Source organism: Patagioenas fasciata, chromosome 1 (genome assembly GCF_037038585.1).
Source record: "Patagioenas fasciata isolate bPatFas1 chromosome 1, bPatFas1.hap1, whole genome shotgun sequence".
Lineage (NCBI taxonomy): Eukaryota > Metazoa > Chordata > Aves > Columbiformes > Columbidae > Patagioenas > Patagioenas fasciata.
Genome location: NC_092520.1, coordinates 176,592,902 through 176,712,729, shown reverse-complemented (window position 1 = coordinate 176,712,729; position 119,828 = coordinate 176,592,902). Strand labels below are relative to the sequence as shown.

The 119,828-nt window shown below is 53.1% G+C and overlaps 6 protein-coding genes across 14 annotated transcripts; 3 read left to right on the top strand and 3 right to left on the bottom strand.

Moving 5' to 3' along the window:
- Positions 1-14,618: 14,618 nt before the first annotated feature.
- Positions 14,619-30,707, bottom strand: MFNG (MFNG O-fucosylpeptide 3-beta-N-acetylglucosaminyltransferase). Of its 4 annotated transcripts, none has more exons than XR_010650934.2 (9): positions 30,369-30,707; positions 25,098-25,146; positions 24,527-24,629; positions 24,280-24,433; positions 23,729-23,814; positions 22,208-22,373; positions 21,572-21,657; positions 20,600-20,726; positions 14,619-17,221 (listed from the first exon to the last, which is right to left on the bottom strand). XR_010650934.2 is itself a non-coding variant. In XM_065831660.2 (8 exons), the coding sequence occupies exons 1-8, from the start codon at positions 30,705-30,707 to the stop codon at positions 20,660-20,662; spliced, it is 1,050 nt and encodes a 349-aa protein (XP_065687732.1). In that variant the 3' UTR covers positions 20,138-20,659. The 4 variants fall into 4 exon arrangements, 1 of the variants encoding a protein (XP_065687732.1); XR_011736429.1 differs by lacking the exon at positions 14,619-17,221 and adding an exon at positions 20,138-20,504; XR_011736430.1 differs by lacking the exon at positions 14,619-17,221 and having other exon boundaries at positions 20,138-20,726; positions 22,177-22,373.
- A 390-nt stretch (positions 30,708-31,097) lies between these two features.
- CARD10 (caspase recruitment domain family member 10) lies at positions 31,098-69,361 on the bottom strand. 6 transcript variants are annotated; one of them, XM_071802073.1, is made up of 22 exons: positions 69,276-69,361; positions 52,811-53,027; positions 50,395-50,613; positions 49,888-50,025; positions 49,274-49,599; positions 46,722-46,904; positions 46,211-46,366; positions 45,957-46,082; positions 45,607-45,801; positions 45,364-45,510; positions 44,475-44,590; positions 44,178-44,218; positions 43,378-43,498; positions 42,704-42,884; positions 41,769-41,892; positions 41,177-41,417; positions 40,806-40,875; positions 40,348-40,447; positions 39,730-39,882; positions 37,597-37,718; positions 36,835-36,950; positions 31,098-31,454 (listed from the first exon to the last, which is right to left on the bottom strand). In XM_071802073.1, the coding sequence occupies exons 4-22, from the start codon at positions 50,015-50,017 to the stop codon at positions 31,109-31,111; spliced, it is 2,994 nt and encodes a 997-aa protein (XP_071658174.1). In that variant the 5' UTR covers positions 50,018-50,025; positions 50,395-50,613; positions 52,811-53,027; positions 69,276-69,361; the 3' UTR covers positions 31,098-31,108. The 6 variants fall into 6 exon arrangements, 5 of the variants coding, with proteins under 5 accessions (XP_071658174.1, XP_071658161.1, XP_071658165.1 ...); XR_011736410.1 differs by lacking the exons at positions 52,811-53,027; positions 69,276-69,361 and adding exons at positions 36,298-36,588; positions 52,521-52,612 and having other exon boundaries at positions 31,428-31,534; XM_071802060.1 differs by lacking the exons at positions 52,811-53,027; positions 69,276-69,361 and adding an exon at positions 52,521-52,612.
- Positions 67,847-75,710, top strand: CDC42EP1 (CDC42 effector protein 1). Its single transcript, XM_065831649.2, has 3 exons — positions 67,847-68,143; positions 71,509-72,408; positions 73,282-75,710. Exons 2-3 carry the CDS (start codon positions 71,967-71,969, stop codon positions 74,079-74,081), a joined length of 1,242 nt encoding a protein of 413 aa, XP_065687721.1. The 5' UTR covers positions 67,847-68,143; positions 71,509-71,966; the 3' UTR covers positions 74,082-75,710.
- Positions 75,711-77,183: 1,473 nt separating this feature from the next.
- Positions 77,184-79,521, bottom strand: LGALS2 (galectin 2). The gene is made up of 4 exons (XM_065839915.2): positions 79,433-79,521; positions 78,911-78,993; positions 78,471-78,630; positions 77,184-77,386 (listed from the first exon to the last, which is right to left on the bottom strand). Exons 1-4 carry the CDS (start codon positions 79,436-79,438, stop codon positions 77,240-77,242), a joined length of 396 nt encoding a protein of 131 aa, XP_065695987.1. The 5' UTR covers positions 79,439-79,521; the 3' UTR covers positions 77,184-77,239.
- Positions 79,522-94,021: 14,500 nt separating this feature from the next.
- On the top strand, positions 94,022-107,074 carry GGA1 (golgi associated, gamma adaptin ear containing, ARF binding protein 1). Its single transcript, XM_065839887.2, has 17 exons — positions 94,022-94,199; positions 95,209-95,293; positions 95,583-95,658; positions 96,107-96,205; positions 97,512-97,635; positions 98,143-98,243; positions 101,014-101,094; positions 101,503-101,640; positions 101,783-101,864; positions 102,282-102,389; positions 102,684-102,839; positions 103,654-103,718; positions 103,860-104,038; positions 104,151-104,434; positions 104,646-104,815; positions 105,050-105,160; positions 105,329-107,074. Exons 1-17 carry the CDS (start codon positions 94,169-94,171, stop codon positions 105,437-105,439), a joined length of 2,001 nt encoding a protein of 666 aa, XP_065695959.1. The 5' UTR covers positions 94,022-94,168; the 3' UTR covers positions 105,440-107,074.
- A 1,966-nt stretch (positions 107,075-109,040) lies between these two features.
- On the top strand, positions 109,041-119,610 carry SH3BP1 (SH3 domain binding protein 1). The gene is made up of 18 exons (XM_065846440.2): positions 109,041-109,290; positions 111,108-111,150; positions 111,498-111,602; positions 112,477-112,553; positions 112,660-112,771; positions 112,870-112,946; positions 113,958-114,093; positions 114,754-114,822; positions 115,221-115,311; positions 115,604-115,746; positions 115,832-115,943; positions 116,039-116,120; positions 116,823-116,903; positions 117,009-117,125; positions 117,555-117,652; positions 117,843-117,972; positions 118,134-118,249; positions 118,697-119,610. The coding sequence occupies exons 1-18, from the start codon at positions 109,229-109,231 to the stop codon at positions 119,050-119,052; spliced, it is 2,007 nt and encodes a 668-aa protein (XP_065702512.1). The 5' UTR covers positions 109,041-109,228; the 3' UTR covers positions 119,053-119,610.
- The last annotated feature ends 218 nt before the right edge of the window (positions 119,611-119,828 follow it).

The window sequence follows — 119,828 nt, the reverse complement described above, 5'->3', positions numbered from 1 at the left end:
AAAAACCACACAAACACACCCCTCAGAGAGACAGGAGGTCAGGAGTTCTGAGAACACTTCTGGATGTTCCCTGGACCATCTATAGATGTCTGTTCACAGTGGATTAAATGCCAAAGTTACTCCATCTGGGATTAGAGGAGAAAGAAGCTTCTTTTGGCAACTACAGACTCTGATTTCCTTGCCTTTATCACTTTGGGAGGTTATGGCCATGGGTTTTTCCCTCCAAGCTCTTTTGAAGTTAAAAGCTGAAGGAACAGAGACTTGCTTCCATCTTTCTCTACCTTCTCCAAGGACAGACACTATCTAATCTTGAAGGGAGTTGAAGTAGGAGAAAATGTTTCCAACTGCAAATTAATGCAGGATTTGTTCCTGCTTGAGTTCCTCCAGGATCATCTTGCAGTCTGTTTGGGATGAGTCTCCCAGAGGTTCTCCTGCTGGCACAGATCCGTTCTGCACTCAGAAGTGTTGGGCCAGGATCCTCGTGCTGCCAGGGCCTGTGGGGGTCAAGCTCGTGCTTGCTCGTACTCCCGTTGGCCCAGGAACAATACTTAAATTCAGCAGAACAGAGCTGTCCCCAGAGACAAGCAGAGGCAGAGCACTGTACCCCCAGTGGTGTGGGACATTTGGGTCCTCAATCTGATTCAAAGCCAGGCCCCTGATGCTTATTTGTTCCATTGCAGGTGATCATCCAGAGGGTAGAGAAGCTCATCCCCATGTTTATTTTGTAGAGGCTCTTCACAAGTTAAAAAACCAACCAAACAAAAAAACCCACCACCAACAACAATAAAAAACACCAAAACACACACACACACACAAACAAAGCACAAATAAAACAAACAAACAAACAAACAACCACACACACACACACACAAAAAGAAACAATCAAAAAACCCACAAAAACGAAACAAAAAAACACCCCAACCGGCACCAAGGAAAAAAACCTCCTAAGATATCATAGATACTTTAAATCAGCGGCAAAGGTGCCTCATTCTCCATGTCCAGCAGTACAAAAGAAGAATCAGCTTCTAATTCTTTTGTGCTGATGTCTCTGAGACCACCACCCTCCAGCCAGGCCTGACCTCTCTGCTCCCTTTGTGGGGATGGAAACGGCCCCGAGTACCTCCTTGGTTTACACCTTTCTGCTCAGCTGCTGCTCTGGTGGGCTGCTATGTCCTCTAAGACTGGAGATGCTGTTAGAGGTGAACAAGGGAGCTGACCTTATTAGAGCAATTCCCCAGTGTTATTCCAACATATGCCAGGGAGTTGTTAAGTCTCAGAATAGCCCAGAATCTGGGAGTCACAAAGGTGATGATAAAACTGATTTATTAACCCTCTGTGCCCCAGCTGGGAAATACCAGAGGTAATGCTCAATGTGGATGGTACCTCTAGGAAACAGGGGCTGGAAGGGCAGCCAGCCATTCCCCAACCCATCCTCATCACCTGGCCCTTGTGCCATATGCACGAGAAGAGTCAGGGAGGGGAGGTAGCCATGCAGCCTGCCTGCACTGTCTGTGCTGCCTGCACTGCCTGTGCTGCCTGCGCTGCCTACACTGTGTGCTGCCGGGGAAGTAGTCTCGCTGGGAGCATTTCCAGCTCATGGAGCTGGCAGATCATCCCTTCTCCCTCTCTGCCTCTTCCCCATCTGCCCATCTCCCCCAGGGGTACAACCGGGTCCCACGGCTGGGGAAAACAGTCCCTGGGAGAAGGCTGGGTTCTGCCCTCGCTGCAGTTGGAATCTCTCCGCTGATCTATACTGCGGTGAGCAGTGACAGATTGATTTTACAGCTCTGCTTGGAGCCGACCGCTGGCCCTAGGCTCTGGATGAATCAGCTTTCTCTGGGCCTTGGCTTTTATTTCATTATTTTCCTGCAACTTCCCTCGCAGGCAGTTAAAGAGAGAGAGAGAGAAAGACCAAGTTGGCAGATTTTCTTCCGTGCTCGTGTGCTCCCAGGCTCCCAGCTTGGCTTTGGGACTCCAGGAGGAGGGAAGGAAGGGATTGTTTTCCAGGGACTCACAGCTGTCAGGAATAAAGAGGTGAGGCTCCTTCTGCACGGGTGGCTGCACATTGCAATGGCTGTGGGAGATGGCAGGTACTGTGTATATGTAGCACCAACAGTTCCTGTACTGTTGTGCCGATGCCTCATTCTCTGCCGAGCAGAGAGGGGCCTGTTTTTCATTTACAAGTGGCAGCATGTTTGGAAATAACATCCCATGAGTGTGATGGACATTAACCTGCTCAGTACCTCCAAGGTGGAAGTGCTTCCAGGTTCTACCCTAATAGCTGTGGACCTAGAGGAGGGGGCTGCTGTCTCCATCTGGCTGAGAGGTCCCTGAGCATGCCACAGCTACGAGGTTCTTCCTGGGATGAGGTAGCACCTCCAGCCATGAAGCTGACTTTCTTCCTTCTCCTGGCTGCGAATATTGTAGACATTGCGCAGGGAGAGCCAGGCTCAGTCGTAACTCTGTTGGTTATTACGCCATCAAGAGCAACAGTGAACTCAAGCAAGGACCAAGCAGCAAAATCAAAGGGCAAAAACATGCTGGGTTTTCCAGCCCTGGTCTGGAGCTACAGTGTGACAAATCAAGCCCTCTAAGTCCACAGTCTGGAGCAACTGGTGTCCTGTGTATGAGCAGAGAATACAGGGACCAACACAAACTGATAAACATGCTTCTCTCCACACCCCTAACACCTCAGGAGTGAACAGGAGCAAATCTCTGCTCTATCAGAATTGCTGCCGAAACATCCCTGTGTCAGAGCTGAAGATCTACTCAGAGGGTCTCTGACCTGTTCTGGCACCTGCCTTGCCAGAGTAGGAATAGCCAAAGGAACCCACCATGATTTTGGTCTGCTCCAGTCTTCTTCCCATATGCTCACCTCCCAAGCAGGGCTTCAGATTGCCATGGGTTGTACCTTCACCACAGTGGATTCAGGATGCCTTGGAGTTTTTTCCTGCCTTGTCGCAGAACTCTCTAACAATACAGAGTGCCTGGGGAAGGAGGGTTCCTCAGAGGAGAAATGCCAGAGTTACTGAAGATGGACAGCTAGGACATTATGTCAGCAGCACCCTCGAGCTTATACATATCCTTTCTCTCTCCACCTGCCCCTGAGCAAGGATCAGAGAGTGGCCTTGAAGATGTCCAGAATGGCTCAAACCATCAGAAAGCAAGGGCCTTTTCATCTGTAAAGATCAAGGGGTGGGAGGGGAAGGGAGAGGAAGGAAGAGAGAGAGGTTTCCCAGAGGTCTGTCCCAGCAAGTAGGAGGGAGGCAGCAAAGTCTATCTCATCCACTTTGTGTAATCTTTTAATCTCTTGGTTTTTAATCTTTCACGTCAGAAATGAGACACATCATTAAGAACAGAAGAAATCCCAGCTGGAAGGGAGATGGGGATGGTGAAGGAAACAAAAAGTCCCTTATTTCTAGGCCTTCTGCCTTGTTCCCTTTCCCTCTGTCTCTCTTTCCTCCTTTTTTCTTTCTGTTTACAAGCAATAATATAGGTAGTGATCTGACAGACACAGAAATGAACTGGGGTCCTCAGCACCTCGAGAAAAGGCAGTTCCATGGCCTCTGTGTGGTGCAGGTCAAGTGGCCCATGGTGACAGTCTGTGGGGGCACAGAGGCACAAAGCTCAGTGCCCCAGTTTGTCTTGAAAGACTCTTTTGGAGCCAGAGATGAACATTGCCAATGAGGTCTGTCCTTGTTAAAGGCAGGCTGACCTGAAGAAGCCAGCCCACCCCTCACCGGGAAAGGAGAGACAAGTTTTTGGAGGGCAACGGAGGACCTGGTGGCATCAGACTGCCTCGTCCCACAGCCTCAGGCTGGGCGCTCTGTGTCTCAGCTTCCCTCATCTGTCCAATCCTGTGGATAATAATCCTCACCTCAGAGGTTAATGAATTAACATTTGTAAAAGCTTTAGATAAAGGGCTAAGGATTATTACTGTCGTTATGCATGGAAACAGCTCTGAATGAGCATTTCCCACCTCCTCCCTCTTTCGAGCCTGGGGGATCATTTGACACAGATCCTGCCACACAGGAGCTCCCCAAGAGATGGAATTACAGGGAAAGTAAGGGAGAGGACTGCAGGTTGCCAGAGACACTAATCAGGGGAAGACGAATTGGGGGCACTCCATCAACCAGCAACCCATGCCTGTCTGTGGGGCCAAGAGCTTCTCCACTCATTGTTCTAACTGTGGGTGACAGGTCCATCTCACTCCCATCAAAGTTCAGCAGAAAACGGCTGCTGATTTCTGACCACAGCAAGCCAGCCCCTCCTCTTGTCCTTCCAAGGCTATCAATAGTTGCACAAGATACATTTGATTTGAGGAAAGCTTAAGCCCAAAAGGAAACTTCTGTACTGCTGGCTTGGGGCAAGATTCAGAAACAACCCAGACATACATTCCCTTCAAAGGCATAGGAAGAGACTAACTAGGATCAGATTTTGGTGTCTTAAATCTCGTGCAAAATGTTTTCCAGACTGCGGATGGGCACTGATTCAAAGCAGGAGTCTTAACATTATACATCTCTTCCTTACACACAAGCATAACCTCAAGAGAGAAAAGCCCTCCCTAACTCGCCTACTATAAATAGAGCAAACCACTTAAAATGGCTACGTTAAAAGAGAGCTGGTAATTTGATAGTGGTCTCTGCTTAATTAGATTAGGCTCTTCTTGAACTCAAGGGCTGCAAGCAGCTGATCCTCCTTTCTTTTCAAGTATTATCCTGTCAGCTGCCTTGCTGACATGACCATCGATCCTCCCTCCACGCTTGGTCCTCATGGAATGTTGACAGGGAAACCGTGAGGGACCAAAAGCTGTTGTTAGACAGTGACCCAGCAGAACATTTAAGTATCTGCCCCTAACCCCACATTGAACTGACCACTTGATGGAGCAGCAGCAAAGTGTTCCCTCAGTCAGGGCGAAGCTTTGGGGCCTGCCCAGCAGCCACGGTTTGGAGGATGCAGCTGGGACAAGCTTTCTGCTGAGAGAACAGCTCTTATTCACTGGTCAGGCAATGCTCTTCCTGGCTTACCTTGTCGTCTTCACATGCTTTTTGCCTTCATTTTCTAAAACCTGTATATCCATGGCAAGAAAAATGTGAAATGGAGTATAGCAATGAGCATGAAGGTCACGAGGAGACAGGTACCGACTAATTTTTGGCCAGGGTGACTGGCTGAGGACCTCTGCAGAACCACATGTCAATGCACATTTCCATGACATCCCAAACTAATGAAGGGGGAACGGATGGGTTAAGGGCAAATCATGACATCACTGATGACTGGAGATTACATCATGGTGTTCACCCATGTTCTGGGGTCTGGAGCTCTGCGCTGCATGGCACGGATGTGGTCCATGGCAGGGTTGGTGATCCAGCTGCCCTGCTTAGCACTGCTGAAAATAAACAGTGCTGTGCACAGCTTGTTGACAAAGTTTTCCAATCACATCTGGGGTAAAAATCAGCCTCTCTATGCTGTGATGCGTGGGAATTTGTACTTGAACTAGGCAAATAGCAAACAGCACAGTTAGTCTGCCCTGCAATGAGAGATCAGAGGACAGCACTACCTTGGTCTTCTCCTCAGGAGACTAGAGCAGATGTTAATAAACCATACACACTGCCAGAAGCTTTTTTTAAACATTTTGTTCTCCTGATTTCTCACTTGGAGGGAAATAAGTGACCTGTTTGTAGGTTACTGGGGCTAGCTGGCAGACTCTGTAGACTAAACATGGATAATAAGACAGAAAGTCACCTAGAAGGGAGAGGTGAAGTTGCTCTGGTCTTCGGGCAGGGGATGGACTTGGTCAACTCTTAGGGCCTTGTCAAGCCTCCCTAGCAATGAAATCAGCCAGATAGTACCTTCTGCATGAGTCAAAGTGGTCTCCCTGGAGTTTGATGCAGTTCCCGCTCAAATCCAGGATAACTGGAATCATAGAATCATAGACTAGGTTGGGTTGGAAGGGACCTTCAAAGGTCATCTAGTCCAACCCCCCTGCAACGAGCAGGAACATCTTCAACCAGATCAGGTTGTGGTACTGCTCTTAAACCACTGGATTGGACTGACACTTTTCCTATGCAGGCCCTTCAATCCCTGCTCAGTGAACTTTATTCTGTCCCTAGCAAGGGACTGTGTCCTGCATAAGTTTCTCCCTCCACAAAACATTGCCTGATTTTAAGAACTAATATTCCCAGACCTTCTGCTCTCCATCAGCAATGGCGGAAGTCAGCTTTAACAACAGAAAAATCGCTATTCAATATCTTCTTAATTAATATTAAAATCTATGTCAGGTTGTTTTGTTGTGGTTTCTATTTCTTTTTTCTTTTTTTAAAAAATCCTCTATCTCTTTGTTATTTATTCATTTCGATTTTTTATTTTACCTCATTAATGTAGTGGTGATTTAGATGCAGTTTCCTCTCTCTGCTGCACTTAATGAGTCGTCAGCTTTATTCACTCTCACCCGCGTCCTCATGGGAGCATGCTTTGATTTTCTAGTGGGTGCATGAAAACACAGATTAAAGCAATTAGACAGAAATAATCTTAGGGAAAGGGGAGAGAGATCCAGAGCGCCTAATTATACCATTTTAATCAAGACACAATTATGCAGAGACTTTTATAGATTATAAATTAACCAAACTCCAAAGGCAGAAAAAATATCATTTTAAATATGATTCATTATGCTTGTTGTTTCTGCCTTGTGATCTCTCCCAAACTGGACTTCAGGGTTCATTTAGAAAAAGTTCTGGATGAGGCTTTGCCGAAATGGAGAAGAAATAGACTCAGGAGACCCTGCTTGCTAGGACCAGAGTCTGGAAATGGCCTCTGGGAGAAGGCAGGGAACCACAGCTGCATTTCTCACTCACTGATCTCACCAGTCTTTTCCCAATGAACCGAGCAAGTGCACCTGCTGGTAGATCAGGCTTGACTGAAGGCCTCCAGCTGCCTGCATGGGTCAGGTAAGGAAAAACCCAATTCAGAGCTCTGGGTTCTGCTTTGTCCTACCAGGCTATGCCAAGATGCCAGCCAAGAACTATGGGTACTGTAGTCTAAGAAGCAATTTCCTGAGCTACAAACATTCCAATTAGAAACACAGTGAGTGGGCAAACAAAACACATCAGGCTGGATGTGTTTTCTTCTGAACCCTGGAGGAACTTATGGCAGCTGCTCCAGATTTATAGCTGCTCCAGATTTATTGCAGCAAAACTGCAGGGCGCTCAGGCTCTCGGAGCACATAGGAAGGTGCTTTGTTCCTGCTTTCTCTGCAGAGAAGCCAGGGAGACTCCCATACACAAGAGCTCCAGGAAATCCCAGTTTCCCATGTAGCTGTCACACTACTTTATGAAGGGGAAGGTGTCCAGAGCTCAGGCAGAAACAAGCAGGCCAGTTCACGCACCTCTGATTTTGTGGCTGCAGCCCAGCAATGTCTGTGAGGCATCAAGCTGCTCACTTTTGCTGTGAGCACAACACTAGGATCCCTCCTGCACCAGCATGCAGCACTCCTTGAGCTGTTCCCAAAGAGTTTCCAGGTGTTAAGGAGAAAGGAGAGGGCTCACCGCAGCGATCCTCGACTTCCTGAGAGGTTTGCCAGCAAGTCTCCTGAAAGGTTTTGCTGCACTGTAGCCTGAACAAAAGTCTTCTGCAGAAGACTCTGTTGCCAGGCACCTCTCACGAGGATGTCTCAATCCATCGGGGCCCCACCAGCCCACCCCATGCCATGAGCGGCAGTACTGAAGTGGCTGCTGTCCTCTCCGTTAAGCGCAATCCTCTCATCTGCCAAAGGAACAGCCTCAACCATCTTCCACCTGCAAGTCAGTCCCGGTGACACTCATGCAGGCTCTCTGCAAGGTGGGGATGGTTGAAATATGCCCAGAGCTGGTTTATGTGAGCAACAGGGGCACCACCAGGACAGGCAGATGGGGAAGAGGACTGATGGGTCCTGTTATTGAGCCTGAGGCTCAGCAGTCCTTCCAAGGAGTGAAAGGCAGCGCCTTCCCCCAACTGCCCTGCGCCCGAGCCATGTTGCACTAGTTGCCTCACAGCAGAAACCCTTGGGCTGTGTGAACGGCATCCACCATTCGTATAGGAGTGGCGTGGCTGCTGGCTGACCGAGGCAGACATGGGCAGTGGGACATCCTGGGACATCTCTCCCTTGCAGCCTCCTCACACATTTTCTCCTTCCCGCAGTGTACAAAGCAGGGCTGCAGGCTACTGCCCTTGATCCCTGTTGCCTGCTACCCCCAGAGCAAAGCCAAGAAGGGCTGTAGAGCTTTGGGGGTGGCCCCGTCCCCCATCTGAGGGCTCGGTCCGGTGGGTGAGCAGTGGTATCGGAGTGCCCTCTGCTGGCGCCATTTCTGCACTATTTGAACTGTCCAAGCCTTGCACACTCCCAGTACCTCTGGAAAGATGGGTCTCAGCTTGCGGGTGCCAGGCCATGACACCCCCACCATGGCAGGCACCACTCCCACAGCAATACAAGCCATCCCACAAGCAGCACGGAGTCTGATCAGTGCTGGATCACAGCCCCAGAAGAGCCAGCATGATGCGGAAGCCAGGACAGAAATTATTGTAAGTCAGCATTTGTCTCTGCATATGTGGGTGGATGGGTGTGAGGAGAGGGCATCACTCTCATGCTTACCAAGTGCTGCTGCTGAGATGTGGCGAAGACTCCCAGTTACAGCACTCCCATACATTCCCAGTTCCATAGGCGGAAAAGTCCATTCCCTGCTCCTTTGCTCCAAGAGGCAAGAAAATCAGAGGTGTGGTGAAAGGGGCTGAGAAGGAGCACACACCCTCCCTTGCCACTTGGTGCCATGCAGATGGCTGGCCCCTTGATGGGAGAGGGTCGTCTGGACACTTTGAATGAGTGGCTCTTAGGGACATGGCTTAGTGGTGGACTTGGTGTGTTAGCTTAATGGTTGGACTCGATGATCTTAAAGGTCTTTTCCAACCTAAACGATTCTATGATTCCACAGAGCTCGGTCGAAACATTCAGGCCATTCACCTGCTTTGGGTGGCTGGGAACATCCATCACACTGGGATTTGCGTTGTTGTTCATCCTGAATTTTCCTCTGCAGAGCTCCCTGTGTTTTGACTATCCCAATCTGCCATGGTGAAACCAGCAGGGAAGGCTGGGATCATTCTGCCTGGACCCAGGACACCCAGGGTCAGACCCGCCAGTGGATTCCCAGGTTGTGCGCTAAGAAATCTACCCAAGACTGTGCACACAGAGTGGGGGTCTGAAGTCCCTGTGGATCTATGCTGATTTACACCAGCAGAGAACATCACACACTGTGTCTGGGCTCCAGAACGACAGAGGTGACCTTCTTTTGCTATTAGCAGAGGAGAGAAGGAGAGAGCAAGATTACATTCCAAGGAGTTCAGGTCCCTCTGTGAAGCTGGTCACTTTGTGCTTTGGTATCTAAGTCATTCAAGCAGGGCTAACACTGACCTGACAGATAAGATGTGAGCTAATTAGCAGTGCTCTCTTCAGACTCCTTCCAAGCTCAAGCGCTGCAGAAATGCTGAATACGAGGTCTGCTTATTGTTCGGGGCAATTTTCAGTTGGAAAGAGGTAACGGAAAGTGGATTATCCAGGGAGATGGCTTGGGTTTGAGAATGGGGTGCTGTGTTGAGGTATTTGGGGGCCTACGAGGAAGAGATGTTGTGAGGTGCTGGACATGCCAGTAACAATGGGGCTGATGGTGCAGAGAGGAGTCCCAGAGGAGTCCTGGAGGAGCGTCCCTGAGCAGAAACTTCCTCTGAGTTGTCATGGGTAGGCATCTGAGCCTTGCAAGCAGGTCCATCAGGAACTGTCTTTTGTAAATATTACAAAATAGTGACAGAAACAACAACAACAAAACCCACACATAGGCAGGGGAAGGAGTTTGTTTTTAAGGGAGCAAAGAAAGGTGTCCTGCAGCCTCAACAAGTGGAACAGTGCTGCATCCTGCATTGGAAGAAGACATGGAAATTGCTTAGACATGCAGTCTATAAAAAGACTCCAGCATGGCACTAACACATAGTGCAGCCACCCTCACTGGGACTGCTTGTGGTCTTGAAATGCCATGCATGGCAGTTCTCTGGCAGGGAAGGAGCTATGAGTGGGTATCATTCTTCCCTGGTCTTGTTTAGAGTAACATAAAAAGTAAACTGATAGCATCCAAGATGGAGCAATAACTTTACTTTCCCTCAGCTTTTCATTAAACACTGCTGAAACCACTGCCCTCTCTCTGCCTCTGACAGTCATCTAAATGTCGAGCCCCAGACAATGTGGAGCCAGGCTCTGCTCCTATTAACCCAAAGTGCTGGAAGAATCGCAGGCCAGAGAAACTTTGGTAAAAATGTAAATGTCACTTTACAGAGGATAACTCCTGCTTGACAGAAAATCCATTGCCTCTTCCAAACAGTTTGTGAGTACTTCTGGATGCTATGCTGTGGCTTGTTGAGAAAGCAAGGTGGAACACAACTGCTGTTTTTCCAGACCCATCTTCTCAGTCCCCAAGTGCTGCAGTCCATTTACCTGTGGTCAGGCCTGTTGTTGACGCAAGGGCTCCTGTTTTAAAAGGCACCAAAAAAAGTGAAAGGCAGCCAAGACCTCCTCTCTTTCCCCTCACAACTCAATTTCAGATGCTTAAGGTGTTGGCATAGATCCCATTTTCCATGGTCCCTTGGCTAAATCCCAACCAAAGTGGTGTCAGGTCGGGAGTTCCCAGGGCTCCTGTAAATGAAAATGATTTTCTGCAACTGAAGTTGAGATCCTATTATCCCAAACTGGATTGCTTCCAAGTAGCACTGAAGCGCTCAGTTTGTTTTATTGCCCACTAGGTACCAGCTCCTACCAAATAAATCAATACACATGACTAGCATCCCACAGCAGTGCTGGAGACCTTCTTCAGGGACATCTCAGAGTTTGCAAAGCTCCCAGGAGGAAGCCAGGGATGACTCACATGCCACCCAGGCTGGACTCTGAGAAGAAGAGTGGAGAGACAGAAATCCATCCTGAATTCCTGAAACGAGCCCTGACTACAACTCTCTGCAAGTTTCGTCTTTCTCCACAGGTTTCTGCGGCCTTCTGCTCCATTCCTAGGCTGATTGTTCTGTGTGGGCATGGACTGTGAGGGAAACAAAGACCAGAGTTCTTCTGGGATATGGGAAATGTTTGGGTTTTGGGGTTTTTGTTTGTTTGTTTGTTTTTTATTAGAGCCCTACCCAATGCACTCAGCCATCAGCTAGTGACTCCAACTCTCTCCCAGACTGCCTTTAGCTTTAATTCTTTCTCTGTGATTGCTTTCTGCCTCCACCACCCTGGAAGTTCCTCTTTAGATCAGCTGGAAGGCAAGGGGCAGTGTGTGAAATAGTTATGTCCCCTCCAAAGGGTGCCAAGCTCCATCAGCTGTAGCAGGATCCCCCCCGAAAAAGCATGTACTAGGTATTTTGCACCTCATCTCAAAATGCAGAACTCCAGGGCAGAGAGGGCTCTCTAATAAACACACAGCACTGAAGAGATATGGAAAGGAAAGCAGCAAAATACATTCATTTGAAGGCAGTGGAGGCAGGAAGAGTAGTGTGCAGATGCAGAGCAGCAGAAAGCAAGCAGATGAAATGATATTCACAGAGAGCTGGCTATAAGGAAAGAAAAGGGGAGGAAGACATATAGAGGGAAAGGCACAGATGCAAAGAAAGAGAACACAGGGCAGGGATGAGAAGGGGGAAGTCAGAGAGAAAGGGAGGGATCTGGAGAGATTGCCTGATGTCAAATCTGATAGAAAAGAGGATTTATCTGCAAAAAATAACCCAGATCTAAGCTACAGCTTCAGAACAGCTGCGTACAGAGCCGCAGCACTGTGTATTTGTTCTTAAGCAAGGAAAAAAAAAAGGGCTGGTGTAGGTTACAAGCCAAAGCAGGGTCGTGCCATAGCAGGAGGCTGCCCGCCAGAGGAAAGGAAGGAAACGGAAACAGAGACAAGGCAAGGCAGAGGAAAGCAAGATGAGGCAAGGGAGAGGAAGGCAAGGCAAGACAGAGGATGGCAAAGAAAGGTAGAGGAAGGCAGGAGAAAGCAGGTGAAGGCAGGGCAAGGCAGGTGAAGGCAGGGCAAGGCAGGTGAAGGCAGGGCAAGGCAGAGGAAGGCAGAGCAGTACAGGGCAAGGCAGGGCAAGGCAGAGGAAGGCAGAGCAATACAGGGCAAGGCAGGGCAAGGCAGAGGAAGGCAGAGCAATACAGGGCAAGGCAGGGCAAGGCAGAGGAAGGCAGGGGAAAGCGAGGCAGGACCGACCCGGCGGGGCAGGACGGTCCGTCCCTGTCCAGGGTGCTGACCGGGTCCTGCCACCTCCCAGCTCCGCAGCCTCTCGTCCCCCTGCGCCCGCCCCGGCACAGGGACCATGCCGGGGACGCCAAACCGTTACAAAAGCAGTGTGCTTCCTGGAGTGAGCTGAGCAAGGGAAAAAAAGATACACACAGTCAAGTAGATGTAAGCGAGATTTTTCCTCTTCCTCTCTCCTGCCAATAATTTCAGCAGCAGGGCTGAAGTCTCTAAGGGCAGGACTGGATAACTGGTAGTGAAGTGACTGCCCATGGCTGGGGAGCTGCATGAACACAAGGCATCTCTGGAGCTACATTTCTGACCTGTCTGTATTAGTCATTGTAAGGACTGGCCATCGTCTTAGCCTGTGATGGACAGACCTCACTCCTCCTAGGGCTAGGCTCTCAGTGCTTCCAGCTTGTGTTGCCCTGGATCTGAGTGCTCTCTGTCATCATTGCTACTAGATCCCAGGCTCTCAGCATCCACACTGGAAGAACAGAGACTGAGATGGGAGGATAGACTCAGTTATCCCACCTGCACCTGATCTACCCAGATCATATGACCAGGAATTGGCAGTTTGCACAAGTGCTGTGTGTGTTGGGCCACATTTGCCATCAAGGAGCTTTTGGTGAGGTTTCACTCCATGGCCTTGAGGCTTAAAAAAGGCTTAGTCTGAAAAGTTGTCTTAAACCCATGGTCCACTCACAGCATGGACAGGTGCTCTGTCTCCACAGCAGTTCAAACCCCTACTTTGGACTTCCAGGACATTTTGCAAGATGAAAGAGCTGGAAGGGAGCTGGCTTTCTCTGCCCTCAGCTCTAGTGTGTGTCTCTGCCTCTTTCCAGAGACATTGTGGCCTCACCAAGCCATTTTGTTCCAGAAAATTGCAAATCAGCAGCCCCACGGAGGAGAATGCAGTGTCCAAAAACCTGACAGAGTTGCTCCACAGGCATCTACAAATGAGTGTTAGCACAGAGTTGCAGAACAAACCTGTCTTTCTGAGATCAACCTGGTACCAGTGCTTTGTTTCCAATCTGACACCAATAGTCTGGACCAGAACAACATGTTTTAAAAGTTGGTTGGAAAAACATCTGACAGAAGGGGTACAAGGTGGCTGGCCCTGCTGCAGGGCTAGATAACCTCCCAATAGCTTGATAACATCACTCTCTGTGATTCTAATACATGACAAAGTCAGAGTGCAAACTTTCCAGTCACACAGACCCTTGTGGTACCAAACCAATAAAAACAAAAACATTTCTTTCCAACATTGAAATCTTGCTCACACTTAACATGTAGCAGGAACCCATAGTGATTCCTGCCACGACTGTATAACAGCAAGCACAGCTTCATAATGACCATTTTCCAGGTCACCATGGAAGGCAAAATGCCCTTAAGGGATGCAGATGTAGGGCATCAGCTGGGTCCCAACTCTCCTGTCAACAATGCAAAGCAGGGAGCCTTTAATCAACTGGGCCCACATTTCATGGGGATGTGCCAGGAAGCCAGCTCCATCTTTGGGGATGACTGAAGCAAGGAAAGTGCACCAGGAAGAGTTAGAAGAGAATAGCACAGTCGTGGGATCAGCTGGGATGAACTACCTGCCTTGTGGCATCTCCCCCAGTTCTGCTCCCCTTGGCTCTGCTGTCCCCAGCAGCTGCCTCGCTGAGTAGCTGTACCTCTCCTGTGGGCCAGTGCCACGTGTCTAAGTTGGAACATTATTCCTCAGTTCTAGGAAATTGGATTAAGGGTCAGAGAATACCGACTGCTATTTACCTTTGATTAAAACCAGCCCTCCTCCCTCCCGGGCTGGAGAGGCCAATGTTGCTGTTATTTACTCTGCTGCCAAACCTGGAGTTCAATCCTTGCCCTGCGGCACTCAATAAAAGCCAGCACAGAGGGGGGGTGTACAGCAGGCAAACAGGCAGGGTTGTGGGGGTGGAAGGGGAGTGATTATCCAGGCCACCGAGTCCCATTTCTTTCTTTTGCAGTCAGGCTCTGGCTCAGCAAGGACAGGGGTGCTGGAAGTGCCTGTCCCTGTGGCTCACAGGGCTAAGGAGCCAGCCAGGGTGATCCCAGGCAGGGGATTTGCCCCCACGCCTGTCTCTCATCCTCTCCCCTCACCACATCCCACTTTAACACAGCTCCTCTTTTTCTCTACCTCCTTCCCTATCTCTCTGCCCTCAGCCTCCACCTTCACCCTCCCCCTGATGACCTCTCTGCCTCCACTTTCTGCCTTTTCCTCTCTTCTGCTCCCCCTCCTTCCCACCCTCTTCCCCCACCTTCGTTTCTCATTCCCCTCATTCTCCTCCCTCCCTCTCCCCCACCCTCCAAGCCGCTATTCCAGGACAATAGAGCAGATGGCAGGCTGTTTGTTTTATATGTCCCTTTGGAAAATCAGCTCAGCTGTTGATTCTGTGACTTTTTCTAAAAACAGACACTGTCCAACACTAGCTGAATGCTGGGGAAATGGAGGGGGGTATGGAAGGGCCCTGCTCTCCCTACCAGCTGCACTGAGACCTTGTCTGTCTGCACCCCACACCATGCCTTTGGGAAACGGGCCTGTCCAAGAGCCCAGAGAGGATTGTTCTCCCCTGCATACTAGAAAAAAAACACCATCACACACGGAGAGAGTTTGGCCAGCTTCTGCAGCCAGCCTGCTCATTGCCCAGGCTGCTACTTTTCTGAGTGTTCATGAAAGCTGAGTTACGTACAGCCTTCTCAGGCAGAAGACACACAGCACAGCGTAAAGGTTGATGCTTTCCAAGCCCCACATCTCCTCCTGTGCTACTGGGAGCCATAAGTGAGAAGCCACAGGTCAGTGTTGAGTGTGTGGGTAGGGGAAGACAGTCCTTGTCTTTTTATTTCCAGCTTTCTCCTCTTTTTGTTGAACCCATAAGCCCCAGTTTACCAGCATCAGGCCAGCATTCATCAGGTGGCAACACAACCATGAAAAGGATATAGATTTTGTTCTGGTTCTTTCTCTTACCCACTTTTTTCATCCCTTACTTCTCCTTTCCCATGTGCGTATATCAGCCACCCTTCAGATCTGCTGCTTCAAGGTATCTCTGGGTGGAGAGGGATCATTGCTGCTGAACGTCTCCCCTCACTGTCCCAAAGACCATCTTGTTCCCTCTCCTTAGACATGATAACACTGTCCCATTGATCCTGTAATCCCTTTCCCACCCTGTCTCTGCTTTTAAGTGCCTTGAGGTAGGCACTGTTTTCCTCTCTGTCCAGCATCAAGACCAAGCCGGCCTTGGCTCACAACTGGGGCTGCTGGGTTCTCTGCCAGTGCAAATGCTGGATATCTCATGGTACATCCTCCACCTGAATCACTGCGGCCAAAGGCACCAGCTGCAGTTTCTCTCCATGGACTACTCCAGGGGGTGGGATTGGAAAAGCAGGGCTTCAGAACAGCAGCATCTCTCCCCATCCAATTGCCTTTTTTAGTTGCACTTCTCTCTACATTGCTAAAGTCAACACTGTCTTCTTCTCTAGACGTGGCAGAAGGATCAGGGCCAGAAAATCCATGTAGAAGCACTCAGTTTGATTTTTTTCAAAGTTCACTGTGAATTAGATGCAGGTCCCAATAAAACCAAGGGAGGCTTGACTGAGGCACAGCCAGATGTAACATCTGAAGAGGATCCTTAGCCTTGCAAAATCCCAGAAGACAATTTAAACATGAGAGATAGGCAAGGATCCCATTCTCAGGATCTGCAATTAGTCACATGCAGTTCAAACAGAGAAAGATGAGTTCCCAGCTTTCTTGGAGTCCAAGCTGGATCAAACAAGGAGCGACAAAAATCTCAGGCTGTCAAGGAATAGCCCTAAAGAGGCAATGCCAGCTGAGCAACAACAGCTCAGCCCTGCACTCCTTTAACCTCCCAGGTAACTGGGCAGAAAGTCTAAAGGGAAAATTCCTGCATCAGCTGGAGAGAACAGACACAATTATGTGTACTTTTGTGATGTTGATCTTCTTCCTGGCCTTGCTTACATCTATGAGTTGGACTAAATGATCCTTGTGGGTCCCTTCTAACTCAGGACATTCTATGATCTTCTTCAGTGGAGCCATAAGTCCAGTGGTCTCTGGGACAGGAGCAAGTACCAGTTAGTATGAGATCCCATCTCTGGCAGCAGCTGCTAGGAGGTGCCTTGAGGAAGAACATAAGGATAGTCCATGCCTCTTTGTGCCCATGAAGTTACCAAAGGGAGGAGTCAGTCACCATCCTTCACCTTTGCGTCCACCCCAGAAATGTGCTCATGTGTGTAGAGGCCTGGTGGCCAGTGGTGCAAAAGGTCAAGCTAACTGTCTTGTATGGTTTTTCAGGGATTGAAGACAAAAATTTAAATAAATTAAGGAAAAGAGTTGCTAATCCCACCCCTGAACTGTCTGAAGGGCCTGCATTGTAAACAAGGGCAGAGGAACCTCAAAATTAAGAGGCCAAATCTGCTGCAAGGAATTGAGTATAACACAACTTCTCTGGGGTGTGATTAAAATTTAAAAAAAATTTTAAAAGGTTTGAGGCCAATCAACCTGATCCCATCTCTTCCAAGTTGAACTCTGACTCAAAGGCTGGCATTGTCTCCAGCGCTGGTGGCATACAATTGTCCTGGTTACAAAAACATCCAGAGCTGGAGGTCCAGGCAACACTCCCTTTCCCACTATTGCTGGTCAGCTCCCAAACAGCACTTTCCATGAACAGCTGAAGTTCCCATGCTGTCCTCCAAGGCCCCACTTGGTGGTTTCTTTCCTTTCAATCTCTTCTCTTCTGTTCCTATTTATCACCCTTTGGCTTCTGTTTCATAAACTGCTCATCTTTTGGAGGCCGCATCTTCAGTAAGAGGCCTGGGGAGAGAGCTGAAGGCTGTGATCTGGGTACGAGCTGGGTAAATCCCACAGTGGCTTAGAAATCTGTTTTTCTTCAGCAGCAGAACTGTTAAGAGAAGTTGGCATCAGGGTCAAAAGCATGGTCTAGCGCTGCTATTCTTCTTTGTCGCCTTCAAGCCTTTAGCAACAACTGCAGTTTCCCACCTATTTCAACTAACTTCTCTTTTCCCCCTAAAGAAAGGATAATCATTAGCAATTTTTTTGCGCTGTCAAATAGGGGTTTCCTTATAAAAATTCTTCACAGCTAAGGGGAAAGTGAAGAAAGGATATTGTTAACATGAAAGCCTCACTTAATGCTTTACATTTCAAATACCGTAACTGCTTTTTTCTCCTTCTCATTTTTCTGAATCTTCAGTATACAGCTTAAAGATCATTAATAGTGTTGGTTGCTATGTTGTTGAGCAGGCATAGGTCTCCCTACTTGAAACCTCGAACTACACTTAATGTTGTACAACAGTAGGGTCATGCCAACACCTTTGACCCCATTTTTCCCAGTAAAATAAAAAGAGCACATCTCCATCCCTTTTTGTTATTGGGATAGGGTCTGGGGTGGGTGTTTTTTGGTAGTTTTTGGTGGTTTGGTGTCTTTTTTTTTCCCTGCAATAAGAAAAGGGAGTGTGAGAAAGAGAAGAAGAGAGAGATTAAAAAATAAAGGGAAAGAAAAAAAATAATAGGCTCAATGGAAACTTTCCAAAAACAGTTACATCAGAAAATCATGAAGAAGAATAAAAAAGACAGTCCCCTGACTAGTTTCATGTGAGATTGTTTCTCCTTTTCCCAAGCAGCTAAACATTTTAATAAACTAGGAAAATGAGACTGTAAAACCACAACATCTGACAGCAAGCCCCCAGGGCATGAACCATTCCTGAAACTAATTTTAACTCAAGTTTTAACATTGATCAGATTTCATGTGGTGAATGTCCCCTTAAGCTGTCTCTCTGTTCTTAGAGAAAACCTGGTTTCTTTTGTCATCTTCGAGAAGCTATTTTCTTGCCAGTGCATTGTCGTCACAGGCATAACAAGGCTTTTCTGTCACTCATCTCTACAACCCAAGAGATGCCCTGCCCCAGACATCTCCTCATCTGTTTCCTTACAAGACAAGACATCTTCCACAGAAGTGGCACTTAACTGCTCCAGCAATGAAGCCCAGTCTTAAACCAGTCCCCATGCAGCCACTCAAGGACAATCCATTTAACATCTGGTCTTCAGCCATGCAAAATGCAACCAGGCCAGTTCAGACCAGCTGAGGCCAGGATCCAAATTGGGCTTCCAGTTTCTCTCTGCCTTGCTTTTCCCCAGGAAAGGGAGTCTGGACTATCAGTATCTTCTCTCTTCTCTGGGCACATGAATTGCATTTTCCTTTGATTGTCACAAGGACATCTACAGATAGGACTGGCTTTTTAGCTCAAAGACTCGATTAACAACAGAGCTGAGAGCTTGAATGGAAAAAAAAAAAAAAATATATATATATATATATATATATATATATATATATATATCTGGGTAGTGCAGATTTCTCTTGAAGACACTCATTTCTTCTCACAGAAGCATTTTCGATCTTCTGGTTAAGTTCAAACCAAATCATTTGCCCTGGGGGCAGAACTTCTCTAAGCTGCACCTGTCTTCCAATGGCTGGGTGTCTCTGGTTCCCAGGTTCGCACAGCTGCATGTGCCAAGTGCTTTGCGCCACTCAAGGAACCATCATTGGCATCAGGGGTGAGCTCAGGATGCCCTGCTCAGGGCGAATTTCCAGTTCAAAGGCACATGGTGAAAGAGAAGAATGCAGGGCTCTTTGCTGCTTCACAAACTGGTTAAATGCCAGTAAGAACAACTAGGCTGGAAAACAGTTCTACAGGCTCCTGCTCTCTGCTTCTCTAGAAATTGAAGTGCTCATTCATGTCTAGATCCCCCTTTGCAGAGGTAGAAGGCCTTTCTGACAACTTTCCTTTAAACCTCATGTCTGCAGTGCAGGAGATGCTGGGGTTGGGGGGAGCGGGGTGGGGAGGAGGCGACAGGGTGGCCAGTTTCCAAAACGGTAGAGGCGCAGTGATAGTTGCCCTTGGCTCTTCCAGCCCACTAGCAGCAGGCTTAGTCACATCAGCAGCATCAAAGCCGAGCAGCTCTGCAGAAAAAGGGCATTTGTCCTTTCATCTGTGGATTACGGGAATCTTTCACAGATCCCAAGCAGTGTGTTTTGAAAGGCTTTTTAAAGAGAAATACCTGTGTGTTGCACCACCTGCCATTTAAAACAGCCTCTTTCCCTTCCAGGTTTCCCTGCAATGCTCTCCCTCAGCCATTTAACCATGTGTACAAGGACCAAATGGTGTCAAAGTTCATTCCACAGCCAGCAGAATTGCCTAGTTTTCATGCCAGGCTCTGTATGGAGAAAAGGACTCTCTACAAACATGCCAGAAAGCTTGTAACCTACTTGGGCCTTGTCCTTCCCCATGTTGCGCTCAGGGAGGAAAGAAATGCAGAGATAAAAGCTATTTGCCTTGCTGTTTCCATGCCTTCATGACTTAATCTTTTTCTTTTTTTTGGTCAGAGAAGGGCACGGAGAAGATTATAAAGCTGTAACCTCTAATCTGCTCCTGAGTGTTCCTTCTCCACTTCTTCCTTTCTCCTCTCTTTCAGCCAGTCCTAATCCTTTATGTCTCCTCTCTCACAGGTGGGAGTCGGAGTCTAATCTCAGACGACAGGTTGGTAATTAGAGCAAGAGATTATCCTGACCCCATATAAAGAAGTTAAAAGAGAGGAATAATGCAGGGCTGTACATGATCAAGCCTCCAGTGCTCAGTGCAGGAATCATCCTCACATCAGCATCTCCCTCTGGCTCCCCCATCCTGCACCCTCTCCTTTGTCCCTGCAGAGAGGGAGGTTCTGATTCTTTGTAAATCCTGCCCATCTCCACTCTTCTGGGCAAGGACTACACTTTTCCAGCACTCATTCAGCACAGAAGTGGTCACATTTTCCATTTTTATAGGCCTTGATGAAGCACAGATGCAGCCAAGAGGCTGTGGCTGGGAAGAATGGGTGGCGGGGAAATTATAGGCAGATATGGAGGAAGAAGGCCTGCTCAGAGGGGCTAGAGCCACAACACGCTATCAGCCATCCTCAACTGGGCAATGGTTACCCATACCCAGGGCCTTTCTAGTACAGCAAGATGAATCCACAGCAAGAAGCAGCAGGAACAGGTCCCCATCTCTACCCAGATGCCCAGAAGTTACCACCCAGTTCTTGATCTGCTCAGGAAGGCATACTGTTCCGATCCATGTGTCCAGCCCATGTTATCCATCTTTGGCACCAATCTTGTCTCTTGTCCTGTGTCACTGGTATACAGTGAGGACCAAAAAAGCCATCACACAGCTCCAAGACCACAGAGAAAAGGGGAAGTGGGGAGCACTGAGCTTCTTCAGTGTCTTACCCCCTACATGCACAAGATGGATGGATGTCACCAGGATGCACCGTAGCTGAGGCTCAAGCATCACCAGCCAACAGCCTGCAGGCACCAGGAGGTGTCAGGATAGAGATGGCAGTGGAGTGATCGAAACCTGCAGGGGAGAGAGCGAAGGAAGGTCAGGTGAGAGTTTTTACACCAGCGCACAGATGGAGAATGGAAGACCTCTCTTGTGTTCCATCCCACATCAGGCACCTGCTGTGCACCACAGAGCTCCAGGACTGGTTGGTCAACTCAATATGTCTTTTCTCGGCAGAGCTAAGCAGCCTTGGACACCTGAATCCAGCTCTGCTCATGTAGCCCAAGCCCCAGGCTATCCCTGATCCAAGGCAGGGAGATGGGCACGGCACCAGCCCCCACTACAAGGTTGTGTTGATGCTCTTTTCATTGCTCAGCTGCTTCCCACCCCTGCTATCTCCAGCCAGGAGCTTCCTGCCTACGCTCTGCAAATAACAACTTTAGGTTTATCCACTCAAAGCAGAGAAGGTAAATCAAAGAACACTTTTGTCTGCAGTCAGCCTGAAGTGAACCTTTTTTCTTGTTTCCCTGCAGTTTTCTCGGCAAAACAAAAAATGAAAAAGCAAGCAGAATTTCCTTTCCTGAGTTTAAAAGAACAATTCTGTTCCTGTCCCAGAGGAAAAGGCTAGCTTGTTCAGCCTCAAAATGTGAAATAAATGGCAATATTTTCGGCCCAGGAATTCTCCAAATAAAATATTTTGATACTCCCTTTCTTCCCACTTATCCAAAAAGGTTTGCAGAGTTTTTATGTGTTCACAAACAGCTTAATGCTGGCATGTTCCTCATGCAACAAGCCATGTGACTGCAAGGTTTCTGTCCCTCATGCTAGACCTTCTGCACCTCATTTAGCTGCCTCCTCCTCCTAGTCTGTTTTCTGAGGGCTCACACCCCAGCAACATCCAGAGTACTCATGCCCCATACCTTGAGGGATCCTCTTTGGGTGAGAAGGGGCCTCTGAGTTCAATAACATTGAGCTTGTTCTCAAAGACACCGTAGCTGAGGGTGACCTGCAAAGAGGGGCGGTGAGAAAGGAGCAGGGAGCATGAGGTAAGTTCAGGAGCAAGGAAGTTGCTTTGGGCAACAGAAGTTCTCATTCTGGTCCTTTCTCTTCAGTTTGGCCTCTGCCTTCCACATCTCTCCTGTCTTCCTTCCCATGATGGTCCACCACACTAGTCCTTTGCCTCTCCAAGCCCCCTGCACCCCTTGTTATCTCCTCACACAAGGTAGACATGGTGCCATGTCAAAGCCCCTTCCCCAATCAATCATCATTTCTGCTTGTCCTTGTGCCACATTCCCCCAAGGATGCCCCCAGTCCTCACATCACTGCTCACCCATGCTGCCCACCACTGACCCCAGGTGCACCACAACTGACATCTGTGCTGCAGGCAACATCTGTGCCTTATTTCAAAGAAGCATTTGTCAGAAAAGCCTCCCCCAAAGAGCAAACAATTGACTCAACCCACAATGGTGCCACCAATGGAGCAATGTCCTTGTAAGCTCCACCCCACTTCTCCTTTCTCACACACCTCCCCCTCTTGCTCCATTTCCCCTCCTCACTTGCTGTGTGAGCCGAGAGGTGGGGATGAGCTGCAAGTTCTCCAGGTGGGAGTGGAAGAGCGCGTTGGGCAGCAGCTGCCCCCCAACTTTGCACTCAATGATGTAACCCACGGTGCAGTCGTCCGGCAGGCGGATGAGCTCTGAAGTGCTCACAAAGTTCTTGCCACTGGAAGAGAGCAGGGCCACATAGGTTAGGAGAAGGGTAGGGGGGATATAGGCATCCACTTGGGTGGGAGATAAATGAAGGACTTAACTGAAGACCAGAGTAGATCTCGGAACTAGGCGAGAAATCCCTGAGTTCCACCTGCAAAGATTTGGGAATTTGTTTGCTCTTTGACCGCTCCCAGCCATGCTGTACCATCAGTTGTCTGGTGCTGTCCCTGATATGTATCCAGCTCCTCAGTGAGCAGATGCCAAGAGCTGGCAGACTTTGCTAAGTCACTTTTTCACCTGTTAGGTGAGCTGCACTGAGCCCCTGAGGTGTCAGACAAGCCAGCTCAAGAGAAAGAGTGAGACCACATGGCCAGGACCAGGAGCAACAAGAAACAGGACAGTCTCTTGCAGCTTGAATAAGCCATCCATGGCTCCACTGTGATGTTACACCACACACTTAGCCATCCTTCAAAGACAGGCTAACCCAAATTTTAAGGCTCCTGTAACTGGAAACAGCCACACAGCATGAAGCACGATCTACTGTAACACCCCTCAGATAGTTCAAATGTGTTTTAAGCATTTTAACAAAGTAGGGGCAGACTTTGTGCCAGGTTAGGTGTTATCTATCCAAGCCAGTTTCATTTTATACTAGATCACAGATCATCCTCCTGTTTGGCTCTACCATAAAATATACATCACGGGCTTCAGCTAAACCAGCCACCTGGTGTGGGTCAGATCTGTCTTTCTGAGTATGCACAGATCTGGTTAAGGCTGGTACAGCCATCGCCTGTCGGTGTATGTGCACATAGCCTGTGATATAACCTAGGACATCCTGGAAAACACAATCTTGCTGTAGGCTGGGCTAACACTAGACTCCAGGGACTATCTCTGTTTTCCGCACATCAAGCTGAGGAAATGACAGTGGCCACTGTAAGAAGATGAAGAGGGTTTGGGGTGGGGGAATGGGAAAAGAGCTCAGGAGGGAGGTACAGGAGGTTGGAAACAGGCAGACTGAGTGGAGAAGAGACAGACAGGGAAAGCACTTGGGAAAAGAGTCAGAGGAAGCTGAAAGGGATGGGAAGGAGTGTGGAGGAATAACCAAGAGCTGAGAGGAGATAGGGAGAGGGGACTATATAATCTTATGATCATGTGTGCTGATACTCCTGCTCTTGCCTATTTTTAATCAAGTTGCAGACCTACACATTATATCCTTCTTCCAGTTCTGTGTGCTTGCAGATGTGTAGCATGTGCCACTGAACCTTTGCAACCATCATATACACAAATCCAGATCTGACACTGTCAGGAATTAATGTGTGCCTGTGTTTCTCATCCCCAAAGGCTCCCATACCCACCAGCTGCACAGCTCACCTGGCCCACGGCACCATCTTCCTTGCCAGATTGCGACTGATGCAGAACCCAGCCCCTCCTGTGGCAAACCAGAAGTGCACAGGTTTCTGGAGAGAAACAGCAGAGAAAATAGCAGGAGCTCAGACAATAACATACTCCCTGAGATGGGAATGCTGGAAACCCAGCTTTGATGCCAAGATAAACACAGCCCTATTGTCACCCCAGAACCCCAACTACTGCCCAGAAGAAGGACTTGCCAGCAGTACAGCATGGATTTTGACCTCCTCATAGCTGAAGCAGCCAAGTTCCTGCTGGCAGCAGCAGGTGGGCTGCCCAAAGCAGGCTTGTCTCCTTGGCAGACAGGTACCCAAAGGCACAGCAGCAACATGCGACCCTCCCTAGGTAGATCAGATTGAGTCAACTCCTACAACCATGTTCAGATAAGACCAGCAAGTTTTCAGCTGTTCCCTGTTGCTCTTTGGACCTATCTACAATTGGGTTACATCTACACTCAATGAGCCAGAGCACTAAAACCAACCCACTGGCCCCACCACCACCACCACAGGCTATACCGTCTGATTGTTTGGCAGCATTTCAGAAGCCCGGATGGGTCGGTTCAGGCTGGGTTTCCCCAGGTAAACATCCCATGTCGCAGAGTAGGAGGACAAGAGCTTCAGTAGGGCCCGAGGGTTCAGGTAGTTGTCGTCATCCAAATGGCAAAACCAGCTGTGGGGGAAACAGGAACAAAGACACAAGAGGTTTGCGGTAAGGAGGGTGCCTCTTGCTCTCAGAGGTCTTCCCACAGCAGCCCTGCCTCACCTCTGGCCGCTGGCCAGGAAGGCATCAAACTCAGTGGCCATCTTGCAGGAGAGGGCTGGGTGGCTGTGCTCAGCCGAGCAGTTGGTGAAGATTGCGTGGTTGCCTGCCGAGAGAGAGAAGGTTGTGTTTCAAGGCTGGTCTGCTTTGCACAGTCATGGGGTGGGAGGGAAGGGGTTTGTCCACAGCCAGCTTCCTCACAGCCCCCCAAACAGGCATCCAAGCCCATGGTGACATGGGCTCCATCCTTCCCCCCACCAGGAGATGAAGCCTGGAGAAAGCCAAGCATCTTGGCCAAGACTAAGCCACCTGCCAACCGCACTTCCACCTGTCCACTGCCAGCCAGGGTGCAGGAGCTGAAGGGCTCTCTCTTGGGCTGCCTGTGCCATTTGGCTTCCTTCCACGGATGCTTTAGGGCAGGCAGCACCCTGTCTTGAGTCAGCTGCATGCCCTGGGGTAAGACAACTAAAACAAACCATCACCTGGGGGTTTTATGGATGCCAGACTCCCTCCCAAGGCCATGACAATTCAGAAGGTGGCAAGGGGAAGGTGGTGTTATAGGACAGCTCATTACCCATTCTCCTTTTCAGGGCATCGTCTTCTTCGTCAGTGAAGATGTAGGTCTGGGAAAATGAGGACAGGAGGTCACTCTCAGGGCTGGAGCTGGCGCTGCTCCTGGCCACCCACCCCTTCCTCCCCACAGTTGGACTCACTTGCTGTGGTCACCCCACTCCATTCCTGGGTGCTGTGCCCATCTCCCAGGCACCAGATGAGCAGAGAGATGGCCGCACTCCCCCTTCCTGCACGCACCATAATCAGTACTCATGTGGCTTCGTTTCTTCCCCTCACTGCCTTGGGAACAGGCAGAAGGGGACCCGCGACACCAAGTGAGGGGCTGAAAGAGCCCTGTCTTAGGTATTGGTGGTAGAAAAATGAAAGCACTGTGGTTGAATGATGCTTTGGTTAAAAGGAGAACATCTGTTTGTGTGTTAAGCGTGCACAGCCCCCTACCGCTTTCCACCTCCTCCTGCTTTTCCTCCACCCCCAGGCCTCTCTAATCCCCCTCGATGCCATTATGTGGCACATCTCCCCCTCTTCAGGGCCAGGCGGGGATCAGGGCTGGTGGAGAAAAGCTTTCCTCAGGCAGAAAATGAGCTTTCATGAAATCAAAAGAAGTCACGAGCCATAAACAGTCTCTCCACCAGCTGCCACAGGCTGGTTAAACACAGCACCTGGGCATGGACAAAGGGGACAGGCAGACAACAGCTCCAGGAGCTGTCACTGCTCCCAAAGGCTTTGATGGGGAGATGAGAGTCTCCTACCAAGCACTGAGGCTGGGAGACATGCTTCCGTCAGGAGAATATGGCAAGAGAAATGTTCTGCACAGGAAAGGAAGGTGATGAAGGACCCCCAGAGACCACCTGGCTTGTGCAAACACAATAGAATGGTTTCACGGTCTCAAATGTACGTGATACAGAGACCTGGCGAATTAGCCTCCGACAGCTGAACTGCAGCACCGTGCTATGCACACATTCCTCCTCCACCCCACAGGTAAAGTCTCTTAGTTAAAACTAATTTCAAGGTGATCACGGGACAAGAAGCAACTAGCTAAGTCTTGGGTAAAGCAGTCACTATGGGTCAGGGGACCGTATCACAACCTTCAGGCAAGGCATGGGTTGTCAGTGGCATGGGATTTCCCTCGCTAGCATGTCAGAGCCAGAAATTTCCACCATGACAAATATTTCTTCTTAAGAAAAAAGTTCTGAAACCATTGAAACTTTTTGACATTAAAAAAAAAAAAACCAAAACAAAAAACAGAAACATTTTTGCTGGAAATGACTTACTTACAGGTATAAACATCATATCTGATTGACTTTAAAAGGGAATCTGTGTATTTTCCCAGATTTTCCACTTGTGAAAATATTCCAAGGTTCCCATCTTGATGCAAGGTGGGAAATGTTTTTTTGCAGTCATCAGACATGCGTTTGTGGGAACCAAGGGATGAAGGAGCATTGTCACCACGGGGAAAACCACAATCTCCAAAAGAACTGGAAAAAGGGGCTACGAGTGTAGGGGCTTAGCAAATCTAATTTCTCTGGCTCTCCCAAGCTCTGATCTCCATGGTACACCTGGCTGCAGTACTCCAGAGATCCTGGGGTGCATGTGTCCTGGCCCTGTCCTGAAGGAGATCAACACAGCACAGGCAGCTGCCTGCATCCTCATCTCTCCAGCCCTCATTCCTCCTAGAGTGGGAAATTTGGAACAGCAGCTCCTGCTGGAATACGAGTGACTGCTGCCATCTGTCCCTCAGCAAAGCCACCCATGATGGCTGGGATGGGAGAGAGAGGAGGGGCCCTGATGAAAACCTGACTGGAGAGCATTTGGACCACTACACAGATCTTTCTCAAGGAGACACCAGCTGCCGTTGTCCATACTGATGGGGAAATTCAGAAGGTCTCTCTGGCCACGTCAGACCTACTGTCCCCACTGGGGATATGCAAGCCGAGGAACACCCAGTGTCACTTGTGTCCCTGCACGCAAACAGGGTGGACAGAAGCAGCCTCCTCGCTACATCCACCGTCCTGTTCTCCACCAGACCATCTATGGGGCCATGCAGGATCTCCTGTCATGGCGCCTCAGTGCTGGCCCGGCTTCCACCCACCCTGAGAGCAGCCCAGGGTGACTGTCACTGCTGCTGCAGGGCTTGATCTGAGCTTGAGGAGGGGTGCAGCACAGAAAGCATCCCTCTGTTCTAGAGTGGAGGAGAGGGCTGTATAGGAAAAGGGCTCCTGGTGGATGGCAGGGCCAGCAGTGATATGGAGACACTGGTGTCCAACAGCTTTGGCCGCTGGTTCTCCATGAACATAGGTGTCCAAGAGATGGATAAACACTAGGCTTTGAGGCCCACTCACTCCTAATCAGGAAAGTAGCCTAACAAGGTAAAGTTAGGAAAAGGAGATAAAGATGTGGAATCTGACAAACCATGACCACATTCATCTCCCAGGTTCCCAGGGTATCCCTCATCCAGGAAGAAAAAGCCTCCAAAATTGGTTATGGGTTTTTGGTGCGGTTGGGCAGGAAGCTGTTCCACTGCTCAGAGACGAGATTCAAAATCTGTGGTGTGTTCACAACACTGAGAAATGTGAAAAACAGTTCACAATGGGTCATTTAAAGGTTTCATTTCAATCGGTTAAATGTTTGGGTTTCTGAAAGGAGAGGAGGTGCTAGAATTAGTTTACACTGCCGAAAAAAATTTCAGACCAGAAGTTTAGCCTTATCTCTATCAAAACTACTGGGGCCAAGAATGTCAGCCACACCAAGAGGCTGTTCAGCCTAAACAGTCATCAAAATTGAGACTTCTGTTTAGATGACGCCTTTTCTGAGGAGAAGGCTTTTCGCTGAAATTACTTCCACATCAAACCTCAGTGGAAAGTTTGTCATGGATGAGTTCTCAAGAGGCAGAGCAAGGTCCAACTTTCAGTGAAGGGCACCCATCCCACACTTCCCCAGCTCCCACCAGCTGCATATCTTCTGTTTAAGCAGTGCGGTTTCAGGGAAAATCTCTCTCTCTTGTTGTCTACCCTGACAGAGTCCAACACAGAGGACTTTCAACTCCTGTACAGTCTCTCCTAGCCATAAAAACCACAGCTGTTCCTGCCTTCTGTTAGAGTCACCTAAGCCTGGCCTTTCAGGTTTGGGTTGTTCCCTCTGGGAGGACACCATGCAGGTAATCAGCTCTGAAATCAGTCTTGGCATCAACAGCACAGCCAGATGCTAAAATTTTCCTGCTGAACATGTAGAGGAGGACCCACTGAATTGGTCTCCAGCTGGAGATGGCAAAACAGCGGGTGAGCCCTAGGAGGAGGCAGTCCCTCTGAGACCTGGATCTCTCCAGGACTGGCTCTTAAAGCCTATGCATCTCCATAAAGACTCAATAATAGGAGGTCTGATGCCCTACCCTTGGCTCCACAACAATTAAATGTCCTTTGCAAATTGGAAGTTCTCAGTTTTTTTGCTAAGTTAGATTTCTACACTGTCAATTTTTCAAAACCAACCCTTTCCCTTACCTCCAAGAAACCCCTCCAGCAGCAGTATAATTAAAAAAAAAAAAAAAAGATTTGACTTTCATGTACTTCTCTTTGCCTCCCTTCCCACCCCTGCTCCCCTGCCCTCAAGGCCATCTAGTAAAAAAAAGTGGAAGAAAAACATGGAAAATTGAGGAGGGGGGAGAAAACCACTGAGCTTGCAACAAAAATTGATATCAATGAAAAAACACTGTCTAAAAATGACTGATGCTCCTGCTCTACCCTTCCTTCCTATCCTCCTGCTCAGTCTGTGAAAATTTCCTAGCGGCTGGCAGCAGCATGGAAAATTCAACAACTTTTTCCAGGTTTGAACATCGTTTGCCTGCCAAACATTCAGGGTCAGAGGAAGCTGGGGAGCTGGTATCTAATTCCTGTCATTAGTGGAATGGCCAGGCACCTGTTTGTCAAATGCACAAGGAGGGAAAGGTGAGCTGCTCCTTAAAAACCTCCTCCAAAAGCCCTAATCACAATATTTTAATGCCAAGTGCGGCCATGTGGTTGGGTTTTGCTTCTCCAAAGAGCTGCTGGGATGAGGTCGGGCAGAGAGGAGAAGTGCATCTGGAGGAGGAAGCCGGGCATTTCAGATGCTGGGAGGGACGCACAGGCAAGAGAGGAAGCGCGCTCAAAATAGGACATGGCTTCCTGTGACGACCGCAGCAGACCAGACAGTTACGGCACCATCAAGTGGAAAACCACCCTTACCCAGAAAACCCTGCATTGCTTCAAGCGCTCTCCTACTCAATACCTCCGCCCCCATCCCCCTTCCTTGCTGAGGCCCGAATTTGTCTTCTAGGCACCCATCATATATGGGCAGAGGCAAAAAAACCCTCTTTGGGGCAGCCGCAGGATTTCTTCTTTCTTGAGGAGCAGCTCAGCGAGGGAGGTAGAGAAGTACCTGGGCTCTGGGGAGTACTTCTGCCCACCAGTAAGTCAGCCTGCACAGCACCACCAATGTGGTGCCCCACATCAGTTCCTCTAACAGGAAGGAAACTCTCCAAACTCTGCCATAGCAAAGGGTGAAAACATCAGACCCCAAGTTAAAAAGAATAAAAAATAAAAATCAAATATAGACCCACATGACTTTAAGATTGTCAACATAAGGGCATCTCCCTAAGAAAGCAAGGCATGGATTGTGCTGATGTGCTGGGGAACAAACAGGGCTTCAAACACCCCTCCTGCACCCCTGTCCTCCAGCCTCACTCTCCTGCCCGCTGTGCCACATCATCCTGGGGTGAAGGGTGCCCAGGCACAATGCAGGCACCATCGTGGAAGGCCACTCAGCTCGAAACCTGGCAAAGTCACGGCACTGGGAGGTAGAAAACCACCATTTCATACAGAGCCAGGATGCTCTGTGCTCTCAGTCTGGTGTGGCCTGGGCAGCCTGCAGCCCCCTGTGTTACTGGTTAAAATAATGAAATTAAGTTCCCCCCACCTTAGGCTAAAAGAGTCAGCGTTAGGTTAGGGGCAGGTGATGCCTGCCAGGAACACTTGTCCTCCCAGCCTTCATGGGAAGAGCCCACACAAGCTTTTTGTTCTCTCTGCCAGCCTTTCCCATGAAGCAGCTACCACTGAAACATTCTGCTAGGTAGCATCCCCTTTTCAACATGAACAGAAGTGAGAATTGGAGAAAATGAGGCAACGTACCATGTGGAACTGCAGTGCCCAGCATCCCCATCCTTTGGCTTTATCTCTTCCTGCTGACATCCTGTCCTTGCCCCGCTACCAAGTACCCTCTCTCTAGTCCAAACCCACACACTCACCTGCTCTCTGGCCCGGGATATCCACGTGTCCAGGAGCAGCTCCATCCTGCTCTGGTGGAATCTCTTGGTTGTCTTGACGGCTATGAAAATGTCCCCAAGACTCAAGCTTCCCTCAGTCCTGTGTCCCTCCGGAGGATGGACTTGCAGGTCCTTTTGCCCCCTGCCACCACCTCCCTCTGGGCTCTCTTTGCTCCATTGCTGTGGCTTCTCTGATGTCCCCTCTCTGAGCCCTGAGTACCGAGCTGTTTCCTGAGCCCCACGGTGCCGCATGGAGAGAAGAGCCGCGCTGACAAGGAAGACTGCTGCTCCAGAGAGACCACGGATGAGCCGACGGCCCATGGCTCCCAAATTGTTCCCGCCGCAGCTAGAATCCCATTGAGCAAGGACAACCTCTGCCTTTATCTCCACGTGAAGCTGTTCCACTCTTCTCGAAGCCTCCAAAGGGGCAGGACCAACAGAAAGCGAGGTCAGAATAGGATGTGGCCAAGGAATAGTGTGGGTGAAGACCAGAAAGCCAAAGAGACAGCAGCCCCGGAGGGTACCGGTGAAGTGGGAGGGAATTTTCACAGGCTAATAGGTCTGGACAACCCAGTGAGGCAGCGACGTGTGATGGGAAAATATTCTGAGGTGACTGGCAGGTGGCTGGCATAGCCTGCCAGGAGGAAAGTGAGCATCCCCACTCCCAGCGGAGAGGCTGAGGGTCCCAGGCTGGGGGTCGAGGAGGTGGCAAAGGATCAGAGTCATTGGTGAGGACTCTGGACCCGAGGCATCGGTTCCCCAGAAGACACCAACCCGCACATCCAAGCCAGGGGCTGCGGGGTGGAGGCGAGCGGCGGGCGCAGGGCTGAAGGGAAGGGGCCGAGTGCCATGTGTGCGGCGGCGCTGCCTCTCCGGCACCTGCTCCCTCCGTGCTGCTCGTTGTCGCTCCCCGCCAGCCCCGGCCCCGGTCCCGCCTCCGGCCACGGGGCGGGGCGACAGCCCCGGGGGCAGGAAGAGGATGGAGAGGGGGAGCCCGGGGTCTGCGGTGGGTTTGCCTCGCCGGGCCACGGCCAGACTGGGACATCTCCGAGGTGACAAACAGCTGATCTGGGAGGACAAACCTGTTGCTTGACTGCTTTTCTGGCTCCCCTGTGACAGCCCAGCCTGATCTCTGCAGCCCTGTGTTCCTGCGGGAGGAGGGGACTGTGGCAATGATGCAGGCTCCTTCCAACTCAGAACTTTCTACAGTTCTATGAGCCTACAAGATTCTATATTGTCCTTGGGAAGAACGATGTTTCCCCAGGAATTCCCCCAGCCCCAGAATTTCCCTGTGGGCACTGCTCCAAATTACTGCCCCTGCCCTTTAACTTCACCCTACCTCCCCAAAGCAGGGCTGTGTGTCCCTTGCTGCCCCCAACCCCCTCATATGCCCCAGAGTCTCAGACCAGGGTCTGACCCCCACTTCTGACACCCATCTCTCCAAACCACCACCCAGACTCTTTCACTCTTGAAGGTCCCTTTCCCTCTGCCTCCAACCACTATTTCCCCACTGCTCCATCTCACATCCCCACTGAGGATGCCCAAGGACAATCTGCTGCCCAGGTGGCTCAGAGCCAGTGACACTCACAGGGGCAGGTACACCAGCATCGGACAGCGTGAGGGAGGGCCTGATGCCTCCCTTTAAATGTCCATGGCTCAGCATCATTAGTGGGTTTATATCCCACACAGGTCCTTCCCCCTGCAGCAGGGCTGAGCTCGGCAACTTGTTCCTTGTGGCACTTGTGCTGTCCAGGATGATGCTTCCTTTTCACCTTCCCTGAGCAAGGAAGAAAAGGAAGGTCCTCTGTCCTCACCCAGAAAGTCCCACAAGCAAAGAAGGAAACTGGCCCCTCCAGCTCCTTCCCACCATCAGGCATGGCTGTACATCTCCTCTGTGCCACCTTAACCCCAGCCCTCTGGATCCCAACAAGGCCAGGAGGGCAGCCTGGGACCATGACAGAGCATGCTGAGGGTAGCTGAGTGAGTCCTGCACAGAGAAGGCTTTCCCCAGGGACAGGGATCTCAGAGACCCTCAAAAGGCATGAGAGCCCCTCCCAAGGCAAAGATCACTGCACATGGGAAATCTGAGGGTCAGCACCACAGATTGCTGCATGCTGTTGCTGGTTCAGTTAGATAGGAGGTGGATGACCACGAAGGTCCACTTTATGCTACCTCTGGGCCACTTTATAGAGCAGATAGGGGGTACAGAGAGGCAACCAGCCCAAGAGGGGGATGATACCTGCAGCGATGCAGCAAGTGTGGGGACAGCAGGACGGTAGTGCTCTACATAAGCTGCTGAAATCAGAGCACCTCCTCAGGGAGCTGCAAGCTGGGGGCATCCAGTCTCAGCATACCAAAAAAATAAAAATAAAAAGTAATAAGATGGAGACCTGGGGGAAATGGGGGGGAGGACATGGAGACATGGCCCCATGTGGCAAAGAGCCACTCCATGCACATCAGATCACAGTACCTTAGAAAAGGGGGTCAGGGCAGGGATCAGGGTTCCTCTGTTCCACACACCCAGTGGGTGTCTGGACACAGACACTTTCCAGCCACACAGGGAAGACCTCCCTGCAGGGCTAAAACTGTGTGCTCATGCATATACCTTCACCTCAGTCAGGTCCCTGGCTACAATTTTTATCTTTTGTAAGGAAGAAACCACGGAATCCACTTTTCTTCCCTTGTCTCATGTATTTCTCCAAGTCTCCTAGCCTTCCCCTGAAGCAAGAACATCTCCAGAGCATCTCCCACATCCTTTTGGAGAGTCCCTGCAGGTTTTATTTTTAAATCCCTTTGAATAGCAATACTTTCTTACACTGATTTGGGGCAGGCGGGAGTCATTCACCTCCAGGCCTTACATTATTGCACAGAGGTGAAGCTGGTATGACTGATCCACTGCTTCTGTGGTAAATATTGGGATTGCTCCTGTGGCTAGCCACTGCTCCTGAACCAGAAATTAACCTCTCTGAGTGCTTCAGGCACACACCGGCAGCCCCAGGCAGCTGTAAACGCAGCTTCAATGGCTCCCAGGCATCCTGCAGCACTTCCCAGCCCTGGCCTGGGAGAGTGCCTGTGAGAAAAATGGGAACATGGGCAGAAGATCCTTAGTGGTGTCTCCAAAAAACAAACAAATATGATTCAAAGCTACCATGTACAGAGTGTGGTGCTGGGCACCAGAACAGGCCAGACCCAACCATGTACAAACCAGAACATCCCTGATATCAGAGGTGAGCACAGCCTGCTCTTTGGGCTGAGAGACACCTCCTTCTGCTGGGGTGCCAGGTGTAGGGGGAGCATCCAGTGCTCAGTCCTTCCCTGGGGCAGGCTGGCTGACCCATCATCAGGGGATGTATGGGACAGAGACCCCAGGCTGCTGCAGCTCTGCTGGGGCAGGGGCGCTGGTAGCTTCCCGTGGGGGCACAAATGCTGACTTGCTGATCCTCTCCCTGGAGGGAGAAACCTTGCTCTGGGTGACTCGTTACAGGGACTTGCACAAGGCTGTTACAGCTGGTAATTGGTGCCCAGGGCTGCTAATTGCATTCTGCCTGTTACCTAACCCGTGACTCATTCCTCTGAGTAAGCAGCCACCCCCCTCAGAGGTACAAAAGAAGGTGGGCTGAGGTGTGTAGGGCAGGGGGGTCATTTATGTTTGCCTTGGAGCTCTCTGCCCTGCTTCTCACCCGTGTCCAGAACGAGTTGAAGCTGTATTTTGAAAGCCTCAGGGGAGACAAGGATAAAGAGAGGGCCTGGAAGAAGCCTGAGAGCTGGCAAGGCAGTGCTGCCTGCTGCTGTGAGAGCTGGGTACTGCCAGCCTTCCCCCCTTAACCTTCCTTTGCCCCTCTTTCCTTCCTGCTGACAACACTGGTGGCCTAGGGAGGTGCTGGAGGATGTTTCTTTATTTAGGGGGGAAAAGCAAGCATGAAGCTGGGATTGCAGTCTTGCTACTCAAAATAGGGGGTGCTCACTCTTACCCACCCTCAGCCTAGGTCATAAGGCTGGGGATGGTTCCCAGTGCCAGTGGGGGCAGGAGGAACTGTCAAGCCCTGAATCAGAGTGCCTTATTTGAAACGTTTTCCCTGGGTACTCAAACATTACTATTTTTTCCTGCAAAGATGCAGGCTCTAATCTCCAAATCCATGCCAGTGTGAATGGGAGCTTGCTTTGGGAGTTGTCTTCTTATCAGCTAAACAAGAGTCCTACTTTGTTTGCCTGCAGGGCAAGCACCCTCCCAGGTGGCTGGCTGTGTTGGGATGCTCGGGCTGCATCCCCTGGAGTGTATGTCATTTGGGAGCTTTCACCTGGAGCCATGTGTTACACCATTTCCCCCTTCCCTGTGAGCAGAGCTGCATTGCTCCAGGGCAAATCTGGGACTTTGCTCTACATTTGAGTGACTGCAGGTTAAAATATTCTCATTTTCTTTCCTCCCCTCTTTCACTTTCATCCTCATAAAAGACACAGGCAACTGGTTTAGAGCCTGAAATAACACCTCACAGGGGACCTGTGAAAATCAGCAACTTAATCTTTGCTCAGAGCTTCGAAAGTGCATGGCACTAGCAATGCCCTAATCATAGAGCCAAGGAGGACACAGAGAGGACTTGACTCTCTAGGTCTGGTTGCCAATCTTTTCCCACTGACCCCAGGAGCAGTGAGCTTAGCCCTCTGCCTGGTCTCTTGCTCCACAGAGCCTCCCAGAGCCACAGATGCCATTTTCCTCTTGCATGCCCCAGGAAAGACTATCTACCACCCCAACCACCACCTCTCCATGAAGGTGGCACCCCTTTCCTATAGCGGGGCTGGTAACAGCAACTGGTTAGCAGCCAGGACTGTGCCAGGGTGGGTGAGCCTTCCATCTTCCCTCTGCCAGAGTCTGAACCCCCATTCAACCCCATGTCAGGGTCAGAACAGCCCCCAATGGAGGGACAAGGAGGATCCCCACTCTCCTGGCAGTGTGGCTGGGCTCAGTCTCACTGTTGTCTCTCAAGAGGACAAGGTAGCTGGCTTGTCACTTCACATTAGCCAGGGCATGGACGGATGCAGAGGTCTAGGGACCTCAGCCACATGTATCAAGTGAGCTTTTACCTGGTTTTCCCAGGGCAACCTGGCCAACAGCAGCACTAGGGAGAGGCGAGGGACTGAAAAACAGGGGGCAAGTAGAAATGGAAGAAAGCTGGGTCTGCAGTACATTCAAGCCTGTTCTCTCCCCATACCTCTTGCTGCCCTACAACAGCAAGAGCAGTGGTCCCACCTTCCCCTGGAGGGCTGGGCAGCTGAGCCCTAGCTAGAGGAGAAAAATACCCCACCATGCATCACCCAAACCTTCCCAGTAACAAACAAGCCCCTAGCCTGCCACCCACTTCCGTTATGAATGGCATTTAATTCTCCTTTATATGCGGTTTGCCAATAAAAGGCTTCATTAATAATTTACAAGCAATAAAGAGTACAGCTGCTATAAAATGAGGGTTTTGCAAGCTTAGTGTCACTCCAGCCATGGAGGGGTGTTGGCACACGAGCTGTGCTCCCTGTGCCGTGGGGCCAGAGACGAGGTAGACAGGAGAAGAGGGGACCCCAAGCACACAGTGCCACAGGGGAGACAGAGGTGACAGGTGAAGGGTTTCAGATGTGTGTGAGATATGCTCCTACACAGTCTGATGCCACACAGTTCCCCTACGTTCCTCATCTGGCAATCTGACCATGTACCAGAGACAAGAGCAGCCCAAGGTGATGTGGAACAGCTCACAAGGGTGGTTTCCAGCATGACAGTGGAAGATGTCTCTCCAATAAAATACAGGAAGCTCAGACTGCGGAGGCAGCACATGTTACTCCCCAGATCTTGGTGGCCTCGAGGGGACTGGAAAGTCTACCCCTGGGGCCTCTGCTGCCAGAATCCCCTCAGGGAGGAAGGACATGCTACCTGGAGGAACCCTGGGGAGGCTTGGACCTCTGAGAACATTCCTTGAGATGGTAGCTGGCAGTGCCCACTCTGCTATCCCCAGCTCAGTCATCACCATCCTCAATCCACAGTGGGCGGGTTTGCTCCTGGAAGATGCATCCCCGAACCACCTTGGGCAGCTCCTCGACATGGCTCCAGGCGTGGGGCTCCACACGGGCCCAGGAGCATGGCAGAGTGTGGAGAGCCTGCTCCACACCACGGCAGAACTTCAGCACCTCCGAGTCCCGCTGGCCCACCTTCCCCAGCAAGCTCCTGGGGAAAACACAGGGATGAGTGTTACCCTTGGCATAGAGAGACAGGGTGGCAGAAACACCCAGGGAATCCTTCCCATGCACACAAAGACAATTTTCCTGCCCTTTTTCCCCTCACAGCAGTCAAGCCCAACATACACAGAGCAAGTGCTCCCACCCCAGTCCTTGTTCCTCCCTCTGAACAGAAACAAGGGTTTCTCTCCCCTTCAGTGATACCCTTCATCCATGCCACTCCATCTCGTCTTACCTGAGTCCTCTAACATTCTTCTCGGTGACCTCGACATGGATAACGATGGGGTATATTTCACTTTTAATTAGATCCCTCACACACTGAACTCCCAGCTCTAGTAGGCAGTGTTTATTCTGGAAAGGAAATTGAACAGATTTACTGATTTAAATGGAGAAAAAATAACCCCAGCCCCTGACAGTTATATTAAATCAAACCACATACTGTGAAATATCATTGCTTTTCCAATAGTAATTCCATTAAATGTGGGATTTACAGACAGGGCCAAGAGGGAAGGGGAGAATTAAAGAGCAGGGTCACCCACTCTATCATCCCCAACCCAACCCAAGAGTCCAACAGTCCCCTTACTTGGCCACAGCTCATCTTCACATCCCCTTTGTCACCATCATCACCTGCAGCCCCACATTTCTCCATCTGCCCTGAGCAGAGGTGTTGCTGCTTTGGTGAAGATGAGGAATGTGAGAGCAGGGAGGTCACTTCAGTGTACGGTATTTCCCACTGCCTCCTTCAGGAATCCCCAGTTGCCATTTCTTTCACCTGAGCTCAACAGAGTATCAGGGAGAAGTCCATATCTGCTGCTCCATAACCCCATAGCACCTGGACCTCAAACACCCTCCAAATTACACAGCCCCCAAGCAAGCAGCTCCTTCTCTATCATCACACCACCCTCCCTCCCCCTAGCTCAGCTGTCCCCTCCTCTCTCCCAATCTGAGCAGGGTGCCCCATCCTGGCCCTCTTTCCCCACATCAAACAGCTCAGCACCTTTTCCATCGCCTCCTGGATCATGTGGATTCGCCCGCTCTCCTTCCAGTCCTGGGGGGCACTTCTAGACCCAGAGTGCTCCTGAGCGTGGGTAGCACTCCGATTCCCATCTGCCAGCTTCTCTGCAAGCCAAGAGGAGATATGAAAAGGGAGATGTCAGCCCCTTCTCCCTTTTGCACACACTTCCTACCTCAGATCCTGCATGTCTACTGCCACGCTGATGCTTATTGAGTTCCCTGTTTATGGATTCTGGAGAGCGAGTCTACTGGCGGAGATCTCCTGGCGTGGATCTCCTGCAGCTTTCTGCGTACAGAACAAGCAAGATATCACAGCTGAAGACACCTTGCAGGGCAAGACCAACATCTGTGCTGCAGTATCGCAGCAACCTAAACCAGCTCACAGCCTCGATCCCCCCTTCCCTACTGCCACACTGTCCCACCCCCTTCATAACAGAATGTGGCAGAAAAGTAATCACTTCATTTGCCAGGTAGGTTTTCTGCAGGGTTTGGGAGCTGCATGGGCTCGTAGGTGGCTCCAGCAAGCAGCAGGGCTGAAGAAGCAAGGGAAGCAAATATTTGGCATGGGAGAGTAGGAAGAAGATAGGGAGCAAGCTGCTCAGAGAGGTTGTGGAGTCTCCTTCTCTGGAGACATTCAAAACCTGCCTGGACACAATCCCGAGTCACCTGCTCTAGGTAAACCTGCTTTAACACAGTGCTTGGACTAGATGATCTCCAGAGGTCCTTTCCAACCCCAACCATTCTGATTCTGTGATTCTGAACCTCCTTTTCTTGGCAACAGCTTGAGCCACCTCCCCCTGCTTGGAGGTAGAAGGACAGAACCCAGCAGCTGAGGAATGCCAGGCAGGAGAACAGCAGAGAGGTGATGCTCCAGTCTGGCTGGGCACTCTCTGCTTGGTGGCACAGGTACTTCCCAGGTAGAGCTGGATCCTTCAAAGGCATCTGTTCCCTTTGGGGGCAGGAGGCTCCTGGGGAGGCTGGGCTGGCTCAGACTAATTCTGCACTGCCTGGGGAGTTCTCCAAGGTAAAATAAAGGCAGTGAAGATAAATGGCTTGAGGCTTCTGGATCACCTTCCTGCCCCCACAACAAGCAAAACTGGCAGGGTTGAAGGGAGTTTTTGCCCTCAGTGTCAAGTCCCTGGCCGCAGTAATGACTTCGGAGCACGTCCCCATGCAATGTTTGGAGAACCCTGCAGAGGGCTCAGCAGGACAGGATATATGGCCAAGTCACTCAGACAAGGAGCCCAGCGGCCAAAATTTGCAGAGCCACTCTTCCTCAGCAAACCTAAGACTTTTCACTACCTCCATCACCACTCCCCCCTCCCAAAAATATACTGACTCATTTTTCAGTCCTGCAGTTCACAAAGGGAGAAGTCTAAACATGGGGAAAGGAGAGAGATGGAGAAGGGAGGAGGAAGGGAGAAATTAGATGTCCTATGTAAAAATTCCCTATGGGAAAAATGTCCTTTCCCCAGCAGCCTCTTCAGAAGTGTGCCAGCCTCATGCTGCTGGCAGAAGGGAGAGGACGATAGCACTAAGGCTGGGTCCTCTTGTCCCCAAGGAGGAAGAGCTGGTAAGAGGTCAACATGCAGATCACACCTCAGCCAGGGGCTTCATCTCTGGCAAGAGCCACCCGGAGCAGCAACGCAACACCACCACCACCAACTCAAGGGAAGAGAGAGAATCCCCATGTCCCATGAGACCAGAAGGAAGGGCTGGTTTCCCTGACAGCCAAAGGGACAGGACACAGGTAAAAATAGAAGGGAACGTCTTGAAGACTCTGCCCAAAAAGGTGACCTGTCAATGGGTGTTGTTTGAGAAGAGTGAGAGACCCCCACACTTCACCACTGAAGAGACACCTCATGTCCACTCCGATAGTCCCATGAGACTACATCTCCTACTTTCAGCACTAAGAGCACTTCTTCCCTGAATTGGACTGACCAAGGCCTCCACAGAAGTGACCTCCTTGAGCAACATCTGAGCTTCCTACCAGGTGGCTAAAAAGCGGCAGAAGGTAAAAGTAGCCTTGAGAAGTAAGAGACTTGCATGCTCTACCTCACTCAGCCATAGGCTCCTAAAATGGCCTTGGACATGTCAACCACTCATTGCTGCCTACCTGCTGGGCACACGTGGAAGTCCAGCCGAGAAGTGGGCAAATCCACCAGGTTCCTGATGAGCCGTGGTGCAATGCAGTTAGGTGACAGCACCACAGGACGGGGCATCTTCACCACCACAGGGCGCACCAGGCTGTAAGGCTTCAGCCTCGTGTCTGGAAGACAAGGATGAAAAAAAGAAAGCCAAAGGTGAGAACATGGGAGACGAGGCTGCCACTAGCCCACAGACTACCCAGTTCTTCCTGTACTGTCCCCTCATCCTAACTCCTGGAGGCACCTACCAACCATCCTGTGTCCCAGATGAGATCCTGCCCTGGTTACAACACTCACTCACCTCTGGCTGTAGCCCTCCTTGCCCATTTCCTGGGACTCCCTTGAATTACAAACCAGTTTATTCTCCATAAAAAACCAGGTGACTCCAAAAGCCACAAAAGCAAGGGAAAGCCCCATAAAGCCTAGGGAAAGGAGCACGGACTTCACAAAATCCCATTAGCACAGTTATAAGAAGGACCCTGAGCAAAGAAACTGAGGCATCCCAGATGCCAATGTCCCTTCAATGTCCCACGGGCGATGACTGGGTCTCTAAGAGTGATGGGGCAGTTGCAGGGGTCACAGCTTACCTGAGCAGGGGTCCAGCCACAGCTGCTGAGGGGGCTGTTTTGAGCTTCTCTGCGGTTTGGATTTCATCAGGCGCAGTTGGTCCAAGGCCCGTTTCTTTAGCTGAGGAGAAAGTGAGGGCAATAAGGCTGAGAGCACTGAGCATTTCACATGCATGTACACACACACACAGGGCTGGCTGCAGAACACCTGCCAGCGAACGGGATGGAGCGCACATACAAAAAGCATGGGACTGGGTCTGCAGCCCATCAGGTTCTGTCTGGGAAGTGGGAAGGAGGTAGGAAAGCAGCCACAGAGCAGTAACATTGCCTGGGGTATAAGTCCCTGCTCTGCTTTCTATCTTGGCTGCCATGTCTATATGGTCTGTTTTACCAACAGAATGGGGCAGATTGCATGCTGAGGTGGTGGGCTGGCTATAGGCACACACACACAGCTCTCACTGCTGGCTTCTTTGGCTTACATTATTTTTGTGGCTCCTCTGCTGCCCAGGCATCTGGCCCTTCTCCTGGATCTTCAAAAGCTGGTGAGCCCTGAAAAGACAGTGAGATTGCATTCAAACAACTCTAGAGCCCCCAGGAACCGTAACCTGCTGTGACCTTCTTTGCCAAACCCCACAGAGACCTGCTGAAGAATATCAAAGCCCTCACTCAACCGCCCAGTCTCTCAACAGTACCCAAACACCAGCACATTGGTCCCCCATACAAGGCTTGGGCATTCCACACATTCAAGAGGCCAGTCCTCACCCATCAGGACCCCTAGGGCATGCTCACTACAAAAAAATGGGACTCAGGCACGCCAGGTACTGCCTGCCTTCCTCCTCATTCTGGTTACCTGCTGTAGTTGGGCACTGTCCCCTTGTCCAGATCCCGCATGGTCAAGGGATCGACACGTGAACAGTACCACTCCAGCCCCCCTTTGTGCATGGTGTCGGTGACATGGAGGATCTCCCGACACTTGACGCACAGTGCATAAGGGTCTGATGGCTCCAGGAGGGACAGGTTGGTGCGTACATAGAATGAGTCTCCAGAAAACTTCTTCCCTTCTTCTAGGGCTTCCCGCAGAGGCTGGTATCCTGAAGCAGGAGATATAGGTCACCGGTGGGGGCACAAAAGACAATAGTCACCGACAAGATAGGCAAGTCCCCAGCACAACCGTTATGCTATGGATTGGGGTGGGGGGGTGCAGAAGAGGCAAACAGACAGAAGGTCTGTACCTCCATCCTGTAACTCAGAGGATGTACATGTCACACCAGACAGGGAAAGCTACCAGAGCTATGGCCAACCCCTGTGTCACACATGGTGGCCTAGGACCAAACAGGAGAGGAGAGAGAATAACTGAGATTCACCTCTAGGGCTGGGTGGAGGGTCTGGAAAGGAAGGCAGAGAGCTCAGGCTCAAAGGAGACCCAGCTCCCAGGGTCTTACCTTCCAGGTCCAGCTGAAAGACAAGTCTGGAGGGCTCGTCCCAATGCAGCAGGCTCAGGTAGGCGACCTCCCGTGTGCAATTCTCCAGAGAAAGCACCTCTTCCTTCAGTGACGGCACCCTCAGCTAGCAAGGACCCGATGCCATTAGACCTAGGGGCTGGAAGAGCATGTTTCCCCCCAGCTCCCTCACCCACCAGGGCTACACAAGAGATGCTACAGAGCAATGTAGGCCTGGGGAAAGTTCTACTTGAGAAAAAGGCAACCTCAACCTGCATCTGGTTCCCTCCTCTGCCTCTAAATACCTGCTGCCAGCCACCACCCAGTCTGGGCTGCTCTGAAAGCAAATGTGTGTGCATGAACGCATGTGGGAGTGGGGGCGGGAGAGACGGTTTATTTTCAGTTACAGGTGGGATATTAATTCAAGAAGCATAGCTGTATTTCAAGCGGTGTCATTCTTGCCAAAATAAATGCCCTTCCCTCCCTTCAGGAGCTTTCTTCAGAGCAATCATTCTCTATAGCTCAGGAGGGTCATGAAGGCCTGAGAAATCTCGCTCCAGAATTGATCACTTCACAATGGGCATGTGTGGGATGCAGGATGCAAACTGCTCTGAAATACTACAAGGTGAGACAACTCCAGGGACATGTAGCCACATTTCTGTCTTAATCTGCATGACTCCTTTTTGTTTCTCCCCTCTCACAACTGAAGGAAGTGTTTCAGAAGGTCTCAGCACTTTTATACGCACAAGTACACTCAAGTGCCATGAGACCTGAATGGTTGTTTGTGCTGCATAAAGCTCTAGGCAGGGAGCAGTCCCAGAAAACTGGAGGTGGACTTTAAGAAGGCAGAGGCCAACTTGCACTGGGGATCACTCCACACTCCTTGCATCATCCTAGTGCCTTGCAAACCCACAAAGCGAGCTCATTCCCGGACTCACCTCGATGAGCCGGCACCCTTCCCTGAGTCCTGCATCCTCAACCCGTGAGCCTGGCTTGACCCACTGGACGTAAATCCCTGTCCTGTTTCCTCCAAGGATGGAGATGTCTGCTCTGAGTCTCTTCTCCTGGGCTGAGGGGTTGCTGGGGTGACCCATGCTAGGGAGCTGTACCACCAATGACCTGGCAAGAAGAAATGCTAAGTCCAGCAACTGAAGTTTGCTGCCTTTTCTAAGAACAGGTCCCCCATGCATTGTGTCCAGCTACAGAGTGTTTATTGCATTGAGCACCATGCAGTACAGATCACGGCCATCACCAGGGCACATACACAGAACTTATGAACCCACATAACCTCTTCCATTCCTCTAGCCCCAACACTGAAGCCAAGCTGGGCTCCCACGATCCTGTGCCTAGCTAGAAAGATGTGTCCAGCCTAGGAAAACATCCACACTCCACACCCCACATCCACAACAAATGGGACAGCACAAAAATCTCAAGTCCTGCTAGGAAGCAAAGACTATAGGATCTTCATTTCTCTCCTCTCCCATTAGCGAGAAACAGCCCGCAAGGGGGTAGGCAGAAAGGAAGAGTCTCCCAAGCATGGTCCCCCAGCACCATGGCACATCCACCCCCAAGCAGCTGGCTCAGAGTGCCAAGGTCAGAGAACATTAGTCACCTCCTGGTGACCTCCTCACGGCTGGGAAGCATGGACAGGCAGATCTCCGACTTCACCCTGTTGTAGGTGCTGCTGGAAGAAGAGGAGAAGGCCCCAAGCGAGGTACTAGCAAATCCACTGCCTAGGAAAGAAAGCGAGAGGGAGAGAGAGGGTACATCAGTGCTGCAGGGAGCTCATGTTCTCAGGGTGGCAAAGGTCTGTCACCCCTCACTTAGGCATTTTCTAGTATCTGACTGGGAAGCTGAGGCTGCAGGGAGTTTTTGGACAGTCACCCTCCTGGAAAGGGTTTCCCATGTCTAATGAAAAGAGCAAATCTTTGCCCTCTTCATCAGCATTTCAGTCAGAAGGCAGCAGCAGTCATGGCCACCTGGATGTGCCCAGAGGAGATCAGCTACCAGCACCCACCACAGGACCTACCAGCACCAGAAGCTGCACTCCAGGAGATTTACAACCCATTACCCAGAACCAATAACACCCCAGGGCAAAGGCATTTCTCTCTTCTGTTACCTGCTTCCTCAACTCCACATCAAGTTCTCTGTAAACACAGCTCTCCATGAATTAAACACAGCTGATGTGAACAGCTCCTTACTCTGCAGGTGAAAAGCCAGGTTTTCCAGCTGCTGTGCCTGGCACAGCATGGGGGGGACATGTGGGTCCATAGCACCATGCTACAGGTGGAGAACCCTCACAGTGAGCTGCACAAACCAAAGGCATGAGGGAGGGTCTGTTGTCCAACCCCTTTCCCACAGCCACCGCTTGTTTTTAGCTAAGGCCTTTGGGAAAAGCCCCCATCCTGGTACCTGTTGCATCTTCAATGCTCCTAAAGGAGCCGCAGGACAAGCTACAAAAAAAGACAGGAAGGTGAGCTGTGAGGCAGCAGCTTTTCCAAAGCCTGTTTGCATCCCATTCTCAATCCCATCCCCACAGCCTTCTCCCACCCCCCAGAAAGAAACCCCTGCAGCCAGCAGGCAGCTCCCAGTGAGCCTCCCCCCTCTCAGTCCCCACTCCAGGTTTCCCCCTCCCCTGCCAGCCATCTCTCTCTGGCCCCCACAAGCCCCACAGAGGACACAGAGACTCCGTCAGCCCCCAGTAATCACCTTTTGTAGGGCATGCACCTATCTTCCCGCTGCCGTCGGAGGATGGACCCAACGCAGGGCGGGAAAGGGAAGGTGGAAAGGCGATTGATATCCTTCTCACTGTCGGGAGTCATGTCCTTGGGCAGAGCGGAAGAAAGATGCCTGCTGACACCAACACCCAGCACACCTCTCCCCTCCCTTTGGCCTAGGTTGCAAACAGCTCTTAGGGTATCACATCCCTTTTCAGGGATCATCCATATCCCTCCAAATACCCAAAGGCACCTTGTTTTCCCAAGGAGAGAGCACAGATGGAGACACATGACACTGTCTACCCAACTTTTTGCAATGTACAAGATATGGGAGTAATACCAGATGAAGGCAACATCCAGCCTTGACATTATATCTCACTTTTAGCCACCACACACCCAGAGGTGTGAGTAACCTATGGGAATACCCATTTTAGCGTGCTCTAGGATGAAGGTTCAAAGAGACCAAGGAAAGAACCTGAATCCCTTATAAATAATATGATGCTGCTATAGGATTTTCGAAAGAGTTAGGGTTTCTCCCCCAGCATATGTAGATTAAACAGCTTTTGGGGAGGGTATCATTTTACATGAGGCTGTTCATTTCTGTGGTATCATATGGGATGAAGACAGTTTTGCTTCGCCCCCATTCCCACCCACATGAGTGCTGCACACTTTGGTGCAGCATTGGCCTGTTGGTCAGAGACCAAGAGAACAAAGGTTTGCACCTGGGACTTGCTCCCACCTTACACACCACCCCCTGCCCAGTCTTCCACCAAGTCACGGACCCATAGTGAACCTGCTCCAATGTCTCTGTGCCATTCTTGAGCAGCTTGGTTCTCCACTGCCCTCAGCTGAGGGCCAACCTGTCAGGGTCAAGTGCTCACCATGCTCTGAATGGCTGAATCCCCTGGGAACGGGATAGCAGAAACCCCCAGTGCATCCACAACTCCATTCGTAAAGCTGGAAGGGTTGTCTACAAGGCTCCAGGTGCTGCTGAGGTTGGAGCAGAGGGAGTAGGAAGAGCTGCACATCTGGGAGAGAAGGGACTCATCATCTCGTTGCATCCCTCAGAAATCAGCCCTGATGCCCCCTGCCTTCTGTTCCCCCTTCCTTCCAGCCACCCTCACCTTGCCTAGGCTGCGGCTGCCTTGGCAGCGCTGCAGCTGTGCCTCCAGGGTGCTGTTCAGCCCTTCTGCCTGGCTCAGCTTGCTTAGGAGCTCGTCCCTCTCCTCCTCCAGGGCCCGCACACGTTTGCGGTACTGGTCCTTCTCAATCAAGCTCTGGGAGTATTGTAGCTGCACTCCATCACGGTGCTGGATTGCCTGCAAGGAGCCAGGTTGAAAGTGAGAAAAGGTGGAGGACTGCACTACTAATTCCCATCTCCCACCCTGGCATGGATGGAAAAGATCGACTGGGGAAGGAGGGGTGTATCTGGAGCAGAGACAAAGGCCCTGCTGGAAGACAGAGGGCAATTCACCTGGTCCCGCTCTTTCTCAATCTCCTCTAGCTGCAGCAGCACTGTGTTCATCCGATGCTTGTAGAGATCACAGTCCTTCTGCAGTGTCCGGTATTTCAGCTGCAGATCTTCCACCTCCTGCAGGTACTGGCAACAGCGGGCAACAAGCATTAGCCCTCTTGGGAGCGACTGCTGTGGCTTCCTAACCCACTCTCTCCCCCCTCTTCCAGGACCTGCTCTGTGCGCAGGGATGGGGGCAGTGATGGATGTTCTACCTTATCCCTCAGCTCTTCAGTCCACTGCAGCTCGTTCTGCAAGGAGTTGAGTTTCTGGCAGAGATCTTGCCGGTCATCTTGGGCTTCCTTCCAGTCGTGCTCCAGGATGTCCAGCAGGATCTGCTCAGAGCCTGGCACTGGGACCTCGCCGGGCTTCTAGGAGGAGAGAGGGTACCATCACTGCACCACAAGCATCAAAGGAGCTCCTCCAAACGAGGGCAGTGACAGGCAGACTGGCATGACTGCCACCATCACTCTTGCATTAATCTACCATGCACTCCAAGGCACAAAGTCCCACTTGGGAGCACATCCAAGAGTCACAAGCCGGAAACAAGGACCCATCATTATCCAGAAGCAAGGGCAGACACCATAGCCAAGCAATATTCTCAGAGGAAGGGACAGATCAGCAGGAGACAATGATTTCCCCCATCTTTCCAGTGCCCATGTCACCAGCACTGGGGGTGCTCCAGGAAAGGAGACAACCTGGAGCCTGCCCTGCCCCACTAGGTACCTGCAACATGCCCTGCAGCTCCTGCAGCGAAGCCGTGAGCCGCTGGTTCTCAGCCCACAGCTCGGACACAGCATCGGGGTGGCCCCGCTCCTCCACCTCTCGCTGGGGCGGTGTAGATGCCTGTTTCCGCAGCAGGCTGCACTCCTCCTCCAGGCTGGTCACTTTGCATTTCAACTGGTCCACCTACAACTCCGGGAAGAAACATAGTCTGATACACACAGCCCTGCAACTCTGCCTTAGCAGAGTTGGACACAGAGAGGACACTTGGCAGAAAATGCTTCTGGAGACAAGGAAAGTGGAGGCTGGGCAACCATGTGAAGGACTATCCTACAGTTGGGCCAAGGTTAACACAGCTGCACACAGAAGATTTTCGCTGCAGGGCAAAGGAGGAAGATGCACTTGCATAAGCACATTGAGTCTCAGGATCCTCTCTTGGTGCAATGACTTTCTTGCCACCTTGAGGCATCCCTGAACACGGGTGGACCAGGACCTCTGGTGCACTGCCAGAACCAGCAGCTGTGGGTATCTCAAAGGCTTCCCAGTTTCTAGAACAGCTGAGAAACAAATTTGCAGCAGAAAATCCACTGGAGGCTTTTCAGTGCGGGGAGGTCACCTCTGGCCTGGGATGTGTTTGAGGCTCAAGCTGCTGGAGGCTGCAGGGTACCACAGGTGCTTCATCACACCTGGCCTGCTCTCACACTCCTCCACCAACATGTCAATGGAGACAGCAGAAGTCAGTTACTTTTAGGAGTAAGGGAGGTCCTCACAGACCTGTAGCAACTGATGAGGTCGATCAGAGAACCAGAGTTTCACTGCCAGGTAGGCTCTGAAAGCAAATGGGTCAGGGAAAACCCATCAAAGCCACTGAGTACTAAGAAGCACTGCCAAAATTGCCAAGGGGGGACTTGGGAACTGCATTACCTCTGCAAATCTGCCTAAAAGATCACCAAGGAGTGTTGGGGACTAGTCACTTCTGGACCCTGGAGCCAGAAGGGGAAGGCAGGCTGGGGACCCAGTGGCTGCCGATGCTTCCAAGGGGTTTTCTCCAGCCCACAGTCACGCACAAATAATTTACCTCCCTGCTCAGAGGAGGCCCAGGGGAGCTGGCATTGGCAGGAATACCAGATAACAAGCAGGGGAGGATCCCGGCTCTGGCAAAACAGGATGAGGAATGAAAGGGAGCTGCGGGGCTGCGCGAGAGGTCCAGGCCCAGACTGGTGGGGGGAATGCCAGGAGGCAGCAGAGCACCAAGGAAACCGGGTTATTAATAGGTTCAAGGTAGGGCTGTCCTTGCCCAGGCAGGAAATGGGTGCGTGTTTGCTGGAGGTGAGAGCTTGGCAGCTGGAGCACAGTGTCACGAATTCCTTTAGGTATGCAGGGCATGAGTCTCCCGAACGTCATGAGACAGATGAGGAGGCGATGGGGAGCAGCAAGGAGAGTGGGGGATGGAGTCTGGGCCAAAACACTCACTGCTATGAGCAGTGAGGTGGCTGGGCAGCTCCAAGCAGTGCACACATGCCAAGCACCCCATGTGCCACCATCCTCACTAGAAAGAGAAAAATGCAAGCCCTTTCCCAGGGAAGAAGTAAATACAAACACTCGACAGAATCAGCTGCCTGGTGCCTGCCTGTGCTGCCTGGACACAGGCAACCATCAGCAGAGTAGGCAGTGCAGGGCAGCAAGTGAATGCAGGAGGAGATGGGGCATCTCATGGAGTACTGCATCCAACATCAGAGCCCTCAGTGCATGGAAGACACGGACCTGTTGGAGAGGGTCCAGAGGAGGCCACAAAAATTATCAGAGGGCTGGAACAGTTCTGCTATGAGGTCAGGCTGAGAGAGTTGGGGCTGTTCAGCCTGGAGAAAACAAGGCTCCTGGGAGACCTTATTGTGGTCTTTCAGTACTTAAAAGGGGCCTATGAGAAAGATGGGGACAGACTTTTTAGCAGAGCCTGTTGCAATAAGACAAGGGGTCATAGTTTTAAACTAAAGGAGGGGAGATTCAGGCTGGACATGAGGAAGAAATTTTTTACAATAAGGGTGGTAAAACACTGGCAGTTTGCCCAGAGAGGTGGTAGATGCCCCATTCCTGGAGACATTCAAGGCCAGGCTGGATGGGGCTCTGAGCAACCTGACCTATTTGAAGATGTCCCTTCTCATTGCAGGTGGTTGGACTAGATGACCTTTGAAGGTCCCTTCCAACCCAAACTATTCTATGATTCTATGGTACCAATGGCCAGGCTGACAGATACTGGGGAAGACATCGCTCTGGCAGCTCTTCTGACTTGGGTTTGGTTCCTCTAGGTGACATATCTCCAGCTGGCCCAGGGCAGTGGTGAGTTTCCCATGCTGTGCTCATGACTTGGCCGCTCTGCCTTGCACAAGGCATGCTCACCATCAAGAGCACGGGCATGCACCCCAACACGCATCCCACCTGCCATCAGCTCCTTCAGACTCATAGGTCACCATGTGCAGTCACCTGTGTGCATCCCTCTCAGCTCTCAGAACCCCACCACCTCCCACCACCAACACCCACGCTCCCCAGGGCCGTACCACCAGCTGCAGGTCTCGGCTCCGCAGCACAGCCATGTTCTTCTCCTCACAGAGCTGCGCATAGCGCATGGCCATCATGTAGTTCTCATCCTTCAGCCTCAGCAGCTCCAAGCTGTTGGATTCCCACTCATCTCTCAGATGCTGGCAACGCTCCTGCACCTTCTGGAGCTCCTGCAGCTGCTGCTCCATCCTGGCCTGCTCTTGCTCCAATGTCTGGTTTTTCACCTGGAGCTGGTGCTCCTTCAGCAGGTGCTCCTTCCTCTGAGCCCTCACCTTTTTCACCTCCATCATAAGGAACTGAGTGAGTCCCTCAGGGCCTTCCTCATCTGAGGGGAGACAAAGGAGAATCAGGTCCTGACTGATGAGACAGGCATAACCCCCAAAAAAGCAACCCAACACTCTGTTTTCCATCAAGGGGTGCCAAGTTCTCCTAAGCCCTTCTCGTCCCAGGCTTATGGCACCATGGTCCATCACATAGATACATTTGCTCTCCTTCCTGCCAGATCCAGAACACAGAGCTGTCAGTGTTCCTTGCACACAGCATGAACCAGGGGTTTATACATGCGCAGGGAGAGATTTATGGCCCTTCCCATGCAAGCAGCACCTGCCCTTACCCAGGATCATAGAGCAGCGCTGGGCCGGCTCCCTCCCCGTTAGCCGAGTGTAATGCTCTGGGTAGTAAAACTCTAAGGACTCCAGGAAGGCTTCGTAGCCTCGTTTCCCACGGCGCCGAAGAATGTCCATCAGGTAGCCTGGAAGAAGGTATAAAGAGCTAGGATGAATTCCCTGCAAACCAGAGAAAAAACAGCATAGCCCAGCTTCATGATACGAAGTAGCATCTTCACCAGTTCTACCTCCGCTCACAAAAAAGGAATGACTAGAGGAAGGAATGGGATGGAGCTCTGCCCTCATTTGTGTGCACCCAGGGGGAGTCCCACAGAAGATGAGAGGGAGGTCTGGCTGCAGAGCATCTCAGGGAACAACGAAGCTGGGGTAGTAGTGCAGCAGGAGGCACCAGGAGGCCACAACACCACATGCTGGGTAGCATCCTCTGCCTGTCAAAACCAGGTTGTCCCTCATGAAGCAGGCCCACCTCTGTGCAAGTTTGTGCTTTCTCTCACCTGTCTGGTTGCTTTTGCAAGGGAATCGGCATGAATTCAGCACCTCCTCCTCATCCTGCTCATCTATCACGCGGCACTGGCGTAGGTACGGGGTGAGCTTCGCAGGGTTCAGGGAGCGGGTCAGCTGGTGCCGTGCACTCTCAATCTTCTCCCAGATGGTGTCTTCTTCCTCCTCCTGCTCCGAGAGGCTGCAGGTTTGGAGAGAGGCATTCTCCAGGGCTGGGAGGTTAAAAGGAAAGAAGAGCTCTGAGGAGTGATGAAGAAACAGAGGGTAAAAGGCAAGAGCAGCCGTGGGAGAACATGAGCCAAGGTATGGTCTTGCAAATGGGACTCAGATACATCAGAAGCCATTTTACAGACAAATCAATCCAGCAGGATCTCAATGTGTCCACCTAGGGCCTTAGATATGCAGGAGGCAGACAGTAGTAGTGTATACGGGGGTTAGAAACACATACAGTGGGAAGTCTAGGGAAAATGTGATCTTCACCCCTGAAGCACTCTTAAATTCCCCCAACCATTACACATCTTTCCTTCGTCCCCATCCCTGAGAACAGAAAACTCTCAGAATCAAGACTTTTCACTGCCCGTGACATGATCTCTCATATTGGGGTTGGAGAGGAAGGTTTCTCTGGGTATCCACTTGCCCTGTGTATGCCCCAAGCATCCATGACCAAACTTAAGTCCTCAAGGGCACAATGTCACAGAGCAGCTAGGCTATAGGTATTAGAGCCAATGGGGAATTGCAGAAGCATGTCTTCCATGTGTCTTCCACAAATCGGTGAGAAGCCCTGGAAATATGCAGCAATGAGGCAATCCCTCTATCAACCAAATAAAGCAGGAGGAACTCCTGAACTCAGTGGAGAACCCTTAGAGCAGTGGTGAACCTGCTCCATTAAGTCCTCCAGGCTATGACAGAGCAGGTATGTGCAAGGAGCTCTCTTCCCAGCTGGGTATCGATTCAACCAGTGTATTTGTTTTCACTTGAGAAATAAAGCCTGCTTCACAGGCCAGAACAAATCCTTTTTGCTGGCAAGGGGAAGTACAGCAAAGAACATCTGACACTCAGAAGCCATCTCTCCTCCCCAGTGAGCACTGTTAACTCCTCCTCTGGTGTTGGCATCAAGTCCAGCTTTCCCATCCCAGCTACACAAAACATCCCCAGGGGCAGTGGTTCATGTTGCATGAAGGCAGAGGGAAGGAATTCTTCCATTCTTTTTGTCTTTTCTTTGGGTTTGTTTTTCTTTCTTGAGGTGAGAATGATATCATGGCATTTCAGACAGTCAAATAGCACAGCAAGGAGGGTGGCTGAGAGAGCTGTGTAGAAGTTAATCCTCCAAGTAGGAATATGGGAGGCTCAGGGTCTGCTGGATGAAGGATAACAGAAAGAGACAACTGTTGAATCCACAAAAGATGTTCAAGTGTCTGATTTCTGGCACCAAAGGGCTTAGGAGTCTAAATATCGATACAGATCTGGATCATCCTGGGCTGAATAAAGAAAACAAACTGTATTTCACGCAGAAGCTGATCTGTCTCTCATTTGGGATAGGCTCGCCACAGAGGCACAAGTATGCAGAAGGAGGATGCAACAGCGGATCACAGAAGTTGCACTGTTTCCAGCTCCGCGCCTCAGCAGCAGATTTATGCCTTTAAATCAAAGTATTTCACCAAGAAAGCCAAGCCGGCTGTGCAAGCAGCGAACAGCTTCTTGGCAGGCAGGCTCGGCAGAGAGAGAGGCCAGAAGGGTTTGGCAGCCGGTACCCCTCCTCCTGCCCGGCGTAACCTGCCTCCTGCCCACCGCGGCCCCTCCAGGACGGGGGAGCGGGGCGAGGCGGGCCAGTTTCCCCTTTCGGGCAGCACGAAGCCGCGCTTTGATGAGCAGCGAACCGGAGGTCAACCCTGAGGAGCTGGCTGGGAAAGAGGAGGAGAAGAGGAGCAAACACCGCACCACCCCCACCCCCAGCGTCCGGGCGAAACCCACGGCCCCGGCCGCCCCGGGACGATGCCGACGGGCGCAGCAGCAGTCTCCGCGGGAGAGGGGCACGGCGGGGCTGCGTCGACCCCGAAGGCTTCGCAAGGCCAGGGAAGAAGCACCCGTCCCCCGTTCCCGGCCGAGGGTCCCCCCTTACCCGCCATCCCCGCCGCCGGGCAGGCTGCGCCCTGCTCCGCGCCCGCTCCGCCGCCGCCCGTCTCGCCGCCCCGGCAGGTGTGTCTGAAGCGCTCTCCCCACCCGCTACACATTCCCTCCCTTCTTCCCTCCCTCCTCCAGCCGGCTGGGAGGGAACCGGCAGCCCCCTGAGCAATGCAGAGCCCAGCCCTACCCGCCCCCGTGGGCCGCGGTGGAACTCACCGGCGGGGCGGGAGCGACCCCCCTCCCCCGGCCTCTCCTGGTTTCTGCGGGCCTCCAGCTGCTCCTCACCTGGGAAAGGTTCTTCTCTGCGTGTATCCCGTCTTTCTGACCCCCCTCCCCAGCCCCGGGCTGGAGCTGCTCTGCGGAAGGATGTGGCTCACCGGAGACTTCTCTTCCGAAACGCACCCGGCTTCACCTCCCGACAAACAGGCGGAGGAACGGGATGCCCGGCTTGGCCTCCCAGCTGAGACCCTGCCCGGGCAGAGCGCAGCCTCCCCAGCCTTGCCTGCAGAGAACATAGAATCATAGAATCATTTTGGTTGGAAGAGACACTCAATATCATCGAGTCCAACCATTGACATTACTCTGGTACTAAACCTTGTCCCTTAGAACCTAATCTATACGTCTTTTAAACATCTTTTAAACACGTCCAGGGATGGTGATTCAACCACTTCCCTGGGAAGCTGGTTCCAGGGCTTGACAATCCTTTCCATGAAGAACTTTTTCCTAGTATCCAATCTAAACTTCCCCTGGCACAACTTGGTGATGAGGTGCATAAGGAAGAGATTTTTTTTGGCTCCAGGGCTTCAGAAATTGCGGCCCGGCCACCCCAGGCAGACCTGGTTCTGGATGGAGTGGGGCATTTCAAGCAAGGAGAGGAAATGAGGCTGGTAGAAAGAAGCTTGATCCAGGCCAAGAAGAGGTCCCACAGGCTTAATTTTGACCCCCAGTCCTCAGTAGTGTCTGTGGGTGGAGCTGGGTGTGGAGGCACCCCCAGGGCAGCATGACTAAGCTGTACCCCAGGGCATGCAGGGGCTTGCACCAGCCAGCCTGACCAAGCACTGAGTCCCCTGGGCCAGGGCAGATAGATGCCAGGAAGCTTTCCTCCTCCCCAGGGTCCAGGTGGCCACAGCAATCACAGGAGTGGATCTGTGTGTCCGCACAGCATCCCAAAGAGCCTGCACAGGATAACTTCCACCTCTGCAGTGGACCAGATTGCCCAAATTCGCGCATACCAGTGAGACTAGGAAGGGTCTGGGAGAAATGGAATTAGACACCATGGTTTCAGTCCAGACATCATATGCCTCCCCCTCCAGAACTAAGGTGTTTTTCATTTTCTCTAGCAGCCCAATTTTATGCTCATTTCATCACTCTCAACTGTGTCAAACCTCAGACCTCAGAGGCCAGGGAGGTAACGCAGGCTCTGTGCAAGAGATTTCCAATGCAATAACAAGCTCATAAGAAATCAGAGTTCACCTCATTGCCCTCAGCCTCAGGGTCAGCCCACCAAGTAGCCCAGAGTAGTGCTATGCGTCCCTCCAGGGCTCAGGACACAACATAAAGGAGCCTCACATTGCTCCTGACCCCGCCAGCATATTCCCGAAAGGGAGATGCCCTCAGCATCCCACAATTGCAGCTTCTAGGACCCCACCTCTGCATGGAAACCTTTCTCTCCTCCCTCAGGTAACCAAAGTGAGGAGAATGTGAAATAATCTTGAGGTATGAACTGGGCCCCCTGCCCTAAAGGATTTCCGCTGCACCCAAAATTAACATCTTCAGTTGTTTCTCCTCCAGGGCCAATGGCAGACGCATCCCCTCTAGTCCCCGCAGTGCTCCTGCACTGGCTTTAGCAAGGTGGTTTAAGGGAAGGGAGGCTTTAGCAAGACTCTTTACCCAGGTGGCTTTGTTCGTTTCAAGATCAAGCACAACCACCATCTGGGAATTGAGACTGCTATCTGTGTGATGCACAGAGCATCACACACATACATAGCCTTTTTGTTGCAAAATACACACAGATATTAAGCAAACACCAGGCACATGCGCGCACACAGAGCTTTCAGCAAACACCACCTTCTCTTGCATGACAAATGTCCCAACAGGCACTGGTTGACACCCCGAGTGTATGAATTTGCTGCTGACTCACCTTCCCTGCGAGGGGTCCCAGCTGCTGCCTTCCCCTCCCTTGCAAACACAGTGCAGAGCTCCCCTACAAAGGGTGCATGCTGGCATAGGACCACGAGCAGCAGGGCACAGCTCTGGTCTCCAGCCCTTACCTCCAGCCAGAGGTGTCCAGCTGAGTGATCAGAAGCAAGTATGAGCAAGGGTGCCTGCAGGGAACCCATTCTGACTCAAGCCACGTCAATGTTTGCCTACTAGTTATTCTAGAGAAACACCCCAGGTCTCTCTCTAGTGAAAAGATTTCCTGAGCAGGGATATTGTGTGGTGATAAAAGATAAGATCTTCACAGTCATGACAAAAGCCCCAAAACAAGGGTTGGTTTCTCTCATTCGCTCAGAGAGAGATGAACTCAAGGGTGATGTCAAGGAAACATCTCCCTCCCTTACCCTGACCCCAGGGGCAGTGGCTGCGGTGCTTTGTGACTCAGAGCACACAGACATCAGACAGAGCAGCTACCACATCAAGCACCATCAGTCACTTTCTTTCACAGAGGATCTCTTCTGAGCTCAGCAGGTACCCCATGAGCAGGCAGACCACCCCTGAAGGGTCTGGACTGGGTGGATGGTCCCAACAGATCAGACAGACAGTTCTTGAGAGGAAGGAGGTGATTTGTCCCTGTTTTTTGGCCAGGGTATAGAGGCACGGAGATGGAGGACTTGCCCTTCAGAGGGAAACTGCAGTCATACAAGATGGCCCCAGTTCATCTGAGATGTGTGGTCCCATCAGACTGCACATGCTCACAGGCAAGTATTACATCTCCAGAACAGCTTTACCGGTGGCAGCAGCTACTTTTGTGCTGGCACACCTGAGTTCACAGCAAAAATGACATTGGGGTGTTTGGGTGGGTTTTTTTTTTGTGTTGGGTTGTTGGTTGTTTGCAGGTTTCTTGCTGCTTGTGGTGGAGGGGTTGTTTTGCTTTTTTTTTTCCAAATCCTAACCAAAATAGTTGCAGTGGTAAAACTTTCCAAGCCACACCATCTTGCACAGGAAATCCATGACAGCCCAGCAAACGGTGAACCACGTGTTGTTTCCACCTCCAGAGGAAGGGCTTAGCATATGTGGCCCAAAAAGTGTGACAGGCAGCTGGGTCTTCTGCAGGACCTTGCGGTGTGGGTCCAACCAACAGCGCTCAGAGGTCGGCGGGATCCCTTGGAGGCGAGCGAGCCCATGTTGCAAGGAGCAGGGCTGGGGATGCTGCAGAACTGCATCCCTTGCCCCCTCCTGGAAACCACTTTAGGTCGGAGGAGGGGAAGGTATTCATTAAGTTCCTGATTGTGCGGCTAAAGCTCATGCTGTGGTTGCAGATGGTGAGCTTAGATGCTTTGTAAAGTCCTGCCCTGTGTTTTGGGAAGAACAGCAGTTTTACAAACCTGCCCTGAAGCCTCCTACCCACACAGTGTCTGTAATGGGAGTTGGTCAGAATGTCTTCAACAATGTATTTATTGCTCAGTCCTTTTGTTTTTCAATCAAAATATGCTGTTCTTCTCACAGCCCCGTGATTTGCAAAGACCTACTGCTTCCAATGAAGTTTTATGGGGCAGGTTTGCTAAGGCCCTGGGTGGTCTCCCTAGTCAGATTGAGGAAAATAATTTGAAATAACCCCCCCTAATAATAACTTCCACCCTGCAATATCTGTCTCTCCACAATCTGGTGTCGCAAAAACACTCTGTACAGTTTTTGTTCCTGTGTGGAACAAAAAAAATGCTGAAAACAAGAAAAAGGTTGTGAAACAGAATTATCAACGCCAGCCTGATCTAATCAGCTCATATGCTGGTTCACACAGAATTAGTTAACACACACAGAAAAAAAAAAAACACACCACTTTTATTTTCCTAATGACACTTATTAAACTCAGTGTTTATACTAACAACCTTTGCAAGGACTGTGACTACCTGCTCATCTCCCCAGTGCTTTTCATAGCAGATGTCAGACTGCCCTGACATGCTGGCAGTGGTTTGTTCCCTTCACCGTGGTGATGATGACTGCAGAAGGGGAGGGGGAACGAGGCTCACCCCTAAAGAAAGGATGAGTGGCCTTCATGGCAGGAAGGAAATGCATGTATCTGTGTGTGGAGATAACAAAACAAGCAAATATTTCCTTCAGCATTCCTCCCCCTCACGAACACACCCATTGCCTGGAGCTACAGAAGGCAAAAATGTGTGGGAGCCTTTTTGTGAGGCATCAGCAACACATCTCCAGCCTCATTAGGGCGTTGAGGTGTGCGGGATGGCAGGGAAGACCTGAATTAGAGCAGGGTGATGAGATTCCAGTCCGAGGATGGGCTCCCTCACTCCGAAGCTGCAGGCAGCAAAGGGGCTCCAACTGAATGGGGCTGAGCCCGGGAAGTTCCTCACACTTGGTTCCCACCTCAGCCGTGCTTGCAGTTGCTTTATTCTTAAAGCATTATTGCTGCGAGATTGGCCACAGCTTTTATTTTTTTCTCTCTCTCTCTCCAGAAAAATGCCCCAATCGAGGGTTTGGTGAGTCCGTCTCGCTGCTCATTGTGAATCCAGCCTGATTGTCTGCTTCTACATCAAACTTTGCAAAGGGACTATTGAAGTCTGCCCTTCACTGCACGAGAAGGATCCAACCACTAGTTGTACAGAGGTTGCAGTGAATTCAGGGAAGCAGTATCTGTGCTCACCAGGTGTGGCCCATTCCATCTAGAAATTAGGAGTAAATTCAACTCTTCAACAAAGGATCTGCCTTTGGTTTTTACTGGTGTGTGTGCAAACAGCGACTCTGAGGGAGAACTACATGGACTGAAGATGTACACACAAAGAGGGTGTAGATCACACCTGCTTCGGACAGAGAAGAAATGACTGTCCAAGAGGCATGGGGGAGGGACCCCAGAGAAGGAACAAACCCAACTTCATTTTCATTGTACCAGGCAACAAACAGCTCACTAAACCCACCTGCTTTTCCTTAGTGCTTTCCTTGCATGCTGAGGCTGCAGCCACCAGAGGTCAATGTGACCACATCAACCTCAGCCAGCTCTCATAGGGTGCTGCACAGAGCCCCTTTGAAACTCTGGGACTACAAACAGAAATATGAAGTAGGTAGTGTTTTCCAATCTCAGGACATAACTTTGGGGTAGATTTGCATGTAAACCAGCATTCAAAGAACTAATGACACTGTGGCCTCAACACTATCCTGGCAAAAAAGGGCTTGAGAATTACAAAGTTTCCAGTTAGCATCCTGCAAACATTCTTAATTGAGACCCTGTTACTTGCCCATGGTCCTACAGGACCCCAAAAGTGCTCCAGTCACTCTGGGCGTGTTTCATACTGCTAGTTTCAGTGTCACTTCGATGTTTTCATCAGTTCCAGACCTGCCCTGTTAGCAACAGGTGTCTGTCCTCCCCTGAGTCCCACTTCTGCTCTCTGGGGTATAACATCTGCCACAGTGAGTGAGATTTGCCACAGATCCAGGCTGGCTAAACAAAATGCTGACCTGCAGCCAGAGGACGGCAAATGGGTTAAAGGAGCAGGGTCATCAATATGGATTAGAAGTCAGATGGAGAAGATGGCACCGTGCAGAACAGAAATCAATATGTCTAGATAGCTCTGTAGCATCCAGACGTTCTTCTGTACTCCCACACATTCTAGTTACCTTCTCCTCTCCATCCCACCTACGTCTTCCCTTAGATGTGCTCAAATAGTCACAGAGAGGCCATTTCCACCCTAGCCTTCCAACCCCTTTATCATTTATGTGGACACTCACCTAGTCAGAGGAAAAAAACTACTCCTATTCCTGCTCCAGCAGAGCTCCAGGGTCATCTCTAGCCTTGTGGGACGTCAGGTTTCCCTAGATGAGAGATGTCTTCTTCTCCAAGAAGACTCCACTGGACTACAGGATCATCAGTGGTCCTCTGCCCAGAGCTAGCCAGCTGCCCAAACCAACCATGTTTCCACCATTTTATGAGCTCTGGCTTAGGATGGGAGCAAAGACAGACCAGAAGGCAAACCCTGCCTTGTAGCTGAAGTCGAAGACACTGAGACAGTGAGAATCACCAGGAAGGAAGGAAGGAAGGAAGGAAGGAAGGAAGGAAGGAAGGAAGGAAGGAAGGAAGGAAGGAAGGAAGGAAGGAAGGAAGGAAGGAAGGAAGGAAGGAAGGAAGGAAGGAAGGAAGGAAGGAAGGAAGGAAGGAAGGAAGGAAGGAAAGAGCTTAGATGGAAAACAGCACTTCCATCTTCCCTTCCTCCTCCCTGAGATGAGCGAAGTCCCATATGGCTCCTCTCTTGAATTGGTACACAAGTATGGCCCAGGGTCTCTGGCATCCAGAATCCCTAAGAGTTGCTGTGAGGCTGAGACTGGCCAGATCCTGATGGTGGAGGAGCAGGAGGGGGCAATACTGTCCCAAAACACCAAACGTGCCATATCAGGGAAAGGGACAGGGTTCATGTGTTGGGGAAGGAAGATGCTGCTCACCAGCAAATTTGCTGCATAAAGAAACAGAAAATATAAATTAAGTCCCCCAAATCCCTCTTCTGCTACGATAGTTGAGACTTTGAGGACACAGGCTGGTGATGTACGTGGGAAGGCATGTTGGCTTTTCAGCCTGCAACCCATCGAAGCTCCAGCAACAACTGTCAGAGGACAGATCGTGGTTCAACTGTGCACTTGGCCTTGCAGTTCATGGTTTCGGCAACAAACCCCAGCTTCATTGTTTTTTAGCCCCAGGAATACGTGACTGTCCTGGGGAGGTTAATGCAACTGCAAGCCAGAGAGGCATGCTGAGACATTGCCAGGGTTTCAGTAGGCCAGGACCAGGCCAGGACATTTTTCCATGGCTGGAGAGCAGACCTGCCCAGGACACGGATAAGGAAAAAGCTGTTAGCTCATGCTCACGGGGGCAAAATCTCTCTAGAGAGGGCAATGAACAGCCAAGTGCCACGAGCACTTGTAACACTGCTCCAGAGCCATAGGGTGGCACCACCCCACCATCCAGCCCTTTGGAAACAAGATGGCTGGGGAAGTGCCAGGGCAAAACCCAAAAGCCTTGGGTCGGTGCGGCCTTCAGCTGGAGCACTTGCAAAGAGAGGGATGTGTGGAGCCAAGGGCTGTGCCTGTTCCTGCCACGCAGACCTGCCACGGCTCCTCACTCCTGACTGCCAAGGCCCTTCCCCAGCCTTTCCACTTCGAAGATGCCAGGGCCCCACCAACATGCTCCCCTCCATCTCTGCTCTGATTTACACTGGGCCCAGCTATTCTTGTCCTACAGCTTATCAGAGATCACTGCTGCACTGAGCCAGGCCAGGGCTTACCTTCAGGACAGTAAAGGGGCTGTAACTCCCCCCTGCTCCTGTTAATTCTGCCTAATGGGGTGTGCTCCAGGGCACCTGTCAGAAGGGAGGTCTGCACAGAGCACCCCTCAACCCACATTCCACATGGGACAAGGGCTACAAACCAAAGCTGAGACCTGACAAGCTCGGTACAGATGTGACCTCAGCCAAAGTGGTTAGGTGCCAGAGGTGAAGGCAAGAGCACAACATCTTGGACCTCATTTCCTTCTCCGCATACCAGCATGGCCACACCAGATGCCCTGCAGGATGTGACCTTAGATAATGCAGAAGGTCTTGCAGCCCTTCTGGCTGCTGCACGGGCTCTGTGCTAGAGCCGTCCTGGCTGAGCATGGTGTGATTTGTAACCTTACCCTAAGCACTTCTCCACACCTGATGTTCCCAGAGCTGCCCATTCCCAGGTCTCAAAGCCAACATACTCAGCTACCACCTCAGCTTGGCCCCAGTGGCCCTTTTCCCTTCAAATCATCCCACAGAGACCAGCATCATCCAAAGCCAGAGACAACCATGGCAGGAATCACAGCCTGGAGTGCAGCAGGAGCCATGCCTCACTTTCTAGGAAGCTACTCCAGCGTCCTCACTAGACCAGACCTTCGCAAGCTCTGAGAACATAAGCCCACCCCCCAGAGGCTGGGTGCCCATTCCCCCCCGCAGGAAGGAGTCATGCCCTGCCCCAGAGATACATTCCCGGGGACGAGAGCCGCAGACAGACGCTAGCTGGATCCCGCCCAAGAGCAACGAGCTTTCCAAGTCCTTTCCCTTTCTTGGGGGTCTGGTAGTCACATAAACAGGAAAAGCCTGGCCCTCTCCACCCCCTTCCACAGCTCTGCCTCCCTCCCCTCCTCTCCAGCACATGCCGTCATGATACAAGCGCCAGCGTTGGGCTGCTCAGCCCCCACGGGAGGAGCTGCTGGCTGGCCCCTGACCTTCAGGCTCCGAATTTCCTGTGGCAGCCAAGGAGGGAGACGAGGCCCCTTCTTCCAGGCGGTGGGGCTGGGCGTACAGGGGCCAGCCCCAAACCAAGGAGGGGTGGAAAGGTCGTGGCAGTCTTTTGCCAGCAACCCATGGTCCAAGGAGACAAAGATGGCAGCTGCCACAGGAGAGGGGGATCAACACTGGGACAGGAGCCTCCCACTGAAATGACAGGGCAAGGGCTACTCTTCCACCCCAGCCCTGCAGACAGCTCTCCAAACCCTTCTTTTATCTCCTGGTGCTTATTTTTAAAAGCTTTGTGGCCTGCCCTCCTAAAACCAAAGGCAGCCACACCAGGTTGGGGTGGCTGTCCAGGAGGGACCAGAGCTGGTGCCTGCAGGAGAAGAGTGCAGCTCCTCCTCCAGCCACACAATCGCCCTTGCAGAGCTCAGGGCTGTTAACCCTCAGCAAACTGAGCCCAGCTGCAGGAGTAGGTGCCCATCCTAAGGTGAAAAAGCTGGGATTACTGCCTAGGCGGGTGTTATCCCTTTCACCCAGGTCCCTCTAGGAAGGACTAAGCTAAGACAGGCATCTCCTGCCCCTCCACACATCTCCCATGAGTCATCATGGGGAGTGGAACTGAGATCTCCAGAGGGGAGCGGAGAGAAAAACCAAGCCCTGCTGAAGGCATTTGGCCTGAGAGGCAGATCCCCCTCCCCAGGGTCCTCGTCCATGCTTGGGGTCTGTGCTAGTCCTGGCTTGTAAAAGCCGAGGATGCTGCCCAGATGTGATGCCCGCTCTTCACAGCCTGACAGGAGGTGCCGGATGCCTGGGGAGAGCGGGGTTGGGGGGGCGGCATCCTGGATGGAAACCTCTGGCATGCCTCTGCGCTGATCTCCACTCTGCCCTGGAATGCGCCTGCCAGCAGCATGTGGGAAAGTGGAGTCAGCAGGGACCTTGGATGTGTCAGCTCCCCGGCTGAGTAAACAAGAGGAGCCCTGGCAAGCGTTCAGCCCCAAGCGTCCGAGACCTTGAAAAAAGGGGGCTAGAGACAGGGAGGTTCTTCTATCCCCTCCTCACTCAACCCCTGTAAAATACCTCCTAACCTCTCCCCTACCTGAGGTGCTAACGTCACCTCTTCTCACCCCTGCCGTGTCTGGAGAAGTGTGGGGAGAGACTCTCCCTGAGGCGTTTCCAGCACCCAGCTGTCAGATCTAACATCCTGGGAGGAAAAGGCCCCTGGGAGAGACACTGCCACAAAAGGAGGGTCTGGAGAAGAAAGAGGCGGGATAAAAGGATTTATCACCCCCCCCTACCCCTTGCCATGCACATCCACCCATGCCCCCTGGCTGTCTCCCAGACAGGAGGGAGCACAGAGCATGGAGAGAGCTTCCACCAGCAGCACTGGGACCGCCTCGGTGAGCCCAGTGACAGCTGGGACAAAGGGGCACGTTACAACTACCAAGCAAATACCTTCCCAGCCCCAGCTGGGGACATTCCCACTGGGAGATGCCAGTTCCAGCCACCCTCCCTGCAGGCTTCACAGGCTCAAGCAGGGGCTGCAAAACAACAGGTTTTCCCAGAGCCAGTTGTAGACATGCTCCCACCACTCTTCAGGTTGCTGGTGTTGCCTCACTTGTCTCCTCCATAAGATGCATAAAGAGCACTCACGTGAGACAGCCCCTCATCCCCTCTCCACCGGGACACGAGAGCCTGTTTTGGGGCCTGGAGAAGAGGGATGGGCTGAGGAAGGTCCCCCCACATCCCACCAGTGGACCCATCATCTCCAGCGAGGGAGCTCCAGTGGTGGTGGCGGCACTGGGAGGCTGTGCCCGCCTTCTGGCCACCGTCCCGTGTCCCCTATCACTCCTCGGCAGGCGCGCACTCCCAGAGAATGAGCCATTGTTCCCCGGCCCCGCGGCCTCTTCCTGTCCCAGTAGGGCTGTGAGACAAACAAAAGCAGAGCCAGACGCCATGGGGAGGAGGCTGGGCCTGCTCCCCTCCTCCAGATCCCGCAGCAACCCCGCAGGCAGGCAGGCAGACAGACGGATGCCCGCCTTGGGGGAATGGGCAGGGACACCCCTATTTTTAGCTGCCTCTGCATCCCACCCCCTTCCTTCCGTGGGCGAAAAATACACAGGCTGGATGGACAGGCAAAATCATTATGATAAAAGTGTTGTCCGGGCCTTGTCTCCAGCCACTCCCTTGGCTCTTCCCTTTGACCAGGACAGGCTCCTCATGCATTGTCTCCTTCTCCCCTCACAGAGGACTTCTCTCTTCATCCCCATCCCTTATTCCCTATATCCCTACATCCTTTCTTGGCACATCACACCCTTCCTCATCCCCACACTCCACTCCCTGTCTGCTCCATGGATGCATTCCCCCCCTTGATGGTCCCCTCTCTCATGCCACACCAACCCGGGGGATCTGCTCCCTTCTCTTGAGACCCCCCAGCTCCTCCTTTCTCCAAAGCATCTTCCCCCACCTCCTCAAGCAATTAGTTTCCAAAAGGCTCTTTGCCCACAGAACCACCCTCAGTTTCCTGCTTGTTACCCCCATCCCCATGTACCCTCCCTCTCCACTGCATCCTTCCTACCCTCACCATATCCCTCTTTCTCTCCTCACCCCAGCACTCTCCATCCCAACTCCCTGCAGCCTGCACAGGCTTTAAATTCCTGCAGATGTGCTCCCCTTCCTTATCCTGCCAAGGGAACATATTTGGAGGAGGGCAAATGGGCCCCCCCTTCGCACACAGAGAGCTGTTTCTCCAAGCAGCGAATTTATATCTGAGCCCCCTTGGTCCCTCCTGCACATCCTTAAGGCTTACAAAAAGGAACTGGAAGTGGTGTTTTGGGGGAGTTGTTCTGGGGAGACTCAATGTACATACATATATATATGTTCTTTCCCAGCGCCTGGAATCACAGAGGTGTTTCCAGGCCACAGGCAGCTGCTCCTGGATTGCTTCTGGTTTATGCAACATCCTCTCTGTGCTCCCAGCCGTGTCCCAACCCCCCTGTTCCCTCCCCTCTGTGCCAGGCAGAATGTCAGGAAAGCATGGACTGGGGTCTGTCCCTCCATCCTCCCACAATGTCCTCCCAACACCCCTACAGCACCCCACATCCCTGGCCTGTGAACAGGACCAGCGTATGAGGAGGAAGCTGAGGAGGGTGGGAGGAGGAAGAAGGATGAAAATTCTTGGGATAGGAGGAGATGGGCAGAAGGAGGGAGGGAGCTGGCCAGCAAGCCTGGGAACACATCCCTATCTCCTCCTGGGCTTCGACAAACCTCAAGGCTTCGAGTTCCCAGCCCAGCTCATAGGGGAAACGCACCCCTCAGCCCCCTATTTGTAAACCCCAAAAGTGTGGTCAATCCCCTTCCTTCGGCCTCTCACTGCTGCAGGGAGAAGAGCTGGAGGAATTAGTGGGGAAAATTAAAAATGGGCTTTTACAGAGATCATTGTGCCTTCCTTTATTATGAGTGGGTCTAACCTGATGCTGCTGCCTGCCCAGTGGTGCTCACTGCAAGCCACCCACTTTTCTTGCCCTCTGCAGCACAATGATGCTGGGAACCACACCAGTCTCTTCCCTCTCCCCGATTGTCACAGAGGCTACAGGCACAGAGCTCAGGACCTGCAGCACAGCCCCAAAAATGAGCTGAGCCTGGCCCAGCACATTCCTGGAGATGCCGCCAAAGGATAAATTATTTCGGTGAAGAAATTATGTGGCATCAGGGATCTGGTGCCCACAAAGCCAGCACCGCCATCAGACCAGGGATGCACTGGGCCAATGCTGGGTGCCGCAAACCTACCCCTTGCCTTGGGGAGTCACCTCCTACCATCAGCCCAGCTTGCTCATCCTAAAACCGGTTTTGCCTCCAGCTCAGCCCCAGGGCAGTGAGACAAAGGCTGGAGGAGCACCAAGGAAACAGGCTGGAAGTGAGGAGGACGGACCCAGTGGCACCAGGTTGGTGGGAAGCTGGATGAGGCCACGCTGGGATGTGTGGTGGGGTAGGAGGGCCCTAAATCCCCTCCCCATCATGGCTGGGGTCTGTTCCCCGCCCCGCTCCTGGCAATAATTCCCATACCCATGAGGTATTCGCCCTCGCGGCCACCGCCAGGAGAATGGAAACATCTGGAAGTCACCCGCAAGCGAGCGGCACTCCCAGTTAATGAGGAAATATGAGCCGGAGACCCTGGGCAGGAACAGGATATCTGCTTCTTGTGCACTGAGCAAGGCACCCCCTTCCCACCGAGCCCCCTGCCCACCTTCCTTTCACAGGAAATTTCCAGGCATGGGGCTCTGGGAGTGCGACTGCGCTCCCAGAGCCCCATGCCTGGAAATTTCCCTGGAAAGGAGGGTGGGCAGGAAGGCAGCAAATAGAAAAAGCAAGGAATGGAAATGCAGAGGTGAGCACATTATCCCCAAACTGGGGTGCCCCCGCCACCCTCCCTAAGCTTCCAGGGGCACAGGGGAAAGGGAGAAGGGGGTTTTCTTCTCCACAGAGGGAGTCCTGCATCCACCTCCTTCAGGCACCAGGTGTGTGAGCAGCAGGGGCTGCGAAGCAAGGTGGGAGGAAATATTGAATACCTGGAGGTGCGGGGCTGAGACCTCAGCACCCCCCAGCACCCACCATCCCTATCTCCATCCCCTTCACACTCAGCCACCCATAAGACCTGAGCCCCATGCCAGAGGGATGAGCCCCAGGAATAAGGAAGGGAGACAAAATTTGCACAGCCGTGTCTTTGATGTTGTAGTAATCAAAGCAAATCCTTAGCTGGGAAGGCTGCAGAGCCACTTGTCTGCTCCCATGATAAGCTTGATGGCCAATCTCTTCCTAATGGTGAGACTGGTACTGCTGCCTGGGGCACAGGCTTACAGATGGGATGAAAGGCTGGGGTGACTAAAGGCAAATGAGGTAGCCAGGCACCTCTGGTGATGATGTTGGGAGGGGTCCAGGTCTTAGCTCCTGCCCAGGGCACCCAGGGGTGATCCAGTGGCTCTGCAGCACCATCCAGCCCCACAGACACCTCTCACCTATCAGCCGAGGTGCATAAACAGGCTGGGAGGCAGGATTGCATAGATTTGCTTTCCAGGCAGCTGTATACAAAAGAAGGGGGTCTCAGGAGGGTGCACCCCCTCCTAGAGAACAGCTCGAAGGGCTGCACCACCCCTGCTTGTACCCAGGCAGCCAATGGCCAGGATGGGAACTGAGTCCTGGAGCCAGAACATACCCTGGAGGTCTCCAAAGCGCTTCAGGGACAGCCCCAGAAGGACAAAAGTCACAGCCCAGCTGGCATGTCCACAAGACCACAAGGTTTGGGGAGGGATGCTGAAGAGGGGGTATTTCCAGCCACTTTCCTGGAAACAGAGCCCATCCTGGCTCAAAGCACAGAGACGCTTGGAGCACGTGTGAGGAGGAGGAGGAGGCAGTGGAGAGCCAGTCGCCCTACGAGGAGCAGAGCGTGGCCCCTGTCCCATCTGGAAGAGATTTGTTCTGCATTCCCCGGCGGAGGCGGCTGCCGTCGCCTGGGCTCCGCTTCCCGCCGCAGCCCCTGCTGCAGGGCACGGGGATGGGGTGAAGGGAGTGAGGGGGAGCTCCTTGGGCTGGGGGGAGATGCCCTGGCAGGCCATGCAGGGGGAGGAGACCCAAAGAAAGGGTCTTTTCCTGCCTCTCCCACCACCCTCACTGGCTTCCTTTGAGAAGGACACTGGGAGAGAGCTGCCTACCATACCTCTGGCAAGCACGGGGGGATGCAGGTCACTATTTCTCCTCACTCAGACCTGAGCTGTCATCTCTCTCGAAGACATAGACCCACCTAGAAGTACCACCAAAGGACACAGTCCATGTGGTCTTAATCCCTAAGGGAGAAGGCTGCCACAGAAGGCAAGAATCCCAACTATCCCATTTCACAGAGGAGAAGCCTGAGATTGAGAACAGTGCCAAAATCCCACTGCTGCTTAGCAAACCTCTGAGCAACAAGGTGCTCCTGCCTGGGCACCCCAGCACGGGCCACCTGAGCCTAGTGAGAGGCCAGGCTCCATTTTGACATCTCTGCAGACATCTTGTCATCCCTTCAGCCAGGCCCTGTTTAACCCCAACAAGTCTCATCTCGCCTTTGCCAGCATAGACACCGCCCTTCTCCTTCATGGGGCCCTGAATAGTTGCTTGTGCCTGGCCATGTGCTCCCTAAGAGAGCCACTGAGTCTCACGTGAAGGCCATGAGGGTCACCAATGGCACTGGTGATGCTGTACCCACTAGCAGGTTACCCCTTATTGGCACTGGTAGGGTTTTCTGCCCTGTGACCATCAAGGGACAAAGCAACGAAGTGCGATGCCAGAGAGATGCAGCTTCCCATATGCGGGCAGAAACCCTCCCTGGTGCCACCAAGGACCACCTCCTTGAAGTTACCCAGTGCCACCCCCTCATCATGGTCTGGCATTGTGCCTCTAATATGACGCTTGTCCTGACCCTGTAATGCTTGTCCTGACCCCATAACGCCCATGGGGGCCATGCAGCCTTCAAGGAGGTTGTTATCATGCTAATGCTCAACTCAACACTGCCCACAGGTCCTGGCATGACTGCCCACCCCCAGACCCCATTCCTGCTTGGCATTGCTAACTCAGGGGCACTGGAGACTTCCCATCCAACGCAGGATGGGATGACTCCGTATGATATATGAGGGGCTCACACACAGGGGCAAACTCCTTTCCTTTGCCCCTCGGCCAAACTCCCCTAACCAAGTTAGCTGATGACCTGGGCTTCCCCTGCCCCCAAATTCATTGAAGCGGGTGCCTGGGAGCAGGAGGCAGCCGATGCTGGAGGATGGGAAATGGCAGTGGGGAAGTGGGGGAGGTGAGGGGGGAGCAGCAGAGAAGTTCCTGAAGTTTTCTGTCCTGGATAGTTGGAATAAATCTCATTTTCTCTGGTCTCTGTGCTGAGGCGAGGATTGGCTCAGCGGCGCTGCAGCCCGCCCTCCTCCTTCCCACGTCCCCTCCCCGCCAGCTTCGCTCCCTCTCTCCCGTGGCATCGGGGCGTCAGCCTGGGAGAGCCAGCTTTTGGGGGTACGGCCGTGGGAAAAGTGGGGGACATGCCTCACCTTTCTCTCCGACCCTGCTCCAGGACGCAGCACCAGTAACCATTGGAGCAAGCTACAGGGATTCACAGGGAGTGCCTCCCAACTTTTCGGCTGGAGGACGGGAGAAAAAAAATAACCCTGGTTCGGAAGAGGTAAATCCTGAAAGTTTTGGTTCCTCAGTTTGTAGAGCTTGGTGGGGCTCGGGAGCAGAAGGGTGGAGGGGGTGGTAGGAGAGGGGAGAATCTGGAGGGGTGGCAAAGAGATGGAGACGGGCAGTATGGTGAAAAAGCAAGAGAGAAGAAGGCAGGAATGCAACAGGAAACTGGGAGGAAGGAAAGCAGGAGTGAGGAGAGGGGAGATAGGTCAGGGAGAAAGTGGGGGCCAAGAGAGAAAGGGGGTGAGGATGGGGGAAAGCAGCGGGGCACTCCTGTCGTGCACCGTGTTCTGGTTACCCTTCAAAGCCCCATGGGTTCTTGGTGCCCAATTTTGGGGGTTTGGAGGAAGAAAGGGAGTGCTTTTGGACAAGGAGGCAGGGAGAGGATGGCTGGAAACTGCCTGCCTTTGGAGTCCTGACCTCCTGCCACATCCCAGCATCGTCTGCCTGGAAAAATACCCTTGTTATAGAGAGATATATAACTATTTACATATATATAGCAACCAGCAGCACGGGAGTCAGACTCGAGCTTGTCCGCCTACTGCCCGGCACCGCTCCAGGAGAGCTGGAAGAGGCCCAGCCCGGCCAGCCAAGCCCCTTTCCCCCTTCCCCAAAAGCCTGTTCCTGTTGGCTTTGCCCATCCCAGAACAAAGTGACCCAACAGGAGAGCCTGTGCCTCCCTTACTCCAGGGAAAGGGAGATTTTTCGGCACTCGGGAAAGCTAGGAAAACCTTCCTGGCCACCCACAGCCATTTCCAGATGCTCTTCCCCCTGTTCAGACCACCCCAAACATCTCCTTGCCCTCTTTTGGAGTATGTCCCCTTTGCGGGGGGGGGGGTGTGTAAGGAGAGGAGGAGGAGGGAAGTTGCTTTAAGCAGCTCCAGCCAACTAGACATCTGGATTATTTCCCCCCCAGTCTGGTTTCCGCTCTTCCCAGCAAGCAGAACAGCTCTGGCCATTCCCGGCGAGTGGAAAACCAGTGGAAACCAGCTGAACTTGGGGGGAAATGGGGGAGGCCAGGCTGGGAGGAGGATATGCTGGCAGCTGGTCTGTGAGGGCGGGGGGCTTCCCGGAGGAGGCAAGAAGGAAGAAGCCAGGCAAGGGGAGGTTGGGATGAGCTGCGGGCTCACCGTGCCAGGGGCTGGTGAACACAACAGGCTGCCGGACAGAAGGAGCATGTGGAGAGACGGGTGGCCAGGCGGGGGGTCCTCATGCCCAGTGGAGGAAAGGAGAGTGCATGGGTCACCCTTTGCCCGCAGAGTCACGAGTTTCCCCGACATGGAGGGTTCTGCTTGGGTGGAGGGGAGGGCTCAAAGGGGCACAGCTGTCACAGAGATGCATTAGGGTCAGGGGGAAGGAGGAAGAACGGGGAAACTGGAGGGAGAAAAGGCCTAACAGGCCTGCCAGAAACCTGCCATCCAGGTAGGGTTGGGCACCAGCTTCCTCCCTCCCTCCTCCCTCTCCCAGCACCCGCTGCCTGCCAGCAGGCCCAGAGAGCTGGGAGCCAGGAGGTGCTGGCTGGTGTCCCCATGGTGGCCAAGGGACAAGGAAGGGGAAACACTTTCCTCCTCCTGGCTCACAGTTCTCCAGGTAGGGAGCAGAGGGAAGTTCTCCTCCCACACCCCACTTTCCCTCACCTCCACACCTTGTCCCTGGGGAGATGCCAGCCCCAGTCCCTGGAGGGGTCTGCAGGGCAGCTATGCTGTGTGGGGCACGTGGGGTAGAGTAGGGGGGTCCACCCCTTAGAGTAGCCCTGGCCAGTGCGGCATGTGTCTCACACCATGCAGGCATCACTGCTGAAGGGCACAGTCCCCACTTGGGGCCCCAAGATCCCCACTGTGCTGCAGGGACCACCCTGGCGGATTTCCTTGTGCCCCAGGAGAGACCTGACCCAATGGCTGTGGGTGGGTTTCTGCCAGAGGGAGGATATTGATCCCCAGTTGTCTTCTCACCCCAAATCTGCCACATGCCTGGTCCATTCCAGTAGCAAGGCAGCACCATACAGCCTTGGTGAGCAGGAGGCAGACGTGCCAGCAGAAAGCCAACCTGCCACTGTCCTCGTCCTTGCTGCCACCATCCACTGCCACCCCAGGAGGCAGCCAATGGTGTTGGGAGCTGTCAGGGGAGGTTTGTTTTCCCTTCCCCGGGCATTAACCCCTGGCAGATAAGAGGGGCCCAGGGTGAGCAAACAAGGCCAGGGCAAGGTGAAAACATGTGTAGCCAGCCAGGAGAGCAGTTCCATGCCCAGGGTTCCCCCTCAACAGAGGATTTGCCTCCCTGGCACCGCCTGCCTGCTCCGAGGTGACCTGGGGACAGGTTTGGGAGGTGGGCAGCAGCAGAGAGATGGATGGAGCCACACAGTAATGGGGGTCCTGACACATAGGAAGCAAAGGATGCAAGGCTTCCATGTCACCTCTTGGCATGATGTCCTTTGCAACTGGCCCTGCTGAAGGGACCCAGCTCCACCTTGTCCCCCCAGTCCCTGAGTGGGGACTGAGCCCTGGCAGAGACACGTCCCCGAGCAGACACGCAGACCACTGATGCTCAGAGGTGCCCCAAGCTCCAGATACTCTCCTTTTCCCAATCCGCCCTCTCCCTCTTGCCATGTGTACCAACAAGAGATCTGCTGATCTGTGTGTTCCCCCTATTAACCGGGGAGTTCATTGCGCTGCCATCGTGTGCCCATCATGCGCTGCCTCTCTACCTGCCCCCCAGCACCTCTGGGACCTGAGGGCAGGGACCAATCCCACCTTCTCCTCCAACCTCAAGCAATCACCTCCCTTGCCATGCCTCAGTTTCCCCAACTGCAAAGCAGCTGCCCACCCCACACCCCCAGCTCCCCACTGCTCCAACGTGTCTGCCCAGTCCTGCGGACCCAGCCAGAGGAGGACAAACAAACCAATATACAAATATTGCATTTTCCCTCCCCGTCACCTCTCCTCCATGAGAAGCACGCGATCCCCAGGCCTCACCCTCTCCCCAAGGGTTCATCTGAATAGCAAAAGAAGGGAGAGGTTTCTCGCCCTGGGAGCTTGGGCAGCCGGGCAGGGCACCGCTTTGGGAGGAGGTGCTGCCTGGGAGGGAAATCCTCAGCCTGCGTTGCAGCATGGGTCCAGCAAAGCTGCTCTGCAGGCAGGGAAAACTGAGGGACGCCAAGGTCAGAGAGGTGAGGGAAAGCACATATTTTTGGGGGAAAGCCTTTCACTTCCTCCCCAGGAAAAAGCCCGCTGAGGGGGACAGCCTGTAGCAACCTCCCCACCACTGCTCATTCACTGCCTTTAACCTCCCCAGCCCATCCTGCGGGTACAGCCAACACAGGAAAATTCTCTCTGAAGGCTTCACTATTCCTCTTGCCTTGTTTAGGTGGCTGACAAGGGGCCCGAGGTCCTTCCCTGCCGCTCCACTCCAAACTCCCACAACCCACTGCCCTATCTGTGACTGGCTCCTGTGTGCCTGGTGGCAGCAGAAGACGGCGGATTAAGTCTTAAGCCCGTGGCCAGACGCAGCTCTCAGTGGCCGTTGCAGCACCGGGGCTGACCCTGGACTCCTGCTGGGGACACCTTCACAGCATCACCATCCTTGCCGCTGGGGACATACCTGCTGCGGGCGATTTCATGAGCGCAGCATCGTGCAGGAAAGCAGTGGGACAGGCACCCTTCTCACCTGCTGAAAGACAAGGTGACTTGAGCTGTTCCCCTGAGAGCATCGGAGCAGGAGCCATGGCGAGGCCAGGGATGTGACAGGCCACCCTGCTGCTGGAAGCCCATTGAGGGCTGGTTTTGGGGCTTTTGCAGGAGCAGAGGTGAGGTGACAGGTGCAACATGAGCCTGGGGAAGCTGCCAGTGCTCAGCTGGGTGTCAGGCTCCCATGGCAAACGGCGGCTGAAGTCGGAGCTGACGCCAGACATGATCAGCCCACCGCTGGGGGACTTTCGGCATACCATGCATGTGGGGCGTGGTGGGGACGTCTTTGGGGACACCTCCTTCCTCAGCAACCACGGTGGGGCTGACACAGCCAAAGCCAACAACTTCTTTGCCCGGACACTGCGGCACGTCCGCCGGACACCGCTGAGGAGCCGGGGTAGTGGGGGCCAAGCGGAGGCATCACCTGCCCCCCCTGCCGTCTCACCCATCATCAAGAATGCCATCTCGCTGCCGCAGCTCAACGAGGGGACCTACGATGGCAGTAGTGGCCGGGGCTTGACCAGCAAGTTCTCCTTCAAAAGCTCCTCCAATAGATTATCCAAAACGCACCAGGCCTATGGTGAGTGAAGCATGGGGCAGGGGCTGGCACCCAGGCACAGGGGATCCTCTGCAGCCCCTCTCTGTGCCTCGGTTTCCCCACTGTGGGACTTTCAGCTCTCAGCAGAGACAGGACATGTAAGAGTCCCTATGAAGAGATAACCCTAACCCTGCTTTTAGCTGCTGTCCTTGCTCCTACCTTTGGAGGATCTCCTCCCAGGGTAACCCCAAAGTGAGGAAGGGATGTTTTCTCCACCTGTCCCACCCCCATAGCCCCATGCAGTGGCAGCCTGTGTGGAGAAGTTGTAAGGGAGTGTCCCCCATCTCCCCCCAGGCCTACACCTGCCCCACGCGCAACCCTCAAGGGACTCCATCCACCTCTTCTCCATTGCACCCACATCCATCCCTGCCAGCTGGAGTCCAGAAGGGACCTTTGGGGAGGGGTTGTGGGAAGGATGAGATGGGATGGGACAGCTGGGTCGCTCTTCTCCAGCCTCACAGCATTGGGCTGTGGTTCAGCTTTTCCCCAGGGAGGTCTGGAGCAGAGACTCTTGGGGAGGGGGTATTTGGGGAGCCTGGGAGCTGGGGGAGGTGGCTGGGCTCAGAGGGAAAGGCAAGCTGAGACAATGCTGCCATCTCCTGGTCCCACCTGCCTGGCTCAGACCACATCAGCAATTTAGCAAGCCCAGAGCCCACCTGGAGACCCTCAGCTGTGACTCTGGCCTTTGGAGATGTCCACACAGACACTGGCTTGACCTTTAGAGGCCAGGACCCCTGACGGGTGGATGACCTGCCCTGCTTTGGTGACAGTGGCTCTTGTCCCCTGCAGATATAAGGCAGGCTTCCCCCTATCTACCCATGCACCCCCTCACCAGCCATCCCTTCTGCCTTGCAGGGCTGGAGTCAGGGTTTTGCACCATCCCTCGTGTCCCTCGCTTGGAAAAGGGCCCAGAGAGCGACTTCCCCGGGGAAGAAGAACTGAAGCAGTCGGACTCCCTGCTCTCCTTTCGCCTGGACCTGGGGCCCTCCCTAATGAGTGAGCTTCTCCAGATGATGAGCTTCTCTGAAACCAACGGGAGAGCAGTGGGGGAGGATGGTCTAGACCTCCTCCAAGATGAGGGGACCAAGGATGAGGCCCCTTCAGCATCGAGTGCATCACATGGAGAGGACAAGGCAACATCCAACTTCTGGGACCACTCCAGACAGAGCAGCCTGTCAGGGGCCAGGTCACTGCCAGGACTGTCGGTCCATGTCAACGGAGAGGCACACGCCATCAAGGGCATTGGAGAAGACCCTGCCTGGTCTTCAGGGCCGGGTGCAGCACCCAGAGGGACCCCATGGCAGGGACACTGGAACGACTGCACCATTGAGGCGGGAGAGTTTGACCGGGCAGCCCAGGTCCTGGCCCGCCATTACGGTGGGACCAGCACCCCGCGGAGCTCGGAGAAGGGTGAGGGTCCCCGGCAGGCCCGAACGCAGACCCTGTGGGAGAGCCCCAGCAGCAGCTCATGGCGGTCACAAGTGACACAGGGGAGCCGGTCCCCCGAGGCCACGTGGAACCAAGGAGAGGAGGATGAGGAGGAGGCCGAGCTCTCCAGCCTGCAGGAGGGGTACATTGGTGCCCGGGGAGGGCACAGCAATTCCTTCGAGTACGCGGATGAGGAGGATGAGGAGGACGATGAAGTTAAGGTGTGAACGGCTATCCCTCCCATCACAGTCCCCCACCAGAAGAATCAGTGCCAGCATCTTTGCCCTCCTCCCTGTCTCCCACCCTCAGGTGTCAGCATTGCTGGCAGACCCAGTAGGTGATCTCATTGCCAGCTGGGGGCACTGGGGGGCAGGAGGAGCACCTGTCTCCTGGGGGGCTCCCCAGGGCTGGGCCAGGTTGCTGCAGGGGGCTGGTGAGGTCTGTGCATCGCAGCACTGGGCATCGCAGCCCTTCTCCAGCCTCACTGTCACTAGATACCAAAGGGACATCCCCATGTGCCAAAGAAAACCCAAACCCCTTCCTACCCCATCTCGTTCCCCTCAGTGCCCTCTCTTTCGTCCCTCAGCCTTGCACTGCCAGCGTGTCTGTGGACATGTCCCATCCTCCCACCAAAGCGCCCAGCCACTCTCTGCACTGGCACAGGTGCTGTCCCAGAAATATCCCCACCAATAACTCTGGCACGTAGGGGATGTGGGTCTCCACAGCTTCAGGTGGTGCAAGACCCTTCTCTATGGCACATCTGTCTACCTGGGGAGGCTGGCTGGGGGCTCAAGGTGTAGGCAAACCCAGCACAGAGCTGGGTTTTCTCCTTCCCCCCCAAAATAAGTCATGAGCTCAGCATTTTCAGGTGAGAGCATGCACAGAGATAATCGCAGGAGTCTTTCCACTTGCCTGCTGCTGCTCAGCATCACTTAGGCTGTCTCCCTTTCTGACCTCCACCCCCTCACAGCAGAGAGAGGAGAAACTTCTTGGCTGGCTGGAGGGAGAAGCGAGGTTGTCAGGTCACCGAATTCTGCAGTTGGGTCCCAAAAATCCCTTCCTTTCCCCCACTTCAGAACAAGGAGACTTCCCCTCTGCAACTGCTTGGTCTGCACTGCCTCTTCTTCATCCTCGTCCCCTCTCCCCATGCGCTCACCCCTCTTTTCTAGCACACCCTTTCCCAGGACAGCTAATGCCCCTTGCTGAGCGGTCCTGGGTGATGTGGGGGCCCTGGAACGAGCTGCCCCCCACGCTGCTCCACGTGCAAACTGGCTCTCACAGAAGCGCCTTTGTGCCGTGGCATGGAGCCGAGATGCTCAGGGGCTGAGGTCACTGGAGGGACCCTCACAGGACCCCCCTTGTTCTCTGGGACAGGAGGGGGTGTGCAGCAGGGGGAAGATGCTGGACCACGGCTGCGGGGCTCCACTCCCACGCGTCTCACCCACCCCACACCTGCTTCTGACAGAGAGCTCTTCAGAGCAGAATAAAGAGACTCCGGTGTGCACGCGTTTTGTACGTGGGAGTGTCGCTTGCAGTCGGGCTGTAGAGTTTATGGGCAAGCCCATCTCCACAAGCCTCTCGAGACAGCTGCCTCATACTGACCAGCAGCAGCAAGCTGGGACAGGCAGCACCTTCAAGGATTCCCCAGCTCTGGCCACTGGCACGCAGCAGGATCAGCCTTCTCATCCCCCTGGAGCAGGAACCCTGCCTCTCAGGATGAGCTCCCCTTGCCCTCCACTTCCCAGACTGTAACACAAGCTCCAGACCAAAGACCCACATCCGTGGAATAGCCTTTCTGCCTCCACTCTGTATCCCATGCACTTATTATTGTCCTCATTAAAGAAGTTTTGATACTATCTTCTCCTCTGGTGCCTCCCTTCACCTGCAGTGACGTTATCGTCATCCTTGCTATGTCTGCTGGTGCCCCAGTGACAAAATCCCATCCTTTTCACTCTCAGCAGGGTTTTTCAGCACCTCTGTGATTAAATAGCCCAGTACTTTGCTGTTCACCATGGCTAACACACAGAGCAACCTCCCATTGTTTTTTTATGATGAGGGTGGTAAAATACTACTGGTGCAGGTTGCCCAGAGAGGAGGTAAATGCCCCATCCCTGGAGACATTCAAGGCCAGGCTGGACGGGGCTCTGAGCAACCTGATCTAGTTGAAGATGTCCCTGCTCATTACAGGGGGTTGGACTAGACGAGCTTTGAAGGTCCCTTCCAACCCAAACTATTCTATGATCCAATGATCCACTTGGCCCCACGTAGCATACGAGGGGGTACAAATCCTCCTCTCCAGCCCAGCAACAATTAATTTGCAGTCTGAAGCAGATGGGTACCTTCCCAAAGCTGGCTTGGCTACAGCCCTCCCATCCTCTGCCTGCATGCCCAGAGAGGGAGGGCAGAGGTGCTGCCACCTCCCTTGGACCAGGCTGTCCCTAAGATGCTCTTCTACTCTGCTCTCATCTCACTCAGCCTAAAGTGCCCTGGTGTTTGCTGTCACACATCAGTCTCAAGGCTGGCGAGACACTTTAATTAGTGCAGCGACATCAGATAATCAACACTAATTGCCTGTAGTCCCATGTGAGGGACACAGACTGGGAGGTGCTAAGCCACATAGCCTAGTATAAATCCCATCCTTCCTCCCCATTGCCTTCCCCTCCCTCACTTTCACTGAGTAGGGTTTGCTGTGGAAATGTGAGAGTAATGGGTAACCCAGCTGGAATGTGCAGGCAGATAAGTGAGGTGAGATAAGGGGGAAAGTCGGAGGAGACAACTTATCGCTGGCAGGAATGCTGGCTCAGGGGCACACCTGTGCTGCCTTCCCCGTGCCACCACTTTGCATGGTACCACTCCAGCGGGAGGGCAAGGCGCCCCTTCCTCCTGCCAGCTGGCTGAGGGAGCAGCCCAGAGGAACCCATCAAACCCATGCCGGAGCTTCCCAAACCTAACATTTAATTACGAGCTTTGGTGGCACCAGATGCTACATCGAATGCCACATCGTTCACGCCAATGCTTTTCTTCCCCTCCATCCCCTTCTTTCTCCCAAAAACTTGGGTGCAGGAAGAAATGGTGCATTGCAAAGAGATCACACAACCATTCTCTGAGCAATCTCACAGTGTCCTCTTCCTCCTGAACCCCACCCACAGCCTGCTTTCCTCTATCTACTATCTGTTCCACCCCACATCCTGGTCTGACCTGGAAAAGCACCTGGCGTTATCTGGGAGCTATTTCCATCCAACAAAAGGCTCCTTTCCTGTTGGTGGAAAAACCTTGGGCTTTGTCAGTGTCTTACACAGAGCCAGAGATCTCACAGAGGCCAAAGCAGCTGGAGCAAGCAGTCTCCCACTGCTTGAGTTTTATTAGAGCTAGGAAGTGGCACACATCAGTCCAGCTTGAAGGAGGTGACCCTGAAGCCTCCCTTGACACTCATGTAGCTGATCTTGCTGTAGCTGTGCCGGTTGGGGAATTCCACTTCATGCCCATCCGGTAGTTTCACTTGGAATTTGTCTTCCCGCATTTCAATGGTGAACTGGGAGAAAAGGGGAGAGGAAGGGCAGGAATTTGGGACAAGGAGGAAGTCAGGAGGTGAGCATCCAGGTGAAAGGCCTGACTGTTACACATGAGGGTCAGACCTGATTCCTACAGTCTTTAGCAAGGTGCTGGGGGTTGAGCTAAGGGTGATGCAGGAAATGAGCAGTTGATATCAAGGGTCTGAGCTGGTATCTAGACTATGACCTGGGAACAGGATCTCTTCCTGGTGCTATTTCAGCTACTCAGATCATAAACTCAGAGCAGCTAAACCCAAGTAGTTCTTTATGTGCCACATGGCTTAGATCTGCCCTGTTCAGGGCACCTCAATGCCCTCAGCAGTTCACCAGGACCTGGAAAAAGCAGCTTTGCTGATAAACACACACAAGCAGAAAGAATGAGAACATACCAGTGGTCACTGCAAATTAAAGGGTTCGTTCCCCAAAGTCATCACCTCACCAGCCCTTCCGCAAGAGGCAGCCATGACTGAGGAAAAAAGCTTCCTCTCCCACAGCAACAGGAACAGGACTGCTCCTAAATGCAACCCCGTTAACATCTCAAGACATCAGATGGGGTGAGACAGCAACCAGGACAGCATCCCTGGCAGGAGGAGAGGGAGAAGAGATTGGCAGCATGGATCCAGGAGTAGTGAGGACAGAAGATCTGAGGGAGAGGTTTTTGGACATTGCTTCCAACCCTTAGCTGCCTTAAAGCGTGTTTTTTCATAGGGGAGAATTAGGGAAAGAAACTGTGTAGAGAGCAGCAAGATCCAGATTTTTGGAGACCCCCTTTACCTTCATGCGTGCCCCCAGTGTGCTCACCTGCTGGGCAGTTCTGGGCGGCAGGAAGCACTTAAAAAGCCTGAGACAGACAGGGCTTAAGCAAAGCTCCCAGAGGAAGTGCTGGGGATTTGAAGGAGGGGTGGAAATGGCAATCAGGACCAAAAACCCAGAGGATGAGGGGCTGTTGGGAGGGAGCATGAAGCACTGGATGGCTCTGGGAGGACTAGGGTACAGGAATCTGCTAACCAGGGGCTTCCCCCACCACACACACCTCACGCACCCGTGCCTGCATAGACCCCTCACCTTGACAGAAGAGCCCTTAGAGAAACAGAGGTGATGATCACGATGCTCTGACTGCCAGGCCTTGGAGCACTTGGAGTTGCAGACAATGACAGACTCATTGAAGCGGGGATTGAAGTGAAATGCAAGATCCGAGGAGCTGCTTCCAAGATTGATGCTGAAGCTGTGGGTGAACAGAAGGAAGGTCAGCCACACAGGTAGTACAAGGTCTTGGAAGACCTGAGACCCAACACATGGTTCTCCACCCAGTTCCTCCATCAATATTGCAGGTGCTTAATACCTTGTGTTTCCTCATTCTGCTTGGGAATGAGGAGAGTTTGCACAGTGGTGGAACAGGGGCTCCACCAACACTGAGCTGCACTCAGGCTTGTTGTACCTGTTGACCTGGAAAACCCCCTCCCTCTGCAGCCCACTTTCAGTCCTGGCCAGTTCTTTGTACTTACTTGTCAGCATCCTCAGATATTTTGCCCTTGATCTTTAGGGTGTCCCCAGCCTTCATATTCAGGTTGAAGATTTCAAATCGTTCCTAAGGAAGATAGAAAAATAATCTGTGGGGCTCCTTCAGCCATTCCTCCCCTGCCACTGCAAGTGAGATGGTGCTGCTTAGAGAAGGTGCCCCAGCCAGGAGAACGTCTACTGCTCTCAGCTGGCGTTCCTCTCACAGCCTAAATGCCTCTGTGCTGGAGGGGCTTTTCACCCAGTGAGGGAAGAGTGGGCTGAGTGAAGCTGGCAAGCAAGAAAAGACATCAGAGGGAAAGGGGTGATGAAAACAGGCTTATCCTCTGCAGAAACAAAGGAGAGCATGAGAGCAGAGGTACAGAGAGGGTTAAAGAAGGGCATAACCAAGGGTTTGGTGGGCAGCATTGCCCACAGCCCAAGAAATGCAAGTGGTGAGAGCGGAGGCGGCTGTGGCCTTGCTGAGCTGGGGACCCTGCGTGACAGAGGACAGGTGCAGTAGCTCTTACAGCCATCTTCCTCAGAGGGCAGAGTCACCAGGTAGGGAGCCACCAGCAGTTTAGCTCAGAAATGCTTGGCACAGAGGACCTTACACCCCTCTAATTCCTTGTGGCTTACACATTAACAGCACCCCACCCCTGGAAGGCCTCACTGTCTGCTATTAAGCCAGACTTTGTTCCAGAGAAACAGCTTCCCTATGTACACTTCCCTTTATTAGGGACTTAAAGGGATTTAACCTATTCCCAGCCTCCTCAGTGGGCTCCCAGTGGAGGGACCACCACACACAGCCCTTAGGAGTGCTATTCCAGCCACTACGTAGAACAAGAGTCTTCCCATGGAAGTGTGGCCATCATGTTAACTTCTGTGTGTAACAGCTCAGTCAAGCGGCATCCCAGCTCCTTCCTTTTGTGGCAGGGGACAGTCCCCAAATTCCACACCAGCACACCAAAATGGTCCCCATCATCCTTCCTCACAGTGCTCTGAGGAAGGGCTCCAAGGGGCTTGGAAGAGAGGTCAGCCAACACGTGCCCTTTAGATGACACAAATGATGAACACTCCTTTGCAGGAGTGACGTGAGTGGCATCCCAGCTCCTTCCCTTCTCATGGCTCTAGATCCAGCCCCAGCTTCCAGGATTGCACCAGCGATACCTGGGACCTCCCTGCAACCTCCCATCCAAGTTCCATCAAGATCCAAACCTTCTTGCTTGAGGAGCCATGCACATCAGGTTTAACAGCCCCTTCCTCCCTAACCCTGAGACACAGGAATGTTGTCCTCACAGGGAAGCATCACCCCTTTTGTCTTCTTCCCAGATAAGAGCTACGAGTCAGTAGACAGTGTCCCAGATTTGGTTGAACAATTTGGCAGTGTTTTGCCAGACTCCAGAAGCCAGTAGGAAAGCGAGAGGGAGAAGGCTGAGGCTTAGGACACCAGCAGTCCCTCAGCCCCCTCCCAAGCCCTGCAGAAGGCAGATGAGTGCTGTCACCTTGTTGCTGCAGCACCAGCTGGCAGATGGCTTCTGCCCTTCCTCAAAACGTCCTGAGGTAAGTGCTGATAAGCACTCCTTCCCTGGAGGAGTTTCCTTTTACCAGGATGTCATAAAACTCAGCAGGCTTGGAAATTTGTTTGCTGTTGAGGTCACCGAAGCTGTTGGTGAATCCCTTCTGAGCTGAGGTTGGAGCCAGCAGGAGCAGGTGCTGGGGATGGTGGTTTCTGGCACTGCGTCTGTTTCCCATCATGGTGCCACGTCCCACCCATATGCACCTTCATGTCACCTTGCTCCCCCACAGCTCTCCCAGAGAGAATGCGGAGCCCAGCCCCCCCCCCCTCCAAAATACTGGTGCATCCCACTGGCTATGAGAGGTTTCTCTTTCTAGCACCTCACTTTCTCCCTTTGCAGGAACAAGGGCATGACAAAGACACTGCTTTCATAGCCACCGTCAGGGTTAGTTACTTGAACTCACGCTAAGCCAGCAGGGAGAAATAAACACTTCTAGGGCTCAAGAGATCATATCCTAAGACAGACTCTAAACTTGGTCAGAAAAAACCTGTCCTACATAGCTGGCTAAAGCAACGTAGGAATGTTGCGACCGAGACAAGACCAAGCCCTGGACCAGCAACTTAAGGGAGCCTTCACCCCACTTCCCACACAGCCTAGTGTGGAGCAGACAGAAACATCGCTCTCACTGGGATTTATCCACTGATCCCACCGGCAGAGCGTGAGGCTGCCCAGGTGGGAGAGTAGCACGTGTCCGAGGGACGGGGAAAACCACCCATACAGACAGTTATGTGCAGAGCCACAAGTACCACGGATGTGAGAACATGCAGGGAGGGAAGACAGACAGGAAAGAGGCACGAGCTGCTCAGAGAAGGGTCCTGAGATTTTATCGAGATAACATTAACCCCCCTCCTACAATGCTCAGCAGGGGCGTTCACCCCCCTTTTATTTGCCATTGGGAACAATAGTGGGAAACCAGGCAGCGGCTCTGCCAGCACTGGCGACTTCCTTCGTCTGCAGAGTGGAGCCTCTGCATGGTCAGACACCAGCCCCAAGCAGATGGCCTCTCTCATGCAGGGGGATGTATCCCCACATAGGAAGGGTCTGAGACTTTATGGAGCCCAGAAAAGCTGAAATCCTCCAGCACAATTTGAGCTGACGATTGGGATGACAGGGGGTGAAGGGGGCAGGTTGATAGTTTCTCGCAGATGCTGCAATGCAGAAAGCCCAAGGAAACAGTAACATGATGGGAATGTAATCCCAAAGAAACAGGAAATCTGGCTAAAGGGCATCTGTAAAGGAGATGGAGGGTCTGTGCAGTGAGGAAAATATAAGCAATGGTTGTGGAAGCTGGCAGCCACTGGCACAAAGGATACAGGAACCCTTCATCCCCAGAGAGATTATTTTATAAGAGTTACCTGACTGGGAGTGCCTCTCCTGGGACCCATATAGATGCTCATCCTGGCCAGAGGGCAGAGGGCTTCTACTGGTATGGGGTGCCCATGCTCACACTGCTGGCACTGGAAGAGGCTTTACTGTGTTCCCAGAGGGTGCCTTGGGACAGCAGAGACCCGACAAGTGATTACTGGCAAAAGGGTGGTGGCCATGTTTGACCTGAGGGCAAGGTGGGCTTCCAACTGGGGGCAGGCAGGCCTGCAATTCTGCATGGAGAAAACAAACAAACAAAAAATCATATTTTAAGGACGGAAGACATCAATGCAACCACATGGGCTTTCAGCCAGAAGGGTGGCAGGGCAGGTCCTCTGTAGAGTGTTTTCACCACATGAAACGAGGCAGTTTCATTTGCAGAGGTTCCATAAGGTAGGGTTTGGGGTTAACAGTCCTTCCCAACCTTCCCTCTAGTCCTGGGGATATCTCAGGCCACCAGGAACACCCATGGGATTTCAGGACCCTTGGCAGGGCTCCAGACAGCAGCACCTCATGTACTATAGCCTAGAGCTGCCACCTCTACCACAGGGCACCCACACAGAAGTTGAGAACAGACTGAAAGCTGCCTTCTCCAGCAGGCTGTCAAGATCCTCAGCAGCATCACTGCTGGCAGCAGTATTTTTTTTGTTTTCTTATTTGGGCAGGAGATAAGCCAGCTAGGTATGAAGCCCTGAGGAAAACCACAGGCTTCCCCACTTCCTATCCAAGGCAGCCCAACCACCCCAGCTGTGAGAGGTTCCTCAGGGCTTTTTGTGGCAGTGGGCAGCCCTCCAAATCCACACCAGCGCAGCAAAATTGTCCCCACAATCCCTCCCCACGGTGTTCTGAGAAAGGGCTCGAAGGGCCTCAGAGGAGAGGACAGACAACACGTCCTCTCTAGTTGACATGAGCTATGAACAGTCCCTTGCAGAAGTGACACAGGTCATCACCACACATGATACTCAGCCCAGAAGGGAAGAGGAACAGAGGGGAAGGTGGCAGCAGCCACGCTGGGTGCAGGGATGCATGAGCCGCTGCCCCCACATCAAACCATCAAACCAAGCTCTGCAAGAAGAGGTGAGAGATCATAGAATCATAGAATAGTCTGGGTTGGAAGGGACATTCAAAGGTCATCTAGTTCACCCCCCCCTGCAATGAGAAGGGACATCTTCAACTAGATCAGGCTGCTCAGAGCCCCATCCAGCCTGGCCTTGAATGTCACCAGGGACGGGGCATCTACCACCTCTCTGGGCAACCTGTGCCAGTGTTTCAACATCCTCATCATAAAAACTTTCTTCCTTATGTCCAGCCTGAATTTTCCCTCCTTTTGTTTAAAACCATTATCCCTTGTCCTGTCACAACAGGCCCTGCTAAAAAGTCTGTCCCCACCTTTCTCATAGGCCCCTTTTAAGTACTGAAAGGCCACAATAAGGTCTCCCCAGAGCCTTCTCATCTCCAGGCTGAACAACCCCAACTCTCTCAGCCTGTCCTCATAGCAGAGGCGTTCCAGCCCTCTGATCAGTTTTGTGGTCTGAACCTTCTCCAACAGGTCCATGTCTTTCATGCACTGAGGGCTCCAGAGCTGCACGCAGCACTCCAGATCCCCTCAGCACCCTCACAGAAAGCTGCAGTTTCAGTTTGGCTCTAATTAGACACCAGAGCAGTGGCACTGGAGGAGGACACCGCAGAGGGGAAAAGGCATTTGTCCCATTTTGCACAGGAGGCACCAGGGAGCCTGTGCTGTTGACCAGGCATCGGCATCCGCTCAAGGCAAAGGGAGCTGGAGCAACTGACCGTGCATTCTTTCTCCGGGTAGCAGCTGCTCACTCTGCTATTATTTCCTACTGCTTCATATAATTTGTACTCCACAGCAAGCTATTGTCTCTTTCCACTGGCTATTTATTTCCTTGAATAGCCTCTGGGGATGGATTTCAGTGCAGGAGTAAAGAAAAAAGAAAAACTCCACACAATAAATATCAAGTGGTGACCTGATTTAAACTGTGTTCTCTGACCTCATCTGGGCCCTAGTTGTGGTTCCTCCTGGCAGTTGTGATTAAGCCATGTTTCTGCCTCAGTTTCCCCCTTTTACGAAGCCTAGGAGCCTCATAAAGGCTCCTTAGAGGGCTGTAGGGTGGATTTCAAGAAGCTGAGCCCTAGATTTTCAGAGGCCAGGGCTCAGGACAGGATGAAGAGGCTTCCATCACCACCTGATGGAGCCGCTCAGTCCTCCACCTGCCAGCCACAAAAATTTCCCTTTAGTCGAGAGGTGTTGGTTTGCCTCTCAGCAGATAATGCTGCAACCTTCACCCAACCAATCCCCAAGCTCTGAAAGCCAGCCAGCTTCCTAACAGAGGAGGCCCGAGAACAAAACGTGCTTACTTTAGCCAAACCCTGAGGTGAGCAGGAGACTGGATAAGCAGGTCTGTGGATATGGAGGGCGTGTACAGGAGAGGATTGTCCAGGAGATGCAGAAGCCAAGGTCACGATAAGCACAAGGGAGCTGGTGCCCATGAGCGCTAACCTCCTGCCTAAGAAGTTAATCAGAGCGGGACGGCTCCTCGAGGGAAGGCACTGAAGTTGATGCATTCGGACCAACTAAAATGGGAAGGAGCCCCTGTGGGAAGTATGGAAGCATTATCCCTGCTCTGAACCTGGGGGCAAGGGATTGAAGGCCATCAGCCTCCGGTAGGCTCTCCACCAGCATCATCCCCCTTCAGCTGTAGGGTGCAATTTCTCTTCCTTTATATGTGGGGAATAAGGAGGAGCAAGGACAAAGCTAGCTGAAGAGCTAAAATGTGGGGGAAAAAAAACTACCATTCTTCAGGGCTGGGGGCAGCAGTGAAAGAAGGAACCTGTATCAAGCAGTGCAGCAGATCCAGAGCACCAGGGATCTGTGTAGCCTCAGACTCCATCGCTCTCCCTAACCTATCAGAAGGCAGTGGTGTCACAGTGACTGGCATCTCCCATCTCCACGGGGAGCTCAAATTCAGTCTGATGGATGGTTTCCATCCCCATGGCCAAGTTATGACCTTACACCTTTGCAGGGGACATCTCTCTCAGACAACTCTGAAGTCTGTATCAACATTTTTGTGTGACAGGAGTTGTGTGCAGGGAGGGGAGAAGGTGGTTTGTGTGCAAGGAAGATGCCTCATAAGGCATCAGGGGCCATTTCATCAATCCGAACAACCAGATGAGTCAAGTCTTGTGGGTCCCCAGCTTGCCTGAGGGGCAGCAGAATGAACCGAACCAGCAAAGGGTGGGGAAGGGATGTCAAAAGACTGATTACATGCCATCCAGTTCCGTTTCCAGCCTTCATTTCTCTGATTCTTTCCCTCATGGGGGCATGCCAGGAATGTGGGTTGTGGGAAAGACTTTCAAAAACACGCCTGGAGATAAAAATGCACTTGTGTTGAAAGCCTCCCTACCAGCAAAGGGAAGATGCATAGAAGGCTCATGGCTTCCCCCTCTCCTGGGCTTTTGGGATCTCCCAGCTTTACCCAGATTTGCTGGATGTTCTATTATTAGCTTAATGGGAAAAGGATCTTCCAACGAGGTCTCCACAAAGGATCAGCATCATAAGGTCTTACACTTCACTTGCATCTTGCTCCAAAAGATTAAGATGTCCAGCAGTTTTATCTTACCATTGAGCAAGGAAAACGGCAGCCCCCTCATCTTGCACATGGGGAAACTGAGGCACAGACACCCCAGTTCACATCCAAAACCATCTCTTCTTGTTTGGAATCTCATCTTAAAGCTTCCATGACCAGATTTAGAAATTAAAAAAAAAAAACCTAGCTTTGCAAACCTGTGCAAGCTAAAAGGAAGCTGTGATACCATGGCTCATGCAGTTGGAGCATCAGAGATGCTGATCTCTCACCACACCATCTCCTATCAGTAGGAGGTACTGAGGTATTCAGTGCCGCTGAAAAAATTAGCCCTTGGGTGAGCCCAATTAAGTCCAACAAACAGAGGTATTCAATGAACAGGCGCCTGTCTTCCAACAGTGGAAGCCAGGGGACTTCTGAGATGCCCCAAGCCAAACTCCTCTGACTTCAAGCAGACCATTTCCCACAACAAAGTCAGCATGAGGCCAACTGGCTGGAACTCAAATAAGGAAAAAAAAAGAGGACATGCTGCATTGCACCATACACAAAAGGTCCACGGGGACCTCCCTCCATGCAGCTCTGAGCAGCCATCTCAGATTCAATCTCATGGGACACCAAGGGCAGGCAGCGAGAGTGACGGCTGAGTCTGGGGCGCCCTGCTCCATCCCGCACAGGGAGAACAAGGCTGCTGGCACTGCACGACTCCCCTCGAGTGCGTTTCTCATGGGCTCCAGTGCTGAGCCCAAGCGGGTTGGACAACTCTGAGGATTTGCAGGAATCCTTCAAACAAGCTGAAGCTGTTTGAGTCACACGCACCAGGCATGATGCCAAGGGTGGCTCATCCACTGGAAAAATTCTATAAAAAAAAAAAAAAAAAGAAAAACTAAGGGAGAAATAGCAAGTTTTTAAAAAGCCACAAGAATTCCAGCTCACAGACTGGAAAGAAAGAGAGAGAGAGAAAAAAAAAAGGGCTGTTCTCCCATGCTCACGTCACTAAAGCCACGTACCCCTCTTCCTTGCTGTGAAGCAGCAAGCCACCTTACCACCCAACAGCTTTGAGAAGGTCCAAAGGAGTGACCCACGTTGCATCTAAGGTCATGGCTGAGGTTTGCAGAGGAAGGGGCTGTCAAGTCAAAAATATCTGTTGTTCCAAAATCAGCTTGAACAAATTCCCTTTGATGGCCCTGCAAAATGAAGTGGTAAAAACCAAACCAGATGGAAACGGGAAAGAAAAGCTGCCAACAAAAAGGGAATCCAAATCCGAAAATGACTGCCTCAGTAAGGGAAATGGGTTCTGAAGAGGGAACTGCATCTGAAGGAGACCTAAGAAAAGACCAGGCCCACACAACCAACTCTCCTGGTTCCTTTCCTCGTCCCACCTTCCAGAGGGAAGGGCACCAGAAATAGATGAACCCATGGACCTTCAGAGCCAGCCACAGAGAGCCTGGCCTGCAACTATGGCAAGAGCTGCAGGGCCAGCCAAAGTGTGAGGAGGTCCTGGCTCCACTCTCACCAGCACAAGGAATGCTAAATTACTTTTTCCCAGTGAGGAGCCACAGCCACACAGCCTTGCTTAGAGTTGCCAGCAGGTGAAGGAGCTTCCAAAGCCAGCACCTGAGCCTGCTGAGTCACGGTGCTGCCCAGCAGTGTTTCATCTCTGCATGGTACCACAGGAAACAGGGGAACAGCTGCTTGCAGCTGTTTTGCAGTGGTGGGACATCCTATCTCCTTTACCAGCACTATACTGGGGACTAAGGGATGCCACATGCATTTGAGGACACCTTGTTTGGCTGATCAGTCCCGTATAAGCATCCTGTCCCTCCTCCTCTGGCCTGCTCCTGTGAGCCTCTACTCATTTCTGACCCATCCTACGCAGCCAGTAGTACATAAACCCTCACTTGACCACAGTAGATGTTTATTTTGCGTTCCAAGTGGTCACGCTATGCTGTTTCTTCTCTCAGGCTCTCTTTCCCTTCCCTCCCATTTATGCCTCTTTTTTCTGTCCTTCTTTCCCCCATCACTGGGAACACACCCGGCCACGTCTCTCTGGCTGCCTCCCGGTCTCTTCACGCTGCTCGCTCTGAAACCACCCCAGCAGTAAAGCAGCCACCCGGCTTTAATTGCAGCAGATTACTGGATGGAGAATGCTTGCTCCTGGGTAGGGGAAAGGGTAATACAAACTAAATGCTTTGAACACGACTCACACCATACAAATCTTATCACATCCCAAGCTGAATAGCCCCAAACACATCGCCATTCACTGTGCAACAAACAGACTTGCCAAGCCTGGAGATCTGATAAGGACAATGCGAGAGGAGGACCAGTGGCTGTAATTGCCAGGCAAGTTCCCATCAGCAGGCAGCTAGCTTATCTCTTCTGTCAAGATGGGACACGCATAGATGTCTGCTTCACAAAAGCAGGGAAAAGCTAGTGGGGACCTGCTCTCTGGTCCTGAACATGCACGTTGCACTCCTTACAACACCGTCCCTTAGGAACATCTCTATTACTCACTCGGACTCATTAAGAAAGGGGTGGGAATCTTTCCTGAACAGCTCTGGCGGAGATACAGTTCCCCAGGGACTTGGCTCAGGATGAGCTGAAGGGTGCCTAACACTGGCGCTGGACACCAGCAAGCAGCTGCAGGAGCAGAGGATGGCTAGAGGATGGCTGGAGGGAAGAGGTTAAGCCACACTGTGGCACTGCTGCTTTTAACCCTGTCGACTCCCAGCACGCATCCTCCTCTTGAAACTCATCCAGAGTGCTGCTATGGGGAGGCAAGCTACTCAAGATGCAAAGCTGCACTTTGCAAAAGGAGGTGGAAAGAGGAGCAGCCTCTGCTGGGACCATCTCCTCCTTCTGCACAAAGGAGAGGGACTTGGGCTGCAAATAGGGGATGGCAAAGGTGTGACATGGTTGTGGTGAGACCCAGAATGCAGACATTGCCTTCAAAACACCCACTGGGTGGAGGGGCACAGCAGCGCACTGCTGGAACGCAGCCCCTCCAGGCAGAGATGAGCCAGAAGTCCTTTGGATACACCTAGAGCTGTGTACCTGATCCTCCTCCTGGCTGAGGAACTTGTCTGTCAGCAGCACATTAAATGGGGGATACACAAGATCTGCCCCTGTTCTGCTCCCCAAGTGAGTCCCCAAAGCTGATGTACTTCGGGATGGCGCGGCAAACGGGACAGAGTTGTACATGCATGGGAAGCCCTTGCAGAATAGTGTGCTCTGTGGACAACATGAAGGGCTCCTTGCTCCACCTCCCCAAGGCAGGAGAGCCAGAGGGGCAAATTCAACCTGCTTGTGCACGCAGGCCTGCCTGATCCCCTGCACCCAGGAGCTGCTACCCACACCCCCATGACCTCATGCACTTGGGCAACGCTTCCTCATAGCACCTCCCTCACCCCACAAGGCTAGAGGTCAAGCACAGCCAGTGATCCACAGCGTGGGGTGTCAAGTACTGAGTCACAACCGTGTGTTCAGCCATGCCCAGCAGCAGAGCGCTTCCCAGTTTCAGTCTAGCACAGACGCTCCAACCCCATGCACTCACCTACAATATGATGTGTGACGCTGTCCATCTGTGGACAGGGAAAAAGTGGAAAATTAGGGGGTAGATATGCAGGCTGCAGGGGACTGCACTTCAAAAGCCCACATTCAGAGGGACCTGGGCTGACAGGATGCAGTTGTTGTGCTCTTGGCCTTGAGAGCAAAGAGCAGGGCACAGCTCCCATCCAAACACTTGGTGACACCCAGGATTTGTTTGGAACAGTCCCTAGCCCACTCTGTCCCCAAGCTGTGCCTGAACACTGCAGCAGTGCCAGCTGATACAGCCCAAAACCCCACCAAGGAGGTGCTAAGAACCACATGGCATCAGCCATCATCCTGAGGCAGCACTCGGGCCTGGCCCTACTCCTGTTGCATTTTCTAACACAGGTGAAGCCAGAGGGACCAGAAAGGAGTCTATGAAAGGCCAAGTCCACCCTCTGGAAACCTGCGTATGCAGACTTGGCATTTCTCTCCAACACCTCCTGGGTCACAGTTTTCCTTTTATTCCTAAACCCACATCTGCCATGCCCCAGCACTGGGTTCACTCCGCCCTGCTGCTCCTCGCCGCTGCCAAAAGTGGGGCTGGAGCCTGTGCGGTGCCAAGCGGCAGAGGCCGAGCAGCCAGGCAGGAGGCAGTGAGACACAGGACTGCCTCCTCCTGACAGTTTGCAGCTCGAACTTCAGTCAGCACTGAAGTTTCCCAAGGAACCTGAGGCAGCTGCAGCCAAATCAGGGTTACTGGCAATGGGAGATTTTCAGGCCTGGGCCAAAAACCACCTACTCAAGCTCACCAGCTCCTAAACTTGAGCCAGCTGCACAGCCGAGAGCACATGCGCTCAGAGCCGGGGCACCCCACAGTGGGATTGCCTCCTCCCTGTGCCACGCTGCAAACGAGAGCCTGCACACGGCTGTGTCCCTGAGTTCCCCAGCGGCTGCTACGCTAAACATCCCCAGCAAACGCTTCGCTCAGTCACACTTCGTTGTCGCCGCAATGCAGAGATGTATTCATCATCCAGGCTCCGGTTTTGCTGCAGCTGGGCTCCCTGATTTGCTCCAGGATGCCAAGCTTCATGTTGCTGATCTGAGCTCAGATCATGCTTGCATGCCCGTGAAAAATGCCTCTGCAATAGGATTTTTCTCCTTCTCCCTCCTGCTGTTCTTTAGAGCCAAACTGTATCTCAGCAAAATCCAGGCTCTTAAACCATTTTTTCCCAATGTTTCTGCTTTCTAATGAATGCTAGCAATAACATAGCAAGTCAGGGCTAGAGAGAGAACGGGTGAATTTGTTCACCTTTCCAAGTGCCTCTCTCGACACCTGACTCCCCAGTGCACTGTATCGGTAGCGGATCTGTTCCAGTCTGGAGCTGATCTCATCAGCAGCGTGGGGAATGACTTCATCGAAGCTCCCCCTCCTGGGCTCAGGGCCTTCAATACTCACTTCAGCCCCATAAATTTAAGCAGCACTCTCTAACCTGGCAGGCTTTCCTCTACCTGTTCCATTTTTGGCCTACCCAAACACACAACCCATCAGCCCCCACACCACAGCTATGACTGGGGCTTCTCTCCTGTTGGTTTTCCTCCATCTTTGCCTGCTGCTGATACTGTTCCTCAGCAGCAAGAGTGTTCCCGTGTTCTCAGAGCATCCTCCAACTGTCCCAGAAACTATTGGCAACAGCAAATCCAGCTAAGCCTTCCCTGGGGTAAGGAGGCACTGTCAGTCCCTGCGCTGGCCAGGAGGGCACTGCCGCCCACTCTGCTGAGGGATCACAACACCCCTTGAGCTGCCCAGTCTGGAAGGAGGGCTCGACCACAAGGAAGCAGTGAGCTGCACAGCTCACCTCTCACTCTGGTATTTTCTCCTCTCCCTTCTTGCTTGTCTCGCTGAGCCAGTTGCTCTAATGACAGAATCAACCATGTAAAGGAAATTTAGTATACAGGGGTCAAGGCAATTCCCCAAAGGAAGCAAATGCAATTATCTCCATTCTAACGACCAGGGAAACTAAGGCAGCGTGAGCGTGGATGTGCATTTCCTCAAGTCTTGCTCTGAGGCATGTTTAATTGCAGAGCAGGTTTTCTGAACTCTTATCCAGCATCCTGTTTCCTCATTCTGCTCCTGCAGTTGTTGAAAGATGCCTTTGATCACGGGGGACAGGTCTTCCTACAGCAAAAAAGGGAAACGCTGAAAGAAATGGAGGGGAGCAATCCTGGTGGATGACTGCACACCACAAGAAAGTGCTGCATATGAAAGGGAAGGAGACATTTCCTATTAGATTAAAGGAGCTCAGACCTGCTCTCCCTCTAGAGAAGTATGCAACTCTATACTCGCCTCTCTAATTGCAGCCCTCCGCTGGGAAAGATGCTTAGAAGTATTGCAAAAGGAAGGAGATTAGCCAAGGTCAGGGCTGCAAATCCAGAGGATTGTGTAAGAGGTGCGTGGTCTGAGGTGATGTCAGAAGTGCTGCCAGCCTCGTTCCAAGGGAAAGTAGCAGAGGCAAAACTGAGCCAAAAAGCCAGGAACCGGCTGCTGCAGTCAGAAGCATGAAAACAAGAAAAAGGAACAGAAGACCACAGTACTGAGCTTCAGGAAAGTGAAAGATCTCCAGCAGAACAGCTTGCCAAGGGAAGAGGAATGTTGCACGAGAAAGGGAACCTCACGCCGTGGGGCACGGCCGACGACCCCACAGGAAGCACACAAAAACTCTCACTGCTGCACACAAGCGCATCTGAAACATATGGCAGGGTTCATATAAACACACAAGGCAAAGAAACCAAACATCATGACAGAGCAAGGGCAACGTGGCAGTTCTGGCTGGCTGAAGACAACCTGATGGGTGGAGAACCCCTCTCCCAGGTGACCCAGGCACCCCTGCAAGGCCACCTTCCCTTGACGACCAAGGGGGACTTGGCCTGTTCTGTGCTTCACCTCGACTGCACAGGCAGCAAGAACTTTTGCTAAGCCCAGGCTGATCACACAGGAGCTCTCCTGGTTGCTGCTGCCCTCTGCGGGGCAGCCCACCGCAAGGCCTGCCAAAACAGGGATCCTGCACCCCTCTACTGGCACAAGCTCACCTTACACCAGCACGTCAACTACCCTGGTCTTCAGCTTACCTGTAATCACTTTCCTCTGCAACTGGCTACAAGCTAATTAGAGTTCCAGTACTTTCATTCTGGAGCGGTGTTAATTATAACACGGAGCATCTCACTCCATGCAAACCTAGTTTGGGATTCCAGCTGTCAGTGAAAATAAATCGAGGGGCAAGAGAAAGGTTTTTCCTCACACATCATCTCACCACTGTTACGGGGAGCAACATTCAGACTCAGATGTTTTTTTGTTGCACTGAGGGTCCTTGTTATATGAAAAGCTGATGTAACCAAAGGGGAAAAAGACTTATACATCATGAGAAATAAAAGTGAGGTTTGAAATGCCACTGCTGACACAACCGTTGTGCATGAATTCACTCAGCATTGTTTGCAACCAGCTGAAAAGAGGTGCAGCCTTCCATTCATCCTTGACTTGCTAACCACTGGGTGTTGCCAAAGAGAGGAAAATGAACAACCTCCAGACTCAGACGGATCGAAACCTAAGCAAAAAGGGGCAGCTGAAAAACCACTCCTTTGTGGGTTGGAGAGATGAGATGCATGCCTTCTATGCAGATTGTACATGACCTAGAAGAGCAATAACTAGGCCTCGGTCTCCTGAAGATGACTTCAGGATTCTCAGAAAAAATCAAAGAGGTAGCAGTGACAGGCAAGGCTGACTCATAAGATTAAAATAGCTCATGTAAAACGTGCCTGAACACAGCAGAGGGAAGGATGCGGCAATTTTCTACGTAAAGCATTTTAAAAGCTTTGTGATGCAGGGCAGCTAGTTAAAAAAAGAACTACATTCAAGCACCAAAAAGTACCTTGTAACAGCCAAAAAAAATCCTCCCCCAAAACAATGGCTTTCCATACGGAAAAGGCATTAAATGTGACATCAGGGCAATTCCCTTGCCTGCCATCTGCGGGATTAGCACTGTAAATGAGTAACCCAGCACAGGGCCACTCTGACTCATGTGTCTGTCTCCATGATCAGGTTGAATAGACCGTAGCATGTCTGTGCTCTTTATCACGGAGGCTCCGGCAGGTCCAGCCCCAGCGGGCGGCTCTGATGAGGGGCACTGGGGACTCTTCAAACAGGTGGAGGGTGGCGCTGTCCAAAGGTCACCGAGTTGGCACCTTTCACCGGCATTATTTAAAAGAATAAAAAAAAAAAGAAACAAAAGCAATAAATCACCACAGGGACACAGATGCATTGTTCTTTCCAGGACTGCTGGAGCACAGAGAAAACAAGCAGTATCAAGTGACACAGTTAGGGCTGGCCTGGATTACCAGAGCCACAAGGGGAAAGAGGACAAAGGGAGTTTATATTCCTGGAGCCCTCCGTTATTTCCAGGGCCTCAACAACTTCCGCTCCACTCTCGGCTGCTCAGCCCGGCAGGAAAAAGCCGGGCCGGGCCCTGCCAACAGCCGGCCGGCACCTATTGAAAGCTGACGCCAACCTGGGCAGGAGAACTCGCTGACAAGCGTTTGTAACGTCTACCGAGCCACCCGCGCGCCGAGACGCCGCCGGCACAGCTGCCAAGGCCCGGGCAGCAGGCCCGGGCAGCAGCCCCGGGCAGCAGCCCCGGGACCCATCGCGACCCCGCGCCGCTCACCGCGCATGCGCCGGAGCCGCCGGGCTCGCGTCCTTTTAAAGGACACGCCGCTGCCCGCTAGGCGGAAGTGTCCTGTCTTCCTACCGGAAGCGGCATCACTTGCCAGCACTAGGGTTCTTCCGGGAAGAGCTAGGTCGACTTGTTTCCGTGCAAGAGCTTGTTTCCGGCGCTCTGGCTTGCCCTGCTCTCTATGTTCTTCTCCTGGAGGCCTTCCGCTTCCTTCCCCGCCCTGCGCCTTTGTTTCCCTTTGCGCGGTGAACTCTACGGCGCACCTGGGTGTGGCTCGGCAGGGGGCGCGCTGGCAGCGGGCCGGCGCTCTGCACCGCCGGCTTCCGGCGCTCGATGGTAGAGGCCGCCGGAGCGGCGCTCTAGACGGTTCGGTGCGCTCTCGATGGCTCGGCGGCGCCGGGCCCGGCGGGTGGGCGGCGGCGCGGCGGCGCTGCCCTGCTGAGGAGCCCCGGGGACCCTCCGCCATGGAGCCCGAGACGCTGGAGGCTCGAATCAGTGAGTGCGGCCGAGACCACCCCGCCCCGCCCCCTGGCAACACAGGGCCCGGCCGCCCCTGCTGCGGCGGGGTGGCAGGGACATGGGGGACACTGGGTGTGAGGGAATTGGGGTGCTCAAGGCGGGGCAGGTTATAAGGAGGCATTGGGGAGCATTGGGGTGTGAGGGAACTGGGGGGTGCTCAAGAGGGGTGCAGGTTTATGGAGGACACTGGGGTGGGGGTGCAGATGTATGGGGGCAGTGGAGTGTGAGGGAATTGGGGTGCTCAGGGAGGACAGCGGCATGGGAGGATATTGGGGGAGCAGTGAAGTGTAAGACAATTGTGATGCTCAAGGGGAGGGCAGAGATATGGGGATATTGGGGTGTGAGGGAATGGGAGTGCTCAAGGGAGGTGTAGAGGTATTGGGAGGGGCAATGGGGGTGCTCAAGGGGCTGCAGGGGTATGGGGGGACATTGAGGTGGGGCTGCAGGTGTACGGGGGTAGTGGAGTATGAGGGAATTGGGGTGCTCAATGGGGGTTGAGTATGGGGGCCATTGGGGTGTGAGGGAACAGGGGGCCCTCAATGGGAGGGCAGGGGTATGGGAGGATGTTGCAGTGGGGATGCAGGTGTATGGGGACAGTGGGTGTGAGCAAACGTGGTGCTCAGGCGGGACAGGGGTATGAGACGATGTTTGGGTGAGGGTGCAGGTATATGGGGTGCATTGGAGTGTGAGGGAATTGGGGTGCTCAAGGCAGGGTATGGGGGGGCATTGGGGTGTGAGGGAGCAGGGGATGCTTAGAGGGGCTGAGCGGTGCTGGGGGTCACAGGTAGCGAGGTGTCAGGGTGGGCCTATCTGCATGTGGAGGGGTGGCTTTGGGAAATGGGAGTGTTGGGGCTACATGTGAGGGTTGGGTGGCCATGGGGGCAGCAGGGGTCTGCGGGTCTGACCCTGCAGGGGAGTGAGGGGCGGGGAGCGTGATGACGGTGTCTGGGGAGACTTTCTTACCCTCCCCTTCTCCCACCTACAGACAAAGCGACAAACCCCCTGAACAAGGACCTGGACTGGGATGGTATCAATGCTTTCTGTGAGCAGCTCAATAAGGAGCTGGAGGGGTAAGTGCTTCTTCCTTCCCCCAAGCTGCTCTGGGTCGTGGGCCTGGGTCATGTTTGCCTACCCAGTAAGATTCAGTGGAGCTGCCATGAGAGCTGAACAGGCACGAAGCTCCTCAGAGTGAGGGTGTGGGGGTCCTGATCCACTAGCAGAAGATTCCCACAGGGTTTAGTGCCTTATCAGTGCCTTAAACTTGCCACATGCTTTTCAACTCTGGATTCCCAAATAGAAACACAGGTACCAGGCTTTTCCTCAGTAACCAGCTAGCTTTCTTCCTCTTGCTCCTTCCAGTCCTCCGCTTGCTACCCGACTTCTTGCCCACAAGATCCAGTCTCCACAGGAATGGGAAGCTATCCAGGCCCTCACGGTAAGGGCATCTGCAGGCTGGTAGAACTGGATGGAGGGCCAGGACGTGGGGTTGCTCCAGTTTGACTGGAGGAGGATAGGAAGCTTTGAACTCCCTCTGAGAAAGCCCTAGAGCAGATGAGCCCTTGGGTGGGAGAGGGTCTGAAGGTGGTTCCACAAGAGAAGAAGGGTGACTGGTAGGAAAGGTCTTGTTCCTAGGATGGATCGTAGCCTATTGAAGCCGATGGGAAGCTTTTTGTTCCCTTAATGTTATTGTGGATCCATGCTGTGAAATCGCAGAATTTGTGGAAGGAATATCCCCATCCATGTGCTGCTGTTGTTTCCTCCAAAGAGAAAAATCTTTTTGCTTCCCTTTGGAATGGTGACTGACCACCTGGTAGGGAAGGATGGTGGTGGCGCTTGAACCTGCTGCTGACCCCATGCCGGGGCTCACCCGGCACTCTCCCCAGGTGCTGGAATCCTGCATGAAGAGCTGTGGCAAACGCTTCCACGATGAGGTGGGCAAGTTCCGCTTCCTCAATGAACTCATCAAAGTGGTGTCACCCAAGGTGGGTCCCAGAGGATCATGCTGGAGGGGGTTAGAGCCTGGTGGCAGGAGGGTGTTGGCAAGAAGTAGTGGCTGAGCAGAAAGTTCAAACGTTCGTGGGGATGTGGGGGAAACAGGGCAGTGCTAGCAGCAGATTTAATCCTCATTCCCTGCTGAGTTTTCCAGTGGGAAGGTGAGCTTTTACCCCGTTACCAGCTGATTCTTGATGCAGGAAGCTGAGGGCCACATAGACATGATGCAACCAGCAGTTGTGAGGCTGCTGAGCTCACCTGCATGCCTGAAGTCACCCGCCCTATGTCTCTGTTGCGCCCTGTCTGTGCTCCATGTGCTCAGGAATCTCTCTCAGCTTGACATCGTGACCATGTCTCTCTGGGGTGTCCCAGCCTGGTTGAGACACTCTCAGAGGGCAAGCCCAGGCCTGGCCAGTGGTGTTCTGCTGAGTCCATCTGAAGCACCAAGTCACGACCTGCTTCTCTGCTGGTGCTGCCGTTCCTGCAGCAGAACGAGCTGTGCATGCTCTCCTGTTCAGTCAAGGCAGTTAATGCCAGCAAGGATGGAGTTAAGGGAACACGAACTAAACATGAGTAAGGAAAGCCTTCATCTGCCAGTCACAACTTGTGCTCAGTAATGATGAGTAGCCAGGAACAGTGACAGCAACACCTTAAAGTCCTCTTGCTAGGTCCCCTAGAGAATGTCCTCAGCCTTAAGCCACTGGCGGCACAGGCGTCATTTTCAACACTAGTGCCCTCAGCAGACCCACAGGAGAAGGGTAAAGGATGATTGTATGGCAGGGGGAGAGACATCATGTTTGGAGATCTCACTGCTGGGTGCTGGTCATCTGGGGCTCACCTGGCTCTAAAAGGTGCCAGGCACTTTGTGCTGGAGGGTGCCCCTGAGAGAGAGGACCAGGCCCTGTCCCAGGGACCATTATTCACAGTCCCTCCCCTCCCAACCTGGCTGTTCCCTCATTCCCCAAGAACTGCCTTGCTGAGCAGCTTCTGTTAGCAGTACCCTTTCCTTCACAAGGTGACAGAGACCTGCCTGAGCCTTCCCACCTGTCCCTGCTTGTCATTGAGGGGCTGCTGGTGCAGCATTTCTCCCACCTCTTGTGTTTCCTGTGGTGGAAACCAAGCACAGCATAGAACATGTTGCAAGGGCCTCGTGAGCTTTCCTTGCTTGCTTCCTCTTTCCTTCTCCTTGTGCCGTTAGGAATGGTCTCACTTCTCCTGGGGGAGGGGAGGAGAGGAACTGACCACACTTGCAACAGCTCAGATCAGCTTCAACCCACCTCTTCTCTCTTTCTCCAGTATCTTGGCAGCCGGACATCAGAAAAAGTGAAGTCAAAGATCCTGGAGCTGATGTACAGCTGGACATTAGGGCTGCCTCACGAGGTGAAGATCTCGGAAGCCTACCAGATGCTGAAGAAACAAGGTGAGAGGCAGTGGTCTGGAAGGGGGAGGCGGACAGACAGTTTGCTCTCCCTCTTTTTTCGTCTGGGCAGAATCTGAAATAGACTTTTCCTTTCCTGTGCCCAGATCCAGCACATCCATCAGTTTGGTTTAGCAGCAAGGGCAGGTGAAGGAGTGGGCGCCTTGGTGCTCCCAGCTGGGCTGAGGGACCTGCTGGCAGTCTCAGTGCTTGATGGGTTGGAGGGGACATCTGCTTCCTGCAGATGGGGCACTGGAAAGGGCTGAGGCTGAAGGGCTGCAAGTGCTTTGGCAGTTCGTGCTGGGCTTTTCTAAGAGATAATATTTTGGGGGGAGAGGGGGGCAGTTCTTCCATGAAAACACAATCCAGGATCACAGGCAGTGTGAGAAGACCCAAATGCCCTCAGTCCCAGCTGGGTTTGGTGGTCCATTAGGGAAGAAATAACTTGCATGGCCGTACCATCCCCCAGTGAGTGAGTCCTCATGACCTCTCTGTTGGTCTCTACTGCAGGGATCGTGAAATGTGACCCAAAACTGCCCGATGATGCTCCTTTTCCACCTCCCCCGCCTCGGCCGAAGAACATCATCTTTGATGATGAAGAGAAATCCAAGGTAAGGACTCCGTGCAAGGAGAGAAACAGTAAACACAACCTTCCCTGCTCCAGGATCTCCTGTCCTCCTGGGGTGGAGATCCAGAAAGAGTTAAGGGCCCTGGTCCACATATTGTCCTTCAGAAAATGCATGGAAGCCTGCTGCAAAATCATGACAAAAGAAACAGCCGGAGGTGAGGAATGTGGGTCTGTTTGACCTTTGGAGCCCTTAGTTGCAGGATGGTGCAAAGGGTAAAGTGCTGACTTTAGCCCAGCAGGTTCTGGGAGGTTTGCTGCTTTGAGATTTCCAGCCTTCTGAGTTATCTGGCCATGAGGTTTAAATTCCAGCCCCAGATGCTGCTGCTGTTATATCTTCACCACCCCCAGCACTGCAATCTGCTCATTGCCCAACTACTTATACTCTCCTGGACCCATCCTATATTGCCTTTCCATCAGAATTGTGTCACCACTCAGACAAACCTCTGTTTTATCAGTGCTGATACGTTGAAGCAACATTTGGTCGACAGGCAGCTGAATATGAGCCAGCAGTGTGGCCAAAAAGGCCAACAGCATCCTGGCTTGTATCAGAAATAGTGTGGCCATCAGGACTAGGGCAGTGCTTGTCCCCCTGTACTCAGTGCTGGTGAGGCAGCACCTCAAACTCTGTGTTCAGTTTTGGGCCCCTCACTACAAGAAAGACATTGAGGTGCTGGAGCAAGTTCAGAGAAGGGCAATGAACCTGGTGAGGGGTCTGAATCACAAGTCTGGTGAGGAGCAGCTGAGAGAACTGGGGCTGTTTAGCCTGGAGAAAGAGAGGCTGAGGGGAGACCTTATCGCTGTCTACAACTATGTGAAAGGAGGTTGTAGCATGGAGAGGGTTGGTCTGTTCTCCCAAGTAGCAAGTGGTAGGATGAGAGGAAGTGGCCTCAAGTTGCACCAGGGGAGGTTTAGATTGGATATTAGGAAGAACTTCTTCACAGAAAGGGTTGTCAGGCATTGGCCCGGAGAAGTGGTTGAATCACCATCCCTGGAGGAGATGTTCAAAGGATGTGTGGATGAGGTCCTTGGTTTAGTGCCAGTGCCAGGTTGATGATTGAACTCGATGACCTTGAGGGTCTCTTCCAACCAAAATGATTGTATGATTCTAAGCAAGTATTAGGCTCCTCTGGGTCTAGTTCTGTGGCAGAGGTGTGATGCCAGTTTGTTGCAGGGGATATATTTTGCCTCCATGGGTCACATTGAGGAAGTGTGGTTTGGATGACTGGGTAGTGAGGTGGACTGCGAACTGGCTGAAGGAAAGAAGCCAGAGAGTTGTGGTCAATGGGGCAGAGTCTAGTTGAGGCACTCCACTAGATATAGGCCTCCATGGGTCAGTCCTGGGGCCAGTATTATTCAATATATTCATCAATGATATGGACGAGGGAATAGAGTGTACTATGGGCAGATTGGCTGATGACACCAAGCTGAGAGGAGTGACTGACACGCCAGAAGGCTGTGCCACCATCCAGTGAGACCTGGGCAGGCTGGAGAGTTGGACGTGGAAAAATTTAATGAAATACAACAAAGGAAAGTGTTGAGTCTTGCATCTGGGCAGGAACAACCCGAGGTTCCAGTATAGGTTGGGGAATGACCTGTTAGAGTGCAGCATAGGGGAAAGGGACCTGGGGGTCCTGGTGGACAGCGGGATGACCATGAGCCAGCACTGGGCCCTTGGGGCCAGGAAGGCCAATGGCATCCTGGGGTGTATTAGAAGGGGGGTGGTTAGTAGGTCGAGAGAGGGTCTCCTCCCCCTCTACTCTGCCCTGGTGAGACCACACCTGGAATGTTGTGTCCAGTTCTGGACCCCTCAGTTCAAGAAGGACAGGGAACCGCTGGAGAGAGTCCAGCGCAGGAGAAACTAGAGTATTTCCCTTATGAGGAAAGGCTGAGGGAGCTGGGGCTCTTTAGCTTGGAGAAGAGGAGACTCAGGGGTGACCTTATTAATGTTTACAAATATATAAAGGGTGAGTGTCACGGTGATGAAGCCAGGCCCTTTTTGGTGACAACCAGTGGTAGGACAAGGGGTAATGGATTCAAACTGGAACATAAGAGGTACCACTTAAATTTGAGAAGAAACTTTTCAGTGAGGGTAACAGAGCACTGGAACAGGCTGGCCAGGGGGGTTGTGGAGTCTCCTTCTCTGGACACATTCAAAACCCGCCTGGACACTTTCCTGTGTAGCCTCATCTAGGTGTTCCTGTTCCAGCAGGGGGATTGGACTGAATGATCTTCTGAGATCCCTTCCAATCCCTTACATTCTGTGATTCTGAGGATTTGTAGATGGCCTGTGGGACTGTTTGCTGACTACAGTGGGGGAGAAAAAGTGGGAGCTCTCCCTGTTTACCAGTTGCACTTGTGAAGAAGCATGTGAAGAGGTCTGAGTAGGAGTCCATTACAATCCCATCGCAATTTCTGTGTAAACCAGGCTTTCTCTCTCTTGGTGCTGCTGTGTTCCAGGGTCTCCACAGTGTAACAGGCTGGCAGGAGCTGGTTTTGAATGCGGGGGATCTTCAGGGAAAGGCCTGTCTTACATAACCAGAACCATAATGGGAAAAGAAGGACCAGTTGTACTTCTCTCGCTGGTCTCTGATAGCCCACAAGCTCTCGTGGCTGGGCTTGCAAATGGCTGGCTTTGTCCACTGCCTCTGCCAAATATGGGTTTGGAACAGGGGTAACTACTGACTCTAGTGTTGCAAGAGTGACTCTGGCTGCCACCTCTCAGCTTGGGCACAGAGGTATGTTCTCTTTTGCAGATACTGGCTCGTCTCCTGAAAAGTTCCCATCCTGAGGACCTCCGGGCTGCCAACAAGCTCATCAAGGAGATGGTTCAGGAGGTGCAGCTGGGGGAAGTGGGTCTGGGTGGCAGTGGCTGGCAACAAGGAATCAGTGGGTCTCTGTCCTCATACAGACATATGGAACTTCTGCTCCAAATTTTGCAGCAGCAGCTGCTAAAGAGTCCCTTGAGTGATTTCTGCAGTTGCTTGGCTACTTGAAGCAATGGCTTTGTGCATTGTTTGTGGCCCAAGCCCTGCTGCAGTACTGCATCTGTGGCAATTACATCCCTGTTTGGCAAGTGCTGGCCCAGAGGTGATCTGAGATTTTCCACTGGAGCAGGAGCTGTTTTGAGGGCAGCGTTGCTGTGCTTTAGTCCAGGGACTTGGTGTGTTGGTTGGCCTAGCACTCCTCCCCTCCAAGTTGCACATGAAAGCAAGGACATCCTTGCCCGTGTACTTCCCCTTCAGGACCAGAAGCGCATGGAGAAGATCTCGAAGAGGGTGAATGCCATCGAGGAGGTAAACAACAATGTGAAGCTGCTGACAGAGATGGTGACAAACTACAGCAAGGGGGAGACAACAGAGAGCAATGAGGAACTAATGAAGGTGAGGAAAGACCATCCCAGCATCCTCCTTGGGCTTAACAGAGGTGGATGACTCTTATCTTCACAAGTTCCTCCTGCTTGTTCTGCACCTCCAGCTGAGCATCCTGCTGCTCGCCTCAACACCCCTTTATCTTCTCTCCCAGGAGCTGTATCAGCGCTGCGAGCGCATGAGGCCCATGCTTTTCCGACTTGCCAGTGACACGGAAGACAATGATGAAGCTCTGGGTAAGTGTATATGGTGTTTCTCTTTATGTCCTCTTCTCCCTCCATCTCTCAGGGAGCGTGTGCTTGGGCTGCCCATGGCATGGCCTCTGTCAGAAGCCAGCACTCTTTTTGGGGTGACTGCTCACTGGAGGTTAGTTAGTCTATGGCTTCGCACTAAGTGGGGACACATGGCAGCAATCAGCAGTGTTACAGGCTTCCTCTGCTTCACTGTAGAAATGACACTCATCCTGCTGAGACTGCCATAGAGGTGTCCATGTGCCCTGAAGCAGTTTGCAGCAACAATTGCAAAACTGCTCTTTGCAGTGAGATACTGTCAGCTCTTGGACCTTGCTTTGAAGTAATAGACAGAGCTGGGGTATAAAAGTTGATCTTCTTGTTTCTTCACTGTTCTCAAACTTCCTACCTATTCCGTTTCAGCGGAGATCCTGCAAGCCAATGACAATCTGACACAGGTCATCAATCTCTACAAGCAGCTTGTGCGGGGAGAAGAGATCAATGGGGAGACAGTGGCTGGACCCCTTCGAGGTGAGGAGACTCAGGGAATGGGGACAGGAAGGTCAAGCAAAGGGACTCTGTTGCTGGTTTCCTGCAATGTAAGAGAAGACTGAGAGAAGTGGGAAGGTGAAACCTGCAGGAGGACAAAGTGAGGCTGGTGAGATGAGGAAATGGCTTGTGGAGATGACAGATGCATGAAGGGAGAGCAGAGGGGGAGTTGGGGAGTTCCCTTTTCCAGATGTGAGGGAGGATGGGAACTGGCTTCAGAACACTGGGTAAAGACCGGATAAGGTTTCTGTCTCTCAGCCTGTTCCTTCTGTACAGGCAGCACCTCAGCACTTCTGGATCTGTCAGGCCTGGATCTTCCAGCAACAGGCCCTTCCTACCCAGCCTTGCCCACCCTTTCAGGTGACTCAGCAGTCCCGGTGCCTGAGCAAGCTGGCTCTGTCTCCTTGCTGGATGATGAACTCATGTCTTTAGGTGAGAAACACAGTGCAAAAACTCTTTATTCTCTTCTCAGCTCTGGACAGTCTGCATGGATGGTTGTCCTTGTGGCAGGAACATTAATAAGGGAGAGCTTGGAGAGGTGAATAATGAAAGATGAAGAGGTGTCTTTCACTTAGTCTGAGGGAGAAGGAGGAGAAGACCCTGCTGTGATTCTGAACTTCAGTCTCATGGTGTTTTATTGACTAGTCAGAGAGAGCCTGCAGGAATGTGCCCTCTGATTTGCTCAGGGAAAACTGACCTGGCAAGTAAATCAAGAGTGATGCAATGGCCATTGCCAGATGGGATCACAAGGGTGGATCACCCCCAGCTCCTTATGTTTACTCCTTGCAGTTGAAGTCACGAGCTGACAACACACATCTGGGACTTCCAGAACTTTTTACATGGAAGTCTTGTGAGGTACCAGTCCTAGGACTCTCTAGAATCACTTTTCCCAACAGAGTGTCTGTTTCCTAAGACAGGTGCTTAGAATACAACAGCATGAAGTAGACAACATGGTCCCCCAGATGGAGGTGCAAGTGGGGGTTGTCACCCTAATAGTCTTCACTTCTCTGCCAACTGTGGGAGAAATTAGACTCTTAAAGGAGGATCTCAGGGCAGAAAAAATACTATCACCCTCCTTGTGCTCCCCCATGCAAGGCCAGGGGCCAGAGACTAGACCACATTGGTGGTTTTGCCCTGCTGCTTCTGTGTCTTGTCTGAACTGAGCTACAGATCCCTTATTTGGGCCCTGTTTAATGCTTTTGCCCACTTGGCAGCTAACCTTTCTGTTTGCTTTTACCCCCGACAGGCCTGAATGACCCAGCGCCACATCCTGCCCAGGCTGGTGACAGCAGTGGCTGGAACAGCTTCCAGGTAACATGCTGGGGGCCAGGGCAGAAGGTGGGGAGGGTGATGGAAGCAACAAATGGAGTAGGCAGGGAAGCGTCCCAGGTCTGATGGTTGGTGCTGATGTGCTGCCCTGCTGGGGGTCTCTCCTATGCGCTCTTTCTACAGTCATCAGATAGCAACGAGCTCAGTCTCACCCCTCTCATGGCAACGCCACCAGTCAAAACAGATGCTGGCACATCCTCCCCCAAACCTTCTCCTTTCACCAGTGGCCTGGATGACCTGGATCTCCTGGGCAAGACTCTGCTGCAACAGTCTTTGCCTCCAGAGTCTCAACAAGTGCGATGGTAAGCAGTGGTAGCACAATCTCACATCATTCACCATTGTTTCCATTTCTGGGGTAGTGGACACAGACATTGCAGTGCCCTGTTCCACTCCTTTCTCTCGCCCTCCCTACAGGGAGAAGCAGCAGCCACCCCCCCGGCTCACCCTGAGGGATCTCCAGAACAGGAGCAGCTCTGGCACCACAGCACACAATCCCAGCATTCTGCCTGTGCTCCAGAGTGTTTCCCCTAATCCTGCGCTGCCCCTGACCTCAGAGCTGCCTGCCCCTGCTGCACTTCCAAAAGCTGCCACCACACCAGCAGGAAGTACTGCAGTCCCACCACGGCCTCCTGCCGCCGCACAGCCCCAGGAGATCTCACTGGCCAATGTCACTGTGCCTCTGGAGTCAATCAAACCCAGTGAGCAGGGGCGAAAAAGGAGGGGCAGGCTTTGGGGGGGAACAAGCCAAGTGCACATGGAAGGGAAGAATGTGAGGAAATTTCTTGCTTGTTGTATTTTGTGGAGATTGAGTACAAGCGGTATCTCTGTCACTTGTGTGGAGGTTTGGATGATGGGGAAAGGTTGCTGCAGGGCCAGTTCCCTCCTGGCTGACCACTGCCTTTCCCACAGGCAGCATCCTCCCTGTGACAGTGTACGATCAGCACGGCTTCCGCGTCCTCTTCCACTTCGCTAAGGATGCTCTGCCCGAGAGGCCTGATGTGCTTGTGGTGGTGATTTCCATGCTGAGCACGGCTCCACAGCCCATCCGCAATATTGTCTTTCAGTCTGCCGTCCCCAAGGTAAGGCAGCTGTTGGGGCTGAGGTACTCCAGCTGGGTTGAAGTGTGACTCTCCCTTCGCAGGAAAGGCAGGGTGGGTGGAGAGAGCTCTGTGGGCCTGAGAGCAAGTTGTATTGCCTTCAGATTAGCAGGAACCAGGACAATGCTTTTCTCTTTGACTAGACAACGATGTGAGCAGGGCCTCTTCCTGCCAAATCCCTCTCCAAGAATGTGCGATGCTCTTCTCTCTCCCTAGGTGATGAAGGTGAAGCTACAGCCTCCCTCAGGCACGGAGCTGCCAGCATTCAACCCAATCGTCCACCCTAGTGCCATCACACAAGTCCTGCTGCTCGCAAACCCACAGAAGGTAATGGCACCAACCCTGGGACACGAGCAGGCTGGTCTTGATGCCTGAGCAAAGCCTGGTTGCCCTGTCCCTAATCCCTCTGCAGCTTCCTGGAGACCTGGAAGGTTTGTACTTTGTGACTTTCCTTCCCCTCCTTCTGACTTCTTATCCTTTCTCCCTTGTCTGCAGGAAAAAGTGAGGCTACGATACAAGCTGACCTTCACCATGGGAGAGCAAACCTACAACGAAATGGGGGATGTGGACCAGTTCCCCCCGCCAGAGTCCTGGGGAAACCTCTAGGGCCACACGTTGCAGGCACTACACTGCAGAGTCCTTGGGAAGCCAGTCCTGCAGGGCTGGAGCAGCCCAAGGAGATGGGGAGGGCAGGTGGGGGCTGCTGCTCACGCTCTATTCTCCAAATGGCCGGGCAAGGGCCAGAGGGAGCGTGCCTGGAGGAGGAGAGCAGAGACGCCAGGAAACGTTCATCCCACAAAGACTAGGAGTGGAGTGGCGAGCTCCACGTGGGTGAACAGTTGCCTTCTCTGCTCTTCCGAAGGCATCACTCCCTCCCCAGACTGTCCAGCTTCTCTTCTAACCCTGCTTTCCTGCTAGGTGCAGTAGGGAACAAGGATGGGGAGCTTTAACAGCCTCAGCCTGGGGCAAGGCCTAGCAAAGGAAGATCCTTTTCCTTGTCTATCCGCTCCACGCTTCCCAGCTCTTCAGCTGCTTCGTGCTCTGCGGTGCTCCCTCTTGTCCCCCTTGCCCCTTCCTTGGAGCTGGGCCCCAGTGGTTCCCTGTCTTGTGGGATCACACTGGAGCTGGTGCAGAACAAGGCTGGACAGAAACTGTGTGTTTTCCCAGCACCAGGGTGGCTGCCCTTGTTTTGGGGAGGTCAGGGGAAGTGATCTTCCTGTATCTCCCTTCCAGGTGCTGGCAGAGGTGTTGGTGGGAGGTGGGCCCTGGGATGGGAGCCCAGGGGCTGGAAAGGGGTTGCTCTGTGCATCCCCATCCCCTTCAACTGGAGTTCCTGGGCACCAAATCCAGTGAGGAAGCCCACACCCTTCCCCTGTGCTTTAACCACCACAGTGAGCTTTGGGGACTGCTGCCGGACATTGTCCTGCATGCTTGTTCCCAGAGGGGTGTGCTGGGACAGGGGTCTGAGTCTCCCTGCAGCCTCATGCCCAACAGGGAGAGGAAGCATTACAGAGTTTTCCTCCCCCTGGCTGGGCTGGAGAGCATGGTGGGGCAGGAAGCTTTCTCAGCTCTGCACTGGGAGCCCAGCTCTGCACTGGGGGCTATGGGGGGCGGGAGTGGTACAGCTGTGCCTTGTGCACCTTTGCCCACAGCTGTGGGCAGGCCCAGCTCCCTGCAGCAGGGAGGGGGCTCATCTCAGCCCCCTGATCACTGTGACAAAAGAGCGGGGCTCTGCAGGCATGGAGGAGACCAGAGGGTGGCATGTCCCAAGCAGTCCCCATCCCCATGGGACACAGGACCATGGGAGCCCCTTCCCATCTCTAAGCTGGTTTTATCAGAAGTTGATCTTAAAAGCAGGGGCAAGCCGTGCCCTGCATAAGGTTGCAAGAGGTAGGAGGAGGCCTGTGTGAGATGAAGGTGAGCGAGGTGCCTCACGCTCAGCTTGAGGTGGGCGCAATGGTGGTGAGAGGGCTTGGAGCTGGGTGCAGCAAGTGATGGAGGAGAGGGGGAAGCAAGGGCTTTATGCTGTGGTTCTGCTGTGTCTTACTTCCCTTTCTGGTCTCTTTTCAGGGTTTTGTATGGGTTTTTTTCTTTGCAGATCTTGTTTGGTTCTTGAACAGACTTGTATATATTTTCAGTGCAAAATTCTGTAAATGGAAGAAAACAAACCAGATTTAAAACAAAACGCCCGGCGCGAAGAATCTGCTGTATTTATGGGAAATAAAAGAATTCTTTCCTGTTTCTCTCCCTCTGCCTTTTGGCCCAAGAAGTGCATTTTCACTTCACTTTCCTTGTCTGATTCCACCCTGCAAACGGGGCATTTCTAGCTCAAATCCTGGCCGTACAATCCAGTAACTCATCTGCTGGTCTCCTGGGGCCTTGCTATGATGATTTCCCTGCTCCCATGAGCAGGGAGGGGATGTTGGAAGTTCCCCAGCTGCTCTCAATTCCTGTTTGAGAGCAGTTGTCACTTCCATGCTGCCAGCTGGCGGCTGCCCACGTGGCCCCTTCCATGGGAAGAGGTGGTGGGCAGAGGTCAGTGCCCTGCAGCCCATGGGAGCAGGGCTGGAGCTCACTTCCATGCCCCACAGGGCTCTTGGCAGCTTCACCACTGCCTGTAGTGGCACTTCCTTCTCTTCCCTGTGGTTACTGCTCTGAAATGGCTGCCCCGGGGTGTTTTGGGGGCAGGGAGGGGGATCTGCTCCAGCAAGCAACACCCCAGGGTTGGGAGCAGGTCTCTGCCATTGCATGGGAGGAAAGAAGCCACCTGACATGGTCAGCGGGGATCTGGGGCACCTTTTGTGTCTTTGCAATAGGTGCTTGAAGCCCTTGCCTGCATTCATTGACCATGACCCCCATGAGGAGCACCCCCGGGGCTTGTGGCTGGGGAATCAGACACGGTTGGCTACAGCGTTAGAGTAACCTGGTGTTTCAGGCAGGGAGAACAGTGCTCACTGCCCCAGTCCCCGCTTGAAAACAGCTGCCAGTATCACTTTGTTATGCAGTCACTGGGAACTCACCTCCCCACCAAGGAGCAGAGCCCAGCAGCCCCCAAATTGTTGCTCCTGACGCTTCAGGGCACAGGCGGGGTGGCCCTTCTGCCTGTTTTTCCTTTACTGCTTGTTTTATGTGCACACAAGCTGACCGCTTCCCGTGTGGGCTCGGGTGCTAATTCCTTTGCCAGCCATGTAACCCGGCCAACAGCAACCCCCGCTCTTACTGCAGAAGGAGGAAAGTCCCAGCTGCAGGTAGCCCAGAGATAAGGCGAGGTTTACATCTCATAGAGCCAGGAGCAAAAGTGGTGGTGGTGCAAGGGGGATGTTTTTACACAAAAAAAAAACCCCAACAACAAAACAAGCTGAGCTCTGGTGCAGCTCTGCAGAGAGCAGACAGCACTGCAGCCTGGGAACCTGGAGTTTGTGGTCCCGGTGCAACTGAGTGCAAGAGCTGCTGCTCGGTGCTCAGCCCTGCCGCCCTGCTCAGGGGAGCCCTGACAGCGGTGGAGGGAGCGGGGAGGAAGAGGCCTCGCCGGGGCGTGAGGCAACAGCCCTCCCCACAGCTTTGCAGTGGCTCCGGGCAGCGTTGGCAAGGGCAGGAGTGGAACATGAGGTGGTGGGTGCAGAAGGGCTTGCAGGGATGTATGGCTTTGCTGCTCACCCCCCAGCTTTTTGCCCCAATTAGAGTGATATGTCGCTGAGTGGGGAGCAGAGGTTGGAGTTGCACCCACAAGCGCGGGGATGTGCCCAAGGGCCACTGGCAGCATTTGGGTGATCAGGTAGGATAGGAGCACATCACACACCCTGTATGCAAAGCACAGCCAGCTGGTGTGGCCATGGGCTGGTGGCGGGCAAGGCAAGCAAGCCAAAAACCACCCCGGCTGAGACAGACAGAAAGAAACAGAGCGTGGGCCTTTCGCTTGGGCTCGGCAGCGGCGTGTGCTTGTCCTGCCTTGTTACGTGTTTGCTGTAATAATATTTCCCCTTTAAGGCTGGGCTGAAGTTATTTATACTTGTGGGGTGGTGACAGGAACACAGAGCTGAGCAGGAGCTCTGAACTGCTCTTACCTGATCTGCAGCAGAGGGGTGGCTGGAGGAGGAAGGAAGCTCAGAAACAGAGAGCGTGCAAGAGAAGCGAGTCCAAAGGAGGGGAAGAGAAAGCAGGCAGGGCATCCCTGGGGACGGACGAGGGAGGGGACCAGACGGGAAAACAGAAAAAGGGGGAACGAGGGACGGAAGGAGGGGAGTAAGGAGGGAGAGGTCCTCAGGGAAAAGCAAAGGGCAGAGTGGCTCTGGGGAGCCAAGGGGCTCACAGCGTCCGATGCCAAGTGTCACCAAGGGGTGCTGAGCAGGTACAGCCAAGCGGAGCAGCTCTTGTGGTCTCCTCCCCACTCTCAAGATGATGAAGAGGCAGTTTAATCGGATGCGTCAGCAGCTGTCCCATCCCAGTATCAGCAGTCGGTAAGGACGTCTCTGCTACCTGTTGCCGGAGGGCTGGGAGGGAGCAGGATAAGGGTCCTGCAGGGCTTGTGCTGGGGCTGGACTGACCTCCCAGGGCCAGTGGCCAGGGATAAGGGGGAAACCTTGGGTTTAGAGCTTCTTCAGCATAAGTTGAAGGACTGTGGCTCCCCGACACCCATGGGGCAGCGAGGGGGCTGCACTGGTGCTGCTCAGCAGGGATGTGATCCTCAAGCCCAGCTACCTCTTCCAGGGCCCACAGATGCTGTGTCCACCTGGAAACAGGTCTTTCCCAGCTTGGCTTCCCCAGGATGTGAGGGCAATGGAGAGAGACCTTCCAGCTACACACCCTCGGCTGTGCAATGACCAGGAGGGTATTAGAAGACTGGACCTGCCCTCTCTGATAAGCCTGGGGTGCCCTGTGGAAGCCAGATGCCCAGCATAGCTCTAGCCAGCCCAGTAGTACAGGCGTCCCAGGACACCCTTTGAGGAGAGGACCGGGGATCCTCCAAGGACCCATGGAGGCCTTACAGTTTCACACAAATCCCTACGGCCCCATCCCACCTCCATCGCTTCCTTATTTTTCTCTTTGGTTTTCCAAAGCTCTCCCCTTGCAAAACCCAGAACTGAAATTACAGGGCTGGGCCCTCCCTTCCCAGCCCCCTCACTCCCTCTTTCTGCAGCCACCTTCTCAGGTTCCTCAGTGCTGGGAGGTTGAGTGGGACCAACCATGTCCCCTGCACCACTGAGGTCCTTCAGCCAGCCTAGCAGAGCCACAGGGAAGCAGCTCCTACATCCTGGCAGCTTCTTGCGCTTCTTGTATACTCCAGAAGGGAGCATGATCCCCTTTGCCATCCCTTCTCCCATCAAGATGTCTCATCTCCTTGTTGGGTGCACCTCCCTTTTGTTTAATGCCGGGCAGGCAGGAGGTCTCCAGCAGCTCATGCAGTCCAAGAGCAAGTTCTTCACCCGCGGCAGAGCCTCTCCTCTGAAAGCCACGATCTCACATGATTTTGTTTGCCTTCAACCAAGCCGCCTCCGTTTCCTGTGGCTTCGCGGCCTCATCCTGCATTGGCTTTGGCAGGCTGTGAAAAGAGAGAAACATGAACTGGGGTAAAAGCAGCAGCAGAGGGAAAGCAAATGCGGTTCCCAGAGCATAGCAATGGCAGCAGGCTGTGAAGTGAGGTTTCCTCTGTGCAAGGCATCAGGGAGCTTTGGTGGTGACAGCAGCTGGTGGGTTTTTGAGCAGAATTTGCTGCAAACCAGGAGCTTCCTGTGCTGGATTCATTCTTAATACCTGCTGCAAAACCAAGCAAAAAGCTGGTTTCATGTATGGTCTCACCCATGACATAGGTCGTTCATGGTCTCACCCATGACATGGGCTTGCTGGGCACCCTGTTTCCAAAAAAAAATGGCCACATCTGGATGTTTGGAGCAGAGTGCTCTGAACTGGAAGCCATGCCTGATGGTGTGTCCACCAGCCAGTGAGGTTGGCTGCCTTGCTCTGCTCCTGCTGTTCTCATCCCCCTGGGATCATTCTGTCCATAGCCTTGTGTACAATGGTCCAGGCCACGGCCAGTACCTACTGCTCATTGGAGCCCAAAGAGAAGCAGGTGGGATGCAGAAGGACCTGCCTTCTCAAGAAGGCTGGGTGGAGGTCACCGCCTTCAAGACCAGGCTGGACGGGGCTCTGAGCAACACGATCTAGTTGAAGATGTCCCTGCTCATTGTAGGGGGTTCGGACGAAATGACTTTTGAAGGTCCCTTCCCACCCAAACTACTCCATGATCTGCTGATGGCTCTTTCTCCTTCCTCCACAGGGTCCAAGAAGCAACCGAGCTCCTGCCAGAAGATTTGCTGCAGGTAAGGCGCGGGCTGGGCTGACAGGCAAGTGCCTGCTTGTGCCTGGGTGTGGGAACCTGCCCCATTCCTGTCTGCAATTTGCCCTGCCGGTACCTCCAAGTCACAGGGCTGGGATCTTCCTGCAAGCTGGAAGACCCCAGGACCATGGTGTTAAGGGAACGGCAGACTCCTGCCATGGGAAAAGGCTTCCCCAGCTCCTGACGAGGAGCAGTGCTCCCTTTGCCCTGGACCAGGGATGCGCTGGGTTGTGGTGGGGTGCTGGGTGGGCTTACCCATACCCAGAGCTGGGTGATGGGGACACCCACAGTAGGTGAAAGAGCTTCCCTGGTCCCACCTTCTGCCCCCAGATTGAGCAGAGGGTCGAGCCAGCCAAGCGAGCAGCTCACAGCGTGTCCAAGAGGCTCCAGGCCTGCCTGCAGGGGCAAAGTGGCTCTGAGATGGACAAGCGAGTGGTAAGTGGAATCCTCACTCCACAGCTCATGCTGGCCCTGGCTCTGTCCCCCACCAGCAAAAGGGACGCCAGACCCCTGCTTTGCAGGCTTTGCCAAAACGTGGCCCAAAGCCCAGCCCAGGTCCCATCTCTAGTAGCGGCCACCAGCACATGCCCAGGCAGAGCAGAGCAGAAGAACCCTCTCAACCATCACTAACGTGAGGCCTCTTGGGACAGAGAGGGTGGTTTTGCATTGAATAACCCTCCAAAGCCCTGTTGTCTGTGTCCTTTCTTGTATCTCTGTGAACCTCTGGCACCCATTGTGCCCTGCAGTGAGGACCACCACAGCATGGCTGGGCACAGTGGTTTCACCACCTCCTCCTCCTCGATTTGAACCTGACCCTTCTTCCTGGCTGGTACTCACCAGCCCTTATCTGGGAACCAAACAGTAGATCCCCCTTGCACTTTCCTTACCCTCCCCATGATTTTGTGGGCTCCTCTCTTCTTGGCAGTCTGATAAGCTTGGCTTAATTATTCTCAGTGATAAAACTGCTCCACACATTTGAAGCCATGGCAGGGCTGGGCTTGGTGAGAGCCTCCATCAGTGTCACAGTCCACCACTTGGGACTGTTGTAGAGAAGACTGGGCGTTTTCTAACCAACTATGAAGCCTTGATGCCTTGTTTAGCTAACTGGATCCTGACTTTGGCTGAAGGGGCATCCCAAGGGCCCTTCCTCAGGCCTCAGGGTCAATGGGGCTGGGTGGGCCAGGGGAAAACGTGGGGACCCAGTGCAGGGTTTGACCACTTGATCCCATGCCATGTGGTGTACTTCATGGAGAGGAAGCTGCCACACACCAGCTCACTGTTCCTTTCCCGAATCCTTGGCTTTGCACAGAAGAAGCTGCCCTTGATGGCTCTGTCCATGACGATGGCCGAGAGCTTCAAGGAACTGGACACAGAGTCAAGCCTTGGGTAAGTGCTGGTGGAAGAAAGGGCCATATGTGTATGGTGGGGTGAATTGGGTCAGAGGGTGGCATGGCTCCAGCCCACAGTCATTTCATCTCTGTCACCCACACAGGAAAGCCCTGGAGATGGGCTGCTGCATACAGAGCTCGCTGGCCAAAATCCTGGCTGAGTTTGAGATTGCCCTGGAGCATGATGTCCTGCAGCCACTCAACAAGCTCAGTGAGGTAGCCCAGGCCACCCTTCCAGCTCCACTCTGCCATCCCACCCCTCCATCCCACATCCCCAAGCCTCTGCAACTCCCTCTGGCCCCTTGCTCCCACAGGAGGAGCTTCCTGTCATCCTGAAGCGCAAGAAGACCCTCCAGAAGTTGATCTCAGACTGGAACACCATAAAGAGCCGGTACAGGGCACACCATGGCTGAGGGGTATCAGGGCATTTGGGCGCAGTGCCCAGACAGGTTGGGGGAGGGAGGAAGATCATAGAATCACAGAACAGTTTGGGTTGGAAGGGACCTTCAAAGGTCATCTAGTCCAATCCCCTGCAATGAGCAGGGACATCTTCAACTAGATCAGGTTGCTCAGAGCCCCATCCAGCCTGGCCTTGAATGTCTCTAGCGATGGGGCATCTGTCACCAAACTGGGCAATCTGTGCCAATGTTTCACCACTCTCATTCGAAAAAAATTCTTCCTCACGTCCAGCCTGAATTTTCCCTCCTTTAGTTTAAAACCATTACCCCTTTTCCTACCATAACCAGTCCTGCTAAAAAGTCTGTCCCCACCTTTCCTGTAGGCCCCTTTGAAGTACTTTTAAGATGACTGCCCTGAGGAGTAAATTTCCCAGGGCTGGAGGTGAAGTCAAAGAGACAACAGCTCTTTGGAAGCAGCCGGCCAGCCCCTCTCTGCAGATGCACCCCACTCTGGGCTAAGTCACTGGCTCCATGGCACAGGAGGGAAGGCCAGTGCCATGGCTGAAGGCAGCAAAGTACCATGGTGCTTCTGAGATTGCCTTCCTTCCACCCTTGCAGGGCAGCCCATGCCATGCCGGGTTTCTCTGGTAGAGCGAGGCAGCCATGGGTCGCTGGTGGCTCATTTCCACACTGCTCTGCCTTTGGCTGGAGGGAGAAGAGGAGGGAACATCTCAGGAATGGGGCTTGAGAAGGGTCCTACAGACCCTGGGTGTTTCAGGCAGCCGTGCTGAGTGCTCCCTGTCTTGACCAGGTCACACCCCTTGGTGCGGCAGCATCATCCTCTGTGGGAGGGACATGAGAGGCCTGGCTGAGGAAAGCCACTGCAGGGCAGCACTGTGAATTGCTGTCCTCGTCCTGGTCCCCATGCCCCTTGTGCACACCCATACCAGCCCATGTCCCTGGCACTGAGGCTGTGGGTGTGTCTCTTCTCTCCCACCTCAAAGGCTGAACCAAGCTGCCAAGAGCTCCAGTAACAGCACAGGTGCTGGTGCTGGCCCCGGGGCATCTTCTGCTGCCAACAAACTGGAGATCTTGAAGGAAGAGGAGGAGGAGGTGAAGAGGAAGGTGGAGCAGTGCAAGGTGAGAATGTCACCTGCTCTCCCCCATGGGGCAGCTCCAACACTGGGCACCTGCCCCTCTCCAGCAGCTCCATCTGAGGTGACCCCATGCCAAGACAGATGCAGCCACCCAGCGTGTCCTGCCCTCTGCAAGCAACCCACTCCCTTGAGAAGCAGAAACAGGGAGGTGCCCCAAGCCCAGGGAAGAAGCAGAATGAAGGATTCAAAACACAAGCAGCTGCAGAGAGGAGGCTGCAGGGACTAGAGCAGGGAGTTTATGAGGTCCCCTTGTGCTGGGAGCCAGCCAAGCTGAGGGCTGTGCTGGGTGGCAGGGGACTTGCACGTCAGCTTTCTCCAATTCTGCCCTGTTTCTCTAAAAACCCTGGGGCTTTGTCTGGCAGATCCCACAGCCGCACTGAACCCTGAGATGCAGGGACCTCTTGTTCCTAAGCCTCTTGTGCCAGGACCTTAATTACAGAGCAGGTCACTGACATTAGTCAAATGCAAGCGATGGGGGCCAGAAGAAAACCCCATGTGGTCACATCCTACCTCCCCAATGCACCCCAGAGACCCTGTATGGGAGACTCACATCCCAAATGATGGGCTTTATGAAGACATTCCCTTGTTATTGGGTGCTAGGGAGAAGGTGGAAGGTCGCTCTTCTCTGTGTCTCCCTTCCCAGGATGAGTACATGGCTGACCTCTACCACTTCTCCACCAAAGAGGACAGCTATGCCAGCTACTTCATCAGGGTAAGTCCTCTCTTGCACTCCTTCTCTGCATGTGAACATCTCCTGGGTTATGTGTGAGCCCAGCCTTGTTCCCATCTGCACGAAGCCCTCCAGCCAGGGCAGGGGACAGCCCCAGGCCCCAGCAAGTACCCAGTGCTGGCCTTGTTCCATGCACTGCGGGTGCACGCTGCCACTCGCACCAGCTGCAAACAGGGCATCTTGTCCTGATGACCCCTCCCCATCTCTAATTTGCCCTCTACCCCTCACTATAGCCATGGTCCCATGAATCCCGGGGGGCTTCCCCTTGTAGCTCCCTCTTCACCCTATCTCCATGTGGGTGCAATGTCCTGGGGATGGGGGTCACTCCAAGAGGGGCCAGTGCTGAACTGAGGGCTGTTTGCATGTTCCCTGTCTGGCAGCTGTTGGAAATCCAAGCCCAGTACCATCGGCAGTCCCTGGGATCACTGGACTCGGCTCTGTCGGAGCTGAAGGAAAGCCACAGCCAGACAGGTACCCGCCAGCTCTCCACACAGCCTGGGCAGGGCCGCAGCCAAGCCTGGGGGACACAAGCATGGCCAGTGAGGTTGGGAAAGGAGGCGGTTTTCCCTCCCTGTGCCTGCTGCTGGCTCATGCATTGGGCTCGTGGGCTGGGGACCGCAGTCTGAGGTGGGCTGGGGATGCTGCCTGCCCTGCCTCTGCTTCCACCCAGCCAGCCGTGGCTCAGAGTGAGATGTTGCCACGGCTAGAGGCCGTATGGCCCTGGTGGCCACCATCCCTTCCGACATTCACCTCCCTCTTCCAGAGCCCTCCTTCACTGCAGATGCCCCAGTGGCAGGGTACTATGGTGTGCCCCTAGAGACACACCTCAAGAGCCTGGGCCGGGAGATCGCGCTGCCCATTGAAGCCTGTGTCATGATGCTGCTGACCTCTGGCATGAGGGAGGAGGTAGGCAGTGCTCCTGACTCCCCTGGTGACCTTCCCCCCTAAAATGCAGCCCCCTGCATCCCTTCTCTCTTCACCTCATCCCCAGGGACTCTTCCGGCTGGCAGCGGGCGCCTCTGTGCTGAGGAAGATGAAAAGCAGTTTGGCCAGTGGCTCCAATGCCCTGGAGGAGTTTTACTCAGACCCACATGCTGTGGCTGGTGGGTGCCAGTGAGGCGGGATGTGAGGACAAGATCGGGCAGTCCCTGCTGTCCCCCAACCGCCATCACCCCCACCGGTCCCCCTCCTCTCCCAGGCGTGCTGAAATCCTACCTGCGGGAGCTGCCCGAGCCTTTGATGACCTTCGAGCTCTACAACGAATGGGTCAAAGTGGCCAGGTGGGCCCAGGCATTGGGGTGGAAAAGCCTAGTGGGGATCAAAAAGCCCCCAGTCACTCCACTCTATTTCTCCCAGCACTCAAAGCAGGGTTGCTTGGCCTTATTTCCCCTGTGGGGAAACAAACACAGTGCCTGATCTTCCTCATGCTCAGAAGAAATCCAGATGGCCCAAAATTTTGGAGAATAGTGATGAAAAGCATGACATGGGGAGGAGGAAGGCTGCGGTCTTTTAGATTGCAAGAAGAGCTTAGCTTATAAAGACCTGCTTGGCCTCAATGATATGATCCCCATTTCACCAGCCCAGTTTTGCCTCTTGCTTTTGGGATGGAAGGGGTGGCAGAGGAAGCACAGCAAAAGGCCTGGGAAAAGGGGGAAAGTGTCTTTCCGAAGGGATCAGCTCAGTGCCAATGACCCCCATAGTAATGGTGAAGTAGTGTGGCTGCTCATGGTGAGGCTGTGCTTGCCCACAGGCTCACCCACAAGCTATATTCATGCCATATTAAAACCCTCTGAGCCTCTGAGGTGCAATTTTGTCCTTCAGGGATGCCTTGCTCAGCTGCCCAATAATAGCAGCAGCAAAGCATCTCAATCCCATGATCCTCATGGGGTGGCCAACACTGGCTGCTCTCCATCACACGACATGTTCCTCTCGGCTGTAGGGAGCAGGCTGAACTCTCTGCTCCTCCTTTTTCTTTCTCACAGCTTAAAGGACGTTGATGACCGTGTACAGAGCCTGCAAGAGACCTGCAGCCGCCTGCCCCGGGACAGCTACAACAATCTGAGGTGTTTTGCAGTGACGGGGCTTCTTTGGCCCCAGGCAATCACCGGGGCAGCTGTTCCCTCCCCTAATCCATACTTACCATTCCATCACCCTCTTTTTACCCACAGGTATCTGATCAAGTTTTTAGCCAAGCTGGCCAAACAGCAAGAGGTGAACAAAATGACCCCCAGTAACATTGCCATCGTGCTGGGCCCCAACCTACTGTGGTCACAGCAGAGCACAGGGTAAGGTCTGGCTGGGAGGGGTGGGAGGCAGCTCCTCAGCCCTGGCTGGGGTGTCCTGGGTGAAAACAACACGGGAAAGGCTGACCCAGCAACCTTCGGGCTGGTCTAAAGCACCTGTGCCTCAAGTCCTGTCACTTGTCCCAGAGCGGCACGTCCTCTCGCCAAGCATGTGTCCTCTTAGCCTCTCTGAAAAGTGGCAGAATAAGAGGCTGAGACTCAGAGACTTAGGATATGGATGGCCTCCAACATGCTTGGCATCCAACACCAAACCAATGTTTCCAGGACAGGGAACAAGGCTCACCTCCCACTCTACCACCCCTCTCAGCTGGGCTGTCTCCCTTTCGGGCTCTGCCCCCTCAGGGATGAACTCCAAGAGGGTTAATGCCCCGAAAATAATTTTCTGGTGCCTCACTCACCCTTGTCTCTCAGAGACCCCATGCAACTGGACTTGGCCTCAGTCTCCTCCATCCAGGTGGTGGGTGTGGTGGAAGCCCTCATCCAGAACGCGGACACCATCTTCCCTGGAGGTAAGGCCAGGTCCTCGCTTGGGAGGGGCCGCGGCCCAGAGAGAAGGGAGGAGAAAGGGAAAGGGGCACTTTTCCATCCCCAAGAGGAGGGAAGTGGGGGCCTGCTCTGGTTCCCCAGTGTGGGGTCACCAGGGGAAGCTCTGCAAGACAAGCGCTTCCTCGTGGGGTCTCCTCTTTTGTCTCCACCCAGAGGTAGATTTCAATGTCTCAGGAATGTTCACACCACCTGCAAACATCAGATGTGATGAGGCTGCCCAGGTGGAAGAGCCATTCACTGTGCCCCCTCCAGCCAGCACCCCCGCTCTCCTGGACGGAGAGGTGTAAGTTCAGTGGGAGCTGGGGGCTCTGGCTGTACCAGCTCTCCCCATGTCCTCCCCTCATCCCACCCCACGGGCTGCACCCTCGCAGGCAGATGTGAGGTGCCGTGTTGCCAGGACTGCCATGCCCAACCAAAGCCTGACTTACCCCGTTCTCTGTGCAGCACCTCGAGGGACCCTGAGACCAGGTCCCAGCTGGCAACCCCAGCAGTGACCAGACCATCTTCTGAAGTCACAGGGCCACCAGCTCCACAGATGACTGATGACACTTCTCACAAAGGTTGGGGTGCCCCAGCTGGCACAGTGCTTGGGAGATGACATCCCTGCTCTGGTTCGCGTTCATCTTGCCATTCCCCATGAGATAGGGTGTTGGGGATGTCTCTGCCACCAAATGAGAGGAGGGGCCTCTGGTCCACGCAGCAGGGCCAGGATCTTTGCTCCATCCCCAGCAGAGGTGGGATTGCAGGGGTGGATATGGCCGGTCTGCCAGTGTAGGGTTGAACACTCCCCATAAAGAGGTTTCAAAGCTCATGGTCCCTTGTGAAGGGAAAAGCCCCCAAAAGCTGGTCTGCCCTTGGATCTGCAGTATGGAAGCCAAGCTAGGGGCGGTTTGTCCATCAATATGCCTGCGGCCTCTGCTTGACCTTCAGCCACCCCCATGACCCCCTCCACCTCAGGGAGAGACCCTGGCAGAGGGGACCCCAGCCCATAGCAGCTTTCTTTCCAGGCAAGCGCCCAGCTCCAGCCCGACCCATGATGCCACCACCGCCTGTGGCCCAGCCCCGGAGCATGGCTCCCGCCCCGACAGCACCTGAGCATGCAGCCAGCCCCAAAGCCCGGCCGCGACGGGTGGCTGGGGCACCTAACCGAGCCCCCTCCGTCCCGCCACCGCTCCCCCCACAGCCAGTACGCCGCCACAGCCGGAACACACCACTGTCCCCAAGGCCTCCCACCGGTGAGGCCGACACGGTGGCTGCCACAGACTGTGCCCCCGAAGCCACAGACGAGGAGCAGCCATTGCCTGAGGGAGGAACGAGCCCCCTGGGCACATCACCACCAGCAGGACAGCCCGTGGAGAATTGAGCAGGGCAGAGACATGGGAGTACTGCAGGGCTGGGGAGATGGGACTGGTGCCCCTCTGGAAACCAGTAGGCACTGTGGAAGAGCCAGGGTGGCCTGAGGGACGGCATGGCCCTCCAGCTCCTCCACCTTCCTCCCTTGGCTTGCACCAGCCAGGACCCTCCACGTGCCTCCCCTCGCTCTCCTGTCTCCACAGAAACTTCACCCCTGCACCACCACGTCCCTCCTTGGGAGACGCGCTGGGCTTCAGGCCCTGCCACCCCTCAGGGACACAGCTCCCAGCCCAGGATCCCCTGACCTCGTGTGAGCCCCCTGCCTTGGTCATCCTCCTGTTCCCAGGGGCACAGGAGGGGACAAGGCAGGGAGGCTCCCAGGCACTACCTACAGTTTTGGGGCCAGCGTGGGCAGATTTGCTCCATAGAATCATAGAACAGTTTGGGTTGGAAGGGACCTTCAAAGGTCGTCTACTCCAACCCCCTGCAATGAGCAGGGACATCTTCACCATGGGGCCATTTGTGGGCACACAGCTGTGATCCCAGCCCTTCCTGCCCCATTTTGCCTTAAAATGTGTTGTCTCAGGAACACACAGATATATATATATATATATATATAAAAATATATATATCTATATATTTTGCAACTAAATTATTTGAAGAGCTGGTGTCACTGTCATAGGAATGTGGGGGTAGGGAGCACTTGGCAGCCCAAGGTGCCGGAGGCCACATGTCATGCAGGTGGTGGGAAGGGCAAATCTTTGGGAAGGCCAGTGCAGAGAGGCA

What these genes read in the sequence shown, in the direction of transcription:
- LGALS2 (XM_065839915.2), bottom strand. An exon ending in ATATCTGAGGATGCTGACAA is followed by an intron (nt 78,631 to 78,910) that starts GTAAGTACAAAG and finishes GTTCACCCACAG; the next exon opens with CTTCAGCATCAATCTTGGAA. An exon ending in CTAAGGGCTCTTCTGTCAAG is followed by an intron (nt 77,387 to 78,470) that starts GTGAGGGGTCTA and finishes CTTTTCTCCCAG; the next exon opens with TTCACCATTGAAATGCGGGA.
- SH3BP1 (XM_065846440.2), top strand. Translation starts at nt 109,229, where the DNA reads ATGATGAAGAGGCAGTTTAATCGGATGCGTCAGCAGCTGTCCCATCCC. An exon ending in CACTCAACAAGCTCAGTGAG is followed by an intron (nt 112,772 to 112,869) that starts GTAGCCCAGGCC and finishes TTGCTCCCACAG; the next exon opens with GAGGAGCTTCCTGTCATCCT. An exon ending in GGAAAGCCACAGCCAGACAG is followed by an intron (nt 115,312 to 115,603) that starts GTACCCGCCAGC and finishes TCCCTCTTCCAG; the next exon opens with AGCCCTCCTTCACTGCAGAT.
- CDC42EP1 (XM_065831649.2), top strand. Translation starts at nt 71,967, where the DNA reads ATGAGCCTGGGGAAGCTGCCAGTGCTCAGCTGGGTGTCAGGCTCCCAT. An exon ending in CAAAACGCACCAGGCCTATG is followed by an intron (nt 72,409 to 73,281) that starts GTGAGTGAAGCA and finishes TCTGCCTTGCAG; the next exon opens with GGCTGGAGTCAGGGTTTTGC.
- CARD10 (XM_071802060.1), bottom strand. An exon ending in CTTTCAGCTGGACCTGGAAG is followed by an intron (nt 41,418 to 41,768) that starts GTAAGACCCTGG and finishes CTCCTGCTTCAG; the next exon opens with GATACCAGCCTCTGCGGGAA. An exon ending in GTGGCTGGACCCCTGCTCAG is followed by an intron (nt 39,883 to 40,347) that starts GTAAGCTGTGAC and finishes CTTGTCTTCCAG; the next exon opens with ACACGAGGCTGAAGCCTTAC.
- MFNG (XM_065831660.2), bottom strand. Translation starts at nt 30,707, where the DNA reads ATGGGCCGTCGGCTCATCCGTGGTCTCTCTGGAGCAGCAGTCTTCCTT. An exon ending in TTCCTGGCCAGCGGCCAGAG is followed by an intron (nt 24,434 to 24,526) that starts GTGAGGCAGGGC and finishes TTTCCCCCACAG; the next exon opens with CTGGTTTTGCCATTTGGATG. An exon ending in AAGATGGTGCCGTGGGCCAG is followed by an intron (nt 22,374 to 23,728) that starts GTGAGCTGTGCA and finishes GCTCTCTTCCAG; the next exon opens with TGGCAAGAACTTTGTGAGCA.
- GGA1 (XM_065839887.2), top strand. Translation starts at nt 94,169, where the DNA reads ATGGAGCCCGAGACGCTGGAGGCTCGAATCA. An exon ending in GAGTCTCAACAAGTGCGATG is followed by an intron (nt 104,039 to 104,150) that starts GTAAGCAGTGGT and finishes CCCTCCCTACAG; the next exon opens with GGAGAAGCAGCAGCCACCCC. An exon ending in TCTGGAGTCAATCAAACCCA is followed by an intron (nt 104,435 to 104,645) that starts GTGAGCAGGGGC and finishes CCTTTCCCACAG; the next exon opens with GCAGCATCCTCCCTGTGACA.